The following is a 116,157-nucleotide window of genomic DNA, read 5'->3' as shown; positions in this document are numbered from 1 at the left end:
TAAACTCCAGACTCTGTTTGTTTATATGTATGTCTGTTGTTATTTTCTTTACTGTATGTCCACAATGATAAAATAACCTAATAAAAATCAAAGTAAAAAAAAAAAAAAAAAGGTAGTGGAGCATTGATCAGTCGTCCATTGTGGCATCAATGTGATCACACCTTGTTTTGTTGTAAAGGGTGGCAGGGCTTGGCTTCCTTTTGGTAGTGGAGCATTGATCAGTCGTCCATTGTGGCATCAATGTGATCACACCTACAAAGTTACAAAGTTTTCAAAGAAGAAACTCAAGCCACTTCTTCTATCTTGCTTCAACTGGACTCTGAATCAGGGAATAGCTCCACCATCATGGGGAGAAGCTATTATAACAATCTTACCCAAAGAAGGAAAAAACAAAGAATACTGCAAGAATTATAGACCCATTTGTATGTCTGTTTGTTATTTTCTTTACTGTATGTCCACAATGATAAAATAACCTAATAAAAATCAAAGTAAAAAAAAAAAAAAAAAGGTAGTGGAGCATTGATCAGTCGTCCCATTGTGGCATCAATGTGATCACACCTTGTTTTGTTGTAAAGGGTGGCAGGGCTTGGCTTCCTTTTGGTAGTGGAGCATTGATCAGTCGTCCATTGTGGCATCAATGTGATCACACCTTGTTTTGTTGTAAAGGGTGGCAGGGCTTGGCTTCCTTTTGGTAGTGGAGCATTGATCAGTCGTCCATTGTGGCATCAATGTGATCACACCTTGTTTTGTTGTAAAGGGTGGCAGGGCTTGGCTTCCTTTTGGTAGTGGAGCATTGATCAGTCGTCCATTGTGGCATCAATGTGATCACACCTACAAAGTTACAAAAGTTTTCAAAGAAGAACTCAAGCCACTTCTTCTATCTTGCTTCAACTGGACTCTGAATCAGGGAATAGCTCCACCATCATGGGGAGAAGCTATTATAAACAATCTTACCCAAAGAAGGAAAAAACAAAGAATACTGCAAGAATTATAGACCCATTTGTATGTCTGTTTGTTATTTTCTTTACTGTATGTCCACAATGATAAAATAACCTAATAAAAATCAAAGTAAAAAAAAAAAAAAAAAAGGTAGTGGAGCATTGATCAGTCGTCCATTGTGGCATCAATGTGATCACACCTTGTTTTGTTGTAAAGGGTGGCAGGGCTTGGCTTCCTTTTGGTAGTGGAGCATTGATCAGTCGTCCATTGTGGCATCAATGTGATCACACCTTGTTTTGTTGTAAAGGGTGGCAGGGCTTGGCTTCCTTTTGGTAGTGGAGCATTGATCAGTCGTCCATTGTGGCATCAATGTGATCACACCTTGTTTTGTTGTAAAGGGTGGCAGGGCTTGGCTTCCTTTTGGTAGTGGAGCATTGATCAGTCGTCCATTGTGGCATCAATGTGATCACACCTTGTTTTGTTGTAAAGGGTGGCAGGGCTTGGCTTCCTTTTGGTAGTGGAGCATTGATCAGGAAGCCAAGCCCTATATATATGATACAATCTCACTACACTTAGCCTAATCCTTCATTGCCCTGAAGAATTCTGTGGTGTACGGACCTCCTCTCCAAGGAAAGAAAATGCAGAGAAGACTCACCACTCAGCAGGCCTTGGAAATGATCCTGAGGGAAGTCGACCCTTGTGACTCGGATGGAGAAGACCTACAAGTTCAGCCGGATTCGGACTCAGAGCTGTCTGATCAGTCTTCCGGTTAGTTGCATTTCATGTTATTTCCTATTTCATTTCAAATAAGTAAGTGGATGTAGTTTGTAAGTAAGATATTTCAGACATTATTCTGATACAGAGGAGGAGATACTGGACCTTCCCATTGCTCACAATTTGAATTTGTTCACACTGCAGATGAGGAGACTGCTTCTGCACCTAAAAAGAGAGCTTGTTTGGGGACTGAGACAGCGAAAGATGGCACAGTGTGGCGTGAAGAACAGGTGGGGACCTGTCTCCCTTTCACCCCAATAGAAGCGTACGCTGCAGATGGAGAGCCAACGGCTAAGGCCAGGAGAAATATCACGAGTCGCCTTCGGAGCTTCCTGTGTTTCATCACTCTTGACATGCTTCGTAGCATTCAAGAATGGACTGTTCAACATGCACAGCAAACGGAGCATGTTCATTGGTTCATGGACCTCCCTGAACTAATGGCATTTATTGCAATTGTCATCTTGCGGGGGGTTACCAGGGTTCCATCTCTAAATGACTGCTGGTCAGCAAACCTGGGAAACCCACAGATAATTGGAACTATGGCACGAAACCGCTTCAAAGAAATCATGCAACACCTACGCTTTGATGACAAGTCCACCCGCAGTGATCGAGCAAAGACTGATAAGTTCGCTGCAATTTCCAGTTTGTGGGGATCATTTGTCACCAACTGCATCACGTGCTACAACCCTGGTCTACATATCACCGTTGATGAACAGCTTTTCCCATCAAAGACTCGGTGCAGTTTCCTGCAGTATATTGCAAGTAAGCCGGACAAGTTTGGGATCAAGTTTTGGGTGGCTTGCGACCTAAAATCCAAGTACATTTGCAATGTCTTCCCATATCTTGGCAAGGACCCCAGTCGTCCCACTGGGGAGAGACTTTCTGAAAATGTAGTAATGAGGCTGATGGAACCATTCCTAGACAAGGGCAGAAATGTTACCACGGACAATTTTTTCACATCGCTTTCACTTGCGCAAAAACTTCTTAGACGGAAAACCACCATCCTCGGCACAGTCAACAAGATTCGCAGGGAAATTCCTCAATCCACTAGACAGACAGATCGCAATGAATTCACCACTCAGGTATGTTGCAGGTCTTTTCTGGTTCTATGTTTATGTGTTTCATTGTGTGTAAAAGTGCTATGGAAATAACAATTTATCTTATTTCTTAGGTGTTTTCAACCTCTGCTGCCACGCTGACGGCGTATGCGGCCAAACGGAAGAAGACAGTCTATATTCTTAGCAGCATGCACGGCGTGGTTCAGACTGATAACACTACCAAAAGGAAGCCAAACACTGTCACCCTTTACAACAAAACAAAGTGTGGCGTGGATGTGATGGACCAGATGGTTCGGGAGTACACTGTCCGCAGAGGAACACGGCGCTGGCCAGTTGCCGTGTTTTATAACATGATTGACATGGCAGCACTGAATGCACATGTGCTGTATCAAGCATGCTCCGGGACGAAGGAAAGACGGGTGGACTTCCTGGTGGAGCTTGCAAGGGAGTTAGCTCACTCTCATGTAGCTGCGAAGAAGGCAAGAAAAGAACAGTTGCCTTTGACACAACCCTCCACACCGAGCCCTGGAAAAAGAGCCATGTGTCAGGTCAAACACAATTGCAAGAACAATCATGCCACTGTGCGATGTGTTCACTGCAACAGATACACATGTGGTAAATGCAGACTACAGATACCATGGCAGTGCCAGGATTGTGAGTGATTGCTGAAAATGTTGAAATGTACTCACTCACTTTTTATAATTATTTGTAAAAATGTGTACAAATGGTTGATTTTTTGTACTGTTTTTATCAATAAATCTCAGCAACAAAGGACATACACCCATGTGTGTTGATTTCTCCCTAAGATGGCAAACTGAAACACTCCAAGTTGGTGACTTTTGGAGATTTGTTTCCCTGGATGATTGAGAATGCATCAAGATGAAACAAAAGGAAGCTCACCGCTTTTAGCAGCTCCCCCCCCCCCTCATCCACACACCCCCACTCCCCTCCCTCCAGAATTCCCAGGTAACAACCCAATTTACATATGAATGACTAGCCAATTTAGCTTCCACTTGCCTGAAGCTAAAGCTTAGCTAAAAGCCTACCAGCCATTTGGCTGCTCTCCGGGTTTTAAAGGTAGAAAAGCCAAATGGCTGGGCTCTGGGCCTTCCTAGTGTTAAACAGTCCTGGGGAGAGGGCAAATCCCTGTGGTAAGCGAGTGTAACGCCATTGTCGGCCTCTAAATGTAAATGAGAAAATGTCACGCAGTGACTCACGAAGTGGGAGGCAGAAAAAGGCATTAGCCAAGTCAATGCAGGTGAACCAGGCATGAGATGGTGGGAGGTTGGTCAAGGCAACATAAGGATTAGGCACAGGCAAAGTAGGAGTGCCAAGTAAGGCATTAATCCTTCTCAAATCATGTGCCATTCTGAACTTCCCCGTGCCTTTTTTCTCAACGGGTAGGATGGGCGTGTTCCACTTAGAGCAGGAGGGCTCCAAGACACCGGCAGTGACCAAACCAGAAATTGTTTCTGCAATCCCAGCCTCAGCCTCCGGTCTGTGTGGGTACTGAGGCTGCCACAAAGGGGTAGCAGATGACAGTTGAAAAGAGACTGGCTCCACATCAACTAAACCTACATCTGTGGGTCCAAGGGACCACAAACAATCTGGAAGAGAGTCGAGTAAAGGCGCAGCATCACAGTGGTCTGTGTGTTCTCTGCCATGTGACCCGCTGACCACTCCATGTTGCAGTGTTGAGGAATTAAAGCAATCATTTAAAATTTGGTATGTCTTGGTAGATGGAGAAAACAAAACCTGTGGGAGTTTTGTAGGTGTCCAGTCAGTGGCCGCAAGGGAACGTTTAACCATTCCACCCAGCTCCTTAGCCTGGTGTCCAGGATGTAAGGCCAGTGACACATGGGGAGCTGCCTCATCAGACATCATGTACCACTGTAATTGATCTGTTGTAAAAGTAACCGCTGCTGCCACTCCCTCCGGTGCCGCAAAAATGCACGACATGTTCAGAGACCAAGCCCGCCCCTCACACTGCTCTTGGAACATGTGCTGGTACCAGGTGGTGTCATGCCTGTCATAAAACAGTGTAACATGAGGTGGGTCAGGGGGAGGGACATAAGGATGTAGGAGTGAGAGCCACGGCCGCCATTGCTGAAAAGCAGTACAAACTCCTGGTTCAGCAGGTGTTTCAACTTCCAATAATGCCCAGTAGATGTCAGCAGAGTCCGTCAAACAGGAGGAGGGTTGCAGCAGAAACTGACCACCTCCCTCTGGCCCATTAGAACAGGGAAGCACAACCCCAGTAGGGAGAGTCACAGTTAGGCCTTGTGAAGAGCAGAGTATTGTGGCTCCTAATTTAATCAACAAGTCTCTTCCCAGTAAATTCACAGGCGCCTGTTTTGAACAAACATAGCTGTGTAACAAGGTCTGATCTCCAACCGTTGTGGGGAGGGGCACGGTGTAAGGCAGAGTTTTAGGTTCCCCAGATATGCCCACCACTGTAATCACTGTGTCAGTAAGTCTTTCACGAGCAACATCCTTAATGGTGGAGTACGTAGCTCCAGTGTCCACTAAAAAGCTGCTTCTTCTTCTATCTACAGTTATGGACAGCATAGGGTCCGCCGTTGTCCCTTCACCGTCCTGGGCAGTCTGTGGGGTGTCCTATAGCTGGGGACCACCCTCGTAGTACTCCCACCCCATCACAGGCATCTGTGGGGCCGGGGGCACTTCAACTAAAGCACCACGAGGTCCACCTCTGTGGCCAGGATGCTGATAGGGCCCACCACGGGCTCCCCTGCCTCTTCCAGCAGCCGGGTTCAAAGGGCACGCTTTAGCCCAGTGTCCAGGTTGTCCACACCGAAAACAAACATACATCTGGCCTCCCCTACCACCTCCCATCTGACCCCTTCCCCTGAAACCACCTCTGTTTCCTCCAAATGGGGAACCTCTCTGCCCATAAGGGGCCGGTGAGTGATAAGCACCATACTGGGGGGGCTGTGGATCAGTTGGCCATGGGTTCGGATACAAATCAGGGGCAACTGGACCAGGAGGGGGAGCTGCAGCGGCCACAAGCTGCTTTTTAGGCTTGTCACCTTTTCCACCCAGGTCGTTTTTAGCTTTCTGCAGCTGAACCTTCAACAGTTGCAACTGTAAATCTTCGACGCTCTCCGCTTTATCTTCAGACTTAATCTGCACTTTGTTAAGATTAAAAATCAAATGTTTCTTCCAGATTGCAAAGTCACAGTCCTGCAAATCAGGATTATCCTCCATTTTCTGGCTTACTGACTCCGGAATGCCCCTCAGCACCGCCCTTCTAAACCACATGCTCTGTGAACAAGTCCTACTGGGGTGATGACCTGTATGGTTCACCCAGTCTTCAACAGCCTGATTTAGATAATGGGTGGGATTTTGCTTTCCCTCCCATTTAAATTTCTGTAAGGTGCCTTGATTTTTGGGTGGGAATTGTTTGCGCAGGGCCGGTCCAATAAACCTCAAGGCCTGCATTAGTGGCACCTCGTTCTCATGCGTGGTAGTACCCGCATTTTGTTCCAGGTCCGCTGCCTGAGATCGGGATGTGCACCTAGTTATAATAGCTCTAAAATCTCCCAGTGCGAGGTCCTGTCCAGCTGTGTATTTATCCAAACCAGCCAACCAGGCATTCCCTCCCTCCATTATGTCAGGGAGTTTGTCCACTAGGGCCTGGACATCTCCGAATGAATAAGGTTGATACACTGGTCTACGTTGCGCTTTAGTCTGGACCAGGGGAAACATGCCTGGAGGCTGAGGCACAGGGCCCTTAGATCTAGTCTGATATCCTAAACTGGGAGGGGTAGAGGGGGGTGTATGGTTAAGGTCACTGAGTTCATCATCAGTATCCTCAGTTTCTTCCCCGCCTGGTGGGGTATCAGTGTCAGCAAAAACGTGGGCTAAACTCATCTGTGTTTCCGGATCCTGACGGCCCACCAAAGACATGGTAACTGTGACATTTGGTGAAGTGCCAGGCTCAGTTTTTGCAGTAGCGGTCAGATCTCCCTTAACAGCGACAGGAGTGCTGGCAAAGGGGTTGGACCGGGAAAGAGGGGCTGACGCAACACGATTTTTCACCTGGACCACTGACCTATGTTCATTTAAGCAGCTGCGTAATGCTGCTTCTTGATCAGTTAATTGTTGTTCAGTGGGTTCCTGTCTGTTCATTCGAACCGCAAATGGTGCGCTCGCAAATGGGTCAGTTAGGCCCTCAGATCCGGTTCCAAAACAATGGGACATGGAAGAGGGGGCTCTACTACTAGCTGAGGATGTCGCCGACAGAGAGGAGCTTCCTGGGCAAAAATGCTTGGTATCTATGGGAGTTGGAGCTACGGGCGGTTCTTCTCCAATAGTCATTATTCCACCAGAGATATTAAGTACCGGATATATGCCTGCTGAGGGAGGAGTTGAGGCAGAATAGGGAGGTGGCTGAGACCTATTTTTCTTCATGTGTGGTTTTGCAGTTTCCCATAAACACACCCAGTGATTAAATTTAGCTTTGCGGCCTGCGTGCTTATCTGCTTCCTTTCTGTGTCTCACCCCGCTCATCACACCTGCACCTGCTGCTGCTGAGTTGGCTTCTTCCTCTTTCTCTTTTGCCTGCATAGCCTTATTCTGCCAAATTATTCCCCAGTTACCACTACTCCCCTCGTCCTTTCCCTTTTCTTTCATTAACCTTTCAGCTGTTTTCCTCAATGACTCTTTCTGCTTTTTTGCTTCTTTAGGCTGGTGTGTGGAGTTGATGACTGTCTCAACACATGTTAATTGTTCTCCCAATGTGCTAAGAATAACACCGGGACCCCAACCATCATCATTAGTTTCTCGATCTAATTCTCCATCCATTTTACTGTCAATGGAGGAGTGTTCTTTTATTGATTTTAAAGGAGAATTTGGGCCAGCTGGGTTTCTGCCTATGTTAGGCACTAACAGCTGGGGCGCTGCTTTAAAGGTGAGTCAGCACTGAAATATCCCTTCAGGTGTTACCAAGCTTCTACCAAACCGGAGTCTGGCGGGTAACCTTGCCTAGAGCTTCCTGATAGGGGTGCTAGTTGGTTGTCACCTTGTTCACACGTCTCATTCACACTTCATACATTACCTGCAGTCACTCATTACCCTCCTTATGTATGTAATAAATGTGTAAAAAAAAATTCTATGTGTGGTGTATTATTTTAACCAAAAGAGGAACCTAGTTCCTTTAATTGTGTAATCTGTGAACAACGGAGAACCAAACTGTCCTGCCCAGTGTTCCACAGCAAGCATTCAGCGTGTATTTATGTGTGTCCAATATCAAACAGAACATCAAAACATTTAAAACACTAAAATCATCGGGGTTTTAAGAAGAGATCCGTTTTCTCCTATTGATCAAAGGGACCCCTCCTTTGGACTCCAACCAGTACTTCTCCTTTTTAAGTTTTAGAGGATCTTTTCTAATAAAGTCCTCTGGGCCTTCCTAACCCTTCTGTAGTTTAGAGAATATTACTAAAAAATATTCTCAAGGCCTTTAACCTTTTAATTTGTTTAGAAAGGCGTTACTAATAAACCCTTTCAAGGTCCCAGACCTGCACTGAGGTATTTATCCGACACCGGAGAGCAACCCGTCGGCTGCAACCGTGGTCAGACCTCAGTTCACTCTTATCTTTATTCACTTATTCACTTATTTCTTATTCACTTATCTCTTATTCACTTGTCTGATTCTCAACAAGCCTTAAGTAAGCCAGACAATTTTGGTTATGAATTACTAGGAGTTTGGACACTAAGTATTTTTATAATGTTCAATATAGCAGAAATAAAAGGTCTGCTTACCTTGTTTTTGTGTGCACACAGCTTTTGTCCAAACTCCGTTCACTCAGACCACTGCCGATGTCCTCCCCTCCGTTCCAGTTGACCTGGAGCGGATCCTGTTCCGTGACGCCAATTGAAGGATATAAAAAAAACAACAACAGCAATAGAATAATATTAAACACAAAGTGAACCCGTCTTCCTTCATTAAATAGGTTCTTTTAGATGTTAAGGAGGAATTGACTTAACCAGGCTGGCGGAGAATGAAGACAACCGGACACCTGCTGCAGATGGGGAATCAGTGAACTTTTATTGAGGCAGAGACAACCTCTCAACACAGCTCACATCAGGAGATTCCTCATATTTGCTGTGAGGATGGGTATATATTCTCTAAAACTTACAGGAGGGGGTTGTGAGGAAAGTGCTGCATTAGCAGAAAAACAACTCCATAAAAGGAAAGCGGCCTTGGGTGTTCTAGTCTCTTCGCTTGCAGATATCTTGCACCTGCAGGATGAGGCGATCGCTTCTTATCGCTCTCAAGGCCAAATTCGTGAGCACATTTTTATTACACAGTTGCACAGTAACTTTAAAGCTGAACAATATTTAAAGCTGAATAATGTTTGATCAGATTATATTTTCTTCATAGTCCGTCTCCAGAACTCCTCTATTACTGGGCAATTCCACAGCATATGAAGGAGATCACCATCTATCACTTTACATCTCAAACATTTGGGAGAGTAATTAATATCAATTTTATGTAATCTGTAAGGTGTATAATATGTCCTGTGGAATATATTAAATTGCATTTGTCTATGATTTGTGGAAATTAACATGGTCTGTGCCTGTTCCATTAGATGGTACCATTCTACCTCTTCATAAACATAGCCCAGATCTGCCTCCCATTTTCTTTTCAGAGCCGTTTTGTTGTAGTCAGGTAATTTTTCATTAATAATAGTGTATATTGAAGATGCTATTCCTTTTATTGACTTCCATGGTTTGGTGCAAAGATGCGTTTCAAAAGGACTTTCTTTAGGAATCTCAGGGAAAGTTCCTTTGGTTTTTTCTTTGATCCAGTCTCTTATTTGTAGAAATTTAAAAAAAATTTGGTCTGGAAGTTTAAATTTTTCCTTTAGTTGTTGGAAGTCAATAAATGTGTCATTATTGTATAGATCGGCAACAGTTCGAATATTTCTATCCTTCCATCCCTGCAATATGGAGTCGGAAATATGATGGGAGAGATCAGGATTGCCCCATAGGGGTGTCCTTCTGAAAAAAGAAATATTTATTTTTAGAAGTGAGTGGGATTCCTGCCAGGCACGGAAGGTGTTTAATATTATCGAATTATTTGTGAGCTTAGATAAACATTTTTTCGTACCTAGAAATGGGACGTCTTTTAATGATATGGGATTTACCTCATATTGTTCTATTGGAACCCATCGAACCTCACTCCTCTCTGCATATAACCAGATCAAAATTGATCGGTATTGGGAGGCCAGATAATAATTCCTAAAGTTTGGTAGGTAGAGTCCTCCCCTTGAATAAGGGGCCTGTAATGAGGAGAGTTTAACTCTTGGGTTTTTCTTTTGCCATATGAAGGAGGTTATAAGTTTATTTAATTCTTTGAAGAAACTTTTTGGAACATTTGTAGGGAGACACTGAAATAAATAGGTAAACTTAGGCAAAATGTTCATTTTAACAACATTAATTCTCCCTATAAGGGATAATGGAAAATCCATCCATCTCTGTATATTAAGTTTAGTTTGCTCCAACAGTTTAATATAATTTAGTTTGAATATTTTATCCTCAGATTTACCAATTTGTATGCCCAAATATGTAAATCCATTATTACACCACTGTAGTGGATCTGTAAGAGCTCTAACACGATTATCTTGTATATTTAAAGACATAATCTCACTTTTGGTATAATTTAACTTGTATCCTGAAGCTGCACTATATTCTTTAAGACAATTCATTAATGAGGGAATTGACTTGAGAGGGTCCGTTAGATACAGTAGGAGGTCATCTGCATATAGAGAAAGTTTATGTTCGCTTGTACCGAATTTGATTCCAGATATAGCAACATTAGTACAAATGGCCACTGCTAGTGGCTCGATCGCAATCGCAAAGAGCAAGGGAGAACTTGGACAGCCTTGTCTACAGCCTCTGGTTAAGGAGAAAGTGTCAGAAAGCACATTATTTGTTATAATATTGGCTTTGGGGGCATTAAAAAGTATCCTAACATAGCGGGTGAACTTTTCTCCAAAGCCCATGGCTTCCATTGTCTGAAATAAAAAGTTTGGTTCAATCCTGTCAAATGCTTTATTAGCGTCCATGGAAATTATTAGCAATGGTTCTTGATTTTTTTGAGCGGCATTCAATATGTGGAGCAGGCGCCGCACATTATCTGCCCCCTGTCTGTTTTTAATGAAGCCTGTTTGATCGGCATTTATTATCTTAGGCATAATGTCCTCCAATCTATGTGCAATTATTTTAGATAATATTTTATAATCTGCGTTTAAAAGGCTAAGTGGTCTATAAGAGTCACATCTCTGTTTGTCCTTGCCCGGCTTTGGCAATAATGTAATTGTTGCATTTTCCAGTGATTCCGGTAATTTGTTATTTTCTAAGGCTTCTTTAATCATATTTGTAAGTGGTGTCAATAATTTATTAGAAAAGGCCTTATAGTAATCAGCTGAGAATCCATCTGGTCCAGGGGTCTTATTATTTTGTAAACACTTGAGGGCTCGGAAGAACCTCCATTTCCGTTATATCTACATCAAGCAGTTCTTTGTCCTCATTATGTAATTTAGGAAGGGTTATTCCATCTATGAATCTTTTTGCAACAGTACCATCGACCCCTTGCTCAGATTTATACAGATCTTCATAAAACCGTTTAAACTCTGCATTTATGAGTACCGATTCATCAAGAAGTTTATCAGCTTCCGTTAGAATTGTCCGTATAAATTTCTCCGATGTTTCTTTCTTAATTTGCCAGGCCAGTAATTTACTTGTTTTGTTTCCAAATTCATAGTAGTGATATCTAGTTCTGGCCATAGCTGCTTCTGCTCTATTGGTGCATAAATTATCATACTGCAACCTTACTTTTATTAATGTATTAAGACATTCTTCCTTTTTGGTGGCAATATATTCCTGTTCCAAGTTTTTAATGTCAGTCAACTAAACAATGGTGGTGGCCCAGGCAGTTGTTAAAGTTAAAGTTCTAGCCACTCTCGATAAACAGCAAAGTATATTAGTATATTAGCAGTCGGATACAGAACGTAATTGTGTAAAGGAAAAAGGAAAATATTTAACCACAATATAATCACACTCATCCAGTAAGGGATTAATATCTAAATCATAAATGCACACAAAGTCTATATAAATCATATCTTCAATTCGTCTGACAGATGGGAGGTGGCGAGAGTCTGTATCAATGCTTAATGTTATAGTCCCTTTTTTTTTTTTTCCTTCATTTCACCTCAATCCCCAGATTTAACAGTGGAGGACTTCTCGTCTGCGAGTACGGATGTAAATTGCTTTGTTGAAATCACATTACATCACTTTAGTCTACTCACTCCGAAAATCTTTCAGATAGCGTTGCGCTTCAACAGGAGTGGGGAAAATTTTAATCGATCCCTGATGTCTGATGCGAAGTTGCGCTGGGTACATCAGAGCATATTCAATCTCCTTTTCTCGCAGCCTTTGTTTCACGTCACAGAACTCGTCTCTTCTGCGTTGCAGGTCTATGCTGTAGTCCGGGAAAAAAGATATTTTCTTATTCTCATATGTCGTCTCTCTCTTACTTCTAGCCAGTCGAAGGACTTTCTCTTTGTCTCTGAGGTTCAGAAACTTAGCAATGAAGGGCCGTGGTCTATCAGACTTCTTCCCGACGCGGTGTGCTCTTTCAAGGGTAATGTTTGATGTAAAGTTGTCATTCCCCAGGATTTGTGGTATAAATTTCTCCAAAAATCCCACAGCGTCATGGCCTTCTACTTGCTCGGGAATGTTCAGTATCCTTAGGTTGGACCTTCTGCTGCGGTTCTCCAAGTCGTCGATTTTGTCCTTGAGTTGAGTTGTCAATTTCTCCACTTTATCGGTGCGGTTATGCATTTCCTTAATGTCATCCTCGTTTGTACTTACTCGTGCCTCCATCTCCTCAACCTGCTCGGAAAGCATGTTAAGAGAGGATTCAATTTTCGTCAGGGTTATTTGTATATCAGCCGTTTTTTGTCAATATGTTTTGTAAGTTCCTCTTTAGTTTCTTTGATAGCATTGAGTAATTTACTAATTGGCAATTCCTCCTCCCCATCCGCCATATTTCTTGCTGCCAATGCGTGCTGGTATCCCGTAGTTTTTGTCGTTTTCTTTCGTTTTGAGTGTCGCAAATTATAATTTGCCATGCAGAAGTTTCTTTTGTAACTTTGCCTCTTGTTATGGTCAAAAATTATATAAGGGCAAGTTAGGATAGATGTAGATTCCTGGGCCTACCGCCGGGAGCTCACGAATGCACGTCTACTCTCGTCTGTTGTCAGCCATTTTGCTTTATGGCCTCAGGAACAAAAGGCTGCAAAGTCGCTGGTTGTGTATCATTCTTTTTACGCTGCTGATTCGGAATTACTAGATGACAAAAAACAAATATAATTCAGATTTAACAGAAGGAAAAGACCAAAATATTTCTTCATACATTTAAAGTACTCAGAAACTTATTCAAATACATTTTAACAGGTACATGATATGACTTTGTACCCTGCAGATAACCAAATGAATATGGCATGGTCACCAACAACAACATGTTGTTAAATGAAACAGATGTGGCACTGTTATTTTTTAAAATGCATTATGCATTTTTAAAAAATCTTTTTGTTTTCTGTTTTAAATGAATAAGTAAATCATAACCAACCAGAGTTTTTGGGGACTGATGATGGTGGGGGCTCGGGATGTATGGTTTCTGGGTTAGCTGAAAAGGATTCTGTAGCTGAGACTGGTCCTTGAACAGAACCTGGGGCCTGAAACATACACGTCTGCCGAGCCTGGGACCGAGTAGCAACTGAAAGTGACACAAAACCAAGTCAAACTGCTGAGATATGAGTTTATGCAATTCAGACTGCACTGAAAAAAGTCTAACATGCAGTCATTCATTCAATCTAATAAGTGCCATTCAAAACAGAATAAAATCATTGATTTGATTGTGAAACCCTTTCTTTTTGCATTTTAAAATACCACTTTTGATTTGGATGAAACTAAATATCTGTACAAAGGACACAACGCAAAGTTTTTGATTTCTCTCAAAACATATATTTCTTTTCATGTTGAACAGATAATATCTTTAATTTGAGTCAAAGTGATTTGCACTTGAACACGCCCACCAGAAATAGACCGGGACCCATTTTTATTCTGCATGGCTGCTGGAAACATCATGTCACATCTTTGATTAATTTCATCTGAAAATAAACGTAAGTAAAGCCAAGTGTGTTACAAAAGCTTTTATAATTTGTATTGCCAAAATCGCAGAAAATAACCCCATTTAAGCTGGGTCGACAGCCACCCCTAATTTTTGCATGATTGTAGCTGCTAGCTATAAGCTAGCTAGCTATCCTGCGCAACGTTAGAACTGGTTACCAGAAACCGACCATCACAGTCGGGAATACAAGTTAGTATACTGGTAAAAAACGGCTTTTTGCCTAACTAGCTAGCGTTACCACGATGCATCGGTGGTGGATAAAGCTAGCTAGCATAAGTTCATAGTTCATAACATTCATAGTATAACTCCGTGCTCCGCTTCGTTTGAATTTTTCTGGTGAGCTCGCGGTTTCTAGACACAAGCTTGTGTTTGTGCGCGCACGTTTGTCTCTCTTCATATAAATATCTGTGTGTTATGTGTGTGTACACCGAGGGCAAAAGATAATTATTAATGTGCATGATTTAGAGACAGAAATAACAAGCCAGCATATAAGATCAATGACATAAGACTAATTCCTTCAATTGACTTTCAGGCGCAGCTCGGAAAAATGTGCATTTTCTGAAGAAATTTTAATTTTAACAGCAAAAAATTGACCCTATGCCAAACTTAGTCGCTAATGGCTGGTCTGTAGACTGTTTGGTATGTCATGTTACGTATTTCTTGGTTTTTCTATGTAATGTGTTTTATAGAGAAGTAACATTATTCTTTTTTTTCTGTATGCTTTCAGAACCACAGATCGCTCCATCCATTCCATGGCTGAAGCATACATTTTCATTTAATCTGAACAGGTATCATTTTGCATTTACACTGCACATCCTTTTTAAACATTTCATAATAATCTAGACTCTCCCTTTTATTTATGAAAATGTTCCACCATTGATTTAATTTAATGATTATGCAATTCACAAATCTGATTAGTCAAATAATTGTTCTAATAGTCTGTGACCAAACAACTATCAAAATAGTAGTTTATTATGGTCAAAGATTTATCAGGTGTGCCAGACTTCAGTTCTTCACTTGTACATTTTGTTCCATATTTTACCTCAAGATATCCCAGAAAGATGAAGCTGAGGAAGAGCTGCAGAGTACCACCATGGCACTCTTCGTCTTCAGGGACAACTCAAGCCTCCTACATCAGCCTCGAGACATCGGGATAATCATTGATGGTGTGGAAGTCCTGAATGAGTTGCCTTCTGTGGCAGCTGGAGTGGCAATGGTCTTTGGACTCTGTTATGCTCTTAATATGGAATATCCACGAGGATTCAGGTTCACCTTTGAGGCTCTTCAAAAGATTATGATGGAGCTTGACTTTAACAAGATGACCTCTAAGATTCGCAAACTTAATTGTGAACTTAACACTGCACAGTAGTGTGTTTGCATGCATGTGTGCATGTGTATGTGCACATGCATGTGCATGTGTGCTTGGTTATTTTGCTTGGTTGGCCTGCAGTGGTATTCTACATTCAAAATTTATAAGAACACCCATTTGAAAGGGAGATTTAAGTTGATTTCATTGATACATGTGTAGATTTTTTTTTTTTTACATTGTACAGGCACAGTGCACATTTTTGAGTACTTGCAAATTGGTTTAAAAAGAGTTTTTATAATGGTTTTATGCCAGTTTTAGACAGGTTGCAGGTTTTATACTGGTTTTCAAAAGATTGCAGGTTTTATAAAACAAACATTTCTCTAATCATTTCTGCCGTAGCACTAAATCTGTATATTACTAATCCTCTCTATTGATTATAGTTAAAATGGTTTGGAACAATAAATAATTTTGAAATAATTGGTTGGCCAACTGTCTTGTTTTTTATAGGAAATGCAGAGCATTTTTGAACTGAAATAAAATGAAATGTAAAAAATATAGTTTGAATATATGTAAATCAATTACCTGGCTTCAACACAAACATATTAGTTCATGTTAATTTGGTTCGATGTGAATACATTAGGTTGGTTAAATTTCAATATATTAGCTTGGTTCAATAATTAAAATATGGTTCTATGTAAAAAAAATCAATTTGGATCAATGCAGAATTTAAAGTTTCAGTCAAGTCTAGTAATATTGTTTATATCAACATAAAAGTATCAGGTCATATCAAGTGACTCAATTTGGATTCTATAAAGCCAAATATTTTGGATGTGACAACTGGACATCATTTTTTTTTTTAATTTGAATAGGGTTATTCTAGTTACAGTGTGATTATTACCAGCATTATTGATCTGGATTAAGACAGCCACTACTGGTAAAATGGAGGAGAAAAAGGTAAGAAGAAGGAAAAAAAAAAAAAAAGCTGTACGAGGCTGTCTGGCAAAACACAAGTGACACCAACAGTAAATTCACCACTTATTTTTCCGAAAACAGAACAACCAAATTAGACATCCACAGTGGTAGAAAAGTGTGTTACTTGAAACAATCCTCCATTTCTGACCATTACTTAATCATTTTTCTCCCAATCTCACCCTGAAAATAATGACTAAATACAGCAGGAAAGTGTTTAGAGAGGTCACATTTGGAAACTGTTTTTCTTTCTATAGTAACAAAATTCTTTTTACAAGCCCTAGGTATTGCCCCCTGGTGGCCATTAAAAAGAATAGAAATTTAAGACAGAGTCTACACCTTTATTTAAATGTCTAAAAAAAAAAATGTCAGACAGCTTTTAATCACCTGCCTGACACAAAAATATGGAACTGATTGACTTGTTTGACATACTTACTGTACATTACGAACATAAAAAGACAACAAATATCAAGTAACTTTAACCAGTAGTGATGTGCGATACCACTGATTTCCTTTCCGATCCGATACCAAGTAAAATTCAGGGTGGTATCAACGATACTGATCCTTTTTGCACGATACTTTGTGCAAAAATGTATTTTATTTATTGTATCTCAAATTATAGCATCATAATGATTACAGGACATCAGATTACTTGTTCTTATCACTTAATAATACAGAATTCATCATATAGAAATAAAAAAAACCTGAAGTTGTGCGCTATTTGAACACCTTGCCTGCCTGCAGCACTAAAGGACTCCATGAGAGACGTCTGTCTCGCCCTAGCAGCACCTGTCCCTGTCCACTCCTCCTCCTCCTCAGTTCGCCTCAACATACGCTCATCATATTCTGTGATATGATTTACTCTGAGGTGTTTGACAAATTTGTGGTGTTGCCACAACACCTCACTTTCTTGCCACATGTATCACAAACCACGTTTGTGGATGTAAAATACGTCCGAACATAACTCCAGTTACGCTCAGCCATTGTTGTGACTGCGCACGCCAAGGGACTGCGACACATTTATACAGCCGTATTTCGCACATGACTATGAAAAGCGGAAGAGGAAGTAGTTGCTTCCAATGTAGACAATCCGAATGAAATAGGATCTTCCCACTGTGATCCTGTTAATGATAAACTACAAGTTTACTCTAAATTACTAAAATATCAATATTTTAATGTGAGAATCAATTCTAGAACATAAATGACTGGTATCAGAGGAATTGATATTTCAGTATTGAACCGCACATCACTATTAACCAGCCACTGACTTATGAATTTTGTGGCTCCATTGTATATTGGTTTTCAAATCTGCTTAGCTTAATAAGAGGTTACTTGTCCAGTTCCAAAACAAATATTCTCTTTGTGGGTTGTGTCAGGAAGGAAGATACCAAAATATCCAGAGCTTCCTGTTGTGACAAGATCTTTCACATGGAATTCCAATAAAATTGATTCATGTTTGTGGCTGTAATGTGACAAAATGTGAGAAAGTTCAGTTCAACGATTAAACTGGCCTTAAAACTTTATTTTTTTTAACATTTATTTTTAAGCTATGTTTTTCCAGACATCTTTTTGACGTACTTATTTATGATGTATTTTTATTTTTTTCATGTTGACAACAGGAAATTTCATATTAAAATGAAATTATCTGCGAGAGCTGCCTGTTGTGACAAGGTGGCAGACAAAGAAACAAAAAACAAAACACAAAGTACTAATAAGAGACTTTATCTAAATTTTGATTAAGAAGCCCCTACATTATTATGTATTCCTTGAAATTTAAATGAATTATCATTTTTAAAAAAGTGCTAGCGTATTTATCTCTACATTTTTGCAATTACTCGCTTTTTCCTTTACTCATTTTGATATATTTTCTAAATAAATAATTATTTGTGGACAAAATCATCCAACTCTTGTTGTGATCTTGCTCTGTTACAGTAATAATCCAGCTGCTCTTCGCTGATGCCTTGGGTACGTTTAATTCAACACAGTGAAAGCACAATGTCCTGCTGTTGTTACAAAAGCAGAACTTAACTCACCCCTGACCAAAAAGCTGATTGTTCCGGGAGGGATTTGGACACCAGAGCTATAACTTTAATCACAGACACAAGGATTAATTTGCATCAAGTATACAATATTTTCCAGTATTAAAGTAAAAATGTAACTTGTATGTTGTAATTGTTCTTTTTGTGTCAAGGTATACATCTGGAGTTCCACGAGGAAGCTAAAAGTTGGATTGAGGCCTTGGCGCACTGTCAGAGAAATAATTCCTCGCTGGTTGAAATATGCAACAAGACTGTGAGGGTTGAAGTGAAAAATCTCTTGCAAAATAAAATCTTGCAGGATGGTGTGTGGATTGGCTTGGAACGACCAATCTTTGGCAACAAGGATGAATGGAAGTGGATTTCAGGGTCAAAACTACTAAATGCTCAGTTGAACAGCACTGATTCAGTCAACGGCTTCAACAACCACTGTGGAAAGATCGTCTTCGTTAATGAGACAAAAGAAATTAAGTGGCTGGATGCCAGCTGTCATGAAAAAATACCTTACATCTGCAAAGGTAAGCTGCTGATTTGTTTGGGTCAGTCTGGCATGATATTGATACCAAATGTTAAATTCTCCCCTTTTCCAGATTTGAAATTTTGAGGATGCTCATATACAGTCAACTGAATTGTTTTGAGTGAGTGGTTATTGATTTTTGTGAAAGAAAGGGAAGCCAGCAGCTGCAGCAGGCAGGAGAAAGGCGATGACGACAGCAATGGCAGCAAAGAGAAAGGCGACAGCGGCGAGGAGGAAGGCAACGGCAGCAAGGGGGAAGGCAACAGCAGCAGCGAAGAGAAAGGCGACAGCGGCGAGGAGAAAGGCGACAGCGGCGAGGAGAAAGGCCAGGGCAGCAAGGGGGAAGGCAACAGTAGCAAGGGGGAAGGCAATGGCAGCAAGGGGGAAGGCAACGGCAGCAGCGAGGAGAAAGGCCAGGGCAGCAAGGGGGAAAGCCAGGGCAGCAAGGGGGAAGGCCAGGGCAGCAAGGGGGAAGGCCAGGGCAGCAAGGGGGAAGGCCAGGGCAGCAAGGGGGAAGGCAACGGGAGCAGCGAGGAGAAAGGCGACGACAGCAAGGAGAAAGGCTACAGGATCTAATGAACACTGAAAGCTAACTAAAATACTATTTTTTTTAAAATAAATAGATAAATAAATAAGGAAATATTCTAAGTTTTAGTCTTTATGTTTTTTAAATCTTGTTTCCTGAGACTTTGGATGTCTACATGAAACTGACCTGGCTGTCTTCCTGTTGTGCTTATGCTGATTTTCTAAATCTTGACCTTTATGCCATTTTAATTAAAATACAAAATGTTTTTTTGATCTCTCATTGTTGTTTGAGTTAATATATTTGTATGTGTCAGAATCCCTGTGTTGAGTTTTGTTCACTCTCAGTATTTCCTGGGTTTTTTGTATATTGATATTCTAAGGTTTTGTTTATCATCTAGTTCAGTTTTGGGGTTTAGGTCTATATTCTGAGTCTTCTATGTATTCCTTCCCTAGTTATCAGGTTTCCCTTTTGTTTTTGTTCTGTCTAGTTTTCATCTATTTGTGATTCCATGTTTGCAACTTCCTGGTCCTCGTATTAGTTGTGTTTGCTGTTTTATTGTGATAGTTTCTTGTTTAGTGTGTGTTGCCCAAAGATGTACTTCCCCTGTCATGTTACCCCTGATTTGTCTCTGCTGTGTTCACATCTGTTTCCACTTCCATACTCACCCTCTTGTGTTCACACTATTCCTGTCTGCCTATGTGCCCTGTCAGAGAATCTGTTATGTTCCCATTAGCGATCTGTCTAGTTCCTGTCTCATGACGGCCCTCTTCATGTTTCGGTTTTCTGTTATTTCCAGTTTAGATTTTTTTTTTAGTTCGGGTTTATGTTTTGGACTTTTGCCTTTGTTTTGTACCAGTTCCATCAGCCTAATAAAAGCGCTCACTTTTAAACCTCCATGTAAGCATTTATGTCTGCCAACTATACAAACACTGACAGTATGCTGTTCAAACAAACTGATAAGCTTCTATTTGTTTCCTATTTGACTAAACACACCCTCCTACTTGAAGGTCTTTGGACTTTTTGTAATTTCCAAATTTCAAATTCAAATAGCTTATACACTTGGATTTACAAGATATTTGAGCTTCATTTTAGCTTTGAGATTCATTTACTAGTCAAATTTGTGAATTAAGAGTTATTTAATGTATAATGTAAGAAATTGCACACACATAATTATACAAAAAACATTAAAAAGTAAGTAAAAACAAAACAGCTGAGTTTTTTAATCTCATCTGTCCTGGTTATGAGAAGAATGCAGGGAGCATTTGCCGTCAAACTTCATTCAAATTGATAGTTTTAATGTGACGATCAGGTACTTATGTATCAAGTTATTTTGTACACTGACTAATTATTCAACAAATAATATCAGCTTGCAATTGTTAATGCACTCTTTCATACCATAAATACTCAGAGTCCTTATTTAATGCCAGCTACAGGACAATATTTAATGCAGCTAAAAGACAATTGTGTGCTCTTCAAGTTCATTGTTTTTAGTACACAGAAATGTAGATGTCCTAAATGATGTGTAACATCGTGTCATTTGCATATTTGGTGCAGCAAGTTGTGTTTGCCTAAAGGCTAATGCTCATCCAGTACATATAGTGGCTTGCAAAACTATCCGGCCACCTTGAACTTTTCCACATTTTGTCACATTACAGCCACAAACATGAATCAATTTTATTGGAATTCCACGTGAAAGACCAATACAAAGTGGTGTACACGTGAGAAGTGTAAATCCAATCGAGAATCTATGGCAAGATCTGAAAACTGCTGTTCATAAATGCTGTCCATCTAATTTGACTGAGCTGGAGCTGTTTTGCAAAGAAGAATGGGCAAGAATTTCAGTCTGTAGATGTGCAAAGCTGGTAGAGACAGACCCTAAAAGACTGGCAGCTGTAATTGCAGCAAAATGTGGTTCTACAAAGTACTGACTGAGGGGGCTGAATAATTACGCACACTCCACTTTTCAGTTATTTTTTTGTAAAAAATGTTTGGAATCATGTATGATTTCCGTTCCACTTCTCACGTGTACACCACTTTGTATTGATCTTTCACGTGGAATTCCAATAAAATTGATTCATGTTTGTGGCTGTAATGTGACAAAATGTGGAAAAGTTCACTTGTTCCTGCCTAACTGGCTTCAGGGGTATTTCAGCAGACACATCTGGGTTACACAAACAAAGTTCAACTGAAGATTAAACTGGCCTTAAAACTTTATTTTTTTTAACATTTATTTTTAAGCTATGTTTTTCCAGACATCTTTTGACGTACTTATTTATGATGTATTTTTACTTTTTTCATGTTGACAACAGGAAATTTCATATTAAAATGAAATTATCTGGCTTCCCCTCTTTCCTGAAAAAACAAATTCCTGTTTCTGTGTAGCTAATGCAAATATGAATACAGAGACTGTATTGTGAGATAACATGAAAGTTGTTTTTTCAGTCGAATAGAATGCAAATGTGTGCTTTTCACTTTTTTAAGAACAGCATGTAAGTTCAACATATCAGGACATAAAAAAAATCATTTGATCAGTTTTAAATTAAGTAAATACAGCCTAAGATGATAAACAACACATCAGATATTACTCTGTGTTATTATTTATTCTATGAAAACTAAACCAAAATGCAGAAGAAAACTAGGTACACTAGGTGCACTGTTACTGCTTCCATAGGAAATAACAGAGTAAGAAGCAGCCAGGTTCTGCTAATGCACTTGATTACAGCCAGTGTCTTTTCTGATCATCAGATAATCTTAGGAAACATGTTGTTGCTGCCTGTCAGTCTGTGAATGGTTATAAAACCATTTTATATTTGAAGTCAGTTTTTCTACAGTGAGAAAAGATATTGACACATGGAAAGCAAGACAGCAGCCAATCTCTCTAGGAGTGGACATCCCAAAAATTCATAAAGGAGGCTTAGACTGACCAAACTGCATCTCACCAAACCAAAAGACTTCTGGATCAGACTGCATCATATTACTAAAATGCATCATTGCACTGCATCAAATGCAGTGAGGACTGGGAAAGCCTCCGTTTTCCCAGTCCTCACTGCTACGCGAAAATGCTTTTTTCAAAATTATCCACTTTAGAGAACGTTTTCAAAAAGCTCAGTTTTCCTTGACCACAAAAGGCGTATCAGTGTGGACGGAAGGCCAAAATGGAGAGAAAACTATGCGTTTTCAAACTAAAACGTATCAGTGTGGACATGGCCACAAACTATTTTCATAGCACTCTGTCTTATAGTTCTCAGAGGTAACACCATTTACCACTTGGATGTTAGTACTTTGTACGAGCTAGAGTTGTTAGCCCCAAGCTCCAACCTGCAGGCCCCAGGTGTCTGACCTCTAACCCTTGCTGCAGGCCCCATGTCCATTCAAGGCCCTTGTGCGGTAGCAGTAACAGGAGTAGTAGGAATGGTAGTTGTACTAGTATTGTGCAACACACATGCAAGCAGGCTTCAGAAACTGGCATTCTTCTGACCTGCAAATGGTGAAAACATCCCACATATGCATGTCATACTCGTAATTGAAATTTAGAAATTTTGATAAGTAAAATGTCATCAAAAAAAGAGTTTAAAGCTCAATTTGGCATAGACACAGACTTTATTAATCACCCAGCAGGGACATTCACAGTTACAGCAGTACATGGGTCAGGAAGAGAAAGTGAATCAGAAATATAATATAAAAATAAACAAATTACAAAAAACGGTGCACAAATTTAAAATTAGCCAAACAATCTATACGAGAGTAATTACTACTAATCTATAAATGACTGTTATATATAACAAATACACTCCATGTCAGTATAAAGCTGAGTGTCATTCCTGATCAGTTGATGCAAGACTTATAAATTAAAGCTGTCTGCAAATAATAAGCAACCAGTTTGTTCAAAAAGTAGCACAAACAAAGAAATGACTCAAAATTTATAACTGGAACTCGGCTGATATTCCAGCAGACAATAATTAAAAGTTTTTTCTGCCTCCATAGATTAAGAATTTTATGTTTAATTATTTAACAAGACCTGTGACTTCAAAGCATGTGCATTCAAATTTCAGAACAGGCTCAACATCGTTGTTGTTTATTGGATTTTACTTTGCTGCTTTACTTTGAGCAGTCTGGTTTTCTTTTTTTCTTTTTTTTGTTTGGTTTTTTTTACATTTTGTCTTGCGAGTGTGCATCAGTTTGATTTCATTAACACAAACTTTGTATGCAGTTTACAACAGAGGTAAAGAGATTTAAACACACCAGAATCAAACAGCTAGGAACAAAACTAAATGTACTAAAGAACAAACCAAAAAAATCAAACTTGATATTTAAATAGCACAGCAAGAAAGTCAAAACTATGATCTTAGGTAAACTATTCCAGGTTTATGGCATGTCTAAAATCTGTCACAAATAATTCTATTTTCAGTTCAGTTTAATTACATAGTGCCAAATCACAACAACACTTGTCTCAAGGTGTTTGTAATTTAAGCTAAAGAACCTACAATAATACAAACTATTAAAAATAATGACATCCAAAATAGTTTTCCTGTGAAACACAACAGTAGCTTGAAAATGCACATGTGCCCAGTACTAACTACCTTGAAATTGTCCAGGTGTCTTCCTTGCTAACCCTGATAAGAAGAAACCCGAGTAGCCATGGAGGTCAAATCCTGTCAATTCCTCTTTTTAACAGTAGCTCCCCTATTGATCGTGGCACTTATAGTAAACAATACTCAGACTTCTACCTTTAGTATTTTAGAAAAGGTTAGAAAGTGAATGTCCACAATTTAGAATTTAACTGCAGAAAGAAATTTAGCAAGAGCAAAGAAAATTCAAATAGTAAAAATTACAAACATAAAGAATTCACATCACTGCGCATACAGTCACAAATAGATAGAATTTACTTCATGTTTCCTTCAGCAGTTCTACTTCAATTAGATTTGTCTTTAATGTATTTTCACATAAATATTTATTGTTTTAATAAAAAGTTATTTATATTAGTTATCCCAAAAACTCATGATACACTTGCCTTTACAGGGTTAACTAGAGAGACGCCATGTGTATGTTTATGTAGCTCCTCTCTAGATGTGTAACCACAGTGGCAAATCAACTGTTAGTGATTCATTCAAGTGTCAGACTATATATAAACCACATCCTCGTTCTCCTTCTTTTCATTATCTCATGGAATAAGATTAGTAAACAGTCATCAGAGGAAGGGAGACTTTATTTTAAACAGAGAAAATGTTGACTTGCTACTGCAGTAACCGTGACAGATCAGGTCAATATAAAGTACCTTTATACAGCAAAGATTAAAAGGAAATGAACTGAAAATTATATAGCTACTAACTTTTAAGGAGGAATGCTTCCTTATATGAATTAAAAAACACAACTTAAATATAGAGATTACTTTTCTGAATGCAAATTATACTTCGCATGGGATAATGTGGCATAGAGATAAGGTAAATGTGTGCTATCCACCTTACCCAGCTTTATGCCTGCAGTACTGGTAGATACACTCAACAAAAATATAAACGCAACACCTTTGTTACTGCTCCCATTCCCCATGGGATGGACGTAGAGACCTAAAATTCATTCCAGATACACAATATAACCACCCCTCCCAAACAGTGGTCACAAATCAGTCCAAATGTGTGGTAGTGGGCACATCTGCCATATTGAGATAATCCATCCCACCTCACAGGTGTGCCACATCAGGATGCTGATCTGACATCATGAGTAGTGCACAGGTGTACCTCAGACTGCCCACAACAAAAGGCCACCCTGGAATGTGCAGTTTTGTCTCACAGCAAAATGCCACAGATGCCACAAGCAATGAGGGAGCGTGCAATTGGCATGCTGACAGCAGGAATGTCAACCAGATCTGTCGCCCGTGCATTGACTGTTCATTTCTCAACCATAAGCCGTCTCCACAGGCGTTTCAGAGAATATGGCAGCACATCCAACCGACCTCACAACCGCAGACCTCGTGTAACCACACCAGCCCAGGACCTCCACATCCAGCAGGTTCACCTCCAAGATCGTCTGAGACCAGCCACCCAGACAGCTGCTGGAACAATTGGTTTGCACAACCAAACAATTTCTGCACAAACTGTCAGAAACCGTCTCAGGGACGCTCAACTGCATGCCCGTCGTCCTCATCGGGGTCTTGACCTGACTCCAGCTCGTCGCCGTAACAGACTTGTGTGGGCAAATGCTCACATTCGATGGCGTCTGGCACGTTGGAGAGGTGTGCGCTTCACGGATGAATCATGGTTCACATTGTTCAGGGCAGATGGCAGCTGAGAATGTCCCAGTTCTTGCATGGCCAGCATACTCACCGGACATGTCACCCATTGAGCATGTTCGGGATGTGCTTGACCGGCGTATACGACAGCGTGTACCAGTTCCCATGAATATCCAACAACCTCGCACAGCCATTGAAGTGGAGTGGACCAACATTCCACAGGCCACAATTGACAATCTGATAGACTCCATGCGACGATGTGTTGCACTGCATGAGGCAAATGGTGGTCACACCAGATACTGACCGGTTCTGGGTCCCCAGACCCCCAATAGCGCAAAAAACTGCACATTCCAGGGTGGCCTTTTGTTGTGGGCAGTCTGAGGTACACCTGTGCACTACTCATGATGTCAGATCAGCATCCTGATGTGGCACACCTGTGAGGTGGGATGGATTATCTCAATATAGCAGATGAGCCCACTACCACACATTTGGACTGATTTGTGACCACTGTTTGGGAGGGATGGTTATATTGTGTATCTGGACTGAATTTTAGGTCTCTACGTCCATCCCATGGGGAATGGGAGCAGTAACAAAGGTGTTGTGTTTATATTTTTGTTGAGTGTAAGTAGGCAAGTGTCCCAGTGTCAGAGTGCTAAATTCGCTACTCGCATAAAGGAGAAATCAACAATATTCTACATTTGGACACCACGGCGACAGCTGCTCAGGCCCAAGGCTGGAGCCCACCAAAACAACTCCCTGATAACGACTGTGTGATGACTATTCTTCCCATCCCATGAAGGACACCTGGATCGGCTGGAGGACTGTTTACTTAGCCTGATAGGCCGAAGGACACTGTCTCAGCTGAACTATGGACACGCACACACATACACTTACACTGATAAGCACGCACTCATCCCCCTCCCTTCCAAACGCCTTCGATGCTTGTTCCTGCGGGGGAAGACAGCGGGTCTGTGTGCCGCGCTGAAATGATAGCATGGTGCAGGACGACTGCTGTGTTCCTTCGACTCACCCCCCACCCCCCTATCCATCCCCTGTGGCTTGTCATGTGCTCTGATGTTGTGATGTGGACATTAATGTGCTCTCTGTGCAGAGGAGTTTTTTTTGTTTCCTGTTCTCGTGCTGTCCTCCCATAGGCTGCCCAGCGTGTGAAGAGGTCTCTTTTTTTTTTTTTCTCTTGTACTTTTCCCATTGTTGTGTAATTTTTTCAGTGTTATTCTCCCAACGCTGCCGATCTCCGACTGTATTCCCTTGTGTTGTCTTTGTTGTTGTGTGTGTAAGTCGGGGGGGGGGGGGGGGGGGGGGGGTCCTATTCCTCTGTGGGGCAACCTGCATATGGCCAATAAAGCATTCATTCAATTCAATTCAATTCAATTCAATTCAAGTGAACCTTTTAAATCACATTTGAAAACATGAAAAATGAGTCATAATGTGAAATCTAAAGCACTAAATTAATTCTACAAGTATACATGCAGGTGGTGGCAGATTAACTAGTGATTCAACAACACTTCCTGTAAACATAATACTAAAAATACAAGCTTTTTCATATTGTGGCTGTGACTCAATATATTTGTTTGCTTGTCATGAAAACTGATAACCACGTATTTGTTTCCCATTTGACTGAACACACTTTCTCACTGTAAGGTCTCTGGATCTAGATTTACATACATACTTACATAGGGTAAAAAAGGGAAGTACAACACTGTGAACTAATTCCAGTATGAGTTTCCTGTTATCAGTTTTTAAGGATGACTTGAAACAGCAGCTGAAAAAAACAATAGTAAAATATGCTTGTTTAGATTTGTTGCATACTCTGAGACAATTATAAAGAAATCTGACCCACTATCAAGAAATATTAAAAAACAACAACAACAAAACATGCTGCATAAATGGTTCCAGCCTTTGCTATTTTGTAAACTGTAGCTAAGAAATTGACTTCACTGCAAAGCTGGTATACTATAGGCAGACAGGTATGTTATAGTGTTATATTACAGAAACCATCAGAGCTAAATGTCTACATTTCAGTGGAACCCATTGCAAGCATCATGTAAAGCATACAGTAAACAAATAAGAATGACTGTCTCTCTCAATACAGCATTTATTGAGAGAGTAATAACAGAAGCACCCTTGATTTCATGAAGAAGAGAAACAAGCATAATGTATTGATGTGCAGAATTTAGATGGAGGTGGTTAGACTCCAATGGGATGTCTCGGTGGAACGTCACCCCCACAGTGATACAGATTAGATTTAGTTTTATAATCAAATTATGTATCTTCTTTTAGATCAGAGGACGGGCATACAATAGCTAATCTGTTGTTAAAGTTGTACAGAATAACCTGACAGAGTTTATTTGGATTCATTTATTAGAATGTTTGTTTTCCCCCTTACTATATCAGACTATATTATTATATTAGAAATGTTAACCACACTGCATATCCACAGGGCCTTAGGGGATTCTTGAAAAAAGAAAGAAGAGGAAGCCAAATAAGCATTTGTGGGTGTGTTTCTTTAGTCAAAACAGGTGACATCTGTACACCTGTGGATCTCTATAAAACAACATCACATTTCTCTGCCTGCATTTTTATCACAACAACTAAAAAATCTTAATGGGGTAAGTACAAGATCTGTCTGAAGAACACAAATATAGAAATTTGGTTATATGTGATTGATCTTAAAAAATAAACTTACTCATTTAGTTCAAAAAGAAAAGGAACATTTGGTTTGGTAGGTCTAAGCAATGTGTTTGATTAGAGGAGCTATTCATTTTCTATACCAGCTACCAGTCTTAAGAGAATTGAATCATTATTACAGTAGTTTATATATGTTTATATAAATAAACTACTGTACCCAAAACTTCTGCCTATGATGATTTTATGATTAATGGACAAACTGTGTCGACATTTGCACTAAGTACTAGAATCCAAGTTATCATTATTAAGTGTTTCTGTATCATGAAAACAAGTGTACAGTATATAATGTGTATCTATTTGAATGCCTAGATTGTACCCTAACTCTAGTTTTGCACCTTGGATATGTAATTTTCACAGTTACATTAACACTTGGGCAAAGGGTGGAAGTATTTTAACTTTTCTACGTGAATGTGCTGTGTATGTTTTTTTCATAACTTTCCAATATTTTTCTGGTCATGTTTACAGGTCATGGCAAGACTGATCTATCTATCACTGCTGCTGGGTATGTTACTAACTGATTGGTCATAGTTAGAAACCTTAAAACATTTTATCAAAATTACAATTATCAAACCCAATCACTGTAGCAATTCACACAGAGGAAGAACCTATTCTCTGCTCTAGTAAATGCACTATTTTCATTTTAAGAAAAAGTTATTTGGTTTTGTTCAATCCCTCTGAAGCTTTAAAATCCATGTTTCTTGTAAAGTTCGTGCTTGTCTATTATTTATTTTATACATTTGTTCCTGCATTTCTTATTTTTACTTTTTTTCAATTTATTTTTTACTGCAAATCATTTTCTCTAATTTATTGATAAAATAAAAGGGAAAGCAAAACACCTATGATAATATATATACAAGGAAACTAAATACAGTTTTGGTGTGATCAACAGTCCAGCTGTTCAGCTGTTCCTCAGAAGATCCAACGATAGAGTGCCCTGCTAACTGCATAGTTGACAGTTGGAACTGGACACTTCAATGTTTTCAAACCAGCAACCATGACTCACTGATGGTTGTGGGTCAGACATTGGATCACTGTATGCCTGGGAACAGCTTTAATATGTACAAAACTAGCTGTTTGTCTTTGCAGGTAAATGGAGGTAAGCTCTCCAAACCACATTTTTGTTGTTATCTCTACTAAATGTCCATAGTTAAAAAAAAAACGACATAAAACAAGATGTCTGCATGCTGTGTGTTCTTACATATGGTTTGCAAGGATCCAACATACAACTGACCAACAGAAAACCTGACTGCTCAGAACTGCAGAAGCATATACATTCCAGCTGTCAGTGGAAATCATTGTGACAAAAATCTTACTAAGGACACGTGTATTAAATTTACACCAGGGTAAATATGTCTTGCATCCATTCTGCTGCTAATGTAATCTTAAGAATCCTACGTAGTGTACATTACAAGTAATTATTTTTTCTTACAGAGAGAAAATATGTATCTCCTTGGGATCTAATGGGAAGGGGAAGGTAAGGATGGAATTTAACTGGACTCAAGAACACCCAGGCAGTATCTGTAATGACACGGGTAAGTTTTATTCAACAAAATGAAACCATCTTACTGCGTTTGAAGCAGTTTTTTAGAACTTTTTCAACTTAGAGCTTTACCACACACACAAAATGGAAATTACTCTGTAATTAAAAAATCACTGCTGACTGTTGTTTATCGTTGAAATATGACTCAACATAAGATGTGCCTCCAGGAGAAATGTAGCACTAGACTAGTCAGAAGAAAAAATGCAAATGACCAAATAAAAGAATAACGTAGACATGAGACTTTGTACATGCTAAAATAAAATTAAAATTATAGTCATTGTAAAATGATGTATATTTACCTGCATTGAACCAGAATTTTTTTAATTGAATGTCCAATGTAGAAAACTAAAATTGTGATCTTTTCATTGTAAAATAGAAGAGTCCTCAGAGCTTTGCATTTGCAGCAGTGAGGCAGAAGATTGTTTTGTGTCACCACATCCTAAAATCTGTGTTGCAAAAACCTTAACCTACCTTTTCTGTGTTCAGATCTGCAGTTCCACTCAGTAAACAAAACTTGGATTGATGCATTGGAGCACTGTCGGCAAGAGAATTCCTCCTTGGTTGAAATCTACAATGATGCAGTCGGTGTTAAAGTTAAAAATCTGCTGCAAAATAAAACAGAGTCACACACAGGGGTGTGGGTTGGCCTGGAACGATCCATTTTTGGCAATAATCCTGAATGGAAATGGATTTCAGGGTCAAAGGTTTTATATTCTCAGTGGAACAACAGTTTTCCTGTAAACTCCTTAAACAACCACTGTGGAAAGATCATCACAGTTAATGAGGCAGAACAAATCAAGTGGCTGGATGCAAACTGCCATGAAAAATTGCCATTCATCTGTCAACGTAAGCTGCTGTTTTGATTAAGATTAGGTCAGGTATAAGCACCCGAATGTTTTTAAATCTCACCTTTCTTCAATTGCCAGGTCTGAAAAACAACATTTGCTCTACTAAAGCACCTACTCTGAATCCAGGTAAATCTACTGAAACTATTTCTAGTTTGAAAGCAGAAACTTGTAACTTTATGTTCACTTCATGTTCCTTAGAAAGAATGTATGCAAACTAAAAACACAAGTCATTCTGTTATTTGTTTTTTATCATTTTAAATTCACATTTGTGTTTTGGGTTACAGTGCTTTGCATTGACATCGACAAGGATAGTTGCTAATAAATGAATCGAGAACAGGATATACTGCATCTCCCTGTTCACACTGAGATGAAATTCCTGAGGAAACAGATGAATGACCCAACATATCCAGTGTATAAATACTCTCTTCAAGGTACTGTTGTGTTTCACAGGAAAACTATTTTGGATGTCATTATTTTTAATAGTTTGTATTATTGTAGGTTCTTTACCTTAAATTACAAACACCTTGAGGCAAGTGTTGTTGTGATTTGGCACTATGTAATTAAACTGAACTGAAAATAGAATTATTTGTGACAGATTTTAGACATGCCATGAACCTGGAATAGTTTACCCAAGATCATAGTTTTGACTTTCTTGCTGTGCTATTTAAATATCAAGTTAGATTTTTTTGGTTTGTTCTTTAGTACATTTAGTTTTGTTCCTAGCTGTTTGATTCTGGTGTGTTTAAATCTCTTTACCTCTGTTGTAAACTGCATACAAACTGATGCAGATTTCTTTAGAAAAATACACACTCACAAGACAAAATTAAAAAAAAAAAAACAAACAAAAAAAGAACAAAAAGAAACCCAGACTGCTCAAAGTAAAGCAGCAAAGTAAAATCCAATAAACAACAACGATGTTGAGCCTGTTCCGAAATTTGAATGCACATGCTTTGAAGTCACAGGTCTTGTCAAATAATTAAACATAAAATTCTTAATCTATGGAGGCAGAAAAAACTTTTAATTATTGTCTGCTGGAATATCAGCAGAGTTCCAGTTATAAATTTTGAGTCATTTCTTTGTTTGTGCTACTTTTTGAACAAACAGGTTGCTTATTATTTGCAGACAGCTTTAATTTATAAGTCTTGCATCAACTGATCAGGAATGACACTCAGCTTTATACTGACATGGAGTGTATTTGTTATATATAACAGTCATTTATAGATTAGTAGTAATTACTCTCGTATAGATTGTTTGGCTAATTTTAAATTTGTCCACCGTTTTTTGTAATTTGTTTATTTTTATATTATATTTCTGATTCACTTTCTCTTCCTGACCCATGTACTGCTGTAACTGTGAATGTCCCTGCTGGGTGATTAATAAAGTCTGTGTCTATGCCAAATTGAGCTTTAAACTCTTTTTTTGATGACATTTTACTTATCAAAATTTCTAAATTTCAATTACGAGTATGACATGCATATGTGGGATGTTTTCACCATTTGCAGGTCAGAAGAATGCCAGTTTCTGAAGCCTGCTTGCATGTGTGTTGCACAATACTAGTACAACTACCATTGCTACTACTCCTGTTACTGCTACTGCACAAGGGCCTTGAATGGACATGGGGCCTGCAGCAAGGGTTAGAGGTCAGACACCTGGGGCCTGCAGGTTGGAGCTTGGGGGTAACAACTCTAGCTCATACAAAGTACTAACATCCAAGTGGTAAATGGTGTTACCTCTGAGAACTATAAGACAGAGTGCTATGAAAATAGTTTGTGGCCATGTCCACACTGATAAGTTTTTGTTTGAAAATGCATTGTTTTCTCTCCATTTTGGCCTTCCGTCCACACTGAGATACCGTTTTTGGTCGAGGAAAACTGAGCTTTTTGAAAACGCTCTCCAAAGTGGATAATTTTGGAAAAAAGCATTTTTGAGTAGCAGTGAGGACTGGGAAAACGGAGGCTTTCCCAGTCCTCACTGCATTTGATGCAGTGCAATGATGCATTTTAGTAATATGATGCAGTCTGATCCAGAAGTCTTTTGGTTTGGTGAGATGCAGTTTGGTCAGTCTAAGCCTCCTTTATGAATTTTTGGGATGTCCACTCCTAGAGAGATTGGCTGCTGTCTTGCTTTCCATGTGTCAATATCTTTTCTCACTGTAGAAAAACTGACTTCAAATATAAAATTGTTTTGTAACCATTCACAGACTGACAGGCAGCAACAACATGTTTCCTAAGATTATCTGATGATCAGAAAAGACACTGGCTGTAATCAAGTGCATTAGCAGAACCTGGCTGCTTCTTACTCTGTTATTTCCTATGGAAGCAGTAACAGTGTACCTAGTTTTCCTCTGCATTTTGGTTTAGTTTTTATAAAATAAATAATAACACAGAGTAATATCGGATGTGTTGTTTATCATCTTAGGCTGTATTTACTTAAAAAAAAAAAAATCACCTGATCAGTTTTAAATTATGTCCTGGAATGTTGAACTTACATGCTGTGGTTAAAAAAAGTGAAAAGCACACATTTGCTTTCTAATCGACTGAAAAAACAACTTTCATGTTATCTCACAATACAGTCTCTGTATTCATATTTGCATTAGCTACACAGAAACAGGAATTTGGTTTTTTTTGGGGGGGGGGGGGGGGGGGGGGGTTTCAGGAAAGAGGGGAAGGCAGATAATTTAATTTTAATATGACATTTCCTATTGTCAACATCAATTTTTTTTTAAAAAATACGTCATAAATAAGTACGTCAAAAAGATGTCTGGAAAAACAGCTTAAAAATAAATGTTTTAAAAAAATAAAGTTTTAAGGCCAGTTTAACCTTCAGCCTCAAATTAAACCTCCATTTCATCTGAAGCTGTTGAACTTTGTTTGTGTAACCCAGATGTGTCTGCTGAAATACCCCTGAAGCCAGTTAGGCAGGAACTAGTGACATCTCAGAGGGCTGATACTTTTTTTAACTAAATGATTTAAAGCTGTTAAGCCTAAAGAGCAGGTTTGACACCTGTGGCTGTGACGTTGGGGGTCAGTCCTGCAACAGGAAGCACTATGCACATGTTTCCATGTCTTACATTGGGATCTCGCAAGTTTTTTTCTTTCTTCATGTCAACATGTCAAAAAGTACATCCATTATAAGAAGAGTCAGATAAACCATGGCCCTCATTTACTAACATGTGTGTGTGGAAATGTTTTTACCAGCAAAGAAACAAAAACATGCAAAAACACAAACACAGTGCCTGTCCACAAAACAGGAGCAAACTCACCTAATTAAATGGCAAAGAACTATGCTAATCTTCCACTAACATACAAGCAAGTCTGACCACAGAGTGACAGATTCCACAGGTTTCGTGTTTCACTTTCCAAGATGACGTCAAGCGCACACTGACCAGCAATAATCCTGCAACCACAAAACACAGAGCCCAGTGTTGCTGCTGGAGCTAGATATGCATGTACACAAATGAGCAGATTGCTGTTCAGGTGTGGCAAACAAGGAATACAGAGAGAGCAGCTCTCTTTCATGAAGAGGCCAAAAGGTGATTGGATGTAACAATAACATTTAACCAACAGGATTAAGTGTTTCTGGTAGATTTTTCATGTGCTGTGTTAGGTTGAACCAGATGGATAGATAGTACTTACATTAATAATGATCCACCTCACACAATATGTTTGTATTCCCGCATTTAAGCCTTTATTACCTTTTCTTATTTTGTTACATTTTAAAAATGTTATTCACATTGCATATCCACAGTGTGTTTAGGGTGTTTTGGCAGGTTTGTTTCTGTAGTGAAATAAGGGATGAGGTAAACAGCTCCATAAAGTGACTCCCATGCATATCCCAGCTTTCATTTCTATCAGATTTTACAGATTGACAGAAAGTCCAAGGCAGATGTGATGAGCAGTCATTACCACAGAATGATTATGTATGCAGTAAATTCTTAAGATTTACTTTGTATAATTGAAATTATGCAGTATAGCTAATGAGGAAAAATGAATTAAACTTGTGAATATTTTTTGTGTTGGTAGATATTTAAATAAGAAATCTGAAAGGTCAATATTCTGCTTTATTTCTTGGATGAGCAAGCAAATAGAGAACAACTTCTGTACCAAATTAAGTCATGAAAAAACTTAATTATTGTGATAGTAGTCTAGGTATGTCTCAAAAGTATTGAAGCCACATTAGACAAGCTGCAAAGGGGTGAGGTACCTGAGCAGTTTTATAAAGGATCACTTTTCAGATCAAGTAAGAGAAACTGAATCCTCATCTGGACTTTTTTGTGAGTTGATTTCCAGACGTTTGTCTGTATTTTGGATAGCATGTTGATGTGATGTTTAGCACTGTCACCTCGCACCAATAACTAAGAAATTTGTTTGCCATCTTCAACTCCACAGAATAATTAAAAAGCACTTATTAAATTTAAATGTGTTCAAAACACTGTTAGTGTGCTGCTGATGAGTTGGGATGCTTGGGTGTTCCTGAACGTCCTATCAGGAAGAACATCCAAATAACTTTTTCATACATGCATTTTTTCAAACTGATAATCACAGTTTGCAGTTTAGTTTATCCAAACCTAAAATTCTCCTTCCTAGATCTTCACTGACTTTCTTTAATTTTTCCCATTGTTAAAAGTATCTCACAAGCATCCTGAAGTGAAGGAAGTGGAACGGCTGAAATTGGCTTTGAAACAAGTCAAAAGTAACCAAGTATGCACATTATCACCATCTAGTGCAGACCTTCCCAAAGTGTGGGGCCCACCCCCTGGGGGGGGGGGCGCGCAATGGCTCTGAATGTAAAGGCGCAGGAGATGCAAAGCAGGAGATGAAGCATAGCTGAATATGTTTCCAAACCAACTTCATTCTAAGCCAAAGACTAGAAAATATGGTGAAGCATATCTTCCCTTGGTTTCACCTGCAGAATTGGTTTTCCCTGTGTCGGGAGCAGCGCTGGGCTGTTCAAATCACGGACAAACAGTATCCCACAGCTGTTTATGTTTTTAAACCCACTTTGCACAGAGAGGCATTTTTTGAAAAATGTATTGATAGCAATGTTGAATATTATTACACATGAAGAAAAAAAAACACTACACGTAAAATCACACCGTGACGACTCTGCCTTTCTAAATGGAGGGACAGTAACTGCGTGTGTAAGCGTGTAAAACCTGCAGATAGTCAGATTAACAGTATTTTGTCTCTGCCATTCTGTAATTCATAACGTAAACAATGTAAACAATAACATGGCGCACAGCGTGACGTGAAAAAGGCACATACCTTTGACGTTGTGTGACCAACTCTGTATTCCTCGTCCACACGTAAACGCAAAAAATGAGTTTAAAAAAAATAAATAAATAAAAAATCTCCATTTTTGGTGATTCGAAACGCCGTTTACGTGTGGACGAAACAGCTGCGTTTTCAAAAATACCCGTGTAGGTGCGGACGTAGTGTAAAAGAGTTAGTAGTTTATTTTATTACTACCTGTAATTTATTGCAGATTACTTGTATTTGCTTAATTGTTTACTAAATGTTTGAGGTGTGAAAGAAACTGCAATGGAGCAAAATATGGGGGTGTGTGGTTGGAAGATGTGTTTGTGCGTGCAGGGGGTGGGATCTAGTGGGAGAGAAAAAGAATGGACACATGCACACACAGTAGATGTCTAATCTTTACAGTGTATTATGGGTTTTCAGATCATTCTGAACATTAAAGTCAAATTTGGCTCAAATGTAAAATAACATTTTATAGTCAAAGAACAGTTGTGTTTTTATAACAATTATAAAATGTTAGATTTCACAAAGCAACACCAAGTCTAATGCAGTATGGTGTAAGTAGAAATGCTTCTGTTCACCAAGCCACTTTCAGAAAACCCTCATAGGCCCAGAGCTTCTTTCTTCACACTGCAGCCCAACAGGACATTTCCAGCATCCACACACTCTGTCACACACGGTGCTGAAAACACAACACAGACATTAAAGCAATGAATGTATGGGGGGGAAGAGAAAGTAGATTGTAGCATAAACAATTTTTTTAAGCATTTTATCTGTTATTATCATTGCTACTACCATTCTGAGCACGGAGCCATGAGGCAGCCTTCATAGCCAGAAGCTCCCACTCGTCCTTTGCATCCATCTTGAAACCATGAAGCCAGATCAGAGCCAAAATGGTGGCCCACACTTCACTGTTGGCCTAATTCAACAAATCAAAGACAATAAAATAAAACAGAGAGGACACACAAAGAAAAAAAAATCCTACATGATTTTACTTTCTACAACCAGTAGTATTAGTTATTTCTGGCTGCTTAGTCACAAGGGGTCACCAAGTTGTGTAGCTCTGCATATTTGATTTGGCAGATTATTACACTGGATGCTGTTCCTGATGTAATCCCAAAAGAATTTCTGTCTAGACGTGTGATTACCACCAGTGTTTTAGCTTCTGATATACAGATGTTTATTTTCAAGGCCTACATTTGGTTTGACTTCATTGTCATTTGTTTTTTGTTGTGTTTTTAATTACATCATGTGTTTCTGTTCAAATCATGGAACATGAGCATGAAGCATCTGACTTACAATAACTAACATTATCATTTTGTTTGTTATTATTGAAACTGAAAAAAGTCCACCTTTTCAGGCTTTGACTTTTCCACCTCCTCGTTGGTCTTTCCCAGTGCAGTAGCCAGAGCTGGATCAAGCAGCCAGCAGCCAGACGCCCCCTGCAGGGAGACTAAGTGCAGCAAAGGGTCTCTGGGTGGCTGCTCGGGGGCAGCAGCTGGAAAACCAAAAATGAAATAAAAACTAGACCCGATTATGGTGTTAGATGAGAAGACAGAACTCTATAAACCAGTGCATAAACCACCTTCTTGTAAACTATGCAACAAATAAACATTTATGTATTTGAGATCAACATCACAAATAAAATGTTTTCAACAGTGTGAACTTATTAAATAAAAATAAAAGCTGGCAATAACACGCCATCAATTACCGAGGTTTTAATGAATACCATCTGAAAGTAAGTGAGTTGAAAGCTTGATAAATTATGATGTAAAGTATGCGGTTCACATGCTTAACAGAGAAAATATATGGCCAATGAATTAAATTGTTTTGACCTGATTTATTAGAATACAAGACTAATTATTCAATGGCAGAAAACTGGATCTCATTATCTAAGCAACTGAACTAAACATTGTGCAGTCACTTCCACTCGATGTTAAATTCCCTTCATGTCTACCAAGAATATACATGCTTTTTTTTCTTATTTTATTCTAACCCTGCAATTATAACTGATGGGTTCACACACATTAAGAAAATAATAATTTCCAGAGGCACAAACAAACCCTGACATACATGATGTTCCGGACCACCATACCAACTCCTACATGTAACAGCTCACATAATTTCCTCTGTGTCTAACTGTTTGTGTATTCACAGAAATGCCTAAATTACAAGTACAAAACATGGATTCTTACATTTATTAAAATTGGTTTTTCTGTATGTACTCTTTTTATTGCTTGTTTGCTCCTCTAACTGATGCATATATGAAGAAAAATGTGTTCAAAAGGATTGATCCATAAACCTAACCCACACAAGTGTGTACAATGACTTGGGTGTGACTTTTGAAGACTCACACCAGCTTGAATTCACACACAAATACGAAGCAATCTGACCTCACCTAAAACTAATTTCAAAATGCGTACATCTGTACATCAATACGCATTTGCAACCCTTTTGAGACTACGTACTGTCTCTACATACATATGTTACTTATACACATACACACATGGAGGACCACACTATGTGATTACTACCGTATGAATAGAAATGTGTTTTACTTACCCATGTCATGTACAACTCCTCGAAAGATAGACTCTACATCACAAGATTAAAATGATAAAACAAAAGAGGATGGCATGAGATGAAGACATTACATTTGATTTACTTAAGAAATATCAGGCAATATTTCTTGCTTCTGAGGTGATTAGTGACTTGAAAATTATTACTTACACACACACACACACACACACACACACACACACACACACACACAAATTAAAAAAATAAAATAAAATACATGACTCAACCTTCACTTTCTCTTTAAAGATACAGCCCATTATAACCAGCAGTAATAATGGTCTTATACATAAAGTACTGCATATTTCACATGTGAAATAAGTTAAAAAAACAAAACAAAAAAAACAAAACAAAACATGATGGGTTTTTTCCACATGTACATCTACACACATCTACACATTTACATAGATGTTTAAATGTGTCATTTAGGTTCTATTTACCCTTGGTAGTTCTCTCACACTTTGCCATGGAGTTGGGCACTATAATGTAAAAAAGAAAGAAAGAAAGAATTTAACACACGCACAAAAAAAACGTCAGCAAATTCTTATGAAACGTACTAAGGAACACTAAATTACTGACCTGTTGATATACAAATACAAAACAAATAGTATAAAAGTATTTAAGTGTATATCATTGTAACCTTTCTAATTAGAATCTTGATTTCTTGGAACAAATATTTTAAAGTCAATCTCACTTTTTGCTTTTAGATAATCTGAACATGACTCAGATATTCTGTCCTTTTATTCACATTCATCGGTCTTTATCTTTAAGGAAAGCAAATTACCATGAGAAAATCAGGTTCATATTTCATGTTAACATGTGATGTCTCCACATCACACTAAGTTTTCGTCTTTGGAGAGTCTCACAGCAAGTTAAAACATTACTACAATATTTAAACTGTATTTAAATCTAAATGCTGATAAACATCACCTACATTTAAACATTCAAATTTTGGACACATTGACTTATTAAATGATCTCTTTCATTGTTTTTACTCTTTTGTGCAGTGAAGAAGAAATCACTGCATTGTTGAAGGAGCCAAACATACACATACAGCCTTCTCTGAATCTCACAAAGGGATGGTATCTGTCACAGTTTTAATAGGGCCACATTTTAATAAGTTAGATTTCTAATTATTTACTAATTCAGAAAAATACATTTCACATGGAAGGAATCGCAGCTAGATTATGATGCTTGTATGAAAATGTTGTGAAAGTTAGACATTTCATTTGCTGTTTAGATCAGCAAGTTAAGTTTAGTTAAGCTTCTGAGGTCATTATTGTGACTTGCAGCTTGTCATAAATTGTACTATAAGTACAGTGGCTTGCAAAAATATTCGCCCCCCTTGAACTTTTGTCAAGGGGGACGAAAATTTTGTCACATTACAGCCACAAACATGAATCAATTTTATTGGAATTCCACGTGAAAGACCAACACAAAGTGGTGTACACGTGAGAAGTGGAACGGAAATCATACATGATTCCAAACATTTTTTACAAAAAAATAACTGCAAAGTGGGGTGTGCGTAATTATTCAGCCTCCTGAGTCAATACTTTGCAGAACCACCTTTTGCTGCAATTCCAGCTGCCAGTCTTTTAGGCTATGTCTCTACCAGCTTTGCACAACGAGGGACTGAAATCCTTGCCCATTCTTCTTTGCAAAACAGCTCCAGCTCAGTCAAATTAGATGGACAGCGTTTGTGAACAGCAGTTTTCAGATCTTGCCATAGATTCTCGATTGGATTTAGACATCAGACAGGTCAGGGATAAAGTTATTGAGAAATTTAAAGCAGGCTTAGGCTACAAAAAGATTTCTCAAGCCTTGAACATCCCACGGAGCACTGTTCAAGCGATCATTCAGAAATGGAAGGAGTATGGCACAACTGTAGACCTACCAAGACGAGGCCTTCCACCTAAACTCACAGGCCGAACAAGGAGAGCGCTGATCAGAAATGCAGCCAAGAGGCCCATGGTGACTCTGGACGAGCTGCAGAGATCTACAGCTCAGGTGGGGGAATCTGTCCATAGGACAACTATTAGTTGTGCACTGCACAAAGTTGGCCTTTATGGAAGAGAGGCAAGAAGAATGCCATTGTTAACAGAAAACCACAAGAAGTCCCGTTTGCAGTTTGCCACAAGCCATGTGGGGGACACAGCAAACATGTGGAAGAAGGTGCTCTGGTCAGATGAAACCAAAATGGAACTTTTTGGCCAAAATGCAAAACGCTATGTGTGGCGGAAAACTAACACTGCACATCACTCTGAACACACCATCCCCACTGTCAAATATGGTGGTGGCAGCATCATGCTCTGGGGGTGCTTCTCTTAAGCAGGGGCAGGGAAGCTGGTCAGAGTTGATGGGAAGATGGATGGAGCCACATACAGGGCAGTATTGGAAGAAAACCTCTTGGAGTCTGCAAAAGACTTGAGACTGGGGCGGAGGTTCACCTTCCAGCAGGACAACAACCCTAAACATAAAGCCAGAGCAACAATGGAATGGTTTAAAACAAAACACATCCATGTGTTAGAATGGCCCAGTCAAAGTCCAGATCTAAATCCAATCAAGAATCTGTGGCAAGATCTGAAAACTGCTGTTCACAAACGCTGTCCATCAAATCTGACTGAGCTGGAGCTGTTTTGCAAAGAAGAATGGGCAAGGATTTCAGTCTCTAGATGTGCAAAGCTGGTAGAGACATACAGCTGCCAGTCTTTTAGGGTAATTGCAGCCCCCCCAATTGACTCGGGGGGGCTGAATAATTACGCACACCCCACTTTTCAGTTATTTATTTGTAAAAAAAAAAAAAATGTTTGGAATCATGTATGATTTTCATTCCACTTCTCACATGTACACCACTTTGTGTTGGTCTTTCACGTGGAATTCCAATAAAATTGATTCATGTTTGTGGCTGTAATGTGACAAAATGTGGAAAAGTTCAAGGGGGCCGAATACTTTTGCAAGCCACTGTAAAAGCTTGCACATCTTTAATTGCTGACTAAGGAATCAGCCAATTACAACAACTGTCAAAACAAATACTGCAGCAACTGTGTAGTTAATGTTTGACATTTAACATTTCAAATAAGCGCAAAAACAAATATGTTGGTTTCTTTGTTTTTATTCTCAGAAATGTGTATGTGTAGATGTGTGTTGTCACTCAGCTTTTACTTACTAAAAGCGGATGGAGCAGGAAATGGAGCAGCATCCATGCACACTATATTTACAAAAAAAAATAAAAAATAAAAAATTCAGGGTGAATGATTACAACAGTCTGAACAACACCGCTTTAAAAATGTATAAATCGATCTTAAACAGACTGAGGTTATCAGATAAAAGCCTTCACTTTGGGACACAGCCCATTACAAAGGTTATCCAAGCAAATATTGCAGCTGTTTGCATACAGTATTGCACATCTAACATTTCAAAAAGGTTAACAAGTTAGTCCTCTTTTTAAAAAAAAAGAAAAAAAAAAACGCACAAATATGTGGTGTATTGTCATTCACTTTTTACTTACACATTGGCCTGGCCATCTTCCCTATTATGTAAACAAACAAATAGGTCCAGACATTTAATTTCATACTTTTTAACATTCACAGGCTGATATACCAATGCAACACAAATAATACAAACAGTGTTCAAAATATATACAATGTCTATCTGTTCAGTCTGGTTATTCTGTTTTCATGTCGTAACGTTCCTGACATGTCTACCAGTAAAGTTTCCTCACCTGCATCATGTTGTCTGATTGATCCCTGCTGTATTTACCTCTTGCTCAACACCTTGGTTTATACAACTTGTTAATTCCAATTTGTTCTCTAGTGTTTAGATTTTTTTTTCCAGTTAATTTTTTTCTCATTTTGTGGTCATTCTGCATCAAGCACTGTGTGCCACAAAAATCACTCAGCCTCACTTCACCAGGTTATAATAATTTAAAAAACAAAAACAAAAAACCTAGAGGATTAGCCAACAATAATAAATAAACTAGTAAAATAATTAAATTCTGATATTACTGCAGTGCCTCACAGGTAGTATTGTAAGTATTAAAGATCTTCACTAATATTCCAAATATAACAAAACATTTCGAATAAGTTAAAACAGAAATATTTTGGCTTGTTTCTATTTATTGTTAGAAATGTATAGATGTGCAGATGTGTGTTACTCTGATATTCAACTTCTACTTACTACATGCCATGGCGAAGACACCTAGGATGTTAAAAAAAAAAAAAAAGTCAAATATTTCATAAGAATTTGTTAAAAAGAACTTTGTTATTTTAGGGAAGCAGAAATATAACACAAACACTACAAACAGTATTTGTGATGTGATGCGATGCAATACAATACTGTGGCATTTCAGAACTTATTACTCTCACTTCCCAAATGTGTCTGCAAGTAAAGCTTAGTCTTATTGGTCGCTGCAGCATTTATAGCACTTGTTTATTATCCTTTAAGAGCCAGATTGAATGCTTTTAATTACCCATGGCTGCTTGAGCACACATTGGCATTGATTTACATACTACAGGGAGTGCAGAATTATTAGGCAAATGAGTATTTTGCCCACATCATCCTCTTCATGCATGTTGTCTTACTCCAAGCTGTATAGGCTCGAAAGCCTACTACCAATTAAGCATATTAGGTGATGTGCATCTCTGTAATGAGAAGGGGTGTGGTCTAATGACATCAACACCCTATATCAGGTGTGCATAATTATTAGGCAACTTCCTTTCCTTTGGCAAAATGGGTCAAAAGAAGGACTTGACAGGCTCAGAAAAGTCAAAAATAGTGAGACATCTTGCAGAGGGATGCAGCAGTCTCAAAATTGCAAAGCTTCTGAAGCGTGATCATCGAACAAGCAAGCGTTTCATTCAAAATAGTCAACAGGGTCGCAAGAAGCGTGTGGAAAAACCAAGGCGCAAAATAACTGCCCATGAACTGAGAAAAGTCAAGCGTGCAGCTGCCAAGATGCCACTTGCCACCAGTTTGGCCATATTTCAAAGCTGCAACATCACTGGAGTGCCCAAAAGCACAAGGTGTGCAATACTCAGAGACATGGTCAAGGTAAGAAAGGCTGAAAGACGACCACCACTGAACAAGACACACAAGCTGAAACGTCAAGACTGGGCCAAGAAATATCTCAAGACTGGTTTTTCTAAGGTTTTATGGACTGATGAAATGAGAGTGAGTCTTGATGGGCCAGATGGATGGGCCCGTGGCTGGATTGGTAAAGGGCAGAGAGCTCCAGTCCGACTCAGACGCCAGCAAGGTGGAGGTGGAGTACTGGTTTGGGCTGGTATCATCAAAGATGAGCTTGTGCGGCCTTTTCGGGTTGAGGATGGAGTCAAGCTCAACTCCCAGTCCTACTGCCAGTTTCTGGAAGACACCTTCTTCAAGCAGTGGTACAGGAAGAAGTCTGCATCCTTCAAGAAAAACATGATTTTCATGCAGGACAATGCTCCATCACACGCGTCCAAGTACTCCACAGCGTGGCTGGCAAGAAAGGGTATAAAAGAAGAAAAACTAATGACATGGCCTCCTTGTTCACCTGATCTGAACCCCATTGAGAACCTGTGGTCCATCATCAAATGTGAGATTTACAAGGAGGGAAAACAGTACACCTCTCTGAACAGTGTCTGGGAGGCTGTGGTTGCTGCTGCACGCAATGTTGATGGTGAACAGATCAAAACACTGACAGAATCCATGGATGGCAGGCTTTTGAGTGTCCTTGCAAAGAAAGGTGGCTATATTGGTCGCTGATTTGTTTTTGTTTTGTTTTTGAATGTCAGAAATGTATATTTGTGAATGTGGAGATGTTATATTGGTTTCACTGGTAAAAATAAATAATTGAAATGGGTATATATTTGTTTTTTGTTAAGTTGTCTAATAATTATGCACAGTAATAGTCACCTGCACACACAGATATCCCCCTAAAATAGCTAAAACTAAAAACAAACTAAAAACGACTTCCAAAAACATTCAGCTTTGATATTAATGAGTTTTTTGGGTTCATTGAGAACATGGTTGTTGTTCAATAATAAAATTATTCCTCAAAAATACAACTTGCCTAATAATTCTGCACTCCCTGTAAACAAAATTTTAAAAACTGCTGCAAGATGCGCTGGGAAACAAAGTGCTGAACAGGAAGCTCGGGGGTCAAGTTGCTGATTAGGAGGCATCATGTGTGATCGAACGTTGTGTGGATCTGTGATGATGACTCCCCAGATGTTCTTGGAAATCTTCTGGGCCACAGCGGTGGCAGTCACTACTGTGATGACAGGGCCAGACAGTGGCTCTGAGCCTTCCGTGGTATACGCCAGGCTTTGGTGGACGTGGGCTGCACGCAGACTCTGCTCCACCAAACCCTTGTTTCCCGTTGCACATTGTTGGAGGCGGAGCGGGTGGAGGTTAGATGTGTGCATGGGGACATCCACAAATATCCCATAGTGCCGCTGCGTATTTAAGTTAAGGGAAACACACATAGAATAAAGGCTGCAGTTAGTTGGCACCTGTCGCATCCCTGACTTTGGGGATGAATTGGCTGAGATTTAATAAACTTTTGGGCCAGTATGTTGGGATGTGATCACGACCAGTTGTAGGTTGTAGTGTCTGCGTGGTGCTACGTGGTGACGCGGGGTTGTCCAACGCTGACTCCTGGGGAGAAGAAGTGGTGGGTCCTTTTCATGAGGCCCCGCCTGAGTGGATCATTCGCCCCACAGAAGATTTTCCACTGGAGCAGTCTCGTGACGACACCCTACGCTCAGCCTTTGACCAAGATAGTAATTGATGGTCACTTGGTGTGCCCTAAAGCCATGTGGCCCTACCCGTACTTTGTATCATTGAACGAGTAAGCCGTGACACTCGCACAGAGGAGGAACACACCCAGTTGTTGGTGCTTAAAAGCCACCGAGATGCTGAAAATAGGGTTAATAGAAAAGTCGCACGGCACATAATGTACGAAATGTCACGGTTTGAGGCCTACCCCATGGCCCAGGATAGACGAGCTTCTGGACGAGTTAGGCACTGCCAAAATTTTGCACAATGCTAGATTTAACCAAGGGCTACTGGCACATTCCCTTGTCTGCAAAAAAAAGCCTTCTCCACTGTGTATGGTTTGTACCAATTCTTCACACTTTTGTTCGGCTTGCCCAAAGCCCCATGGACTGGGTGGGGCGGCCTCACCTAGATGATGTTATCATCCACAGTAACACCTGGGTGCACATGTGCAGCAGGTGGTTGCGGTCCTGAAGACTCTGCAGCAGGCAGGGCTCAGGGCAAACCCTAAGAAATGTGCATTTAGATGGAGGGAAGTACAGCATCTGGGTTAGCACTTGGGGTGTGGGCAGGTGCGTACAGATGGAGAAGACAACTGCCACTGTATCCTCCCCGCGCCCCAAGACCTAAAAGGAGGTGAGGCAGTTCCTGGGCCTGGTGGGGTACCATAACCAGTTCATGCCTAGTTTCAGTCCTTTGACAGATCTCACCTGAAAGGGTGCCGCAGATCTGATCCAGTGGGTGGAGCAATGCCAAGCAGTGTTTGTGCAGGTGAAAAAGGCTCTCTGTGGGGAGCTACTCCTCCACAAACTTTTCCCTCCCTTTCATCCTGCACACGGATGCCTTGAACAGAAGGCTGGGGGACGCTTTGTCCCAGCAGGTAAGAGGGGTTAACCGCCTTGTTCTTTTACATCAGCCAGAAGCAAAATACAGCATGGTGGAGAATGATTGTCTGGTGATCCGGTGAGCGGTCAATTCCCTTCGTTATTACCTCCTGGGACACTCGTTCGCACTCTGCTCAGACCACGTCCCGCTACAGTGCACCTGGGTCACTTGGTGGTACCTGACTTTACAGCCCTTTAGGTTCAAGGTGGTCCATAGGCCACAGATGGTCATGGACAATTTCCTCTCCCGTTTACACAGGGGGAGCCAGATGCGGCCTGGGCCTCAGTCAGACATTGGGATTGTGTGGCAGGGGTGTGGTCTATGGCGCCGCTGCAGTGGAAGGGTGGTGCAGCAGACTCCAGGGCCAGTCCCAGGGAGGCTGAGGTCCAGGTGGAGGGAATTAGGCTCACGAACACTCTCACGTTTTTAGTTATGCTGGGGACCAGCAGAGAGAAGGCCAGCTGCAAGCTTTTGGGAAACATAAGGTGCCGAACAGGAGGATTGGTGGTCAAGTTGCAGAAGAGGAAATATTGTGTGTGTGTGTGTGTGTGTGTGTGTGTGTGTGTGTGTGTGTGTGTGTGACAATTTAACTGTGTTCGAACGCTGTGTGGGTCCGTGGTGTTAACATCCATCTTGGTATCTTGATTCCTTGCATCATTTTTTTGCTACTGAATCTTACTTTTTGCCATAACCAACTTTTCTTTATATTTGTACTGTCTGTGACTCTTATAGTCTGCTTTTCAATATATCATTGTACCCCTTACAATAAATACCCCTTAATTCAAGTCTATCTTCATCTTCAGTCTGTGCCTGACAGAGTTTTATTTTTTCTTTTGAAATAAACTCACGGGGTGTTGGAATATTTCTGCGCACAAGAGGTCCTTGAATCATTTCGCTGTTGTCTTTGTTGACAGCAATGAAGGCAGTGAAAGAACTGCTCACTCCTGATTGGACACTGAGTTGCACCACCTTCTCCTTCACTCCTCCATCTTGCTGTCCTCTGTTCTCTCTCTCATCCATCTCCAGGGAGCGAATCAGAGTCCGAGCACCCAACCTGTGGACTGTTAGCCTGCAGACAAGAAGGCACAAAACCACAATAATTTCCTTTCCATCCATTTCCTTTTCATCACTTTAAAACAACAAAAAGATTTACACACAAGCAGGCTAACAATTTTGATCCACTGCTTTCCCAAAATGAGAACGTTCTTTATTTAAATCAAATACATGTAACCTAGAACAAAAAGTGTTAAACTGAGTGTTAAACTAATTCAGAATAAGATTAATCAGAAAACTACACAACATTTTTATCTTGTTCGGCATCACCACAATTGACATAGTTCCTTGAATGTTCCTTCTTTATCTCATCCTCTACCAGTAGCTGATTTTACTTAGACTTATCTATGTTTTTGGTAATCAATACATCTCTTTTTGTAATTTTATCTCCTTTATAAAAGGACCTCTCCTGCCAAAAATAATGTGCAAGTGCATTTGCTAATAGACAGCTTGGTACTGGATAAAATAGTATATCACCACAAAAGAAAATTTAAACCACGCCCAGTCAGGATAGTCAAACAAATCTCTCAGTCTTCACTTCAGAACAACTTTGTACTCACGTTTACCTTTCAAACAAACAGTACTGTGATGTGACAAAACCAGCCAAAGCTAACAAAAGTATAATTTCTCCTAAAATTGCAGTTTCATGCTCCCAACTTTGCAGGAACAATTTGGGGATAACCCCTCGCTGTTCTAGAATGACTGTGCAACAGTGCACAAAGTGAGGTCCATAAAGACATGATGAGCGAGACTGGTGAGAATTGACCTGCACAGAGTCCTGAACTCAACGTGATCGATGTGTGACCTAACAAATGTCCTTTTGGAAGAATGAACAAAATTGACCAAATCTGTATACCCATATCTGTGTATTCAAAGGAGCTTGCAAAGAAAAGCGTCTGGACTTCTTTAAGTTGCTTGAAGCCGTTTCACCTCTCATCCGAGAAGCTTCTTCAGTTCTAAGGTCAAATGGTGGGGAGTCCCAGATTTAAACCTAGTGGGAGTAACCCCCCACAGAGGGACAAGAGGACCCCCTGATGATCCTCTAATCGCCTGAGCCAAGGTGTGAAACTGGGTGTGGGTCCCAATCAGCCAGAGTTTCGGGTGAGCTCATTGTGAAACCTGGCCCCACCCTATTATGCAAATTCCTGAGGTCAGATGGCCCAGGATGTGAGTGGGCGTTAAGGCGTCTGGGGAGGGAACTCAAAACTGGATTATAGATGGCAGAGAGTTGGTGTCGTAGACCACCGCCTCTGTTCAAAGATGGTCGCTCACAGTGGACATAGATGGCTTCTTTCACTCCTCTTTCAAACCATCTGTCCTCTCTGTCCAAAATGTGAACATTGGCATCCTTGAAAGAGTGTCCTTTATCCTTAAGATGCAGATGGACTGCTGAGTCTTGTCCTGTGGAGGTGGCTCTTCTGTGTTGTGCCATGCGCAACATAGACAAATCTCTATGAGACAAAACTCCAAAACGCAGACTTAAGAATGTGGTGTATGCTGTACAGTGCAGCGAGGAATGCCCAGACCTCTACATTGGAGAGACCAAACAGCCACTTCACAAGCGCAGAAGTGGCTGTTTGAGAAAAAGAAAAAAAAAAAAAAAGAAAAAAAAAAAAGAGGGTTGACAGAGCATTTTTCAAAGAAACATATCTTGAGTAATATTTCAATTTTGAAGTGAAATTTTCACAGCACTCATATGTGCCCACACCATAACATTTTTATGAAAATCGTAGACGGATAGGCAGAAGTCCCGTGTTGATTTTACGGAGTTACCCATGTATACACTGAGCTGGTTGGTTTTACTGGCTGTGCGAAATTTGAAGTTACTTTGGAAACGTTTTTTGTTTTGTTTTTTCGTACTTTGAGAAGTACAAAAAGAATAAATCAGTTTAAGAGATCCCTGAGCTGTGCTTCAGTTGAAACAAAAACTGGACCCATTTCCTAGACTTCAGTGTTGTGGTATTTGTTTTGGATATAGACATAATTAAAATAATTTTAAACAGGAGTTACAGTAAAGAAAGGCTGCAGCTTAGCAAAAAACCCCAGGGTCACTTTGATAGGCAGTATAAATTATTATAATTTGCAATTAGGCAGTTAATTTAATTCAATTTGGATATAAGCTTAAAAATATTAGAGAAAAAAATAATGACCAGATGCTCCCCATGAGCAAGCACTTGGCAATAGGAGGAAGGAAAAGTTCTCTTTAAACAAGAATAAACCTTTGGCAGAACCAGGGTCATGGAGAGACAATCGTCTGTTGAGACTGTTTGGGGGTGAGAAGGAGGCAGACAGAGTCAGTGAGTGTGTGTGTGCACTTGAGAAAGTGTGAGAGAGAGTGAGAGTTGGTACTTTTAGTACTCTCACTGCAGTGTTTTCGATTAACTGAAGTTTTTTTTGTGGAGCTTTTGCAGTGATGAATAATAATGAATTACAATAGTCCAACCTAAAGCAATAAATGCTCTAATTTTTTCATTAACAAATTTCTCAGCATCACTTTGAGACAGGATGTTTCTCGTTTTAGACATCTTGCACAAATAAATGAAAATAGTGCTAAATATTTGGGTTTTTTTTATTATTTTCTTCTTTTTTTTGGGTTGTATGGAAGCCCCAAACGCAATTTCATTGTTCTTGACAATGACAATAAATAAATAAATACTAAATACTAAAACATGTCAATTAAAAGATATATCAGATCAAAACTGGCTCCAGGATTCTTCACAGCCTTGCTGTAGTTCAAAGTAAAGCTATTAAATATCTGGTCAGACACAATGTTGTGAAGATTTTTAGGGTCAAAGACAAAGCTATTTCTTTCTTTGGCTCTCGGAGGAGGCGGACGCACTTTTTCTCCTCTCCCTTATCTTCCCTGCTAGTTCTTATGTCCTTGCCTAGTCTCGTGTCTTTTTTGTATTACTTTCCCTGGAACACTCTCTCACAGTCTGTATCTAAAACCTAAAAGAGAATTATGGATTTGATCAACTGGTCTCTGAATGCTATTGACACCCTTTAATGAGAAGTCTGGGCTCGGGAGAACCCAAGTGCCCTGGAGGGACTTCCCCTGCCGGATACACAATGGAAAGGTGGCAGAGGATTGTGTGCCTGGCGGGACTGTCGATCGAGGACGCTGAAGATATCTACCTATTCGGAACCATGATAACAGGGTTCTTGCTGATCGGAGCTGACTTGGCCCTGGCTTATCGGAGAATTAAGAGAGCAGAACCGGCTGTTCAAACCCCCACAAGGCTGCCCACTGGGATTGGAACGACAGGTGCGACTTCTCAGAAAGGGCTCACTGAAGGCAGCATGGTTAAGAGCTTGGAGGCGCTTACGACTGCAGTGAATGCTCAGAATAACACCTCTGAGCGTATGTATGTTGGATTACATCAGGAAAGAATCAACTCAGAACAACATCTCTGGGCGGAAGCTGGATTACATCAGATTACAGAACCTGCTATGTGAGCACAAGAGAGACAAGACCACGGAATCGACGGCTAATAACATCATGGAGAAACTCGCAGCTATTAACGGGAGATTGAGAGACCAGTGTCGGAGTGTTAAAAACAGCTTGAAATTCTCATGAGTTGTTTGCAAAAGAAAAATCACCATCATAATCCGGCTACCCCTTTGGTGCCAGCGGTGGGCTCAAGGCTGGAGCCAAACAAAAACTCCCTGATAACGACTGTGTTGAGTCTGTTCCTTCCCATTCCCTACAAGGCCACCTGGGTTGGCTGGAAGACTGTTTACTTAGCCTGGCGGGCGAAGGACACTGTCTCAGCTGAACTCTGGACACGCACACACATACATATACTGATAAGCACTCACTGTCACCCTCCCTATCCAACGCCACCTCCAACGCTTACCTCCCCCATGATGTGGACATCGGGTCAGCTGGAGGCGCAGTCGAAGATTGCAGCGGTCCCAGATCAGATGTACACACTGGAACACTTTCCCATGTTGCTTGTCTGTGTTTATTGTGTTATGGTGTGTTGATACCTGTGCATTCCTGTATTATCCTTTTGTGTTGCACATTTCAATGTTTTTTTCCTCGCTACCTGGCCTGACCTGTCTCCCCAATGTGATGTTTGTATTGTATGTACGGTTAGCAAGGTCTGTCATCTTGGTTGTGGGTTAAAGACCTGCAACTGACAAATAAAGGCTATCTCATAACATCAGTTTAGTCTGAATTTAGAAGCAGGAAATTAGAGTTCACCGAGGTCTTGATGTCTTAAAGACATGACTGTAGTTTGATCTATTGATTTGTGTCACTGGGCTTCATGGAGACAATGTTAAGAAAGCAAAATGAAATTTTAAGATTTTTAAAGAGAATCTGATAAACATGGATAACAGTGTGTCGAACTTACTGTAAAATGTAGGTGTTATTTTGCTATTTAAGTCCAAAAATGCTTTTAAAAGATAATGAAGCAGTATTGCCAGTGGCTATAATTTCAAGATCTATTATGGAATAAAGTTACCACTTACCTTTGTGCTATATTTTCTGTTTATATCACTCACATTGACAGAGGATGGTGACCAATAGTCCAGACAGATGTGCTGCGTCTTTCTCTACTTAACCCCAGTTATCAGGCTAAAGGAGTCGAAACAGCATCTTGCATAGATTCCTTTTTGCTTCTGACAGATTTGCCTCTAAAGGTCAGACAGACTATGTTTTCTTCTCTAAACAAATACTATGACTGTCACGCTTTACAAAAAGAGGCACTGAGGGCACAAATTAGTTGCTGTTGGAGAGGTACCTGTGTGGGTCAAGCTGTGTGCTCTTCATGTACTTTACAGTAAAAATGGCAGATTGTTGCACAGTAGTTTTTTCACTTGAGGTCAAGAAATGGCTTCTTGATTTCCCAGAAACTGCAGACTGAGATTCCTCTGTCATGTCTAAATGTTTGTGATCAGTAATCATATACTATTAGATATTATGATACCCCTAATCCAAGAAAATAAGATTAGAAAAAGTGAAACATGTTTAAAACTAGACAAACACCATTAGGTCTGTGTATTATTAACTGTTTTCTAGTAAGTAGAGGTAAGTAGAGTTATGTTTCTGAAAATATTGTTTTAAATTCAACACTCGCATTTCAAAACAGAAGTGTGCCGTTTGTGTTAAACTGTTTTACCCAGTGTCCTCTGCAGGGCTGAGACTGAAGTGCAGCTGGTTCTCAGAGGGATGACCTGCCAGGCTGTACTTCACCGTCACACAGCCCTCTGCTGCCTCTGAGCACTGACACAGAATCACAGGGTTAGAAGTCACGTTAATTACTGTCATCAAATACCTAAACAACAACATGAGAAGGTGCTGCTCTTACCTGTCCACTGAGCTGGGCATAAATCAGTGACCTCTGACCCTGGAAAAGTGCTGTGATTGGTGGAGAGAGGACAGTGACAGACACTTCCTTTGGTAAATCCCATGTGACTGAGATGTCGACCACAGCCGGCTGCAGAGCAAATCGCAGCGACTGCATCACCTGAAAAATAAAGAAAAACTCTCCAAATTTGCTGCTTCAATGTTTAACTTGACATGCTTGACTGCTCTTGCTCTTGACGAAGGCGGTCGCACTTTTCTCCTTTACTCCTCTCCCTTAGCTTCCCTGCTTAGCCTCTTATGTCCTTGTCTAGTGTCGTGTTTTTTGTGTTACTTTTCCCTGGAACATTCTCTCACAGTCTGTTCTCTAAAACCTAAAAGAGGAATTATGAATTGGATCAACTGGTCCCAAAATGCAATTGACACCCCTTTCTCAATGAGAAGTCTGGGCTTGGGTGAGCCTGAGTGCTGAAGATATCTACCTATTCGGAACCATGGTAACAGGGTTCTGGCTGATCGGAGCTGGCTTGGCCCTGACTTATCGAAGAATTAAGAAAGCAGAACTGGCTGTTCAAACCCCCGCAAGGCTGCCTGCTGGGAGAGGCGTGAGTTTCTCAAAATGGGCTCATTGAGTCAGCACGGATAAGATCTTGGAGAGGCTACGGCTGCTGTGAATACTCAGAATAAGATCTCTGACTGCAGACTGGATACATCTCGGAAGGGCTAGCTCGGAATAACATCTCTGGGCGGAAATTGGATGACATCTCGGGGAGGCACACTGCCGTGAGTTCTCAGAAATCGGCTCCTTGAGCACAAGAAATGACAACATCACAGAACGCAAGTATGGCGAAGCTCGCGGCTCTCCAACAAGAGATTGAGAGACCAGTGTTGGACTGTAGAACTGCTTTGAAATTCATATGAGCTGTTGGCACTAAAGTAAAAAGCACCATCACTTCATGCGGATAGCCCCTTTGGCACTAGCTGCGGTCTCAAGGCTGGAGCTGAACAACAACACCCTGATAACAACTGTGTTTAGTCTGTTCCTTCCCATTCCATGCAAGGCCACCTGGGTTGGCTGGAAGCTGTTTACTTAGCCTAGCAGGGCGAAGGACACTGTCTCAGCTGAACTATGGACACGCACACACATACATATACACTGATATGCACAAACTCATCCCCCCCTCCCTTTCCAAACGCCTTCGACGCTTATTCCCTTCTGATGCTGCACCCTTTACCCACCCCTGTTGCTTGTCATGTGTTTCTTTGGTGTATTAAGAGTTTTTTAATGTGCTATGTGCAGTGGTGTTTTTTTCTGTTCTCAAACTGATCTCCTTGTTGGAGCTCAGTCTGGGGGAGTTATTTTTCTCCTTATCTTTCCTCATGTGGTGCATTTTCCATTGTTATACCTCTCTGACCTGTCTTCCCCATGTGATGGTTTGTGTAATGTATGTATAGTCGGAGGGTAAGATGGCGCCGCCATTGCATGCAATAGGTCGGCAGCCTTATGAAATTTCCCCTTGTGGGACTAAAGGTATATCAAATCAATTCAATTACTTTTATTCTATATGTATAGAACTTCAGTTTTTGATTAACAACCACATATTAAATATTAGTATGCATGTCTGAACATACACATAAATAGACACATAATCAACCTTACAGTCAAACATTTATTCCAACATACAAACTATGGCCCAAAATAGAGAGGAAAAGATTAAGGGAAAGTTAACCAATAAAAATGTGCTTTCATCAGTCGTTTAAAACAATTACAAAAATTCCAGATAAGCTGAAGAGTATTCCAGGGTTTGGGCACCACGACCTCAAAAGCATGATCACCTCAAAGTCAGAGGGGAAAAAAAAACAAAAAAAACAAACAAAACCTATATGGCCCAGAAATGATCTGCTGTGTATCACATCTTTGGAAAGCTGAGTTCAGTTTCTGAACCTGATTACTTCCACACCTGTTCTTAATGACGAAATCACTTAAATAGGAGCTGCATGACAAAGTGGAGTAGGCCAAAAGATCTTCAAAAGCCAGACATCAAGCTGTGATCCATGGAAATTCAGGGACATATGAGAAACAAAGTAATTAGATCTGTCAGTGTTGAAAGCCATTTGTAAAGCTGTGGGACTCCAGCGAACCACAGTAAAAGCCATTATCCACAAATGGCAATAACACGGGACACTGGTGAACATTGATAGCAACAAATATTTCTGGCACAACTTCACCAACTTCCAAAGTGCATGGAGAAGACAAAGATCTGATGACACCGAGACTCCAGCGACGCTTAAGATTCTAGGGAACAACTTTATTAAGTGAACAACGCGTTTTGTCTTGTGGCCTTCATCAGGGTTGTTGCAAAATGTCCAACAGTTAATGTTTAAAGAAAAAAAAAAAAGGAAACAGAAAAAGAGAATTTCCAAGTGGACCAATTACAACTCAAGAAATAAACCAGCTGACCAATTGACATTAACGAGGTGGTATTGGTTCATTGGTTAAGCTACAGCCAAAATAGATTCTAGACTAAACCACTACAAGGGAAGGGGGGGGGGGGGTAGAATCCCAACATTTCCTAACATAATACATAATCAATATTGCACAGAAAAATGCAAATAACTTAATATAAAAAAATACAAATTAAAAGCTAATATGAGTACAGGAACATTAAAAGAGTGCAAAGATGCAAAAATCTAGTTAAAAACATAGAAACATAGTTGCTGCTAAGGGTGGCCCAACCAGTTATCACAATCATTTTTGTCACACAGGGCGATGTAGGTTTGGACTTTTTCCCCCTTTAATATAAAACTGGTTAATTTAGAAACTTCATTTTGTGTTTACTTGTGTTATCTTTGTCTAATATTCAATTTTTTTTGATGATCTGACATATTTAAGTGTGACAAATAGACAAATATAAAATAAGGGGGAAAACACATTTTCACACCACTACATTGATTAATATGAATTTGTTGAATAAATATGCAGAAAACCATTTGCCAGCAGTACCAGTGATGCCATCTAGTTTTGTATTCTGGTGATAAGAGTAGCATGATCAGTGGTATCAAAGACTGCAGATAAGTCAAGCACAACTAACATGAAATATTTTCTCTTATCCGAGTGCATAACAATACCATTAGTAGGGATGGGTATCGTTTAGGTTTTATCCGATACCGGTGCCAAATCGGTACTTTTGAAACGGTGCCGGTGCTTAAACGGTGCTCGAATCGGTGCTTAAAGAATGGAGAACACAAACTTTGTCCAAAAACCTCTCACGTTCAGCTGGTTTTTTTTGTAAAAAGATAACAATGTTAGCCTTTTCTGCAGCTATGTGGCATATATGGTATCACTCTTGGCTGGAAGCAGTGCTTAAACAATGGAAAAAACACAAACTTTGTCCAAAAACCTCTCATGTTTAACTGTTTCCCACTTTTTCTTTGGTCATTTTAGCCTTTTTGGCCAGGGTGAAGGGAGTATCTACCATCAAACAAGAAGACAGCTGCTTGTAGCTATGATGATGTTTGCTAGTTCACCTTACATGCATTAATGTAATAACGTGGTTAGCCTACTCAACGTAAATTACACACGAACAACATGAAGCTACTCATGCAGAGAAGAACGGCTGCTGCTGCATCATCATCTGTCATCATTTCTGCTACACTGGCAGGACTAGAGGCCAGGACTCTATTCTTCGGGTTTTTGGGGGATGTTGCATAACAGCCAACCCACCCGCAGTAGATGTGCTCGGTGTGAGGTCTCGCAGCAAGCTATCAAATACAGCGCATTTCTGGGCTTTTAAAAAAACCGCTATGCATCGCCAGGTGTTTCATCGGATTCGAGGTGTTACCTCCTTTGACAGTATCACAGTATCAGCTTAAAGCACTTGTTGCAGGCTGCTGAGTTTGCATATTTTGCTGTGAAGTACAGCCAGACTTTTGACCGCTTCGCCTTGGACATTTTAATCTGTAGCTCTGCTCTAAAAGAACGCACGTACCTGGACCCGCCTACTATTCTCGGAAACGTAAAATGATTGGCTAGAAGTGTATCACAGCTCAGGAAAAAAAGCACCGAAATAAAGCACCGAAATGTGCGCTGCTTTTCGGTCTGGTTACTACCGTTTATGTCAGAACCGGTGCCATGATGGCACCGGACACCGGTACCCATCCCTAACCATTAGCATTTTTTTTTTAATAAAGTTGTTTCAGTGCTGTGGTTTTGAGAAGCAACAACTTTCTTGAAGACTTTGGAAATTGGCCCATAATGACCTAAAACAGTGGAATCTAAGGAGGGATGTTTTCCCTAGAGGAAAGACGCTGGGTAAGATAAATGGAATGATTTATAATAGAGAAAAGCCAAGGACAGATGACAAGTAGAACCTGCTAATGAATTTAGGACAGACAATGTCCACTGGGCAGGAAAACGTGTGCAATAATGGGACGTATGGGACAAAAGTGGGTGAAATAATGTCAAGGAGATATGTTGAGAAAATTAGTTTAAACTCTAAGAAGAGAACTGATCAAGAGATTTGAGTCAGTTGAAGACACACAGACTTGATGCAGTCACTGGAATACATGGCAGGGAAAGCAGATTGAGGGAGATTAAGGAATCTGCTGATGGTGTCAAACAAAAATATTGGATTAAGTTTATTACCATTAGTCAAACCAGCAAAATAAGATGTAATATCTTTTATAAGTTGGTGAAGTATGTTTAGTAAGTCCTTCATATAGTGTTATTATCCTACTTCATAATTGTGTTAAATGTCTTACTTTTGGTTGCATCCTGTCAGTCCCTGTGATGAACTGAGCGTGACCTCCTCCTTCTTTGGCCATCCCATTGATGAGAGCAGAGCTGGCCCCTTCCCCAATCCCAAAAGAGAAACACCTGCAATACAACAGTTTTCTCTGAGTACACAGTGGACATGTTGGACATTCTGGGAATTGTGTAGATATGGTTGTGTTTTTGTGGTTTCACCTGTGAGAACCTGAGTTCTTCTTCACCAGATCTATCACTTCTTTGGTGTTCCCCACCTCTCCATCAGTAAAGACAAACAACTAGAGAGGAGAGTTGGCACAAAAGGACATAACATCAGACCCACAAACACACAACTTGTTCTGAGAGCCGAGTTAGGTTTCAGATATGGTAATTGGACTGAATCTTATTAGAGTTTTTTTTTTGTTGCCCGTCCCGTTTGATTCTTTAGCCATCAGAATTGTTGTCTGAAGGCCAACAAAGATGCCCAACGGATTTATCCAAGTGGATCATCACTGCTTTGCCGTATTGGTCCATTTGATCAACCTTTGTTGTTATTATTTATTTTATTTTCAGTTGTTACAGATGGGACAGACATTGCTGGGGTATAGGAAAGGGAGAAAGAAAGAGGAAGGAAAAGAAAAACAGAGGGGAAGAGGGACAGTGAGAAAGGGCACGTAAAAAAGAAAAAAAAAATCTCCTGGATCACCTGTTGAGAGAAAATAAAAAAAAATAAAAAAATAAAAAAAGAGAGAGAGCGCAACATAATAAACACAACACCATCGCTTTAGTCTAGCTAAGTGTAAATAACAGTAAATACTAAATATTGAATGTTGTTGTGCAACACGCAGGACCGACAGTGCACAATGTGCTTTGAGGTAGCAGCCAAGAAAGGTGTAGCTTGTGTCTGTGAACAGTTGAACACCCCTGTGCACACCTGTGTGAATGGGCGCGCTTGTGTTCAAAAGGTTTCGCCATGTAACGATCTGCTAGAGGGTGTAGGGAGCCATAGCCCCGTCCCCCAGGGCATGAAGCAGGCATGGAGAAGAGTGCTTTTTTTTTTTTTAAGTGATTTTTCTACTCTGCTTGAGAACTTAACTCTTCATACAACATGTCTCTTTCACATATTCACAAAAATGGGTGAATACAAACACTTTGTTCTATGTCAAAGCACCTTTCTCTAGCTAACGTTTCTAAAGTCTCCAGTAAATGAATGTAAGCCAGTGTCTGTGTTACCTGTCTAAGCTGACTGGGAATGCAGGGCTGGTTGTAAGTACGTTTGAAGGGCTCCAGGATCTTTTTCTATATCCAAGCACTTTCTATCAAGCATTTACTCGCACACATACTCACTCTGCATCATGTGCATTGGGGCTCAAGAACACACTGGTGTGCAGCCAGTGATCGAACCACCAACATTATTATGAGCAGATCATCCCCAACATGAGCCATAACCAGGAAGGTGTCAGACTGTGTGTGTTACCTGTCTTGGCTGATTGGGAATGCAGGGCTGGCTGTAAATATGTTTGAGGGGCTGCAGGATCTCAGTTCCTCCAAGATTAGCCTCCATCTGCTCAACTTTCTTCAGAGCCTCCTCCATGGTCTGCTGGCTGTACTCCACACTCTTACTGCCATCACATAAACACATGACCGAAACATCCATTCAGATATTAAAGAGGCCCTTTCTTGGGGTGACCGATATGAGGGGAGACTCACGGGAAGATGTGTTCATATCCAGACCCAAAACTGTAAATGTTGAAATAGCAGCCCATTGGTAAGCTCTTCAACAGGAGCAGCAGAGTATCCTTAAGAGAACAGGATTGTGAGGGATGGAAAATATGGTGAGCCCACTATGTGAGAGGAACACTATGACAGATTTTCTGACTGTAATAACTTAATACAGATACCCTGGCACTGCTGATGCGAGTTTCCTGCTGCTTGCTGTTTGTGATAGGACAGCCCATACTTCCAGATCGATCCATTAAGAACACAAACTCTCCACATGAAGCCATTGAAGACATCACAGACTGGGGGAACTCAGGGTACAGACTCACCATCACCACTGAATCACCCATCAGAGAGCCTGAAAAATAAACAAATTTTAAAAATTACCTAAATTTGCTTTTCATTGTTTGTTCAAAAACCAACTACTCCTATCATTTCCACTCACCCGGCTCAGCAGAGGCCTGTCCTGCCTCCACCACAGCGGTGGGCTGGTGGGCATCTTTGTAATAAATCAGCAGTTCAACATCTCTGTCAAACTTGTGTCCTGCAGCCAGCTTGACCTGCACACCACAAACACATTCATATTTAATTCTCAGTAATAAGTACAGAGCAGACACAGCAGCACTCTACCTACCGTGGCCTGGGTTTGATCAGTGTTGAGGTACTGGAGAGGGTCCAGGGAACAGTTGGACTCTACTTTAGAGATTGGACGAGGAGAGGACACTCGGGCAGAGAAAGACAGACTGTAGGGCACCAGAGAGGCTGGAACAGAAGTCACCTGGACTCCTGCACCTTCACTACCTGTACTTGACATTAGAGATAGTTGCAAATCACTGTGGTACATTTTTACTGGGACTCATGCTTGTTACAAGCATGATTGTTTTGTGATAAATATTTAACTAAATTAATAAGTGTTGGATGATTTTCCTACCCTGAGGCTGGTATCGAGGGTTGAGCACAGCAGGCAGACAGAACCTCAGACCATCATCAGCCTGCACAGACAGCTCAGTCACATACTCCAACCTGATGGAGGCGCTCTCTCCTGGAGGCAGACTGCCCACACTCAGAGAGAATATATCTGGACTCTGATCGCTCTCCTCCAATAGGAAGGCCTGCTGACCGGAGCTCAGAGCATCATCATACTCCTCACGAGCCTGAAGGACAGGTGACACATGTCAGTGACATTCACTGTGTTTATTGTTATTTTGAATCTTACTTATAATCAGGTTATATTTACTGTCCAGCTCACCTTCTGTTTCTCCTTCACCTCAGCTACAATCTGTGTCTGTCCGATCTTAGCACTGAAATGACAGACAGCAGCATCTCCAGGCAGAGGGAAGACAAAAACAGCCTCTAATGGTTTGTCCTCCTTATTCTCGTAGTTCAGGGTGGAGACCACTGTAGCCACATGGTCCCTCACCTCCAGCTCCACCTCAATGCTCTTCAGAGGAACTAAAAGAAACAGAACAATCATAAATACATAAACCATACACGTTTTAAAAATGGTTGTTTCTTGTGTTACATTTCAGCCACACAAAAGTTAGCCATTAAACCACGCTGGTACTTAAACATGACTGTCCAACAGTGTTGCAAAGTTTATTTGTTTATTTATATTATTATTCATTTATTTATTTTTGTTTGTTTCTTGTATCCATCATTTTTCTTCTGTGCTTTTGTATCACAAGGATATACTCTGCATTAATCGTAGCCATATGCAGCAGTACACTACTGTCCAAGAGGCATATGATCAACTTCACAGAGTAAGCTTGATGCCATCCAGAACTTTTCACCAGTGGGTGTGGGAGAAGCACAACATTTTCTTATGTATACTTTGGTCAGCAGAAGGTGAAAATGGCCATGAACCTCAATGCAATTTTCATGTTGATAACCTAAAGAGCAAATGACCATCCAGCTATTGAAATGGGTTTGTTGAGTATTGTCTCAGTCATGGGGAAATAATCATTTATTATTATGAGCCACTACAAATAAAAAAAGTCATTACATTTGAATTTTAGATGAATGAAAAGAGGCTGGAGAGTAAACAGAAGCCCCTTTACTTTCTGTCAGTACCTGGTTCCTTCTGGAGAGTTAGCAGACCACAGCGGTTCATCATTGTACCTGTGAAACAGAAACATCTGAGGACTTAGTGTTGAAATAACATTCATAGGTGCTCTACATTTCAGACATTCTTTAGCTATCTATCTATATAAAAAAAATAAATATTTCCAAATTAATCTTATCAGATAATGTTGTGGTTATGACTATCACACATTTTGATGATCGGACTTCCAGTATTATAATTGTTTTAATACTTATTGGTTGAGGGTTAAAATGTTCACTTAATGTTCCACTGGTGACTATAATAAACAACGACAGCAGGACCTCCTCTCAAAATTCCAAGTTTGAACAAACCATTACTTTCACTCTCGTTATCTTCTTCCTGTGATCGACCTCACCGAGTTTAAAAACAGCATGAATATCTCAGATTTAATGGTTAATTGTAGCCACACAGACTTTGCTTATGGAATCACATCATATACATATAAATCATTGTGAAAGCATCTATATTACTACCCTAAGGTTGTCATGTAAGCATACAGAAATCTGATGTTGCACATAATGTACAAAATATCATTCATTTTGCAAAGTTATAAAACATGTTAATTAATTGTAAAACAAAAATGTTTATTTTTCTGTTGCTTGCACTTTTATTCAATGTAGTTTACTCAAAAGCTTATTTACTATCATCTGAACACAAAGTGTTAGGGTCCCTGGGTCGTTGACCCAGTGTTTTGTGTTTTTGGTTCTTTGATTTTGTTATTTCATTATATTCTAGCTTTGCTTTATGGGTTTTAGGATCATTCTTAGTTTAGGTTCTCTGGGTGGGGTTTGGTTAGAGTTTTAGTGTTCTGGTTTTCTGTCTGTGTTCCATAGTTGCCGTCTCCCCTGTCTGCTGTATCCCCACATCCAGTCAGTGTCTGTGTCTGCCCTGGTCCCACGTCTCTGTTCCCTTTGTTATAGTGCCTGCCTGTGAGTCTGTGTTATGTTTCCTGTTTTACTTTGAAAGTCCATATCTGATGTTAATGTGTCTGGTTTTGCTTCCCCTTGTCTCGTTAGGCCTGATTTGCCCCAGCTGTGTTTCCCTCCTGTTACCCATTCCCTGACTGCTCCCTCTGTGTATTTAAGCCCCGTGTTTCTTTGTGTCTGTGTTGTGATCTACTCTCATTTATGCTGTGTGTTCTGTCTGCCTGGTCATGTAAGTTTATTTGGCTTTTGGTTACGTTTTTGCCACTTTTTGCCATCCAGCGATAAAAGCTAGTGATGGTGAGATGAAGCCTCATGATGAACTGAAGCTTCCCATCCAACTGGTCGACTCATGGTTCGAAGCATTGTGATGATTCATTTGCTCTACTGCGCCATCAAGTGGACAATTCAAGTGAAACGGGCTCAATGATTATAATGATGTGATGTGTAAACCGCTAAACCGAATAAATAAATTGTTTTTCATGGTTATTTATCCCGAATATTGTCTCAGTATGTCTGATACAAAAGAGAAAGTGGAAACTATCAGTACACAGTTTTTGGGATGATTGTGTAACTGCGTAATCATTCTTATGTACATCTCAATAATGACACAAACTAGTGTGTGGCACTTCAAGTTGAATGAATAAAGGAATTACTATTGTTCATGACACCAATAACCGCGATTACCCGATTCGAAGCTTCGACACACAGGACACATCACTAATAAAAGCTGAGTTTTGAGCTACTTTCCGTCTCCGAGTGTCTGCACTTTGGGTCCTTCTACTTCCACTCCTGCCTGCACACAGCCTTAACCTGACACAAAGTGAGTTTTCCAGAATATCAAGTACATGTTATTTATGTTGCATTTATGACAAAATCTACCATTTGTTATTTTGATGCCACTATAAAAGAACTAAAGTATTGTAACGATGGTTAAGTGTTACTGGACAGTGACATGTTGGTTTTCTCTGCACACTGTTGTTGTTCCTTTAAGATTCATGTTTGGTTGGGCTGCAGGAAGTAGTGAGGGTGGTGTACAGGAAGGGGTGGGGGGACCTGGTTGTTCTGTGTGTGTGCCAGGCTGAAGAGAGGTGTAGTTCGAGAGCGCTTCCCCCTGAGTTAACAACCCGCTGGCTTATGTGCCGAATAAACGGACAAACTGAGACCCCAACTGTCTGGTTCTTGTGAACGTTACATTGGTGTCAGAAGTGAAGAAAGAAAAAAGAACCCCAGAACGCCCGAGACCCTGTTGCCGGCGACGCTTGCCGTTACGAGACGAGGATGTTGCCGGGCAGGATTAAGAAGGAGACGGAGGAGAGGGAGGAGAGGGAGGTTCGTCCGCGCTCGCCCGCCCATGGAGTGAGGGAAACGGCGCTGCGGCTGTCTGCCGAGGCTGGATTTTCTCCAGGTTTGACTAGGCTCGGGAACTGTTCGCACAGCGGCCGCGATTCCGGCGGGAAGGAGTCGACCTCGCTTGGCGCGCCGTCACGTGATGTAAACAAACATGGCGGCGCCCAGCAAGCTGCAGCGAATATAAAAACGCCTAAGTTCAGCGGCAAGACGCCATGGGAAGTGTTTATCGCACAGTTCGAGCTGTTAGCTGTTGCAGCTGGCTGGTCTGAGGAACATAAAGCTCTCCAATTGGCTTTGTGCCTGTGTGAGGATGCAGCTGCATGCCTGCTGCTGCTGACCGAGGAGCAGAGGGGAGATTATAATGCTCTGGTTGGAGCACTTCAGAGGCGCTTCGGGCAGTATAACCAACCAGTGCTGCTGAGGTCGGAGTTCCACAACAGACGCAGATTGCCAGGTGAGCCCCTCCGCATTTTGGCCCATGAAGTCGAGTGCCTTTGCCGGAGGGCGTATGACAGCATGCCACCATCAGTGCAGGCGGAGTTAGCTCGGGACCAGTTCCTGCAGGCCCTGAGCCCTAAAGAGCTCCGCATGCAAACTCAGCTTGCTCGGCCGGCCACACTCAGTGCAGCCCTGGAGCTAGCGTTGGAGAGGGAGATGCTTGCAGGATCCTCTGGGGGCGCTGACGACGCACACGTGGTGAGGGCTGTGTCAGCACCTGTGGAACAGATGGAGACGCCAGCGGGCCTGTGCAGTTTGGTGCAGACAGCTTCGCTGCAGTCGCCTTCCCCTCGGGCTGGCCCACACCACCGACCTCAGAGCTGCTGGGGATGTGGACAAGTCGGACACCTCATCAGGCAGTGCCCCAAGCTTGCAGCGGTTCAGGGAAACGCCCACAGGCCCGTGTAGGCGGGAGTACACGGGCCTGGGAGAACGACATCCCCACACCACCGCCACCTCCACCCGGTGCGGCCATCACTGTGGGCTGGACCCAGGTTGGCGGCTTTTGCCATGTTCCAGTGACGATTGCGGGGGTGTCCTGTACGGCCCTGCTGGAGACGGGATCCAATGCAACGCTGGTCCGACCCGATATTGTCCCAACCGGAGCTGCTGTACAACCGACTAACGTGCAACTTAAGACTGTGACCGGTGATCTGGCCCCAATGAGAGGGAAGGGAGTGTTCCAGTTCAAGGTGGGGGACCTCGGTGTGTCTTATGCTGCCTGGGTGGCTGACGTGCAGGACGCCTGCATCCTTGGGCTGGATTTTTTACGAGCCATTGGTGGTGTACTGGACTTAGGCAAAGGCCTCCTCGTACTCCCTGATGGGAAGAAGGTGCCGCTTATTCCTCCCCCGGTCTGCACAGCATCTGCCGCGGCGTCCACCTCCACCGCAGAGACCCCTGCAGACCCGCCAGCAGAACAGCGGGCGGAGGAGGAGGAGAGGCTCTCAGCAGTGAGGAGTATCTGGTCAAAGAACTGTGAGGGGCTGACTCCACAGCAGCAAGAGAGTCTATGGCAGGTACTAAAAGAGTTTAGTGACATTTTTGCCCTGAAAGAAAGTGATGTTGGCTTGACACACTTGGTAGAGCACGTCATTGAGACCGGGGATGCCCAGCCTATTAAAGTGCGCCCCCGCCGCCTGCCCCTGGCTCATCAGGAGGCTGCAGACAGGGAGCTGTGTGAAATGATGAAGGCGGGCATCATAGAACCATCTGATAGCCCGTGGGCCTCCGCGGTGGTGATGGTGCCTAAGAAAAAAAGTCCTAGGATGCGTTTCTGTGTGGACTACAGACCACTCAACAAAGTGACGAAGAAAGACTCTTACCCCCTTCCCAGGATTGATGAGTCCCTCGACTTAGTAGCCGGGTCCTCCTGGTTTTCCACCCTGGACCTGCGGAGTGGCTACTGGCAGGTGCCACTGTCCCCGGAATCCAGACCGAAGACAGCCTTCTGCACTAACAGGGGACTATGGCAGTTCAAAGTCCTGAGTTTTGGCCTTTGCAACGCTCCTGCGACCTTCGAGAGGCTCATGGACAGTGTGCTGGCTGGCGTCCCACGGCAACGGTGTCTGGTTTACCTGGATGATCTTCTAGTGCACGGGAGCTCCTTTGATGCTGCCCTGGATGCCCTGAGACAAGTGTTGGAGAGGGTGGCGGCTGCAGGCCTGAAGCTGCATCCCGACAAGTGCCACTTCATGAGGAGGGAGGTGGAGTTTCTGGGCCACAAGCTGGGTCGTGAGGGCATCAGCACTTTGGAGGAAAAAATTCACACCATTACCGAGTGGCCCACACCAGCAGACCAGAAACAGCTCAAAAGCTTCCTAGGACTGGCGTCTTATTACAGGAGGTTTGTGAAGGGCTTTTCCTCCATAGCCGCACCACTCTTCCACCTGCTGCAGAAGGACCGTGACTTCATCTGGACCCAGGACTGTCAGCAGGCGTTCGACACCCTCCGCAGATCGCTGACAGAGTCCCCAGTCCTTGCCCCCCCTGACCCCGCCCTGCCTTTTGTCCTGGACACTGACGCAAGTAATGTGGGGCTGGGAGCGGTGTTGTCGCAGGTTGGACCGGAAGGGAAGAAGGTGGTGGCGTACTTCAGCCGGGTCCTGAACAGGAGCGAGCGGCGCTACTGTGTCACACGACGAGAGCTGTTGGCTGTGGTGGCGGGGGTGAGACACTTTAAATACTACCTGTGCGGCACAGCATTTGTTGTCAGAACTGATCATGCTGCCCTTCAGTGGCTGATGTCTTTCAGGGAGCCAGAGGGACAGGTGGCTCGCTGGCTGGAGGAGCTCCAAGCCTTCAATTTCACCGTGGAGCACAGAGCAGGGACGCACCATTCTAACGCAGACGCCCTCTCTCGCCGCCCATGTGCTGCAGCTGGCTGCCGTTACTGTGAGAAGCGAGAGGAAATAGAGCGGGAACTCACGACAATAGACGGAGCAGCACAGCTCGCCTGCAGGGTTCTTCTGGTGGTGGATGCAGCGGAGTGGAGGGCACGGCAGGAACAAGACACAGACCTGCTGCCGGTCCTGCAGTGGCTGGAGAAGGGGGAGCAACCCCTTTGGAATGAGGTCACTGGGTTTTCCATCTGTACCAGGGGGCTGTGGGCCAAGTTTGCAGCTCTCAGGCTGAAGGAGGGGGTGTTGGAGCGTGCCTGGAAGGATCCTGCCACGGGGGAGGAGAGGTGGCAGGTTGTGGTGCCAAGGTCGCTGAGGTCAGCTGTGCTGGGAGCCTGCCATGGGAGCACTGGCTCTGGCCACTTTGGGGTTTCCAAGACTCTTCGCCGCCTCCGCCAGGGCTATTACTGGGGTCAACAGCGGAGGGATGTGGAGGACTTTTGCCGCAGCTGTGATGCATGTTCCTCACACAAAGGGCCACAAGACCAGTCCCGGGCTCAGCTTCAGCAGCAACCAGCAGGAGCCCCAATGGAGCGAGTAGCTGTGGACGTCATGGGCCCATTTCCTCGCACAGACAGAGGAAACCGCTATGTTCTTGTGGCCATGGACTATTTTACCAAGTGGCCGGAAGCATACGCCATCCCAGATCAGGAGGCTGAGACGGTCGCTGATGTATTAGTGGAGGGGATGTTCAGCCGCTTTGGAACAGCAGAGACCCTCCACAGTGACCAGGGGCGTAACTTTGAGTCCAAGGTATTTGCTGCCATGTGTGAACGCCTTGGGATCAAGAAGACCCGCACCACCCCACTTCACCCCCAAAGCGATGGGCTGGTGGAAAGGTTTAACAGGACGCTGGCCCAGCAGCTAGCCATCCTTACCTCAGAACACCAACGGGACTGGGATTACCATCTTCCCCTTACCCTCATGGCCTACAGGTCGGCAGTGCAGGACTCCACCCAATGTACGCCTGCCCTGCTCATGTTAGGGAGAGAGCTGAGAACTCCTGCAGAGTTGGCTTTTGGGAAACCCCCGGACGCGCCAGAGGCACCACCGGGCCGGGACTACGCAAGGAAGCTGCAGGACCGGCTGGATTCTGCACATTCCTACGCCCGAGAGCAGCTGGCGAAGGCAGGCCTGCGCCAAAAGAGGAATTACGACATCACCACTAAAGGGAGGCACTTCCGTGCTGGGGAGCTGGTGTGGGTCTACAGCCCAAAGAGGAAGAAGGGAAGGTGTCCTAAACTGGATAGCAGCTGGGTGGGGCCTTGCAGCGTCCTAGAGCGAGTGGGGGAGGTTGTTTACAGGGTGCAGTTGCCTCCTAGGGGGAGGATAGTAGCGCTGCACAGAGACCGGATGGCCCCCTACAGAGGACAGTCCCTCCCCTCCTTTCCAGAGGGGACGTGTACAGAGCGTCCATGACCCTGCTCAGAGGGGCCCCCGACCGGGGCTGCGTTCCCCCCCCTCGGACTCTTCACCCCAAAGCCCCGAAGCTCCGCGTCCTCCTCAGGGGCTCAGGAGGTCAAGGAGGGAACGTAGGCTACCGCCCCGCCTCAGAGACTGTGTCGTTCCCTCGGGGACGAGGAACTTATTGCTGGGGGGGCAGTGTAACGATGGTTAAGTGTTACTGGACAGTGACATGTTGGTTTTCTCTGCACACTGTTGTTGTTCCTTTAAGATTCATGTTTGGTTGGGCTGCAGGAAGTAGTGAGGGTGGTGTACAGGAAGGGGTGGGGGGACCTGGTTGTTCTGTGTGTGTGCCAGGCTGAAGAGAGGTGTAGTTCGAGAGCGCTTCCCCCTGAGTTAACAACCCGCTGGCTTATGTGCCGAATAAACGGACAAACTGAGACCCCAACCGTCTGGTTCTTGTGAACGTTACAGTATACACACACAACCATCCAACCCAGAAATGCAATCTGTCCAGCATCTGTGGGGTTAGCCCTAAGACGTCCTCCTGGTAAGACATGCAGGAAATACCTCCTCTATGCATCCTGGAACAATGTACCATATTTTCTTCACCAGTTTTTCACACTGATATTGTGTGAGCATCAGTGCTTTGTTCTCGGTTCTAAAAGCCCAGGAAACTGCCCTGTTTGGCCTGTATGAATATTCATCCACATAGCCTCAACCAGTATTTTCTGAATGCCTCAAATTGTGGGAAAGTTCAGTTTATAAACAACACCAGATCATTTCAAGAATGATCAGAAATTCACCAGGAGCAGAGCAAACTAGCTGCTCGAAAACCAGCAGAGTCACATGACAACATAATAAGACTTTGGAAGTACAGGTTTCACACGTTTCTGCCTGAAAACACTGGATTTAATAGTTAGACTAATACGTTTTTACATGACAAACACGATGCCTTCTTTTTCTCAGTCAATGTCGGCCCTGCGTTGTTTTGGTTTAGTCAACAAAATTTCTGAGAAGTTAGAGGGCAAGTAAAATTCAACACAATCACGCAATTATTCCATCATATTCCAAAATTCATTAAAAGCCATCCTTCACAGTTGACATGATACTTTCAACATATTTCTACTTTGGTTCACTTACTCTAGAAGTAGGATCTTAAACTGCTTAAACACCCAATAAATTAAAGGACAACTACTCAACTGAAAAAACATTTCAAAGCAATGTGTCAACATCATGTTAAAAATGTATTTAAAATTATACATGACAGTTAAATGAAATTGGATTTTTCTTCTTGAACACTCACGTGTGCAGGTTTTTTTTTTTCCTCATTCCACTGCATAATTCTGGAGAAATTTAACGGACATTTCTGGTCTAATTCAACATATCCAATCAAATATAACATCACATAAAAATTAATTAAAAGCATCCTTGACATGAAATTCTCAGTTGATTACTCCTCTGGGTTACTCCGCTACATGTGTGCCAATTTTTGAATATGACACAGTCCTGATCAGTCACAGGAGCTCGTTCAGTGAGAGACTGAGATTACCGAAAAGCACCACTGAACGACACAGGAAATCATTCCTGCCTGTGGCCATCTCCCTGTACAACGCATCCACTTAACACACTGTTTGCTGCTACAACTACACATGTTTCTTTTCCAAATATTTATTTATAAGTGACTTATGTATGTATGTATGTATGTATGTATGTATGTATATATATATGTATATATTGTACTATTCTTAGTTAGCGTATTGTCTGTCTTGTCTTAATGTTGGTTTAAAATGGAGCACTGTAACAAAAAATAATTTCCCCCAGGGATCAATAAAGTATTCTGATTCTGATTCTGATTCTGAAGACCAATTGAAAAATGGCGGATAAATAACTAAAATATTTTTGATGGTGCAGGCACAGTTTAAAGTGGAGCTGGAGTCTGTTTACGCACCGAATGAGCAAAGAGGCAGAGCCATTAGTTGGGGGAGAAAGAGACTGACAAATGAAATATGACGGATGAAACGAAAAGAAAAATGCAATTTCTACTAGAAAACAGTGAGCAGCTCATTTTGATAGACACGTATTTTCTTTTTCTTTACGATATTTATTATTTCTCATTAATACGACAAAGTATTTCTTATCAGATTACTCAATGGAATAATCGATAGATTAATAATCTATAGTTACAGCCCTGGTTGAATTTGAGTGACCACTTCTCAGGAATTTTGCAGTTGATTGAGATGAAACTGAGTGTTGTTGCGGTCACATTGAAGATTCCATTGAATTGTGAAGTAAGAAGCACATTACCAGCGAAAGTGAAAAGAAAAATAAATGAGAACTTCACTGGGGAAAACAATGGTCCTGGAGCTTTATTTCTCTTAACTTCCTCTGTGCGTTTGTGTGGGTGTCTCGATTAGCGAACAAGAAGATATCCAACGCTTCACGGTAGGATAAGAGGCGGCTGGTTTCACCCCGACGCACAAATGATGGTTCACTTGACCGCGGTTGTTCTGTGCGCGCTCATAAAAAAGGGGGTGGCTGGCGCTTTACTGCTCACGTGACACTTCTAATGGATTCCGCTCAATACATTAAGAGATTTAATCAGGTGAAGATGATTAAAAATCTATAGCGAACAGAATTTGATAGTGACACGAATACTTGGAAATAAAGAAATACTTCTTTGTGCAGAAAATTTCTTCTCATTTTACACACAATGTTGAAATTAAAATATTGAGTTTTTTTTAATTTTATTTTAATGCTGAGTGCGCTCTCAGTACTGCTGTTTATTTAACGCCACATCTGCATATTAGAACTCTGAAACATTAAACATTTTAACATTACTAACCTGTAGACGCTTCGATTTGTTAAGAAATCAAATCAATACATTTTAAATAGATCAATGAAATACTCAATTCAATCAATAAAATTGACCAAATTGATAATTCCATCCATCCGCTTCCGCTTATCCTTTTCAGGGTCGCGGGGGGGGGGGGCGCTGGAGCCTATCCCAGCTGTCATAGGGCGAGAAGCAGGGTACACCCTGGACAGGTCGCCAGTCTGTCGCAGGGCCAACACACAGGAACAGACAACCATTCACATTCACACCTAGTGGCAATTTGGATTATGCAATTAACCTATCCCCACAAGCTGCATGTCTTTACATGCAGCTTGTGGGGATAGGACGGTGGGGGGAAGCCGGAGTTCCCGGAGAGAACCCACGCAAACACGGGGAGAACATGCAAACTCCACACAGAAAGACCCCGGCCTGATGGTGGAATTGAACTCAGGACCTTCTTGCTGTGCGGCAACAGTGCTAACCACCTTGCTTGATAATTGTGTTGATTAAATTAGTATTCTTGAGGGCGTTCTGTGTTAGCAGCAGAATTTAAAACTGCAACTCTGAACATAACCTGCTCCTTACCAACACAATAGAGTGCGTTATAAAGAGTGCATGCTTTAGGGGGTGGTTCTCTTTTGTTTCTATAGTCCTGTATGAGCTCTGCATTTTAAAGAAGAAAACACTGCATTAGTAATTTATCTGAATTCATTCAGCGATAATCCGCACACAAATAACAATGAATACCCCTTGTAGTTGTCAGCACAGGGTGTGCCTGTGACTCATCATGCAGGGCAGTTCGCAGGCTAAACTTACTTTGGTCAGCAATTAGAACCCGTTTAAGTTACTTAAAAATAAAAATATCATTTATCCTTTAAATTATCTAAACATAATTTTAATGACTCGACACACGTATCGCAAAATTTGAATCTTGGCATCTACAAAGATTCGCATTAGATGCCACTAGAAACATCTGGATCACGTTACCACGCAGTGAAATGTTGGAAAACGCCATCAGAAAACACCAAAACCAGTTAAGCAGGAACACCGGGGACTTCTACGCTCTGATAACTTCCAGTCGGAGGCGTTTTCTGTGCAGACAATTAATGGCATCTCTTTGTTATTGTGACAGAGTGACTGTGCACCTACCTGCTAGTACGTGACACTTTCAGAATCTAAGGCAATAGTTCTTTTTCACTACACACAAAATTATGCAGTTTTGTGCCACTGAATAGTTTTGAAACTGTTTTGTCTGGGATCCGAAAACATTTGTTAAAAGGCAGTAATGAAAACTGAAAAAGCAACCAATGACGTGACAATGAACTGAGCGACAAACTCATAAAAAATGGAATTAGGTAAAATCAACACGTGAGATATGAAAATATGGCCGCCAGTGAAGAATGATGCGCAATAGAAGCTTACCTCTATTGATAGACGGGTGTATCCTGATAGGTTTACTGCACTCCTCTGTTCTTGTAGCAATGTTTACGCCACAAACAGCAGACTTTATTGAAAAAAGTCACTGCTACCGGGTACGTCCCATTTCCTTGTTTTTTCCACCAACCGATATGCACTGGGTGGGCGGAGCGTCAAATTGCAAAACATTTTTCCTTTGGATTGTTTTTTTTAGAATTCCTTCTGTGGTTTACATTTTTACTTTGCAATAGCTCTGAAGTCCTGAAAGGTCTCACGCTCACACTCTTACACTAAAAATAATTGTACTTCACGTGAAAGTCTTTGCTTATAATATATGGCATTATTGCATCCTCTTGTGAACAAGAGAAACATTTAGGAAACAGAAAAGCGTTTTGTGAATATGTAAACTTTAACTGTTGACCCATTTCAGTTTGAAATGTAGAAAAAGTGCAATCACTGCTTATTCATTAATTAATCAGTGTCTTTATTAGAGAAAGTTTACACCTCAGTTATACCAAAGCAAAAAAGCAGTAAAAGATACTTTATTAAGTTGCATCACCGGTGGTCAAAAACAAGTACAAATTATTTTAAAATATAGTTTAAAGAGTAAATCAGACATTCAACTGAGATTTCTTTAACACAATAGTCACACCTTAACACAGGACATTACCTACACAGGATAAGGTAACACATGGACTTAGTTTCCATAAAAAAAAAAGCAAGTAAGCAAACTTAATTTGATTAGTTTAGTTTGGCTTCTGAATTTGTTCAGGTCACACATCGCCCATGGCTAAAACAGTCAGAGGTGGACTGGCTAATCAGGAGTATAGAGTTATTAAACTCATCATACAAATCATCATCTAGAGCATACATATCAATGGATAATTATGATCCAATAAAAAGTATATAGTATTGTATATGATTCTGAAATGTCCCATTCTACATGTTGCTTTTAATTATTTAAGATGATGTAAATGTATTTTTGTCACGCAACTTGTTCAGTATTAAGCTAATTAACTATGATTACAATTTTGAATAAAGTAAAAAGTCTAAGCAAATGTTTTCACTTGTCCAACACAAAACTACACTGTAGCATAAAGCATTTTTTAAATCATTTATCTATTATTATCATTGCTACGATCATTCTGAGCACGGAGCCATGAGGCAGCCTTCATAGCCAGAAGCTCCCACTCGTCCTTTGCTTCCATCTTGAAAGCATGAAGCCAGATCAGAGCCAGAATGGTGGCCCACACTTCACTGTTGGCCTAATTCATTAAATCAACAACAATTAAATGAAACAGAGCAGACAGGAATCACGATCTTCTGTCTAGAAATGAAGCACAAATAAAGCTTTGAAATGATTTCACAACTGTTTTGACCGATGAGGAAAAACCCTCTCTGCTGCTCTATGCTAATATGAATATCAGACTTTTATGGTCACCTATAGTCTTCCCTGGCTGATACCATCTGGTTTGTCTTCTCACTTTCTCTCTCTCCTGTTGGCTATCGGTGTTTTATTGTGGTCTGTGCTCCTGGGTGGGTCCCTCTCTGGGTTTCCACCTGAAGCCCCTGATGTAATCACCTACCTGTGACCGATCTCATCCGTGTTTAAACAGACACACACCACCTTCCTGTGATATACCAGTCAGGCGTGTGTCTCACAATCTAAATACCAAATTTCTAGATCAGAATAATTGTTTTTAAGTTTTGCTAAGTAAAATGAAGCAGCAGTGTCTATACTTATACTGTAAGCGATAGTAAACATCATCAGAACATGGGCACAGGAAAAGTGGATGCTCTTCCTGGCTTTTTTATTAGTAAAAAACTAACAAGAAGTCACAAGCAAAAGGACAACACACCATGGCACATGTTTAAACAAGGAAGGTTTATTCATCTTTGATTTATTATCAAAATAGACATAATTTTTTCAATCCACAAAAACGACATATTCAAAGAACCACATCAGCACAATATCAAACAGAACTGTCCCATGATGTTAAACAGACGCTGTCAATTCAGCTGTATAGTGGGCAATCATAATGAAACCGTTCATTAGAAGTTTTAGATTCAAGCTGCTTTTGGCCAGCAGATGTCACCAAACATGACTGTGTTGAAAAGCTCTGAGTAATGAAACGTTTTTCAATATGAGCTTCAATGCTTCAGAACAATATCAAACAGAACTGTCCCATGATGTTAAACAGACGCTGTCAATTCAGCTGTATAGTGGGGAATCAAACTGGAAGCACAACAAATACGGAGAAGCGGAGAAAGACACACAAGCTTAACACTGGAAACAAGGGGAGCATTGGGACATGACTTACTGGTGAGACCAAGAGTGTCCACTGTTTGTCCAACCAAACATCCAATAATTTCAAATCAACAAACCACTGCTGCACTGTGGTGATAGTTTGTAAACAGGCAAAAGCAGTCCAATGTGCAAAATTTGAAAGTTGCGTTTTATGGTCAGTTTATCCAGTTTGGCAAGCGATAACCAAAGATCAATTTTTATTGTTTCCTGCTGTTTCTCCTGCTCTGTCCCAAAGGCCCACTCCAGTTCATGCTGGACTGATACAAACCCTTATAGAAAATGGCCCTATACTTCTTCCTGCCTTACTTATAAAGATAAAGAACAAAAACAAAACAAAAAATTAAGCAATTATTGATAGGTTTGCCTAGCACAGACCTGTTGCTGAAATGAGACAATGCTACTACACCAGCAAAAACAAGACACAAGTCACCAAAGTTCTTTGGTAATCACGTGCACGAGGGAGAGAACTGTGATGAGCGCTGTTCCTGACGCTTGAACCCCAGTCACTCTCAGTTAGCTCCCCCGTAGTACTGCTCTTTATTGAAGTAACTCATGAATATGCATTAGTTCATTAACATATGACATCTTACATAGGCATACATGGGAACAAAGAGTACCAGTCTGTGTATACGTGTAGGTGTGTGTGTGTGTGTGTGTGGGTGACACAAATGACACAAAATCAAAGAATATTAACAAAACTCGAAAACACATGAACACTGGGTCACCAGACCCAGGACCATGACAGAAAGAGACTGGCCCCCGTCAATCGATCTTTCAAGAACTGTTTGCACACAAAGAATCCAGTATTTAAAAAAATGTGTGTAGGTCTTCCAAATATTATTGGGAGCACATCATCATGTATAATTTTGAACAGTATCCTTCTTTGTCATGAAACATGAAACCATGATGGTTGCCTCCAGCACCTGATGATATCGGTTTGACTCAACCCTGCACTGCTTTCTGCATTAGCGTTCAGTGACCGAGCAAAGAAAAGAAATGCACACAGTTTTTGTCTGAGTAGACACATTAAGACAAGAACAAACTGAACAAAAAGAATAATAAACCAGTGGTGGTTGAAAAAGTTTGCTTTTTAAAAATAAAAAACAAACATGTTAACTTGGAGTGACAAATTATAATTTGTTAGTTATGTTCAGGCACCTTGTATGTGTTCAGCTCACGGACTTTGCTATAGAAGTGTTGAATGTTTAGTGGTGTATAGACGTTGTGTTTTGACTGGTGAGCACAACTGCAACGGGAGAAACAGATTACTCAGAAAAGGTTTACTTGAAATTTTAAGATTACTTAGAAAAGTAGGAATAAAGAGTTTTGATTCACAACCAATTTGTTTGATGTCACAGACTGGGCACAGTTTTGTGCCTCTTCTATCCTCTCTGTCATAAGAAGCGTGCACAAAATCCTCAATGCAACTAAGAAGGAGGACCTCGAAAGGTGCATTGGTTTACAGCTGGGGTAGGGAACTCCAGACCTCAAGGCCCGGTTTCCTGCAAGGTTTGGAAGTGTCCTTGATCCAACACAGCTCATTTAAATGGCTAAATTACATCCTCAACTTGTCTTGAAGTTCTCCAGAGGCCTGGTAATGAACTAATCATTTGAGGCCTGGAGTTCCCCACACCGGTTTACAGGGAGTGATTCACAAAATACAAAATGCCTCTTAACACTAAGAACTAAGCATGAAAAAGAATATATAACAATTCTGACTGCATAACAGCAGCAGGGTATGTAACATAAAACAGCACTGGATCAAAGGCAGTAAGGTGTACGCAGATCTGCTTCTGATCACCCTGAAGTTGAAGCCACTTTAAGAAACCCCTCAGAGGCCCAGAGCTTCTTTCCTCACGCTGCAACCCAACAGGACATTTCCAGCATCCACATACTCTGTCACACGCGGCGCTGAAAACAGAAAACAGATATTAAAATAATGAATGATGGAGAAAAGTTGACTGTAGCATGAAACTATTTTTAAAACATTTTATTCTTTAATTAGCGTGTTACTACCATTCTGAGCACGGAGCCATGAAACAGCTTTCATAGCCAGAAGCTCCCACTCGTCCTTTGCATCCATCTTGAAAGCAGGAAGCCAGATCAGAGCCAGAATGGTGGCCCACACGTCACTGTTGGCCTAATTCAAAAAAAAAACACGCTACATGATTTTACTTTCTTCAACCAGTAGTATTAAATATTTTTGGCTGCTTCCTTGTCACAAGGTGTCACCAAGATGTGTAGCTCTGCATATTTGATTTGGCCGATTATTACACTGGATGCTGTTCCTGATGTAATCACAAACTGTGATGCTCTAAAATAATGTGCTGAAATACTTTGTCAAGAACTGATGATGAGAAAAGTATTTTTGCTGTGTGTGGTTACTGTGTTTTATCTTCTGATATACAGATGTTTACTTTCATGCTGTGAGGCAAGCCTACGTTTAGTTTGACATCTTTTTGTTTGGTTTGGTCTGTGTCGTGCGTTGCTGTGTCTCCAGGAACAGATACGAAGTTCAACACAACACTGCTTTCTTTTCACAAACTGGACAAGAAAAACATCTAAAACCCTCGTTGGAGATAATAACTACATTCATGATACCTGTTAACTTTTTTTTTAAGTCAGTCTTTCCGCACGAGGGTCTGCGAGCACTCGCGATAGAAAGGGCGTTTAACTAGTCACGTGACGCTTCTTACGCGTACAGCGCAATCCAGTCAGACTTTATCAGGTGATGATAATAAAACGGCAATTAAAAATCTATAAAAAAACAAACAAACAGTATATCATAGTAAAAAGAGCACCGCTGGAAATAAGAAAACATTTGCTGTTGCAGAAAACTCGGAGTGCGCTCTCAGTGCTGCTGTTTACTCCCAACGTGAGTCTCATTAAACATTTAAATCGTCTAAACATAATTTTAATGACTTGACACACGTCTACTAAAATTGAGCCTTCGCTTCTACAAAGATTCGCATTAATATGGCGACTCTGCGACCAGAAGCATCTGGATTATGTTGTCACGGATTATTATACACATTGGAAAACGCTCCGTTTTGTGAAACTGCATAGGTTATACTGTGTGTTTTTGACTGTGATCCGAAAACATTTTTTAAAAAAGACAATAATGAATCCGGAAATAAAAACCGATGATGTGACATTAGGAATGAACTAACTCATAAAGAACGGAATGGTTAAGATAAACCTGTGAGATATGAAAGTGTGGCGCTGGAGACCGCTAGTGAAGAATGATGTGTAATAGAAGCTTACTTCAATGACTGTAGAAAACAGACGTGTGTATCCTGACAGGTTTCGTTTTCTTTTTCTTCCTCTTTATACTGTTTAGTGGCGGCTGGCAAACAGCAAAATGGTGCATTATCGCGACCAACTGGTGTGGAGTATCGAGAGATAACTGTCTCCTCTCTCCTGTTCCTCCCTGTGCTTCTCATTTTTTTATTTCCCTTTGTATTTTATAAAACCATCTCCCTTACCCCTCTTCCTCCCATTGCCTTTGCCACCTTTCTTTTATTTTGTGCCATATTCTACTCTTGATTGCTGTCCTACTAACACTGATTTCCATATCCATAATGGTCTCTTTGCAGCTTCCTTTGCTGTTCTGTCTGCCATAATCATTTCCCTTAACTCTATGATGCGCTGGTACCCATATGAGGTTGACCATAAGCCCCATCATAGTAATTCTATATAATGTTTGCTGAATCTCTATCAGAATGTCAGGTCTGCAATCTGAGTGACTGTCTTGCAAACTAACGAATGATGAACTTGAGTCTGAGCATATCACTGATCTTAGTGGTCTTGCATAGTCAGTCCACTAGACAGCCAACGGTATTGAAACTACTTCTCCCATGTACACTGATGAAACATCACTGATTCCTTTTCTTACTTATCAATATATATACTAAAAATAAAAATACAATAACAGTAAACAATGCAGAACACCAACATCAAAAATATAATAAAGTCAACAAGCAATAAAAAGAGAATAAATTTTTACTGTATATATCTTTCATTAATCAGCATAAATACCCCTATAAACATTTAGTTGGCCCAGATGTAGAAATTGTTCAAAAGAAAATTCCAATAAATTCTGATTATATAGCACTCATAACAGGGTATATAATACAACAGCGAATTGAAGGCAGTATGGTGTAATTAGATCTGCTTCTGTTGACTAGCCCCGAAGGTTAAGCCACTTTGAAAACAAGATGTAAAAATCAAAAGTGGCTTTATTGCTGAAGTTAGATAAAAAAAAATACAACAACCACACAGTCTACGCAGAAACCACAAACTCACAAGCGAGGCTCGTTTGGCTTGTAAGAAAGAACATTGAAAATGTCTGGCTATTATCTTTAATGGTCTTTGAGCTATTCGTGTTCAAACATTGCTGCAGATGTGAATGTGCAAAGAAATAGTGTGTGTGTGTGTGTGTGTGTGTGTGTGTGTAGTTTATTGAAAACTAAAGTTTCACTGCAAACATTGCACATGTTCAAACTTTACTATAAAAAATTTTTTCACAGTATTTCTTCTTGTAAATTAGTGACTGTGCACCCACCCAATACTATGTGACACTTTATCCTAGGACATGGCAAACATTAGCTCAATCCATTAGCTCCATTTATTAAAACTTTACTGAAAAGATTCTGTGCTTTTGGCCTGCAGGGCCAGAAAGATTATCTGGACAGTTTTACTGCAGGTCCCTGTTCTTGTAACAGTGTTTACACTATGAATCACAGACTGACTGTGCTAGTTCCTTGTAGATGAGGACCTGGGCAATTGGGTATATTGCCTGTACTATACAATATGGCTTAAGTGCTAAAATGTTAATGTGCATACCTTTTATTATTCAGCATACACAATTTTTCCCAAACATTTAGTAGTCTGTCAGATTATAGAAATATATATATATTTATTGAGTTGCATTAGATTTCATAGCATTTCTATCTAAACATTAAGCAGACAGATAAACCTGATTACAAACTATGACAAATCCTGTAAATAAAACATTCACTCCACTATAAGATAAAATTAGGACTTTGTCTAGAGGCATAAAAAGTTAACTTTGATTTGGGACTGTAACACAAGCATTTTGAATTAGAACCTTTTTCAGAAGAACAACATGAAGTGGAATGTATAAAAACAAGTAAAAAGTAACAAATTATGAACAACATCACCATATGGTGATGGAAAACAGGAATAAAAACATACAATTTAAATGAGTTGCCATAATAACTGCTTGTTTTTTGAAACGATTCTGATTACATAACAATTACAGTAGGGTAAATAGCACAATAATGAATTAAAAGCCATATGGCATGATTTGCCAATCCTGAAGGTGAATCCACTTCGAGAAAACCTAGAGTCCCAGATCTTCTTTCTTTATGCTGCAACCCAACAGGACATTTCCAGATTCCACACACTCTGACACACATGGCGCTAAAATGTAAACGTAAGTTATTATATGAATAAGGTGAGGGCTGATTTTTTTTGTGGTTTCAAACAGTGTTTAAAAGAATACTTGATTTGATATTATCATTGTTTCTACCATTTTGAGCATGGATCCATGAGGCAGCCTTCATAGCCAGAAACTCCCACTCATCCTTTGCATCCACCTTGAAAGCATGAAGCCAGACCAGAGCCAGAATGGTGGCCCACACTTCACTGTTGGCCTAATTCATCAAATGAACACATTAAAATCATGATCTCACTTTCTACAACTTTGCTAACATAAAGTAAAATAGGGCACTGAAATGTTCAGTAGAAGTTCTGACTGATGAGAAAACACTCTGCAGTGCAGCTCCGTGGATAGTTAGGAGTCATTACAACCAATATTTTATCCTCTAATATTTACAGATTTGTTTTCATGCAGCAAGGCAGGGGCTACATTTAGTTTACTTCTTTTTGTTATGTTTGTTATATTGTACTCCCATGTTTTTAATTGCGTCCTATGTTTTTTTGATCAAATTATCCAATCAATTTTGTTTTAAATCTCATATTATCATTTTGTGTTATTACGTAAATTGACAGCCAGTGTTAACTTTGAGAGAAAATGTTGATTTAGTTTTAGTCAGTTGTTTTACTAAACATTTATTTTTATTTATAATTTAGCCATCTAAATTCAGATGTGGTCAGCTAAATATTATGAGATTATAGTAGATGTAGTTTATTCAGCTGATTAAAATCTAATGTAAAGTGTAAAGCTTTGATGTGTTTTTGCTGGTAAGAGATGCTCCAAATGGTTTACAAAGCATCTTATTTTCTTTGATATGACATGCAAAACCTGTCCAGGTCTTTTCCTTCCGAGTTTTTAACTTTTATCATGTTTTGATGATAAACAGGGAGCATGGGAGTTTCCTCCTGCTTGTCGGTGGCAGATCAAATTGTGGGTGTCTAACTAATCTAACAAGGAGATTCCTTCTGATTTTATCACTTCCAAATTCGTCTCACCTTCCTACACAACTTAAGTTCTGATTGGATTTCGTCTCTCTAGAAAATTTTCATCTCGTTTTTATTCGTCAGTGAAACTGTTAATACATTTCAAGTTTTTGTCTTCCTGCGTTCGTTTTTATTGTGTTTTGTTTTTCCCCTCACAAAGGTTATTGATGAAAATTATGACAAAAATAATTAGTCAGCAAAATTCGGCCCACCGTTCTGGGTTTGATCTTTTCCACCTGCTCACTGGTCTTTCCCAGTGCAGTAGCCAGATCTGGATCAAGCAGCCAGGAACCAGACGCCTTCTGGAGGGAGACTAAGTGCATGAAAGGGTCTCTGGGTAGTTGCTTGGGCAACGCAACTGGAAAATCAAAGATTAAACAAAAACCAGACCTCAATATGGTGATAGATAAGAAAACACAATTCTACATGACAGAGGAAAGCAAAAATGTAACAAACAGTGTACATAAGGCTTCCACACAGCAAATTAAGGGTTTTAAACAGAAACTGAAGAAAGACTAAAACTGGAAAGAAAAAAAAGATAGCTTTATTTTTTTTCAATGTGTATACCACAAATAGGTTGATATTATTAATGTTTTTATCAAACAATAGCTTCTGAATGTAAACAGCAAGTAGATTTGAGATGACGCACACACATACTGAGGATCATATAATTTCCTCTGTGGGTATTATATGAGCCATATTTATAGAACAAATATTTTTTGGAGCTTACAGTCAGCTTTTTTCGTACCCAACATAGATTTTACTGCAAGGTAGGCATTCATCACCATGATGTTTACATAAAAACAGTATATTTAAAATATTATATTTGAATTTGTTCAAATATTGTTTAAAAGTTGGGTCAAGACATTTGCTGAAGAATTTGTCATTAATTGGACTTAAAGGGACTTTCATAGTTTTTACTCTTTTCTACAGAAAAAACTGAAAAGTTCCAAACTATAAAGTGACACATTAACACCTCCTACGGCCCACGTGTACACATATGATCTAAATCCTCTCTAAATCCCACAAAGACATGGCAGCTGGAAATACAAACCACATATAGAGAGACTTGTAAAGAAACTGAGACTTAAACTTCGTTTTTTCTTCCGTAATAAACAGTGCTTTTCTTTTGCAGTAAAAAAAAACGTCTTGTCACTGCAACCTTTTTATCTGTGTTAGATTATGGTGACATTCTGTATATGAACGCTTCTTCTTCATGTCTTCTAATGTTGGACAGGATGTATCATGCTTCCTTGAGGTTTATTACCAACTGTAGATATCTGACCCATCACTGTGACTTGTACTTAAGAGTAAAATGGCCTTCTTTGGCCATTAGAAGACAGGGGCATTGGTACACTTTTATTTATAAAGCTATGCTAGGATTGCTGCCTCCTTATATTTGTACTTTGGTCACAAGGACAAATAGTGGTTCTTACTCCTTGCGTTCAAATGATCAGCTGCTGCTGTCTGTTCCCCTTGTCCGCACAGAGTTGGGTAAGAAAGCCTTTGTCCACTGCGCGCCTTTTTCAGGTAACCTGTTACAGAAAGACTGGAAATTGACTGAACTGTTGTCTTTAAATGTTTTTAAAACTAAACTCAAAGGCCTACAGACTGCCTCAATAATGTGTAATTGTTTTGTGTAATTGTTTAACTTTGTTTGTTCGTATGTATTTGTTTGGAAATGTGCTGCCTCTTGGCCAGGACTCCCTTGAAAAAGAGGTCTTTGATCTCAACGGGACATTCCTGGTTAAATAAAATAAAAATACAAGTTTCAGATTTGAAATCACAGTTTTAACACAATCTTAAATTTGACATAACAATTTAACATTTAAAATATGACTAAATAAGAAAATGACTTTCACACAGGTGGAATCACGGACGGAAGATGAACTCTGTATTAAAATGTAGATAAAAATGAGACATTTCAAATCCTTTAACTTGTTTTGACCAGTTACCCATCCCACATTTCATTTTAGAACTTTAGATAGCTTGTCTTAAACTTCCATTCAGCTTGTACTTACAGTCTTGCAGGGAACGATTTCAGGTTTTTATTAAGAAATAAAAACAATTACTGGATTGTGATTTTACTGCGCAGATGTGTGGTGTTCTGTCATTCACTCTTTACTTACTCCCACGCCGCGGATAACCGTTTTTCTTTCCATCTACCATGAAATCAAGATGAAAAACATGGAGTCAGCAATTTCATAATAGTAAATGAAAAAGAACAAATAAAGTACAGACATTATAAACAGCCCAATACAATGACTATGATAGCAAATACTGCTGATGCTGTCCATAGAGCATTTCATATTTAAATTTTTCAAGTTAAACAGAGTAAAACAGAAAACATTTATTTTTAGAAATGCACTGATGTGCAGATGTGTGTTACACTGACATTCAGCTTTTACTTACACGTATCTGGTAATGAACACATTGCCCTGCAGGAGCCAACCAGGATGTTAAAAAATGAGATTAAAATCTTTTATAAGAATTTTTTCAAAGGGCGTTTTTCATGTCATTGATTTAAACACTGATTAAATGTATGGGATCTTCATGTGGTCAGTCCGGATGCTTGCTCACCTACCTCCATGGTCCCTGCAGTATTTACAAAGCTTGATCACCATGCTTGATTTGTCAGATTGTTTAATTATTCATTGTTCTTCTGTGTTTAGTTTCTTCCTATCAGTATTTTTGATTCTTTGTAACAAACCCTTTGAAGAAAACAAGCCACATTTTGCTTTAACTGGCATGTTTTTGGATTCTGACTTCAGGAACCTCTAAACTGGTTCTAATGTTCTGCTCCAAGTTATCATTGAAGTACTTTTATTCATGTTCATCCGCCTTTGTCTTCAGGTTGTGTGTGACAATTAGTTTTTGCTTTTGTAGTAACAAATGTATAATTCCTCTAATACTCTTCATACTCAAAACTAAAATCTTCTGATTGCTATTTTTTAAAAATACGGGGATACTGCCGTGTCTCTCTGCTCTTAACATTATCACTGCCCTGCTTTCATTCACTCAGCTGCAGGTATACATGTGTTAAATCTCAGGGATGCAGCAAACGTCCATGCACACACGTACCTTCCAACGCCAATAACTCTGCTTTGTACTTACCTCTTCTTATAGGATGACCATGCAATACTGATCCAAATCTTAGTGTCACTTTAAGATTAAAAAAAAAAAAAAAAAAAAAAAAGAGTGAGGGTATGAGGTCTGGATTGGACAGGAAGAAATGCAAAAATTGTTTGTTGTACTTTCATTCAGGTTTTTACTTCTTGCTAGTTTCTGATCTTTGGAGATCACTTTGGAAAACAAGCAACTACTACCTAACTACTTTGTTTTTAAGTTAAGTTTTTTAGGATTTAGAATTAACTCTATTATTCTGCAATTAAAGCAGTCATTACATTCACCTCATTGAAGTTCAGCCATCTTTATCTTCAGAGCTGTGGCTCACAGAGTTTTAGTTTGGGGATTTAAAATAAACTCACTGGGTGTCGGAATATTTCTGCGCACAAGAGGTCCTTGGATCACCCTGCTGTTGTCTTTGTTGACAGCAATGAAGGCAGTGAAAGAACTGCTCACTCCTGATTGGACACTGAGCCGCACCAACTTTTTCTTCACTTCTCCATCTTGCTGTCCTCTACTCTCTCTCTCCTCCAACTCCAGTGAGCGAATCAGAGTACGAGCACCCAACCTGTGGGCTGTTAATCTGCAGACATGACACAAAAAAAACATCTTCTGTTCTAATGTCTATCATTTTACTAGATTAACTTATCAGTAACTTTGTCTATACCACTGCATCCTCTTCAGGGTCCTACAGAGGTGAAGTTTAATCCACCACTTTGGTAAAGAATCACAATGATAACATACCAAGTTTATCTGAAGACAGTAGAGTGATCCAATATATACAAGGATACAAACATACATACATTGAAATGCATGCATGCATTCATGAACTTTAGTTAATCAAGTTTAGTTCTTAAACATTATAAAGTGTTTACTGTTAAGGTTTTCTTTGCCGCACAAAAAAGGAATGTACAAAACAAAAGGAGAACAATGCCGGTCCGTACAAAGACAGACTTGATGAAAAGTCAAAGAAAAGATACGAGGAAAAAATCAAAGGAGTGAAAGGGTCAGACCCTTACGAGCACACAGAGTGGACAAAAGACGTTAGCGTGCTGCCCAACTTTCACCACGCTCAGATTTATAATTATACGGTTCTTGGAGTGAGCGCATACACTCATGAAGTTTAGTAACTTCAGGTCACTGCAACAAGCCCAGGTACAGTTTACCGACGGATGGGTGCAGGACCTTGAAATGCACCGTGTAGAACGAAAGGACCATCGTAAGAACAAAGGTAAGTTTACCAGTCTCACAAATCGTCGTCATAAACACACATTCGTTAACCGTTTATTAATAGGACCTTTGAGCTCAACGGTAATTAATTAGTAGTGGAAATAATTTCTGGTAGCATCACAGAAATGTAGCAGTGACAATAATATTGTATGTTGTAATCGCACCGGACAATTAGTGATACAAAACAACTGTTTTATCTTGTGAATAAAAGTATATGTTTTTGTCAATGTACCATAATAACAGAAGCGAAACGCAATATTGTGTGAAAGGAGCCAGCTGAGGTGGTTCGGGCATCTGACAAGGATGCCCCCTGGGCGCCTCCTGGGTGAGGTGTTCCAGGCATGTCCCACCGGGAGGAGGCCCCGGGGCAGACCCAGGACACGCTGGAGAGATTATATCTCTCGGCTGGCCTGGGAACGCCTTGGCATTCCCCCGGATAAGCTGGAGGAGGTGGCTGGGGAGAGGGAGGTCTGGGCCTCTTTGCTTAGGCTGCTGCCCCCGCGACCCGGCCTCGGATAAAGCGGATGAAGATGGATGAAGATGGATGGACAATTCACTATTTATGCACAATAAATAAAGGAGCATAGCGCGACAATTTCTGTTCAGCGCCAGACTTGCTTGTAACCTATATCACCAATTATGTTAAGAAAAATGACGCATTAACTACTACAAAACTCTGACCTTTGTGGGAATGCTTGGAGCAGACTAACATGTGAGCTGGAGTGTTCTGAGACGTTATATTTGGTATATCCAGACCATCCGTCGGCTCTTACTTCGGAAACATGGCTTAAAAAATTTCTCTTCAACGACGTAATCCGATAAAAAGCAAAAAACAATCTCTTTACCCGTCGGCTTCCCGTGGCTGTCATGCGACCGGCTATTGCAGTTAATAATACAACAGCTTCTTGCCATTTTTTGGGTTTCTTTTTATCGCTGTGTAACTGAGTTCAATTGAAAGCCTGCGTGCGCTAGTACCTCTTGCCACAAGTTCCCAGAATCCTTTGCGGTTTTACCCCTGAATGACATCACATTTTCAATCTTTATCCTGGTGGGCTTGTCTCTAGTCAAAATGCCCGGGCCAATTTTTTGTCCCAGTCCAGCCATGGCTGCAACTGGAATATTAAATGAGTAAACCCTATTGTCAGAATATCAAACATAGAAATACACTGTAATTCATCATTGTTTCTAATGATGTATAGATGGAAAAAAAGGATGTGGTAAAACCAGGTCATAAAAATATCAAAGATATGCACAGTAATATGTTTGTGCATCTTAAATAAAGTAAACCAAACCAAAAGGGTGCTGTTGTTATTAAACTTTGTTTTACCCAGTGTCCTCTGCAGGTCTGAAACTGAAGTGCAGCTGGTTCTCAGAGGGATGACCTGCCAGGCTGTACTTCACCGTCACACAGCCCTCTGCTGCCTCTGAGCTCTGACACAGCATCACAGGGTCAGAAGTCACGTTAATTACTATCATCAAATATCTAAACAACAAAACGAGAAGATGCTGCTCTTACCTGTCCAGTAAGCTGGGCATAAATCAGTGACCTTTGACCCTGGAAAAGTGCAGTGATTGGTGGAGAGAGGACAGTGACAGACACTTCCTTTGGTAAATCCCATGTGACTGAGAAGTCGACCACAGTCGGCTGCAAAGCAAATCGCAGCGACTGCATCACCTGAAAAATAAAGAAAAACTCTCCAAATATACATCCTATACATATAACAAATATGTATCTGCTGCAATCTTTAATGTGACTTCTAATTGTGTTTCATGTCTTACTTTTGCTTGCATCCTGTCAGTCCCTGTGATGAACTGAGCATGACCTCCTCCTTCCTTTGCCATCCCATTGATGAGAGCAGAACTGGCCCCTTCCCCAATCCCAAAAGAGAAACACCTGCAATACAACAGTTTTCTTTAAGTACACAGAGGACATGTATTGTGTAGATATAGTTGTGGGTTTGTGGTTTCACCTGTGGGAATCTGAGTTCTTCTTTACCAGATCTATCACTTCTTTGGTGTTTCCCACCTCGCCATCAGTAAAGACAAACAGCTAGAGAGGAGAGTTGGCACATGAAGACATAACATCAGACCCAGAAACCCACAGCTTGTTCTGAGAGCTGAGTTAGGTTTCTGTCTGTTACGTTCTGTGAGGCTGTGGGAGTGTGTGGGTGGGGTGTTTGCCCACTCTCCCCGCCCCCACCCCTCTTGCCACTCCTACCCCTCTCTGTCTCTCTCACTCTCCGCTCTCCCCAGGACACAGCTGCTGCTGATTAGCCTCGTTTGCCACCTGACTCCAGTCAGCAATCATCCTCTGAGGCTATTTAAACTGGGGATGAGCTGTGAGCAGGGTGGCTTTTTCCTCGGTGGCTCTACGTGGTTCTGTGCTAGATTTTGGACAGACAGCCTCTTTCTGACCAGTGAGCAGACGGGCTTGTGGGCCCTGAGAGTGTCTCCCCGTGGTGGGGAGTAGGGTAGGAAGTGTGGGAAGTGCCTCCTTTTTTATTGTGTTTGTTTGGTAGTCCTCCTGCCTTTCGTGGCTGCGAGCGTTTTCTTTGTTTCTTTGGCGTTATTGGTAAGACGGCGTTGCCGGCCCTTTAAGTTAATGTTAACCTGTACCATTTTGTAATAAAGTTTTATTGATGCAGAACAACTCTGTTTGTTTTCCTTTTTCATTCTGATTCCGGACTCTCTCACATGCCTAGACCCCTTCGGGGGGAACGTAACAAAGTGGGGGCTCGTCCGGGATATGAATGGAAGGAACAACAATTGAGTTTTAGTGAGTTGTTTGCCGGTGGCTTGTTTAGTTGTATGGTATCTGCTGCGCTCTCTCTCCAGTTAGCAAAGGGGAGTGTCTAGCTGAGCGTAAGCTCCTCCTTCAGGCACTCATTTTTTATTTTTCCTTTATTATTTTCGGAGTAATCCCGGGTGGGGATTAGTTCCCTGTCGGGGGTAGGCTTGTCGGTGCTTTGTGCACTTGATGCTTAGCCTTTAAAGTTGCCTCGAGCCTGGTACACTCCAGAAGCTAACTAGGCTAAGATTTTAGTAGGCAGGTCTGGGGAGAGGGTCGGTGGTACTTTTATTTATTGGTTAACCTCTGGCCACACTTTTCCCGCCTGTTTTCTCATTTGTGTATTGGAGGTGGTGCTTCTTTGTTGTTATTGTTAGCCTCAGGTAGTTTTTTGTTTTTAGAGTTGATGGCTACCTTTGATATTGCCGTGTTTAATAAAAACCCCTCGCTTGTCCAACTGGACGCCTGTAGGAAGAGGGATTTGCATGAGGTGGCATCAGGTTATAGCATTTCTGTTTCCACAGCTCTGCGTAAGGCTGAGCTGAAAGCTGCTCTTGTGTCTGGCTTGGTGGAGAAAGGGATAGTGGCCTTGCCAGTATCTGCCAGTCCACTTGAGCGTGGTGCAGTGTCTCAGCCTGTTCCGCAGGCGTCAGCTCAAGCTGTGGGTCCATTGGTGTCGACACCTGTTGATCAGGGGCTGCCTGAGGACAAACCCATGACATTGCCTTGCTTCGAACCCCTCTCCATTGAGTCAAGTGAAGGTTCGAAGCAGGATGCTAAGCTCCGTGTACGCCTGGCTCGTCTCCAGTTAGAAAAGGAGGACCGTGAGAGGGAGTTCCAGCTAAAGAAAGAGCTGGAGCTTAGGCGTTTAGACGCAGAGCTTGCTAGAGCCAGAGAGGTCGAATTGAGGAAGGTGGAGGTGGAGGCAGAGACAGCTGTGAGGTTGCGACAGCTGGAACTCCGGCAGGTTTCCCTTCCTCCGACTGCCTCCATTCGTCAGGCAGACACCCCGTTTGACGTAGGGAAAAACAGTCGTCTGGTTCCGATGTTCCGTGACACTGAGGTCGACAGCTACTTCGAGTCGTTTGAACGAATAGCCACAGCCTTGCACTGGCCACGGGATTCATGGGCCATTTTGCTCCAATGTAAGCTGGTGGGTAAGGCTCAAGAAGTTTGTTCCTCGTTGTCAGCTGAGGACAGCTTGGACTATGACAAGCTGAAAAGGGCTATCCTGCTGGCCTATGAGCTGGTCCCAGAAGCCTATAGGCAGCGTTTCCGGGGGTTGAGAAGAGGTCAGGGTCAGTCCTATCTTGATTTCGCCAGGGAAAAAGGTGTTCTTTTCGATCGGTGGTGTGCGGCCTGCAAAGCCACTGACCTGGCTTCGATCCGGGAACTAATGCTCATAGAGGAATTTAAGAACTGCATTGCTGAGCGCATCGCGGTATATATTAATGAACAGAAGGTTTCCTCGCTACAGCAGGCTGCGACGCTGGCTGATGAGTTCGCGCTCGTCCATAAAACCAGTGTCAGTAGGTATGACCGGCGCGATGCCCCAGTGAAGGCTAGCGAGGTGCCAGTTGCACAGCACCCAAAGAGTGAGGTACTTGTGTTTCGTCCCAAGGCAGACCGAAAGTGTTTTTTCTGTTTTAAGTCTGGCCACCTGATCGCAGATTGTGAAGCTTACAGACGGAAACAATCAGTCTCGTCTTCACGTAAACCAAAAGGGGTTGGGCTGATTAAAACCATGCCTCCTGTCAGTAGGCCCCCTTCCCCTGAGACCCCGGATGAGTGTTTTAAGCCCTTCATTTTTAAGGGGATAGTTTCGCTTTCTGGTAAGACCGAGGATAAGCGTGAAGTGACCATTCTGCGTGATACTGGTGGCTCACAGTCCCTCATACTAGCTAGTGTGCTTGAATTTAATGAGAAGTCTGACTGTGACTCTAGCATCATTGTAAGAGGTGTTGGGATGAGTTTTGTGCCTGCTCCCCTCCATCGTATCTGGGTACAGAGTGAGCTGGTGAGTGGTTTCTTCTCAGTGGGTGTGCGGCCTTCTCTCCCGATTAATGGGGTGGATTTTATAATGGGAAATGATATCGCGGGTGGGAAAGTTTACCCTACCCCTGAGGTGACCAACAATCCTGTTATAGAGCCTGTGTTAGATGCCCTCAGCCTGCAGCACCCGGATGTGTTCCCGGTGAGCGTTCTGACTCGTTCACGTGCCCAGCAACAAGGTGGGGGGGTTGATTTGTCAGATTCAGTGATCGGCTCTATTCTAGAGAAGGATGTGATGCCCTGCACCGATGAGGGAGATAATGGAGCCTTAGAGTTAGCTCAGTGTGGTTGAGCCAGCTCCTGTGTCTGGAGCTCCTTTTCTGCTCACCCGGGAAGCACTTATGAAGGCTCAGAAAGAAGACCCTTCATTAGTTCAGTGTTTTACCGCAGCAGCTCAGGATAAGGGAGGTGAGGGGAGCAAGAGGCAGACATTTTTCGTTTGGGAAGGTTTATTGATGCGCAAGTGGACCCCAAGGCCTGGAGAAGACTGGAGCGTAGTGCGGCAGTTGGTGGTTCCGACCAGTCTGCGGTGGCATGTGCTGCAGTTAGCACATGATCACGCATGGTCAGGTCATTTGGGTGTCACTAAAACATATGACCGTATACTGCAGCATTTCTTTTGGCCGGCAATGAAAGCAGATGTAGTGCAGTTTTGTAACACCTGTCACACTTGCCAGCTTGTGGGTAAACCGAACCAGGCGGTGCCCCCCGCCCCCCTACGTCCTATCCCTGCTGTCGGTGAACCTTTTGAGCATATCCTGGTAGACTGTGTTGGCCCCTTACCAAAGACGCGGGCAGGGAATCAGTTCTTGTTAACCATAATGTGTGTGTCCACTCGATACCCAGAGGCGATTCCTCTGCGGAAAATCACGACAGCAAGCATTACCAAAGCACTAGTCAAATTCTTTACCACCTTTGGTCTCCCGAAAACCGTGCAGACAGATCAGGGTACCAATTTCATGTCCAGGGATTTTAATCGGACTCTACGGTCCCTTGGAGTTTCTCATTCTGTGTCTAGTGCTTATCACCCAGAGTCACAAGGTGCACTGGAGCGGTGGCATCAAACTCTCAAGGCGATGTTGAGTAAGTATTGCCACGACACCGGAAAAAGCTGGGATGACGGGGTCCCGTTTGTATTGTTCGCTATACGTGATGTGAAGCAGGAGTCTTTGGGGTTCAGCCCAGCTACCCTGGTGTTTGGACACGACGTGCGGGGTCCACTAAAGGTGTTGAAGGAGAGTTTTCTCAGTGGTTGTGTGCCTAAAACTACTGTGATGGAGTTTGTAAAAACATGCAAGGACAGGTGGCAACGGGCTACTTTGTTAGCAAAAGAGGCTCTCTGTGTATCCCAGGCAAACATGAAAAAACGATGTGATCAAAAAGCAGTGGAAAGACAGTTCCAGCCTGGGGACAAAGTTCTTGTGTTGTTGCCCGTGCCCAGTTCTGCCCTCATGGCTCGTTTCTCAGGCCCCTATGTGATAGTGAAAAAAGTGTCTGACACCAACTATATTCTCAACACCCCAGAACGCAGAAGGAAGACTCGCCTATGCCATGTCAACATGTTGAAACCATACCATACCAGAGACACCAGCATGACAGAATCATCAGACACTGCTGGGACGGCTGTCCCCGGTTCAGTCCCTGTTGCCCTGCTAAGTGTTGAAGTTAAGGGTGATGATGATCTGGGTACCCTTTCTGAGGGACAGCAATGTGGGCGGTTGTCAAATTCTGTTTTTTTAGCTAAGGCCGAGGCCAACCTATCTCACCTTCCTCCGTCCCAGTGTAAAGAGGTACTTGACTTGCTGCACTCCTACCTGTCTCTTTTTAGTGACGTACCCTCGCGTACCCACGTTTGTGAGCATGACATTGACGTTGGAGACGCAGTCCCAATCAAGCAGCATGCATATCGTTGCCCCTTCGCCAAACGTGAGGTCATGAAAGAAGAAGTTGAGTACTTAGTAGAAAACGGCTTGGCACAACCTAGTTGTAGCCCCTGGAGCTCCCCATGTCTACTAACACCTAAGTCTGATGGCACACCCCGTTTCTGCACAGATTATCGGAAGGTAAACGCTGTAACGGTCTCTGACTCTTTTCCGCTTCCTCGTATGGAAGACTGCATTGACAGCATCGGCCCTGCCAAATTCATCACCAAACTCGATCTCCTTAAAGGCTACTGGCAGGTGCCTCTCACTCCCAGAGCTTCAGAGATTTCTGCATTTGTCACCCCTGACCACTTCATGCAATACACAGTAATGGCCTTTGGCATGAAAAATGCCCCAGCTACTTTTCAACGACTGATGCAGTTGGTGTTGGGAGATGTGCCCCAGTGCAATGTGTATCTAGATGACGTGGTGCTATACACAGACACATGGGCAGATCATATGTCCCTTCTGAGGACAGTGTTTCAGCGGCTAGCCGAGGCCTCGTTGACCCTCAATCTCGCTAAGTGTGAGTTTGGTAAGGCAACCGTCACTTACCTAGGTAAGCAGGTGGGGTTTGGGCAGGTCCGCCCAGTGGAGGCGAAGGTTGCTGCAATCCTGGACTACCCGAGTCCAGCCACCAGACGGGAACTAAGGCGGTTCCTAGGGATGACCGGATATTACCGGTGTTTCTGTAAGAACTTTTCTGTGGTCGTGACCCCGCTAACCAAACTGTGTAGCCCAAAGGTGCCTTTTGAATGGTCAGTTGAATGCCAGCATGCCTTTGAGTCGGCAAAATCTCTTCTGTGCAGCACCCCTGTATTGGCAGCTCCAAACTTCTCTCGCCCCTTTAAGCTAGAGGTCGATGCCAGTGCCACCGGAGCCGGGGCAGTCCTGCTGCAGGATGATGAGGAAGGTGTGTGCCATCCGGTCTGTTATTTCTCTGCAAAGTTCAAACCCCATCAACTGAACTACTCTACCATAGAGAAGGAAGCCTTAGCTCTGCTTCTAGCTCTGCAGCACTTTGAAGTGTATGTGGGCTCCAGCGCTTCCCCGGTGACCGTGTTCACAGACCACAACCCCCTTGTTTTTCTGAACCGGATGTACAATCACAACCAGCGACTGATGCGCTGGGCACTCCTGGCCCAGGATTACAATCTGATGATCATACACAAGAAAGGTACTGACAATATAGTGGCTGATGCACTCTCACGCAGCTCGCAATAGGTTGTTGTTGTTGTTGTTGTTTTGGTAGGGCTTCAATGTAAGGGGGGGGGGAATGTTACGTTCTGTGAGGCTGTGGGAGTGTGTGGGTGGGGTGTTTGCCCACTCTCCCCGCCTCCACCCCTCTTGCCACTCCTACCCCTCTCTGTCTCTCTCACTCTCCTCTCTCCCCAGGACACAGCTGCTGCTGATTAGCCTCGTTTGCCACCTGACTCCAGTCAGCAATCATCCTCTGAGGCTATTTAAACTGGGGATGAGCTGTGAGCAGGGTGGCTTTTTCCTCGGTGGCTCTACGCGGTTCTGTGCTAGATTTTGGACAGACAGCCTCTTTCTGACCAGTGAGCAGACGGGCTTGTGGGCCCTGAGAGTGTCTCCCCGTGGTGGGGAGTAGGGTAGGAAGTGTGGGAAGTGCCTCCTTTTTTATTGTGTTTGTTTGGTAGTCCTCCTGCCTTTCGTGGCTGCGAGCGTTTTCTTTGTTTCTTTGGCGTTATTGGTAAGACGGCGTTGCCGGCCCTTTAAGTTAATGTTAACCTGTACCATTTTGTAATAAAGTTTTATTGATGCAGAACAACTCTGTTTGTTTTCCTTTTTCATTCTGATTCCGGACTCATTTGTTACTGGTCCCCTCTCTCACATGCCTAGACCCCTTCGGGGGGAACGTAACACTGTCAAAGGAAAATTGTACATAGTGTATCCAGCTACATGAAATATGCTGGATTTTATGGATCACTAAGCAATCCACATGTCTACATGACTTTTCACATAAACTCTTGTGTGATAAACTTATTTAGCAACTAACCGCTTCCTGTTTTCTGAGAACAGACTTAGAGAAGAGGAACCTCAGCTCTGAGTTCCCGGAATAACTTTGTTACCTTTGTACACACACAAGCTTGTATAAATAAAGAACGCAGTAGGTCTAACCCGCCGCAAGGGTCTAAAGAAATAAACACATGAAATGGGTTGAGTTCGCCGAAAGGAACTAAATTTAGACTGGTTTCAGAAGTAGCTGAAAGTACTTTGTGACAAATTATAAAAACGAGTGAATGTCTATGTCTACATGTGTTTTGGAAGTAAGTTGATTTTACAGCACAAATAAACTGCTGAACTACTTCCATCTTTGTGTATCCTGCAAAAGCCCACGTACTGGTGACAAAGGGGAAAGGTTGAGTTCCGCCTCATAAAACTGACACCGCTCCGTGAATCGCGCGGAGTAGAAGGGCGTGTCAGCCACCACCCCCGAGTCAAGTGTACCAGAGAAGGCTCTGCAGTTCTGTGACAATGGGGAATCAGCCCACCAAACTCACTGCTGACGAGCAGTGGCTAGAAAAGAAATGTCCAGGCGCCGGACAAATCAGTGCTTGTAGATGGAGAAATCCTAAGAAAACAAAATGTCCCACTTGGGAAGGGAAATGCAGCCCCTCAGTGCTAACACAGCTGAAGGAGGCTCTTTAAAAGAATTAGGAGAGAAAGGAAAACGCACGCAAGAATCACAATACTTCCAGGCCTGGAAAGAAGAAGCAGTTAGGCGAGACGAAAACAAAAAGAAAAAAACAAGAGAAAAAAGATAAATAGTCAGAAAAACAGAACTTAACTGCCAGTATAGTAAAACCAGAAGACGAGACACTGTGCAGTCCTCGCAATCCTTTTATTAACATCAGAGTTAGGCAAGCGGTAAGTAAGGTTAAGTTTCAAGGAAGTCTTGAGGAAACTGATCCAAGCCAGTGTGTGCGTTACCTGTCTAGGCTGACTGGGAATGCAAGGCTGAGTGTAAATATGTTTGAGGGGCTCCAGGATCGCTGTTCCTCCAAGATTAGCCTGGATCTGCTCAACGCTCTTCAGGGCCTCTTCCATGGTCTGCTGAGTGTACTCCACACTCTTACTGCCATCACACAGACACCAATACACACGCATGTAACACAAAAGACACAAAAACATGAAAGGAATAATTGTGTTGAGCTGACAGATCTGAGCCTTACGGGAAGATGTGTTCATATCTGGACCCAAAACCATAGATGTTAAAATAGCATCCCATTGGTAAGCTCTTCAACAGGAGCAGTAGAGTATCCTTAAGAGAACAGGGAAAAGATGGTGAGTCCACCGTGTGAGAGGAACACTATAAAAAATTTATGACTGTAAGAACAGATACCTTGGCACTGCGGATCCGAGTATTACTCATACTTCCAGATCGATCCATTAAGAACACAAACTCTCCACATGAAGCCACTGAAGACATCACAGACTGGGAGAACTCAGGGTACAGACTCACCATCACCACTGGATCACCCATCAGAGAGCCTGAAAAACATTACGGACAGAAAAATAACCAAAAATAGTTTTTGCTGTTTACTCCAACATCTTTAACTACTGAGTTAAAGAAGACGGATAATGATTTTTTTTTTTTAAATTTCAAAACAGCAAATCTCATTTCCGCTCAGCAGAGGCCTGTCCTGCCTCCACCACAGCGGTGGGCTGGTGGGCGTCTTTGTAATAAATCAGCAGTTCAACATCTCTGTCAAACTTGTGTCCTGCAGCCAGCTTGACCTGCACACCACAAACACATTCATATTTAATTCTCAGTTATAAGTACAGAGCAGACACAGCAGCATTCTACCTACCGTGGCCTGGGTTTGATCAGTGTTGAGGTACTGCAGAGGGTCCAGGGAACAGTTGGACTCTACTTTAGAGATTGGACGAGGAGAGGACACTCGGGCAGAGAAAGGCAGAGTGTAGGGCACCCAAGAGGCTGGAACATAAACCACCTCGAAAGATTTACATTTCTTACCTGTAAACAAATGTGACTGATTAGAAGTAAACATTTTTTTTTTCTTTTTTTTACAGCTGTAACTTCAGCAGAAAGAGAACTGCAGGTATGATGAGGGTCAGTCAAATGTTTTCTTTCAATATTCTTAAAGGACAGCACCAGTACAGAATGGCATGTCCATCCTCCAATCACTTTATAAATTCCATATTTCAAACAAAAGATTGGCAGTCATGTGATTCCGAAGAGAGTTAATTCAGGTTAACACTAAGATATATTCTCAGTTATAAGCAGAATATGTATAACAGAATAGAAAAGTGATCCAGGTCGAGAAAATGAAAAATATGCTCATCTGTAACCAAAATTTATGTAGATTCATTATATATATTCCAACTTTATATCATAAACATTTCAGCTAAATCTGTTTTGACAGAATTTTTTCTTTTAGCCAGTACATGTTTATATTTGTCCAAGAGTATAGATTCTGATTTGTTTTGATAGTAAGAAAGACCAGTATACACATATACTGGCTTTTATTTTTAAACATCTTTTAGATATTTATGTTCAGAGATCTTGATGCATTCTCAGTCATCCAGGTAAGTAAATCTCCAAAGGTTGATTCTGTTCATCTGGACGTAGCGTTTTCAGTGGGAGAAACGTTTCGTCACTCATCAAAGTGACTTCTTCAGACTTCAGCTGTTGATCAGTGGTCATGAGAATTTGCATAATCATGATGAAGGAACTGACCTCCCAGCCCATTGTTCCTTCAGTGGTGCTGGTTTCAGTCATTATGCAAATGTACTGTCAATAAGGTTGGGGAAATGTGCAGTCAGGTGAGACTGAAGAAGTCACTTTGATGAGTGATGAAACGTTTCTCTCGCTGAAAACGCTACAACCAGATGAACAGAATCAACCTTCATGTTCAAACATTGCTGCAGTTTCAATGTATGAAAAAAATACCATTTAAGTAGGTGCACCAGTCATTTTTCAAAAATATGTATGTTGAAAAGTATTTTAGTTATAAAACAAAATTTTGACTGCAATAATTATAGCTGCTCAAATTTTGTATCATAAAAATTTTATTCAAATCAGTGACAATCAAGCAGAAAAGATTCTACAAATTGCCCAATTTGAGATGGAATGACTTACAGTAGTTATTTTTCGGTTAACATGTAAATAATTCCATGTAATATCTTACTTATTTCCACATATGTAGTTATGAAACCTTTTACATGTTTGAATTTGAGGGTTTCTGCTAGTGTCAAGTGTTTTTCGTACCCCGATATTTGAGGTTGTTGTTAAGACTGCTTTCATCCTTCATGGATTTTTGAGTTGAATCATAACTTTGACTGTGTTAACTATATAAGACACTTTCTTTAATGTTTATTCTGGAAGTTACATTTAATTTAAACAGACTTTCATTTGACTATTCAATAGTAATATTATTCAAACTGAATTAACATGAAAGACTAGATTTTTGTAGTTCTGAGTTTTTATACTTTAATTTTTCATTTTTTTTTTAAAGAACTACACAAAGACAAACACGAAATGTATGACATTGCAGACTGTATTTCTGCTATTTGTCCCTCTTTTCAAATACTGTTTTTAATTAGATATTATCTCTATCACAAACAATATGTGAAGCAAGATATTATGTGCCATTATAACCAGTAACCAGTTACATTAAAATATTACAAAATCCAAACGTGGTCAGAGAGAAAACAGAAGTCTCTTTGAATCAGTTCCTCGTTCCTTTTGGAGAGTTAGCGGACTGTAGAAGTTCATCTTTGTACCTATGAACCAAGAACATTATTTTAATGCTAATAGGAACATCTTAATAGTTAGTTAAATTTTAATTGCATTATTAATTTGATTACTTATGCACAGTTTTCCAGTCATACAGTTTTTTTTTTTATAGTGAGGTGTTTTCATTTTGTTTTCTTGTTTCTTTTCCTAAGGGAATGGTTTGTCACTTGTCAGCATTGTCAGCTAACAGTGAATACTCTTGGTATTATAGTAGATATTTAGTTAGGCTTAAGATCTCTGTGTTTGAAAGCAGACAGGCAGCATAAATAGTGCTTTAAACTGGTCCAATTTATGTTGTGAAATTGTTACATGGTGGAGGAATGTGTTTTTCTTATGTGTATGTGTGGTGGGTGAGGTGGGCAGAATCGTCACCGCATACCACTGTTTTGATGACAGGTAACAGCTAGCCTGAAGCACCTTCCGGTTTAGTTCTTCCTGTTGTTTGCATCATCGAATTAAAAATAAAGAGCAACACCCCAACCACCACCCCCCCCCCCCCCCCCCAACACACACACACACACACACACACACACACACACACACACACACACAGATGTCTCTCTGTAAATGCGGTTGTCTGTTGCAGCACAACCACATTTCTTTATATCACGATAAAAACATATAAACAAAATTAATAAAGAATTTCAATGTGACAGCATCCAGGTTGCTATCCTTAGTTTTAAGGTTTTCATGTCAGTGTGCAGTAATGTGTTGCTGAGCAGCAAGTGATCAGGCTGCTTAAATAAATGCACGGTAGGGGCTTACCTCTAAAGCCCAACATGTGTGTCAGATGTCAGATGGTTTACTGCCGTCCCCGTTTGTAAATATTAAAGGCCAAAGTGTTCACACAGCACAGACTCAACTGATATGTCACCTCTATCTGATATTCTCCACTTACTTGTTGAGATGTGGGTGGAGCTTTTTTCGCAGCCTTAGCTCTGAGAACACAGTCATCAGGACCTGAACCCTGCGTTTAAAAGTCTTGGTACAGAAGACTGTAGGGTGGCTACAGAGGGAAACCTGGGAAAATGTTCTTATAGTCTTTATGTGTTAAACAAGTAACAAAGTATGAATTTCATCACCAGAAAGGGGGAGAGAAAAGTAAGGAACAGTCTTTCTGAAAGAGCTGCTACAGTAGCTGTCTTTACTTTATCAATGTTATGAGAACAATTCTGATTTATCTATTTATTTGTTTACAACGGTAAACACAAATTTCAAATACCAATGTACAATACAAATATATAACAATTCTAATTATATAATTAAAACAAATGATAACGCACACATAATGTTGTCTGGTCGTTCCATACATTTTTATACATCATGTGTTTGTATTCAAATTTTGCTATATTATCATTATTATTATTATAACAATATCTCAAATTATCAGTTTTTGATTTTATTTATTAAGATGAACAAGTCACCTTTCCAGGCACTGATTTCTCCACCTCACTGCTGGTCTTACCCAGTGCAATAGCCAGAGGCGCATCAAGCAATCAGCAGCCAGACGCCTGCTGGAGGGAGATTAATGTCAGCAAAGGGCCTGTGGGTGGCTTCTTAGCTACAACAGGTAGAAATTTTTTTTATTAAATTATTAAATATTTGGTGTATTTAAATATTTATAATATTTAATACCTACCAGATAAACCAGTGCATAAAAACCACTGCACAAAAAAATAACTGACACACACGCACAGCCTTCCCCTTTATTTTTTTCTACCTTCAGTGGCCCTATGCTACTATAGTAGCATATATCCAAAAGTTTAATGTTATTAAAAAAAAAAGCAAAAATGCATTCAGATCACAATTCTGATTGCAAAGCTGCCAGACAGGATTTAAAAAATAAATAATGAAATAGAATAAAAGTCACAAATCAAGGTTTTACTTGCTGATTATTGATTTTTATTATTGTAAAAACAGAACTGCCATAATCCACCTGCATACAGTTTCTCTTGTTTAACTTCTCGATGTATTCATAGAATTACAGTACTTGTCAGTACGTGGAGATTTTGCACCGATAACTAATAACTGACTAAGTAAATAAAAAAATGCCGCAACTTGGACAGTAGTAGGAGATGTGTTTGTTGTTTGTTTTGGAGTGTCCCTTTCTCTGCACGACATTTTTGAACCAAAGTATTAAAATGAATCACAAAGGTGATATACTAAAATTAGTGGCAGACAACAACCATTCATCAGGTAAGCAGGCATGACTGTAATATCATTTGTATGTGACACGAACGCCACAAGAAAGGTAGTGTTATACCTGTTGCTCAGTCTGTGGCTTTTTGGCAGAGTCAGTGATCACAGTGTTGTCTTTAGTGTAGCCATTGCCCTTGTTGTTAGGTTTCAAAAATGACAGTTTAGTTGGTTAGTCATTAAATAGACGCTCTCATGATTCATCGAGTGACACCTCTGACTAATCAATTTGTGGCACACAGTCTGTTGATGTCACATTTTCTACTTGCATGGATCGCTTGGAACCCCGGCTGAGGAGGTACTAAAAAACTATCCACTACCAGATACTATCACTTAATGGAAAAGGCTAAAAACAGAGTTGAGCCGTGCTGACCCAAATCAAGTAGGTACTATTGGAAAAGGGTTCATAAGAAATCCCTCAGAGTCCCAGAGCTTCTTTCATCACGCTGCAACCCAACAGTAAATTTGCAGCTTCCACACACTCTGTCACCCATGGTGCTGAAAACACAAAACAAAGAAAGACAGCTGAGTGTGGCATCAACCAGTGTTAAAAAGCACTTTAGCACTTTCATAAGGGTTACTACCATTCTGAGCACGGAGCCATGAGGCAGCCTTCATAGCCAGAAGATCCCACTCATTCTTTGAATCCATCTTTAAACCATGAAGCCAGATCAGAGCCAGAATGGTAGCCCAAATTTCCTTGTTGGCCTAATTCACCAAATCAAACAAAATCAAATGATATAGACAGAACACAATCCTTCACATGGAAAATGCTACCCAATGATTATGATCTTGTTTCCTACCACTTTGAAAACATAAATAATCTGAAAGAAGGCACTGAAATACTTTGACTGATAATAAATATTTTTTGCTCCATTTGCTCCCTTCAATGTAATTTGTTTATGTTATAGTTGTATCCATCTTTATGTTATGCTCATCTGAAGTAGGTCATAGTGGCAGCAGACTAATCCATATATTTTCCAGTTCCTTCTGGGAGATCCAAGTGCATTCCAGGACCAGACAAGGAATATAATTTCTCCAGCAGATTCCCGGGGTCTCTTCCCTTTTGGTCATGCTCTAAATATTCACAAAGGAAGGCGCCCAGGAAGCATCCTTACAGATGGCTAAATTACCTCGACCTACTCTGTCTGAGATGGAGGAACAGCAGTTCTAGTTCAAGATTTGTCTACATGTCAGAGCTTCTCACCCCATCTATAAGACTGAGCCCTACGGAGCAAACTTAATTCAGCCGCGTGTGCAGTCATGACCTTATTCTATGGTCATTACACATATTTCATGATCATAGGTGAGGGCTGGGATGTAAATGGACTGGATAATTGAAAGATTCACGTTTTGGCTCACATTTCTCTTAACCACAAGAATCCAGGAAATATCCCACCACTTTCCAACAAAGAATCATGACTTCAGACTTGGAGGTGCTGACTCTCATACCAACCATTTCAAACTGTGACAAATTGCTCCAGTGGATACTGTCACAAGCTGGCCCATGGCAAATGACAGAGGGAAGACAAGACAGATTGTGTTGCTAATCATTACTTTATTCAAAAAAAGGAAATAACAAGCATGGGATATGAGAAGTGAAAAGTATCAGTGGTTGAATGGAATAGATGTGTGCTAATGTAACACAGAAGGTCACGCTCCAATGAAGCATACAGAACCACATATATCACTTAATTGCGACAGATTATGTTGGTTGAGATATATATATATATATATATATATATATATATATATATATATATATATATATATATATATTGTTCAGGCTCTCCTTCCTTCATATGGAACGTTTTGCTTGGGTTTTAGAGTTCCTCAACATGCCTTTTCCTCCACGGGACAGCAGTTCTCCTCCCCAACTAAACATGGCTTGGGCCAAACCCAGCTTTTCCCTCCTGAGTACTGAGATAGCTTGACAGACCTTCTTTGATGCCTGCCAAAAGTCCTCCTCCATAGCTTCTCTGAACTCATCCCACACCCAGGTTTTTGCTTGAAGTTCTGTTCAACTGTTGAAGCCACCCCATTTGGCCCCACAATACCTGCTTCGGGAGTATCCCTGGGCCAACCCAGTCTAGAAAGCCTACTCCTTAACCTTTACAGCCTCTCTCATTACTCTTGCATCCCGTGGGAGGTCCAAAACCTCCCTCTTTACCCATTTAGGTTTTCTAGGACTGTCTAGCAGTCCTCCCTGCCATCTAGTCCGACTCACCATTAGGCAGTCAGTTGACAGCATTGCTCTCCACCAAAGTGTGCAAGACATACTGCCTCTGATCAGATACAAAAACAAAACCAACCACTGACCTTTTGCTCTGGCACAAAGTACACTTACAATCAACCTTACACTAAAACATATTGTTTGGTTGGCCAACCTGTACCTAGTACAGAAGTCCAATAACAAAACATCATTCTCATTTAGAGCAAACAGGCCATTCCCCCCAATCACTCCTTTCACAATGTCTCCAGGTACAGTCCCTTCCATGACGGCACCCAAAAACTTTGTGTTATATATGAACATTTTTAATTAGGTTTCATACTATGAAATCTTATATTATCACTTTATATAATGATTTAAATTTACAGCAACCCACCAATACTGGCTTTGACTTCTCCACCTCCTCGTTCGTCTTTCCCAGTGCAGTAGGCAGAGCTGGATCAAGCAACCACTTGCCAGTTGCCTCCTGGAGGGAGACTAACTGCAGCAAAGGATCTCTGGTTTGCTGCTCAGACACAGAAGCTGAAAAACCAAAGATGAAACAAAAGCTGGACCTGATTATAATTATTCTACATGTGAAGACATAAAAAGTCTACAATATAAAGCAATCCATAAACCACCATAAACTTTGAAACATTTGTAATATATTTAAATGCCTCATTCAAGTTTTTGTTGACTATATTTTCATATTATTATTTTCTTTTTCCTGATCCACTAGCACACACTACACATACATGTGATGAGCCAACTACAACTGTCTGACATTCTGTAAATGATGGAAGCTGATAGTTTATTGGATTTATCTACTTACATCTAACATTACCTTCAGACACAGATTTTAGAGCACCATCAGCCACCGTCTTACAAGATTTCCAAAAGTCACTTAGTATCTTCTTCATCTGAGTAAATACCCCTGTCTTGCTGTCAGACTTATTTCTAGGTTTGTAGCTACAAGCTGGTGAGAGAACAGATAAACAAAACCCTGATATAGATCAATTTACTGTTATTAAATGCATAATACATCGGATTTTGGTGTTTTGATACAAGCTTCCTTTAAAATGATGAACATTTGATTAAGTTCATTCCTCCACAATAAACAGAAATCCACATCCATGACCATGGGCAACAATGCCTGTCTAAAACAAGGCAAATAAAAGCCCTCCAATTCCACGTAATGTGGGGGTCTTAACTAAGTAAACTGTCACCCAGTGTAATGGTTTGTAACTTGTAATGTAGGACAATTTCTTTGGAAAGGTTATTTTTTTCATTGTTCTGTTTTTCTTTTCTTTTTTAAAAGATGTGTCACAACACTAAAAACACTTTTTCACTTCAAGGTTTTAAAATAAATAGTAAATGTTTCTGACATGAGAATTAAGAAATGAAACTACTAAAAACTGGATTTTTATGGTAATAAAATGATTCACCTTAAGTACTACTTAACATGGGCAAATTGTTAATGACTACAAAGGAAAAGGCAAATGTCAACTGTTCCACAAAAAGGCGGTAGTTATTTCAGTGTTTACAGCCATGTATTCATAAAAAAAAAAAAAAAAACACTTTCTATAGCATTTAGCTTTTAAATTTAACTTTAGCACAGGGCATGTCTTCTGATTGAGATAAGTAAGTTAAACATAATTTTAGAATAACTGAAACGTTTGTGTCTTCAAGACTTCAACTTAATAACTATAATGCTATACTATAATAATATAAGATTGTTGAAATACCTGAAAATATTTAAATGTGTGGCTTTTTACACTGTTTAATGACTAATTTCAAAGGCACAAGTTCTTTAGCAGGATTTAAAATATCACAAAAAAGAATTAACTTTTCATGTTAAAGTTGCAAAAAAGTTAAACAGTAACTGTGCTACAGAAATGTTTTGTTCAGTGTTTACAGGCAGTCACTCTAATTACAGAACATAAACACACATCTGTGTTTCTGTTTTATTTAGAATTTTTGCTCACTTTCATAATCCTGATCAAGAGGCAGTGCGCAATCCATGTAATCTGTGGAAAACAAAGAAGGTAAAGAGATTAAGCTAAGCTTCATGCCATGAATCGCAACAATCCATTTAAAACTTAAAAACTTAAAATAAATAAGCTTGTTAAATGTTCAAAATTGTAAAAAAAAAAAAAGAAAAAAAAGTGAACATTTTAACACACTGTGATTCCTTACAACAGTGCAACTTTTTTCCACAGGATTTAATGTGTCGCAAAGATTTATAGGGGCAACATTTTATATGTAAATTGCAAATGAATAGCATAGTATTTGTATCACAAAGAAATGTTGGTTTGTTCAGTGTTTACCAGCATTTAGAGAAGAAAAACAAACCAAAACAAACCAACAAAAAGGTTAGCTTTTTGCCTACCACCAGATTCCTGATCAGCATCCATGTAACCTATGGCAAGAAAGGAAGGTTCTTTGAGATATATAAAAGAGGGTAGGGGAAGACATAACTAAAAATCTCATAATGAATCATAAAAATCAGTTTAAAAGGTATTTATAATAAAAAATTTTAAATGTGGGGCTTTTACACACAGTGATTCATAACTCATTCCAAGTGTGTATGTTCTTCAGTAATATTTAAAATATCACAAAAATGTAGAGGAACAGCGTTTTGTTTGTTTTGTTTGTTTTTAAGTCCCAAACAAGTTAAATAGCATTTATTTTTTCATGTGTTTCCAGGCAGTTATGTTGTTCTTTTATAGAAAATCATGTCTTGTTCTTTCTCATTCAGCTTTTTGTTTTTTTATTCTTAAATAATAGATCAGGTCAATCAAGGCAAGAAAAAAAAAAAGAAACTCCAATGACTACAGTCTCATTCAGCAGGATATGGATCCCTGAGTCCAGAGTCCATCATGACCACTTTGCAAATCCACCACCTTCATAGTTTATATTGTTACAAAAACAAACAAACATAAAAACAAAAAATCACTATCGGCCAATGGCCACTCCAGCTGTGCAGTCAGCTGGTGGGTAACGGGCATCTCCAAAAACGTTAGAACACTTTTGCAAATATGTGGTGTCGTTATCAATCGAGCGAGAGGGGCTGTTATTGTGTGTGTATATGGATAATAGCAAAGAAGAAGAATTTTGTTCGCTCAAATTTAGTTTTTCTTCGCTCAAAATAAATTTCTCCTCAAAATGCAACACTTGTACTTGCAAATTTTTTTTAACATGTGCTCAGAACAATGGCACAAAAAAAATTACATAGACCTGTCGTTGGCCTCCAAACCCTCTGTGACAAATTTTTGTGCGTGTCTTCAGAGAACCGTCAAGTTTTGTAAACAGTGTTGTAAATACTCTTTTCCACTAAATAAGCACTAAAGCAGAAGGGATGAACTGCCTAATTGTTTTCTTTACCTTTTCTCTTGTTCATTAAATTAGGGAGTTAGGGTAGTGGTTGTCTTTTATTTGGCTTTTGTTTCATGCAGGGTTTAGGTAGCAGCTTCTTTTGGAATAGCTTGTTTTGTTTATTATTTTAGCCTTTGTTCACCCCAGAGTTAGCACTGTTAGTTTTGGTAGCAATAAAACTCCACCTTGAGGGTTAACCCTTATGTTGTGCTTCTGTTCCCCGAGACTGGGATGTAAGACCAGATACCCCAGTATACCATCCGGGAACTGGACTGTCAGGACTGTTTTATAGGAAATGGGGGACCAACACAATATTAGGTAGGGAGTAATAATGTTATGAGTTATCTATCAATCTATCTATGACTCCCTTGTAGAAGTAGTCCAAGAACACTTTAGCATGAAACGACTGTAATCTGCAGTAACTAAAGAAGGTTTTTCCAGGCACAAAACGAAGGGAGAAGTGACAACATTACAACTAAATTTTGTACCACCAATGGCAATGATCAGTTTAGCCTGTTCTTATAATAAAAAGGTTATTAAAATATCAAAATAGTGTGATTATTTATTTATTTTTTTATGATTCATATGCCATTACAAGACTGCAGGTTCTTCAGTAATATTACCGTAATTTAGAGGAACAGCTTTTCACAATAAAGCTGCAAACCAGTTAAATACCGACTGTCCCACAGGAATATTGGTTCGGTCAGTGTTTACAGGCAGTTATTCCATTTATAGAAATCTATTTATGAATGTTGTGCTATAATTAGCCGTTTACTTACCTTCACAATTCTGATAAGGATTCAGGGTGCAACCAACGTAATCTGTTGCAATTAAGAAAGGCATTTTCAGATCCAAAAGCGAGAAGTTAAAGAAATTATGCTAAGCCTCATACTATGAATCACAGCAATCAGTTTAAAATGTATTTACAATAATAAGCTTGTTAAAATGTTCAAAATGTCAAAAACGTTTTTCTTTTCACACACTGTGATTTATAACTCATTACAACAGTGCAACTTTCAGTAAGATTTAAAGTATCACAAAAATGTATAGTAACAATTCTTTTCATTAATGTTGCAAATGGGTTCAGCAGTAACTGTGCCACAGAAATGTTGGTTTGTTCAGTGTTCACCAGCATTTAGAGAAATAAAAAACAAACAAAACTTAGCTTGCCATAAGATTCCTGATCAGCATACATGTAACCCATGGTAAGAAGGGAAGGCTCTTGGAGATCTAAAAGAGAGGGGAGGTAAAGAAATTATAAAGAAATCTAAAACTAAAATCATGACAACAGTTTAAAATGTATTCATAAAAATGTTCAAAGTGTTATAAATCACTGTTTTTTTTAATGCACAATGATTCATAACCAAAGGTACAAGTTTTTCAGTAATATTTAAAATATCAAAAGTTTAGAGAAACAATATCTGTTGTATTTAGCTACTTGCTTACCTTCATAATCCTGGTAAGGACTCAGAGTGCAATCAACGTAATCTGTAGCAAGAAAAGAAGGCATTTTTAGATCCTAAAGATGGACGGTAAACACATTAAGTTAAACATCATACCATCAATCATAACAGTCGGTTGTAAAATGTACGAATAAAATGAAGCTGATTAAAATGTCAACAAAGTGGGGCTTTTTGCAAACTGTGATTTAATAAGTGCCATTTAACAATATTTAAAATATCACAAAAAGTTATAGAAACAGTGTATAAAAACATGTTTCATATTTCAGTTCCAATCATGTTAACTTTGCAACAGAATTATTGGTTTATTCAGTGTTTACAGGCTAGTTAATGGTTAATGTTTTCATAGATCAGGTCCATTGAATCTTTTTTAATGGTTAGATGGATGTTTGGATATCATGACTTCCACCTCTTCTTAAAGTCAGTAAAGAGTTCTTTTTACTGATGGCATGAAGTTGACTTTTATGCGAGTTGTACAATCTTGGGTTGATATTGTTACAGCATCACCTTGATCACAAACTACGCTACCATCAAACTAAAAAAAACCATAACATTCAATGAGATAGTAAAACAGGTACAATAGAGACATAAAATGATCTATATGACATAAAACATACCTCGCGGGCTGACCCATGTTTAGAGGCTGAAATGAGCAATGTACAGATACTTTTAAGAAACCTTTAACATTCCCGGCTTTCAACTTGCCATGCTCATGCTTCAAAATGGGTGTGCATCTCATAGATCCTACATGAGAATTTCTAAAATAAATGTCCTATTGACAGAAAATATGCGTAATGCAAAATAAAATACATTAACTAAAATTATGGCAGTAAAACATTTAGCATCAAACAACTGATGTTTTTCAACATTTTATAATTTGAGTAATTAGAAGGTCCTGGATCACAGAGATTGTGAGGATTGTTGCTCTATTGCCTGTTTATATTGTGACAAATTCTTTTTCCATAGCACGGACAGTATTGTGTTAATTTATATTTCTGACCCCCCAAAAAATGTGTGAGTAGATATCTGTTAAGATCTCAGATGTCAATCCTGGGATCTCCTGGAGCAAGTCAACCAGTTTGGAAGTCACTTCCAAATGCTCCAGTTACCACTGGGACCACTGTTGTCTTCAACCTCCAAATCTTCTAAAGCTCCTCTCTCAGCCATTTGTATTTCTCGACTTTCTTGAGTTTCCTTCTGCCTGATTTTGCTATTGATTGGTATAGTTACATCTATCACTATGGCTGGTTTTCCTCTTCTTTTCTAGCACTACTAGGTCTGATTGGTTAGCCATCACCAAGTGAGTTTGTCCATCTGTATCTGGTCCCCACAGGATCTTAGTCTGGTCTCTCTCAACCACCCATTTTGAACTCAACTTCCAGGCCATACTCGGCGCAGATATTCCTCTATACTATGCCGGCAACTTGGTTATGGTCTTCCTTGTAAGCCCCGCCTGCTAGCATCTTAAACCCTGCAATTACGTGCTGGAAGGTCTCAGGGAAAACTTTGCATAACCTACACCTGGGGTCTTGCCTGGTGTGGTAGACTCCAGCCATTATGAATCTTGTGTTGCCATGATTAGTCTTTCAGTTCAGTTTTGTCCAGCCACTGTTCGGATTTCTCGATATCAGTCACTTCTTCTATCTGTCAGTGCTACTTGCCCTGCATGGACCTATACTTCCATGATGGTTCCTCTTTTTCCTCCTTTTCTTTCTCAGGTTTCTGCTGCCTGGAGTATTCCCTATGTACGTGATCAGTTGTGGTCATCTTCCTGATATACTCATGGCTCTTTTTTCTTTTTTTCATCCTGGATAGTGGTTCTGACACTCACCAGTCCTTGGCCCGCTTCCTTTCGCTTAGCGAAAAGTTTCAGGATGCTGGACTTGGGCTGAAACCCCATGCATGATAAGGAGCTTTCTTGCAGGTGTTGATTCCCAGATCTTGTTCTTCTCATTTAGCATACTCCTCAGGACTTGCCTTACCCTCGGTGTCTTCTAGAGGCCTCTTGATGGTTCCCATTTGCCTGTGAGATTCCAAAGTAGTTTCTGGCAGTTCAATCGTGTCCGTTCTGACTACCCTCTCTGTCTTTGTTACCATCCGACTACACGTCACCAGTCGGAATGACATTTGGATGTCATTGCTGTTTTATATGTTTTCATTCATCTATTTAGCCCTTGTTCAGTCTGCCCTCTCTGCAAACCCATTCAGCTGCCTCCTGAATGGGCCCCACAGTATATAGACCTCTAGCTGGCCATCCTTTATTTGGTACACTGTCAGTGTTGACCAATGGGTTTTTCCCCCCTTAATATTTGGTTTTTAGTTTAATGAGCTTGTTTTCAAGTCATCTTATAAAACTATTTTTAATCACTGCACTCCCTTTATTCGTGCACCGTAATTTTGATCTTCAGACTTGTGGGTGAAAGTTTTAGTTCTTGCTTTTAAAAACTCACCGTGTTTTAAAATATTTTTGTGCAGAAGAGGTCCTTGAATCGCCTCGCCATTGTTATTGAAGACAGCAATGAAGGCAGTCAGTGAACTGCTTATTCCCGATTGGACACTGAGCTGCACCACCTTCTCCTTCACTTTTGTGTCTTGCCATCCTCTGTGTTCTCCCTCCTCCAGGGAACGAATCAGAGTCCGAGCACCCAACTTGTGGACTGTTAATCTGTAAAGAAGTACGGACATATTTTTACTACAGCTGTTTACCAGTGACTTCTCTGTTTTTATTATATTGTATGCTTTCTAAGGTCAAACATAGATGGAGATAAACCCACTGCTTTATATAAGAATCACAGTGATAACATGAATGGTGACAAATGCTCACACCAAGAGAAAATCTCCTAGTGGAAATCTCAGTCCACAGAACAGAAGCTCATGGTGGCATTTCAAGTGAAAACAGATAAAACGATATAATTATTTTCCACTCGTTGCACTGTGCAGTATATGGACAGGAGGCCTCTATTATGACCTAAATTCAACATGCGAGCCTTTTATTAAACTGAAGGTGAAACTGATGAAATGTGGAACATAAAGTTCAAAAGGAAACGGAAAGCTATAAACTACCGAAACCTAAACTGGGAACTAATACTTACAGTAAGAAGCACTGGAGCTAAGAGACAGGAAGGGAAAGTGAGCCGATGTTCTGACAAAGGACAAAAATAGACTGAGGCAATAGATACGTTCCAAAAGTTAATTTTGCTTTGGAGGGTTCTTAACTGAGAGACATGACTGAAATATCGGCAAAGCGACCATAATAAGAGCTGCTCAATTCTGTAAGTACTAAGGAATGGCGCTTCAATGCTTCTTTTATTGCTTCCTTGAGCAGAGGATACACTGGACCATCCTTTACAGAAAGGGAGGAGAAAATGCTCTCCCATAATTCACTGTGAGGACCATCCGACCATTCATGAAAACAAACATAATAAACACAGCTGCGCACCAACATTTGCTACATGGCACAGCAATAGTGGAACAATAAGTGGGGTTCACCTCTAAACAGTCAGCGTGAGGACAGAGGGAGGAGTTTTAGGACAGAGACAAAGTTTTGGCACTGCAATAAGAGCTTTAAGCATCTATGCAAAGTCCGCGATTACACACTAGTTCTGATAACATCTTCCCTCCTGAAAATAGACTCCAAGTATCCGGTATCCAGTAAGGGTCCTGGCTAGACCCCCATGTTAAAACAAAGCCCCGGGGATGGAGCGGCTACGTCTGCAGCCTGTCCGCAGCTCAAACACAAGTATTTCACTACATGTTGTACTGTGTATGGAACAAATAAAATTTGAATTTATAAGTTATTTATGACCTCATTGACGTGATCGTCAAGGTCAAGTAAAAGAGGTTAGAAATAGAACATGGGAGGGATTAACTGGATAGTGTCATAATGTTTCACACTTAGCAACTTTAAGTCTAAAGTCATGATCCACAGAACAGTGCTGTTTATATCAAAAACTCTGTTTTACCCAGTGTCCTCTGCAGGTCTGAGACTGAAGTGCAGCTGGTTCTCAGAGGGATGACCTGCCAGGCTGTACTTCACCGTCACACAGCCCTCTGCTGCCTCTGAGCTCTGACACAAAACCACAGGGTCAGAAGTCACGTTAATTACTGTCATCAAATATCTAAACAACAACATGAGAGGCTGCTGCTCCTACCTGTCCACTGAGCTGGGCATAAATCAGTGACCTTTGACCCTGGAAAAGTGCAGTGATTGGTGGAAGAGAGGACAGTGACAGACACTTCCTTTGGTAAATCCCATGTGACTGAGATGTCGACCACAGCCGGCTGCAGAGCAAATCGGCAGCGACTGCATCGCCTGAAAAATAAAGAAAAACTCTCCAAATATACACAAACAGCTGGAACAGACATTTTACTACACTGCAGGTCTGAATCTCAAATATGGATCTGCTGCTGCTGCTGCTGCGATGTTTAGCTTGACTTCTAATTGTGTTAAATATCTTACTTTTGCTTGCATCCTGTCAGTGTCTGTGATGAACTGAGCGTGACCGTCCCTCCTTCTTTGCCATCCCATTGATGAGAGCAGAGCTGGCCCCTTCCCCCAATCCCAAAAGAGAAACCAACCTGCCATACAACAGTTTTCTTAGTACATAGAGGAACATGTTGGACATTCTGTAATTGTGTAAGACCGTACTGTGTTTTTGGTGGTTTCACCTGTGAGAATCTGAGTTCCTCTTCACCAGATCTATCACTTCCTTGGTGTCCCACACCTCTTCCATCAGTAAAGACAAACAGCTAGACAGGAGAGTTGGCACATAGGGCAGAAACCATCAGCACCCCAGAAAACACACAGCTTGTTCTGAGAGGCTGAGTTAGGTTTCAGAAACACAAATGTTTTAATGGTAATGTGCAAAAGAAACAATGTACGGTTAATATGAACTCAAATATGGTACTTAACGAAGATGGAAGAAGGGTAGTATGATAATGTCACAGAGGTAAGAGACATATGTACAACATGTTTATATTATTCAGTACTATTAATTCAGTTTTTCAAGTCAGTGAAATGTCTTCTGAGTCAAACATACTGTGTGTGTGTGTTAGATAGTTGAGTTTGGACTCTTTTGGGGGGCGCATCAAGGAAATTTCCATCAGAGCACTCTGGCAGGGCGTGGCTGGCGGTGCCACAGCAGCGAAGGTGGACACATCTGCGTGGCATCGCAATCAACGCCTGCCCAGCTTAAGCGCGGTGTGAAGTCCTGTTGTATTGTTGTTGTGTACGGTGTGCTGGCAGCTGGGAAGCTGAGCCGAGTTGTACAAAAAGCAACCGTTTAATAAAAGTAAGATGTTTCAGAATGCAGAACGTGGTCGCATCATGCCTCATTCTTGCCACAGTGGTGCAGAAACCAGGAAAGCGTAAGCAGAAAGAACTCCCGGTACTGGATTGACTGGCAGCACACAAGGATTGCGAAATCTGGCAGCTCTAATCCAGTTCTGACCGACCCACCAAACAACCCCCACCAAGGTTCCCCAGCGGCCAGGCATGCAAGCAGGGTGCGAAACAACCAAGATGCAGCCTGCTGCCGCACCCATCCCCACTCCTCGGCGGGAGTGGCTAGTGCCCGGCGCAGTGTCTGCGCTCATATCGGCCCCGCGGAGGAGTGCCACAGAGCACTACTGTGTCCTCAAAAACTTCTCAGCGAGAGCAAGTGGAGGAGCCACGTGGGGAGCTGCTCCAGCCAGAGGTTGGAAGAGGTGCACAAGGGTCCATTTTACAGGATTCATACCAATCTAACATGGGTGAACAGGATGGCTGTCATTACATTCATGTGAGGGAATACAAATCTATTATCCACTCGTGAAATTGGGGTATATATGCTGAGTCTGCATCATAACAGGGAGGGTTTGTATGAATTAATATAAAACACCGCTATTACCAGTTTGCTTCAACGGGTGGATTAGATAGAAATCTCTGATTATTCACTCTGAATAGATCATCGTACCAGTTAGGCTGCTTTAGGTAACAGTTGATGACATTTGCAAAAAGCATATTTCATTAATATTAATCACAAAGAAACTGTATGGAATGAAATTATGTTTGGGAGGCTGAGCTCCCTCTGAAAGTTTGAACCTAACCTGGTGTGTTACCTGTCGAGGCTGATTGGGATGCAGGGCTGGCTGTAAATATGTTTGAGGGGCTGCAGCATCTCTGTTCCCTCCGAGATTAGCTTCCATCTGCACAACTGTATTTAGAGCCTCCTCCATGGTCTGCTGGCTGTACTCCACACTCTTACTGCCATCACACAAATACCAATACAAACATGCACGTATTTCATGTCAAGGACAAAAGGACCTTTGTGGGCTTGGGAGAGACTCACGGGAAGAATGTGTTCATATCTGGACCCAAAACTGTAAATATTGAAATAGCAAGCCCATTGGTAAGCTCTTCAAACAGGAGCAGCAGAGTATCCTTAAGAGGAACATTGAAAATATAGTGAGGCCACTGTGTGAGAGGAACAATTGAAACTAAAGAGTTTATGAGTAAGTATATTATGGATACCCTGGCACTGCTGATGCGAGAATTACTCATACTTCCAGATCGATCCCATTAACAACACAAACTCTCCCACACATGAAGCCACTGAAGAACGTCAACAGACTGGGGAAACTCAGGGTACAGACTCACCATCACCACTGAATCAGCCATCAGAGAGCCTGAAAAATAACAGACAGAAAAAGTTTATATAAATTTTCATACATATTCAAACTTTTGAGTGAAAGAATGGGGATATTAAAAAATCTGTCTTTGAAAACCAACTACTCCTATCATTTCCACTCACCCGGCTCAGCAGAGGCCTGTCCTGCCTCCACCACAGCGGTGGGCTGGTGGACGTCTTTGTAATAAATCAGCAGTTCAACATCTCTGTCAAACTTGTGTCCTGCAGCCAGCTTGACCTGCACACACAACACATTCATATTTAGTTCTCAGTTATAAGTACAGAGCAGACACATCAGCACTCTACTTACCGTGGCCTGGGTTTGAATCAGTGTTGAGGTCCTGGAGAGGGTCCAGGAACAGTTGGACTCTACTTTAGAAGATTGGACGAGGAGAGGAACACTCGGGCAGAGAAAGACAGACTGTAGGGCACCAGAGAGGCTGGAACAGAAGTCACCCTGAACACCTTCACTACCTGTACACAACATCAGGTTAGAAATGCTGTGAACAATAAGGCATTTAAATATTAAAGCTTCTAAAAACATCTGGTCCAATTAAAGGTTTCAGGGAAATTAGGTACAAGGCTGGCACAAGTCTTTTACATTTTTTCTAATCTGATAATATGTTTGACAGTCACAGTGTTATGTGGTATCTTTTCTTCGAGAAATAAAGTTGAACCTTTGATGCTTTTTCTGGCCATATATTGTGTTCTGTCACTGTTGTGAGGTTGGTTCAAGACCTAATATGGTTTAAACCATTTCTGGTCCAAGTATTTTGAAGTGTTCCTACCCCGAGGCTGGTATCGAGGGTTGAGCACAGCAGGCAGACAGAACCTCAGACCATCATCAGCCTGCACAGCCAGCTCAGTCACGTAACTCCAACCTGATGGAGGCGCTCTCTCCTGGAGGCAGACTGCCCACAACTCAGAGAGAATATATCTGGACTCTGATCCGCTCTCCTCCAATAGGAAGGCCTGCTGACCAGAGCTCAAGCACCATCATACTCCTCACGAGCCTGAAGGACAGGTGACACATGTCAGTGACATTCACTGTGTTTATTGTTAATTTTGAAATCTTACTTATAAGAGGTTATATTTACGTCGCGCTCACCTTCTGTTTCTCTTCACCTCAGCTAACAATCTGTGTCTGGTCGCGAATCTTAGCACTGGAAATGACAGACAAGGCAGCGTCTCCAAGGCAGAGGAAGAACAAAACAAGCCTCTAAGTGGTTTGGTTCTCCTTATTCTCGTAGTTCAGGGTGGAGACCGACTGTCAGCCACATGTCCCTCACCTCCAGCTCACCTCAATGGCTGCTTCAGAGGAAACTAAAAGAAAAAACATAAACATCCAAAACAACTGTTTTGATTAACTTCAAAATTGTTTAGTCTCCTGCCCAATTTTGAATTTTCCATCAACTTTTTACCTGGTTCCTTTTGGGCAGTTTAGCAAGACCACAGGCCTCTCCAACCATTGTTCCTGTGCAAGGACAACCAACCGACAAGATTTACTCCAAAAATAAAAGAATTTTAGTGTTGCTTTCAATTTTGGCTCCAGAAGCCAAATAACTAACAGATGACAATTGATAGTTAGGAGATCTGACTGAGAAACCGTTAAGATCTAAAATCTAGAACTAGGGAATGTTACGTAATATAAGGATTTAACAGCTTTGCAAAGTTTTAAAAGAAAACCAATTAAGCCTCCAAGAGCCTTTGTCTCTATAAATTTTTTTCAGACATCTGGCAGCTGAACTTTAATAAACTGGAAGTAGGGGATGAACTTTTGGCTGTAACTTTAGCAGACAGAATTGGAAGTAGATAAAATGAAGGCATGTTTCATGTCTTTCACTTGTAATTTAAACTTTTTTTTTTTTTTTTTTACTTTTTCCCACAATTCTTATTCAATAAGGATGAATTCGTCATGACTTAATTTGTAGCTTAAATTAACTAACACGTCCAACAGCTGAAATGACACCCTGTTTTAGGAGCAGACCTAAATGTTTCACGATCATACAACATCAGGTCATGCATTAAGTTTTGGGGCGCGCTATGTGCGGCATGAGAGGCATCGGTCCGGTTGCATCGTCTTGTTGTGTTTATATTGGTCACCTTCATTAACCTGCTCTCTCACATCTGTGATTTATTCTTAGTGCTGATGTGGGCGCTCATGAAGCAGCACAACATGGGGGTCCGCCAAACTGGTGTTTTTTCGTCCTCTCCATCTACCTAAAAATCCACAGCATTGGTTTTCATCTTTCTGTTCCTTTAATTAGTTTTATTTATCAAGTATAGGTTGAGTTGAGAGTACCGTTACTCCTGGTTTTGGTTTCTGTTAGTCTAGTTTTACAGAACGAAGCCTGGATCCAAATGCACATTGTGTGGTTGATTCATGGTCTTTCTTCCTCTTTGTTTGTTTTAAGTCAGGGCTTCCATCTCTTTTTTCCCCAGTTTTTGTCATCTTGAGTAACTATATTCCCAGTAATGGTGTGTGTTTATGGCAGCAGCTTTGTGTCATCTTATATGCTGGCACAAATGGAAGTTCTGGGACACCGGAGAGGATTTACTTCTGTTACAGCGTATCATCAGAAGTGCTAAAAAATAAGATGGATAAATTTACAATATGGTAGAATGTCTAATCTAGCTTATTTTTTTTTACTAATTATTTATGATTCAGGAATCGTCTGAACTCCCG

General features: G+C 40.9%; 3 protein-coding genes, 1 long non-coding RNA gene and 1 pseudogene across 7 annotated transcripts; 2 read left to right on the top strand and 3 right to left on the bottom strand.

Annotated features, from left to right (window-relative positions):
* The first annotated feature begins 13,501 nt into the window (after window positions 1-13,501).
* LOC113018047 (uncharacterized) lies at window positions 13,502-15,778 on the top strand. Of its 2 annotated transcripts, none has more exons than XR_003271675.1 (3): window positions 13,502-13,984; window positions 14,720-14,780; window positions 15,041-15,778. It is a non-coding gene; the product is annotated as an uncharacterized LOC113018047 (long non-coding RNA). The 2 variants fall into 2 exon arrangements; XR_003271676.1 differs by having other exon boundaries at window positions 13,502-14,631.
* A 12,968-nt stretch (window positions 15,779-28,746) lies between these two features.
* LOC113018044 (lithostathine-1-beta-like) lies at window positions 28,747-32,071 on the top strand. Of its 3 annotated transcripts, XR_003271674.1 has the most exons (7): window positions 28,747-28,786; window positions 29,174-29,380; window positions 29,497-29,627; window positions 29,716-29,816; window positions 30,311-30,670; window positions 30,751-30,798; window positions 30,957-32,071. XR_003271674.1 is itself a non-coding variant. In XM_026161117.1 (5 exons), the coding sequence occupies exons 2-5, from the start codon at window positions 29,765-29,767 to the stop codon at window positions 30,989-30,991; spliced, it is 495 nt and encodes a 164-aa protein (XP_026016902.1). In that variant the 5' UTR covers window positions 29,161-29,627; window positions 29,716-29,764; the 3' UTR covers window positions 30,992-32,071. The 3 variants fall into 3 exon arrangements, 1 of the variants encoding a protein (XP_026016902.1); XR_003271673.1 differs by having other exon boundaries at window positions 29,174-29,627; XM_026161117.1 differs by lacking the exon at window positions 28,747-28,786 and having other exon boundaries at window positions 29,161-29,627.
* Window positions 32,072-36,312: 4,241 nt separating this feature from the next.
* LOC113018040 (von Willebrand factor A domain-containing protein 5A-like) lies at window positions 36,313-72,049 on the bottom strand. The gene is made up of 22 exons (XM_026161115.1): window positions 71,915-72,049; window positions 61,049-61,096; window positions 60,228-60,430; window positions 59,910-60,132; window positions 59,613-59,779; window positions 59,424-59,538; window positions 59,161-59,336; window positions 58,970-59,058; window positions 58,737-58,881; window positions 57,479-57,558; window positions 57,274-57,388; window positions 52,517-52,675; window positions 52,328-52,431; window positions 46,997-47,217; window positions 42,681-42,701; window positions 42,013-42,033; window positions 41,671-41,712; window positions 38,945-38,983; window positions 38,490-38,522; window positions 37,280-37,425; window positions 36,723-36,846; window positions 36,313-36,609 (listed from the first exon to the last, which is right to left on the bottom strand). The coding sequence occupies exons 2-22, from the start codon at window positions 61,089-61,091 to the stop codon at window positions 36,530-36,532; spliced, it is 2,346 nt and encodes a 781-aa protein (XP_026016900.1). The 5' UTR covers window positions 61,092-61,096; window positions 71,915-72,049; the 3' UTR covers window positions 36,313-36,529.
* A 3,767-nt stretch (window positions 72,050-75,816) lies between these two features.
* Window positions 75,817-97,078, bottom strand: LOC113018042 (von Willebrand factor A domain-containing protein 5A-like). Its single transcript, XM_026161116.1, has 15 exons — window positions 97,036-97,078; window positions 95,615-95,781; window positions 95,429-95,540; window positions 95,146-95,297; window positions 94,976-95,064; window positions 94,734-94,878; window positions 86,987-87,066; window positions 86,796-86,910; window positions 86,533-86,691; window positions 86,344-86,447; window positions 84,149-84,369; window positions 82,097-82,195; window positions 80,873-81,018; window positions 79,771-79,894; window positions 75,817-76,127 (listed from the first exon to the last, which is right to left on the bottom strand). The coding sequence occupies exons 1-15, from the start codon at window positions 97,076-97,078 to the stop codon at window positions 76,048-76,050; spliced, it is 1,836 nt and encodes a 611-aa protein (XP_026016901.1). The 3' UTR covers window positions 75,817-76,047.
* A 2,364-nt stretch (window positions 97,079-99,442) lies between these two features.
* On the bottom strand, window positions 99,443-114,940 carry LOC113018041 (von Willebrand factor A domain-containing protein 5A-like; annotated as a pseudogene).
* Window positions 114,941-116,157: the final 1,217 nt, after the last annotated feature.

The sequence above is a fragment of the Astatotilapia calliptera genome, unplaced genomic scaffold, assembly GCF_900246225.1.
Source record: "Astatotilapia calliptera unplaced genomic scaffold, fAstCal1.2 U_scaffold_35, whole genome shotgun sequence".
In the NCBI taxonomy this organism is placed as follows: Eukaryota; Metazoa; Chordata; class Actinopteri; order Cichliformes; family Cichlidae; genus Astatotilapia; species Astatotilapia calliptera.
Note: the sequence above shows the minus strand (reverse complement) of the source record. Positions and strands in the feature narration are given on the sequence as shown.

What these genes read in the sequence shown, in the direction of transcription:
- LOC113018044 (XM_026161117.1), top strand. Translation starts at nt 29,765, where the DNA reads ATGGAATTTAACTGGACTCAAGAACACCCAGGCAGTATCTGTAATGAC. An exon ending in CAGTATCTGTAATGACACGG is followed by an intron (nt 29,817 to 30,310) that starts GTAAGTTTTATT and finishes TTCTGTGTTCAG; the next exon opens with ATCTGCAGTTCCACTCAGTA. An exon ending in ATTGCCATTCATCTGTCAAC is followed by an intron (nt 30,671 to 30,750) that starts GTAAGCTGCTGT and finishes TTCAATTGCCAG; the next exon opens with GTCTGAAAAACAACATTTGC.
- LOC113018040 (XM_026161115.1), bottom strand. Translation starts at nt 61,091, where the DNA reads ATGATGAACCGCTGTGGTCTGCTAACTCTCCAGAAGGAACCAG. An exon ending in CTGACAGGATGCAACCAAAA is followed by an intron (nt 52,676 to 57,273) that starts GTAAGACATTTA and finishes TTTATTTTTCAG; the next exon opens with GTGATGCAGTCGCTGCGATT. An exon ending in ATGGCTCCGTGCTCAGAATG is followed by an intron (nt 36,610 to 36,722) that starts GTAGTAGCAATG and finishes TTGTGTTTTCAG; the next exon opens with CACCGTGTGTGACAGAGTGT.
- LOC113018042 (XM_026161116.1), bottom strand. Translation starts at nt 97,078, where the DNA reads ATGAAGGATGAAAGCAGTCTTAACAACAACCTCAAATATCGGG. An exon ending in TTCCCAGTCAGCCTAGACAG is followed by an intron (nt 87,067 to 94,733) that starts GTAACGCACACA and finishes TCTCCTCTCTAG; the next exon opens with CTGTTTGTCTTTACTGATGG. An exon ending in CTGACAGGATGCAAGCAAAA is followed by an intron (nt 86,692 to 86,795) that starts GTAAGACATGAA and finishes TTTATTTTTCAG; the next exon opens with GTGATGCAGTCGCTGCGATT.